This window comes from Primulina huaijiensis, chromosome 14, assembly GCF_012295235.1.
Source record: "Primulina huaijiensis isolate GDHJ02 chromosome 14, ASM1229523v2, whole genome shotgun sequence".
Taxonomy (NCBI): domain Eukaryota; kingdom Viridiplantae; phylum Streptophyta; class Magnoliopsida; order Lamiales; family Gesneriaceae; genus Primulina; species Primulina huaijiensis.
The window spans coordinates 17,157,875-17,291,846 of record NC_133319.1 but is presented as its reverse complement, the minus strand read 5'-3'; the positions used below and the strand labels follow the sequence as shown (position 1 = coordinate 17,291,846).

Here is a 133,972-nt window from a genome sequence, read left to right as displayed (position 1 = left end):
GAAAAATTTGTTGGAATGAGAAAACATTATCACATTATGATCCCCAAAACAATCAATGTGATCAAGAAGTTGGAAGGATCATTCACTTGCAAAGAATTGCTAATGAATTGCCCGATGCTTTTATCAATACAAAAAATGTAACAAAGTCATACATACAATTGGAGAATACTCCAGTGAAGATCGATGTCCTTACAGGACCATCTAATACTTCACCCGCAAACGAATCTAAAATACGCCAGAAACGTGGTCGACCGATTGGTTCGAAGGATACAGTACCTAGGAAAAGAAAGGTGCAAGAAAAGCAAGAATTGAAAGCTCTTAACCTTACATGATACAACAAGAAAAATAAATGAAACATATGTGGATAACGTGATTCAGGGAGAACCAGAATCACATGAAAATACCGAGACTTCAACGAATTATTTGATATCTCGTAAAATATGGGATCGGAGAAAGACAAACATTGACAATGTTTTCACTCTTAATGTGGCCCTTGATATCACGCAAGGTGTTAATGACCCCGAACCACAATCTGTTAAAGATTGTCAACAAAGAAATGACTGGTCGAAATGGAAGGAAGCTATACAAGCTGAATTAGATTCTCTAGAAAAACGTAAAGTGTTTGGACCCGTAGTTCAAACACCTAAAAATGTAGTCCCTGTAGGATACAAATGGGTGTTTGTACGAAAAAGGAATGAAAATGATGAAATTGTAAGATACAAAGCCAGACTTGTAGCTCAAGGTTTTTCTCAAAGACCTGGAATCGACTATGAGGAAACATACTCACCTGTGATGGATGCCACCACTTTTCGATTTTTGATTAGCTTGTGTAGAACCCGCAATTAGACTACGTATAAGCCATGCATAATTCTAGTATTTTAAAATGATTTTTATTGCATGAGTATTTAAATTTAATTATTTTACGTAGTAGTTTAAATTTTTATCCTTTCAGTTATTTCAGTAAGGCCGGACTGGAGTTGGAGTTTAGAGATAAAAATTTAAGATTTAGAAAATATTTTCGGAATTTATTTTAGCTAGCAAGTAAGTTAATTTAAGTTAAAAGGAGGTTTATGAAATTATTTAAGTTACTTGAGGTGAGTAGAAAATAAATTCATTTAAGTTCCTTAATTAAGGTGTTAGTTCACTAAATTAATTAAAGAATAGGTGAGGCTTTTAAGGGTTATAAATTTAGTTAATAATCAACATTTCCTTTCATTTTATTGTCTAAATTTCGGCCACCCTTAGTAGATTGAACAAGGACTTGCCAACTCACCACCTTTAAACCTTTCTTTGTATTTAATTAGTAGGATAATTCTTTGATTTTTGGGAGCACCATTTAATTAACTAATTAGCATTATCCTAACCTAGTCTAGCTTGAGAAAATCGGCCACCCCATCCACTCCCTCTCCAACAAATTATTTGATATCAAACAACATTTCAAAATTTAAATGAGAGGTAGACTTGGTCTTGCATTTGTATCCCTTTATTAGTGGATCTCCCCCTCACTCCCCTAACCACTTAATCCCCTCCTCCATCACCGAAAACAGCAGCCATTTCAGATTAAAAATCGTGACCCTCATAGCCTAGAACAAGAGAGAAAAATCGNTTAGACACATGCTAGAGTGTATCAAGACCATGATGGTCCATTCAAACAAGCCACATGCATGATAGATTTCGAATTTGACAGCAACTCTTCAATCTTGGCCCTTTTAGTTTTCGAAAAATCTGTTATGTGTTGTCAAGGTGATGGATCTGATCTGGGCTGCCACAAGGCATATAGCTATGGTTAGATCACTCCCCTAGCATGTCTAAGACGTGACTAAGTTGCCCTTTTGGTGGCTTGGTCCATGGTGCATCGGTTATTAAATAAAATGCAAGAACAGCCCCTCCCCTCTCGGCCCCTTCGTTTTTTTGACAGCATGTGTTGTTTCAATTTTGTGGAATGGTGTGGATCTTGGTTGGCCTATGGCCCTTAGCCACGGTTCATACCATGCCCCTAGATGTCTAGATCGTGCCATGGTCAATCAAATGGCCACTGGAACGACACGAGACAGCAATCAAAGCCAAAAACCTCACGCGCATGCAAAGGTGCTCTCGGGTGAACTTTTCTGATGTTGCTGGAATGTTGCGAATTGTAGCTGGCCTAGGACCCTTAGCCATGGTTCAAATCATTCCTTGGGATGTTGTTGAGAGGCTCTGGTCGGTGGTTCAAGCCCCAATGGCCAAAAGTCTCGCAAACGACGCGATGCAAGCGAAGTTGCTGCTGCTGGAATTTGACAGCAACTTGCTGTGACGGTTCAGTGGCTCGTTCGAGTTCTCGGTTGGCTTTTAGCCTATGGCCTTGGACTGGACAGTGCCTCATCCAGTTAGGAAGGTCATGTTTTTGGCCGTTTGTGATTCGGATCATTTTTGAGGTCGTACGAGAATTTACGGTGCAATGTGCCAAATTGACTCTCGAAAGAGCGTTTCGTGTTTTGGCCTCCATTTCACCTAGATTTCGACCCTCACCATTTTTGGAGCATTATTTCATCATTTTGGGCGTATTTTAATCATGACTACATGTTAGGTCAGTGTTGGTTCGGGTTGGTTCGGGGTCATGATTAAATACGGAGTCGTTGGACGTAATTGTCGCATTTTCGGATTTAATTGCATAGTTGGACATTATAAAGCTATTGCATATTTTCATGACACATTTAGATTGCAGCGAGCCTGGGAGCGATCCAATCCAATCAGCAAAATTATGACATGATATTTAATTATGTTAATTAATTATATTACGTGCAAAAATACAAATTTTGAGATTTATGCGATACTGCTTGTGGTCACTTTACTATCATGCTTAAGTCCGGTCGCCAGTTACCAGTCAGTTCAGTTGTTTCACCCAGTATACTGTGGCAGTAGTCTGATCAGACATACATTATTAAGTCCGGTCGCCAGTTACCGGCCCGGTCGTCAGTTACCGGTCAGTTCAGTTTCATTCCGGTCGCCAGTTACCGGTCAGCTCCGTTCAGTTCAGGGACTACTTGCATAGACCATAATCTCACCAGAAAATTATTACAGTTATTTCATGACAGGGCTCCAAGGAGCAAACATTTTCATTATGATTTTCAGTTCAGTTATGCACGTATTATAATTTCTCACGATCAGTTATTTTCACATTATGCCTCATGACATGATATTATTATCCCATGCAAAATTTTACTATTTATTTACTTGTTATTTACGATATATGCATGTTGAGTCTTTAGACTCACTAGACTTGATTGTTTTAGGTGCTGTTGATGATGTCGGGATCGAGGACGGGGACCAGTGAGTCAGCTCGAGTCGCCAGTAGTAGGACCCGAGGACCTCAGTTCAGCATTTATTATTATATGGTTGCTCAGACATTTTTATATATTGTTGGATAAATTTTTAACTGTTGTTTCGAAAAATGTTAATTTTTTCCGCTGCCACTTTGAACATCAAACTTTATTTATCAGTTCAATTATGAATGAGGCAATTTTATTTATTTAAAAAGAAAATTTTTAAATTTTCCGCAATTTTTCAAGCACGGATTTTTAGGCCTCTACAGCTGGTATCAGAGCAATGGTTCTGTTAAGGGTTGTACTACTACTGACCTCGAGAAGCTCACGAAGTCACGTCTTCGGTCTGTAAGTTTTTCATTTACGCATTTTATTTAAAGCATGAATTAATTTCAGCAGCATGATTTCATGAGATATTTGCGCTCAGATTTTTATTGTTCAGTATTTAAATTTAAATAAATTATGGAATTACGCATGTTAGTTACGTATGGGTTATGTATGGAACAGTATGGCCCCTAGACGCATCCCCGAGCGTACGAGAGTGGAGGAGCCTCTCCAGGAGGACCGAGATGAGCAGAGGCAGGAGAGGTACGGACCTCCACCCCCTCCTCCAGATATGAATGCCCAGATGCTTGCTGGGATGACGCAGTTCTTCGCACAGTTTGCGGGGAACAACGCCGTGGCGACCAGGCCGACAGGGCCCGAAGCTGTATACGAGAGATTCATGAAGATGCGTCCAAAAGAGTTTGTTGGGACGTCGGACCCCATGATTGCTGAGGGATGGATCAAGTCCCTTGAGGTTATCTTCGAGTTTATGGAGCTTGGAGATTCAGATCGAGTTCGTTGTGCTTCTTATCTGTTCGGAAGAGATGCCCGCCTATGGTGGGAGGGAGTTTCAGTAGCCCTGAACTTGGCTACACTGTCTTGGACGCGCTTCACAGAAGTGTTTTACTCCAAGTATTTTACGGATGAGGTGCGCACCCGATTGACCACGGAGTTTATGAGCCTTAGACAGGGGGATCTGATGGTTACGGAGTTCATCCGTAAGTTCGAGAGGGGTTGTCATTTTGTGCCCCTGATCGCGAACGATGCTAAAGCCAAGTTGATGCATTTCTTGGTGGGTTTACGGCCGATCTTGCGCCGTGATGTTAGGGTGTCTGACCCTACTACTTACGAGGTCGCCGTCTCCAGAGCTCTGGCCGCAGAGCAGGACCAGCGAGACATAGAGAGGGATCGCTTGGGAAAGCGACCAGTTCAGGTACCACACCGCCCTCCTCCTCCTCAGCAGCACCAACATCAGCATAAGAGGCCGTATCACGGCCCGCCCAGGAACAGAGGAGGACCTCAGCAGCAGCAGNCCTATGGTGGGAGGGAGTTTCAGTAGCCCTGAACTTGGCTACACTGTCTTGGACGCGCTTCACAGAAGTGTTTTACTCCAAGTATTTTACGGATGAGGTGCGCACCCGATTGACCACGGAGTTTATGAGCCTTAGACAGGGGGATCTGATGGTTACGGAGTTCATCCGTAAGTTCGAGAGGGGTTGTCATTTTGTGCCCCTGATCGCGAACGATGCTAAAGCCAAGTTGATGCATTTCTTGGTGGGTTTACGGCCGATCTTGCGCCGTGATGTTAGGGTGTCTGACCCTACTACTTACGAGGTCGCCGTCTCCAGAGCTCTGGCCGCAGAGCAGGACCAGCGAGACATAGAGAGGGATCGCTTGGGGAAGCGACCAGTTCAGGTACCGCACCGCCCTCCTCCTCCTCAGCAGCACCAACATCAGCATAAGAGGCCGTATCACGGCCCTCCCAGGAACAGAGGAGGACCTCAGCAGCAGCAGGGACGTGCCGTCCCGAGGACTTTTGAGCACCCAGTCTGTCCCAAGTGCTCACGTCGCCACCCTGGAGTATGCATGTTTGGTTCAGGGAAATGTTATAAGTGTGGCAGCACGGACCACATGATGCCACAGTGCCCCCGGAAGAATATGCCTACCCAAGGCAGGGTTTTTGCTCTCCATGCTGCGGAGACGAATCCCGATACCATGTTGATGACAGGTACCTTACAGCTTTAAGTTTATATTTGTGCATTCCAATGTTTTGGGAATCGGGATTAAGATTTTGAACTTAGAATTGCAATAGGATTGCATGCTCTACTCAGTATTATTTTCGGGATTTAGTTAGGAGAACTGTGACCTTTGCATGTCTATAAGCTTAGTCTTGTGATTATTTGGGTTCAGCTTAGTGTTCCGAACTTTCAGGGAAAATTTTCATAGCCGGCTCAGCCACCAAAGCCTTGATAGATTCAGGGGCTACCCACTCATTTATTTCAGAGGTCTTTGCAAACTTTCTCAAAGTTAAGACCATCGGGCTAGATGTAGCCTATTCAGTATCATTGCCTTCGGGAGAGGAGATAACAGCCACCAATGTGATCCGAGACATAGACCTTGAGCTGCATGGAAATCTTGTGTATGCGGATCTGATCTTATTGCCGATGCCAGAGTTTGACATCATATTGGGCATGGACTGGCTATTGCGGAACAGAGTTTTGATCGACTTTCAGCGGAGATCTATTTTAGTCCGACCGCCTGGGATGACTCAGTTCTTATTTGAGCCAGACAGGTACTTTCCTTTACCGCGCATTATTCCTTATGTCCAGGCTAGGAAGCTCATGCATAGAGGGTGTCGGGTGTTTCTAGCGACTTTTATATCATTCCCCGAGACACCCAGTCAGTCAGCCGCAGATGTTCCGATTTTTAGAGACTTCCTAGACGTTTTTCCTGAGGACGTCTCTGGTATGCCACCTGAGAGAGAGGTGGAGTTTTCTATCGAGCTTATGCCAGGTACGGTTCCAATCTCCAAAGCACCGTACCGACTTGCACCGACAGAGATGGCAGAGCTTAAGAAGCAGATTCAGGAACTTCTTGATAAGGAGTTCATCCGCCCGAGTTTCTCACCTTGGGGCGCGCCAGTCTTGTTTGTTAAGAAGAAGGATGGCTCGATGAGGCTTTGTATTGACTACCGGGAGTTGAACAGGGTTACAGTGAAGAATAAATACCCACTTCCGAGGATTGAGGATCTGTTTGACCAGTTGCAGGGAGCTTCGATTTTCTCCAAGATAGATCTGCGTTCAGGTTATCACCAGTTGAGGGTGAGAGACACCGATGTTTCGAAGACAGCTTTCAGGACTCGTTATGGCCACTATGAGTTCCTTGTGATGCCGTTCGGTTTGACGAATGCGCCAGCGATTTTCATGGATCTCATGAATCACGTATTTCAGCCGTACCTCGATCAGTTTGTGATAGTGTTCATAGACGACATCCTCGTCTACTCCAAAAATCAGGAGGATCACAGCAGGCATCTAACTATAGTATTGCAGACATTGCAGAAGCACAAATTATTCGCAAAGTTCAGTAAATGAGAATTCTGGTTGGAGAAAGTGGCGTTCTTAGGCCACATTGTTTCTAGCAGTGGCATCGAGGTAGACCCAGCGAAAGTTGCAGCAGTCACAGATTGGGTTGTGCCGCAGAATGCATCAGAGATCCGCAGTTTTCTTGGCTTAGCAGGATATTACCGGAAGTTCATCAAGGTATTCTCCTCGATTGCAGTTCCACTCACAGCACTGACAAAGAAGAATGTGAAATTTGTTTGGAGCGAGAAGTGTCAGAAGAGCTTCGATACGTTGAAGCAAACTCTTATCTCAGCACCAGTTTTGGCTATGCCATCAGGGCCCGGTGAGTTTGTGCTATATACCGATGCTTCGAAGCTCGGTTTGGGTGCAGTATTGATGCAGCATGGGAAGGTCATAGCGTATGCTTCTCGACAGTTGAAGACTCATGAGAAGAACTACCCTACCCATGATTTAGAGTTGGCCGCCGTAGTTTTTGCCTTGAAGATTTGGAGGCACTATCTGTATGGAGAGAAGTGCCAGATCTTTACCGACCACAAGAGCCTCAAGTATTTCTTTACGCAGAAGGAGCTGAACATGCGTCAGAGGCGTTGGTTGGAGCTTGTGAAAGACTACGATTGTGACATTAGCTACCACCCGGGTAAGGCTAATGTAGTTGCAGATGCATTGAGCAGAAAAGTTGCAGTGATGGCTCGTTTGGCAGTTTCGAGACCTCTTCAGTCTGAGATGCAGAAGTTTGATCTTGAGACTTACCCTCGAGGTAGAGTTCCCCGTCTATCTACCTTGACCATTCAGTCTTCCCTTCTTGACCGTATTCGTAGTGATCAGACAGCAGATGAGCAGTTGGCCAAGTGGAAGCAAAGAGATGAGGCCAAAGACAGTGTTTTGTATTCAGTCAGCGACGGCATAGTGAGATACCGAGACAGGATAAGGGTTCCTAGCAGTGATTCTATCCGAGCAGACATCTTATCAGAGGCCCATATGTCGCCGTACTCTATTCACCCAGGGAGTACGAAGATGTACAAAGATCTGCAGCTATTGTATTGGTGGCCTGGTATGAAGAAGGACATCAGACGGTTTGTATCCGAGTGTCTGACTTGTCAGTTAGTGAAGGCAGAGCACCAGAGACCAGCAGGTATGCTCAAGCCTCTTCCTATTCCCGAGTGAAAGTGGGAGAATGTTACCATGGACTTTGTGACCGGATTGCCGAAGTCAGCCAGGGGATCGAATGCTATATGGGTAATTGTAGATCGTCTTACCAAATCAGCGCACTTCTTGCCTATTAAGACGACATTCACCATGGTTCAGTATGCAGAGTTGTATATCCGAGAGATAGTCCGACTCCATGGCATTCCAGTTTCGATCGTATCTGACAGAGACCCCAGATTCACTTCCTCTTTTTGGAAGAGTTTGCATTTGACTATGGGGACGAAGTTGCTGTTTAGCACAGCTTTTCATCCGCAGACAGATGGGCAGTCAGAGCGAGTCATTCAGATTTTGGAGGATCTTCTCCGAGCTTGCGTCATTGATTTCTCAGGGAGTTGGGAGTCGAACTTGCCATTGGTAGAGTTCACCTATAACAACAGCTTCCAGTCGTCTATTGGTATGGCACCGTATGAAGCACTGTATGGCCGCAAGTGTAGATCTCCTGTTCATTGGGATGAAGTGGGAGAGAGAGCAGAGCTGGGTCCAGAGATTATTCAGCAGACTGTTGATGTAGTAGCCCGAATCCGTGATAGAATGAGGACTGCTCAGAGTCGACAGAAGAGCTATGCAGATCAGAGAAGGAGAGAGTTAGAGTTTGCTGTCGGCGACCATGTTTTCGTGAAGGTGGCACCTATGAAGGGTGTCATGAGATTCGGGAAGAAAGGGAAGCTCAGCCCGAGATTTATTGGACCATTTGAGATCCTTGACAGAGTTGGGACGCTAGCTTATCGTGTTGCTCTTCCGCCGAATCTGGCCGGAGTACACAACGTGTTCCACGTCTCCATGCCAAGGAAGTATATGGCGAATCCTTCGCATGTGCTGAATTTTGAGCCGTTTCATCTCACTCCGAACCTATCTTATGAGAAGAGACCGGTGCAGATCCTAGACAGGCAGGAAAAGAAGCTTCGGAACCAGCTGGTTAAGCGAGTGAAAGTCAAATGGCTCAACAATTCAGAGGAGGAAGCTACATGGGAGTCTGAGCCAGAGATGAGGAGTCGACCGAGTTATTCGGTGAGTCTTAATTTCGAGGACGAAATTTCTTTTAAGGGGGAAGGATTGTAGAACCCGCAATTAGACTACGTATAAGCCATGCATAATTCTAGTATTTTAAAATGATTTTTATTGCATGAGTATTTAAATTTAATTATTTTACGTAGTAGTTTAAATTTTTATCCTTTCAGTTATTTCAGTAAGGCCGGACTGGAGTTGGAGTTTAGAGATAAAAATTTAAGATTCAGAAAATATTTCAGAAATTTATTTTAGCTATCAAGAAAGTTAATTTAAGTTAAAAGGAGGTTTATGAAATTATTTAAGTTACTTGAGGTGAGTAGAAAATAAATTCATTTAAGTTCCTTAATTAAGGGGTTAGTTCACTAAATTAATTAAAGAATAGGTAAGGCTTTTAAGGGTTATAAATTTAGTTAATAATTAACATTTCCTTTCATTTTATTGTCTAAATTTCGGCCACCCTTAGTAGATTGAACAAGGACTTGCCAACTCACCACCTTTAAACCTTTCTTTGTATTTAATTAGTAGGATAATTCTTTGATTTTTGGGAGCACCATTTAATTAACTAATTAGCATTATCCTAACCTGGTCTAGCTTGAGAAAATCGGCCACCCCATCCACTCCCTCTCCAACAAATTATTTGATATCAAACAACATTTCAAAATTTAAATGAGAGGTAGACTTGGTCTTGCATTAGTATCCCTTTATTAGTGGATCTCCCCCTCACTCCCCTAACCACTTAATCCCCTCCTCCATCGCCGAAAACAGCAGCCATTTCAGATTAAAAATCGTGACCCTCATAGCCTAGAACAAGAGAGAAAAATCGAGTAGCAAGCAAGAAAAGAAAACGCTCCACCTCCTCCGCGCCGAATCGTTTCATTCTTTCGTTTTTCGTTCAAACGAAACCAGGCATGCATATATTCTTCCTTGACTCTTCAATCAAGTCATACTATCATTATTTTTATGATTTATGATCATCATTTCATGCATAAACCGAAATACACCAAGGATTTTCAGAAAATAAGAATGCAGAATTTTCGAGTTTCATGATGCTCTTCACGGGTTCTCTTGTTTTGATGTTTCAGGTGGATGGCTCGACTCCAGGCTCACTAGGCTACATCTAGACACATGCTAGAGTGTATCAAGACCATGATGGTCCATTCAAACAAGCCACATGCATGATAGATTTCGAATTTGACAGCAACTCTTCAATCTTGGCCCTTTTAGTTTTCGAAAAATCTGTTGTGTGCTGTCAAGGTGATGGATCTGATCTGGGCTGCCACAAGGCATATAGCCATGGTTAGATCACTCCCCTAGCATGTCTAAGACGTGACTAAGTTGCCCTTTTGGTGGCTTGGTCCATGGTGCATCGGTTTTTAAATAAAATGCAAGAACAACCCCTCCCCTCTCGGCCCCTTCGTTTTTTTGACAGCATGTGTTGTTTCAATTTTGTGGAATGGTGTGGATCTTGGTTGGCCTATGGCCCTTAGCCACGGTTCATACCATGCCCCTAGATGTCTAGATCGTGTCATGGTCAATCAAATGGCCACTGGAACGACACGAGACAGCAATCAAAGCCAAACACCTCACGCGCATGCAAAGGTGCTCTCGGGTGAACTTTTCTGATGTTGCTGGAATGTTGCGAATTGTGGCTGGCCTAGGACCCTTAGCCATGGTTCAAATCATTCCTTGGGATGTTGTTGAGAGGCTCTGGTCGGTGGTTCAAGCCCCAATGGCCAAAAGTCTCGCAAACGACGCGATGCAAGCGAAGTTGCTGCTGCTGGAATTTGACAGCAACTTGCTGTGACGGTTCAGTGGCTCGTTCGAGTTCTCGGTTGGCTTTTAGCCTATGGCCTTGGACTGGACAGTGCCTCATCGAGTTAGGAAGGTCATGTTTTTGGCCGTTCATGATTCGGATCATTTTTGAGGTCGTACGAGAATTTACGGTGCAATATGCCAAATTGACTCTCGAAAGAGCGTTTCGTGTTTTGGCCTCCATTTCACCTAGATTTCGACCCTCACCATTTTTGGAGCATTATTTCATCATTTTGGACGTATTTTAATCATGACTACATGTTAGGTCAGTGTTGGTTCGGGTTGGTTCGGGGTCATGATTAAATACGGAGTCGTTGGACGTAATTGTGCATTTTCGGATTTAATTGCATAGTTGGACATTATAAAGCTATTGCATATTTTCATGACACATTTAGATTGCAGCGAGCCTGGGAGCGATCCAATCCAATCAGCAAGATTATGACATGATATTTAATTATGTTAATTAATTATATTACGTGCAAAAATACAAATTTTGAGATTTATGCGATATTGCTTGTGGTCACTTTACTATCATGCTTAAGTCCAGTCGCCAGTTACCGGTCAGTTCAGTTGTTTCACCCAGTATACTGTGGCAGTAGTCTGATCAGACATACATTATTAAGTCCGGTCGCCAGTTACCGGCCCGTTCGTCAGTTATCGGTCAGTTCAGTTTCATTCCGGTCGCCAATTACCGGTCAGCTCAGTTCAGTTCAGGGACCACTTGCATAGACCATAATCTCACCAGAAAATTATTACAGTTATTTCATGACAGGGCTCCAAGGAGCAAACATTTTCATTATGATTTTCAGTTCAGTTATGCACGTATTATAATTTCTCACGACCAGTTATTTTCACATTATGCCTCATGACATGATATTATTATCACATGCAAAATTTTACTATTTATTTACTTATTATTTACGATATATGCATGTTGAGTCTTTAGACTCACTAGACTTGATTGTTTTAGGTGCTGTTGATGATGTCGGGATCGAGGACGGGGACCAGTGAGCCAGCTCGAGTCGGCAGTAGTAGGACCCGAGGACCTCAGTTCAGCATTTATTATTATATGGTTGCTCAGACATTTTTATATATTGTTGGATAAATTTTTAACTGTTGTTTCGAAAAATGTTAATTTCTTCCTCTGCCACTTTGAACATCAAACTTTATTTATCAGTTCAATTATGAATGAGGCAATTTTATTTATTTAAAAAGAAAATTTTTAAATTTTCCGCAATTTTTCAAGCACGGATTTTTAGGCCTCTACAGCTTGGCTGTATCAGAAAATTTGGACATGCGACTAATGGATGTGGTCACTGCATATTTATATGGTTCACTTGATAACGACATATACATGAAAATCCCTGAAGGAATTAAACGACCAGAAGCAAGTGATACAACCCCCAAGACCATGTTCTCAATAAAATTGCAAAAATCATTATATGGATTAAAACAATCCGGACGCATGTGGTACAATCGTCTTAGCAAGTTTCTACTACAAGAAGGCTATACAAATGATATTATTTGCCCATGTGTTTTTACAAAAAGAACGGATGAGGGTTTTGCAATCGTGGCAGTATATGTCGATGATTTAAATCTTATAGGAACTCCCGAAGAGCTCACCAAGACTGCCAATTATTTAAAAAGTGAATTTGAGATGAAAGACTTGGGAAAGACAAAGTTCTGTCTTGGATTGCAAATTGAACATTTATCCGAAAGAATGTTTGTTCATCAATCTTCATATACAGAAAAGATATTAAAACGCTTTTACATGGACAAAGCACACTCATTAACATCACCAATGGTCGTCCGATCACTCGACACTAATAAAGATCCTTTCTGTCCACTTGAACATGGAGAAAAAATCATTGGTCCTGAAGTACCATATCTTAGTGCAATTGGTGCATTGTCATATCTTGCAAATTGCACTCGACCAGATATAGCATTTTCTGTTAATCTCCTAGCAAGATATAGTTCTTCTCCTACCCGAAGACATTGGAATGGTGTGAAACACATATTTCGTTACCTTCGTGGTACAATTAACATGGGATTGTTTTATTCGAAAAAATCAAATTTATCTTTAATAGGATATGCAGATGCAGGCTATCTTTCAGATCCACATCAAGCCAAATCCCAAACAGGTTATGTGTTTACACGAGGGGGCACTGCTATTTCATGGAAGTCGACAAAGCAAACTTTAACAGCGACAACATCTAATCACTCGGAGATCATTGCAATGCATGAAGCAAGTCGAGAATGTATGTGGTTGAGGTCCGTAACCCAACATATTCAAGAATCATGCGGGTTACCAACAATGAAAGATAGCCCGACGACTATATTTGAAGATAATGCTGCTTGCATCGCACAACTAAAAGGAGGATATATCAAAGGTGATCGAACGAAACATATTTCGCCAAAGTTTTTCTACACACACGAACTTCAGAAGAAAGGTGATATTGATGTACAACAAATTCGTTCTAGTGACAATGTAGCTGATTTATTCACAAAAGCGTTACCAACATCAACATTCAAGAAATTGGTGTACAAGATAGGAATGCATCAATTAACAGATCTTCGGTGATTGAAATCAGGGGGAGTATTAGTTGTTGTATTCTTTTTCCTTCGTTCAGGTTTTTCCCACTGGGTTTTACTGACAAGGTTTTAACGAGGCAACATTGGATTCTCCATCAATCATCTAAGGGGGAGTGTTATATATATGTATGATATTTAGGTGATTGATTTGATTGTAATGTTCCTTTTATAGACTAACCTCTCTACATTATAAATAGTGGTGTTTAATTGTAATAAGAAAAACGAATTCTTTCTCATTCTCTCTACTAAATTTATTACATATTTAAATTTATCACCAAAAAATCTACCGACGGTCCTCTAAAATCTCGAAAAGAGCAGTAACGAAGCTCGAGCTCACCCGGTTCGCATCAAACAAGGGATCTGAAAATGGCGGGAAAAGCATAAAACCCTACATCCAGGCGACGTCGATGCAAACATAGACAGTTTTCTTACATTCTCAGCATCTCAAATGGGAATTAAGGTAACTATTTGGTCCTAGTTCTATTCCTACTGATTTTTGTGCTCCGGGTGTTAAAAAAGTGCTTTTTTCCTGTCAATATCTAGGGTTTAACGAAGCTGTTGGCGGACAATGCTCCCAAGGCATTGAAAGAGCAGAAATTCGAGAGCTATTTTGGCCGAAAAATCGCCATCGATGCCAGCATGAGCATTTACCAATTCCTTGTCAGTGAACTTTCCTTTTGTGTGAAATTGTGCCCGCGCATGCTTGTTGACACAATTAAAATTACTTTATGTTCCAAAATGTGTTTTTGCTTGACACGAGCCTAAAAAGTCGGTCTTTGTATTGGTTTGCACCTATAGTAAGCTTATGAGATGCATCGAGACATAGGTGTTTGTCTTCAGAAGAAGTGTAAGAACTTCGTGAATTTGAAACAATTTGGTTATTTCACTAATGATGAACTAAAGATTCGTAAATGCCTTTGAAAGGAGTTGATTTTACATCTATGAGTTCAATAGAACAGAGTGTTTGAATTCATTGTGTTACATTAAAGAAGAAAGTGAAAGTATGCACAGTACATCACTTTGTATTTGTATGTGTAATTACAGTTACGTGAGTATTACCTAATTAACTTGCTAACTATTCAACTAACTGATTGTGGATAATCATAAAATATAAAACTCCCCCTCAAGGTGGACGACAAAGATATTTGATGTTCATCTTGGATAATAAGGGAACTAATGCAGCAGACAGCCACGGTTTTGTGAACACATCAGTAAGTTGTAATTGAGAACGAATAGGCAAAAGCTTAACCATTGGTGGCTGTAGCTTTTAATAGTTCTCTGATACCATAAAAGCTAATAACCGTGAAAGAATTGATACGGAAGACATAACTATTTTATTGAATGCTTCAAAGTTAATAATATGAGTAATGTTTCAGAATATATAATAAACTCCTACAACTGAAAGATAAGATCAATATAATTTAAAAATAAAAAAAGAGATAAACCAAACCACTTATCCTGACAAAACTTATCAACAATGTGCAATAATGAATTAGATTTAAGAGCTCTAAAATTAGGTTGAGGCCATTAATCAAAGAAACAAAGAGTAAGACTTGTATTTACAAAGAGACCTTTTTTTACATCAACCAACATGTTTCTGAAGTCAAGCATCAACAAAATATTTCCCGGTCATAAAGTTGTCCATTGTGATCCGGAACTCATCGGTCATATCTAGTCTAATAATTACTTTGTTGAAATCTAAGACACAATGAACCAATGTTTCGAAGACAATTCCGAATGTCTTGAATTCTAGTCCTTTGTATTGCTAATGTAGTGAAGGTCTACAGAGAGACGATGATACTTCACAAAGGAGAAGATTATCTTAGTAGAGTTGGATTTTTTTTACTTGTAGAGAATTTTGGTATAAGAATCAAGAATGAACACAACTAGGGATGTAATCGAGCCTAGCCGAATTTTTGAGTGTTTGAGCTTGACTCGTTTATAATCTAGCTGAGCTCAAGTTTTATTTAATGTATATATTCATGGCTCACGAGCTTATTCAAGCTTTTATCGAGCCTAAAGAGTTTAATAAATATAAATATATATTAAATTTATTAAAAAGTAAATTATATATTTAGAGAAAAATATAACATTGTTATTAAAATTTGTAAATTCATTCTAATAAATAAATTTAATATATTTTGTAAGGAATGTGCAAAATCAATACATCAAATATCAAAATTATTATTTATTCATGTAAGAGATGACTCATGAACTTACCAACGAACATGTTCACGAGCTAACGAGCTGAATATTGTAAAACTTGAGCTTAGTTCGTTTATCTTAACGGGCCTCATTAAACGAGATTTTATTGAATCGAGCTTCGAATAGCTCACAAACGGTTTGGTTCATTTACATCCCTAAACACAACAAAGTTTTTAGGTGGTTCGGCTGAGGTAATGCCTACATCCACTAGAGTCATGGGTCACCACTATCGCCAATCGTTTACAAGTTACAATCTATCGAGAATTATATCTGAGCTCTAGAAAAATACATCACTCTTGTATTTTCTCAATCTAACAAGTGGAAACGCTAGATTATTTTTCTCTCTTCTTGATAACTAAGTTCTCGATTCTTTTGGAAAGTTTATCTCTTCTCAATATCAATCTTCCTTTTATACTTCCATCTATTTGAAGTAATCTAGAAGTGTTGATCTGCATCGTTCATTTATAAATTGCTTCCAAATCCAGGCCAAGAGAAGTTATCATTCGAGTTAGTTAGTTTCAGATACTAAATTGTCAATCGGCTTTGTCTGAATTGAAGGCACTTTCGTTCACAAATCTCCACGTTGTCTCCATTCAAATTTACATAGTGGTGCCTCCACTAACCTTCCTCCAGGCCCTACATCACTAGCCACATTTTTTAGGTCCAAACAATGATTGAACTTTGCACTTAGTAGTACTCTGGTACACATATCCGCAGGGTTTTATGATCTGTACTGATTTTGCTAACAAATACGGTTCCAGTTTCATCACTTCTCTCAGAAAATGTAGTTTGCATCAATGTGTTTGGATCTTTCTTGGAACAATTGATGCTTGACTAAGTGAATTGCACTTCGATTATCGCAGAACATTGTCACAACTTGCTGTCCGAATCCAAGTTCAACCATAAAGCCTCTCATCCACATAGCTTCTTTGATGGATTCTGTAGTTATTTGGGGCGCAAGGCGCACTAAAGCGCTAGGGTGCCTTGGGGCCTGAGGCGCGAGGCACGAGGCTCAAAGCTAAGCGAACACTTTATCGAAATAAAACGCATTTGACACAAATTTTAAAATTCAACATATATAAAGTATTTCATAATATTTAAATTAAATATTTTTCACAAAGATAACAAATAATATAAAAAAGTTCATTAATAGATCATGTAGCATAAATCTTAACAAAAAACAAACTTCAATCATTTAAAATTTCCTAAGTGTATCATAATATATTAAGGAAAAAACTTAAAAAATCTAAATCATCAAATTTATCTTCATCTTCCCCAACTTTATCATCATCTTTATCTCCAGAAGCTCAAGCTCCAGATTTGTATCCTTCTGATTCCTCATCATTTTCAACAAAATCAATTTCTTCTTCCTCTTTATTATTATAACGATGGATAGTGGATCTTCTTTTGTACGCATTTAACATACTCGTAAGTCGTACCAACCGCTGCTTCTTTTGTAGAGTATGGACATCGAGATCTAAAATTATAGACATCTTCATCAACCCCAGAAGCTCGTCCAATTCACCCCAAGTCAAACTATCATCATCAAACACGGGATCATTTTCGTCATTACTATTATTATTTAGTCCATCATCAACCATTCATTGCTATCATCTATATGAGCCAAAGAAATAGGATCAATCGTATCACTCATATCATATCGGCGCCTCAAAGCCCTATTATACTTGATATAAACCAAATCATTCATATTTTTTTTTGCTCCAATCTAGTTCTTCTCTTGGCATGAAGCTGCACATATTTGATACAAACTAATTTTAGCTTTAAAATAATAAATTTATATAATTTTTCATTAATTACTAATACTTAGTACTCACATGTTCAAACACACTCCAATTTCGTCACAAGCAGATGAACTAAAAGTAAGGCCGAGAACTTTCACGGCGAACACTTGCAATTCGGGTTTTGAACACCCATAAGCCAACCACAATTCCGCTGGTAATTTCGAAATAAAATAAAAAATTGAACATTAAAACTATTACATGTCAATTATTATATAATAATAAAAATAAAAATATTGATTACCAGGTGTTTTTTGTTTCTTTGTCTAACTGCTATGGGCATTCCAACAAGTCCTTCAGCCCATTGTTATGAAAGGCGAGCGCCTAGGCGCACCCAGGCGCGCGACATTAAACAAGCGCGCGCCTGAGGCGTGCCTCGGCCCAGGCACGCCTCTGCAGAAAGGCGCGCGCCTGTGCGCTTTTGTAATATACGATGCGATTCACTATATATAACTCAAGCCCAATAAAATTTAAAACCCAATAACAACAAAAGCTTTTTTTAATGTTTTAAAAAAGCCTTACAATCTGCATGTACGTTCTTTTCCTTACCGGTGTGTGAAATTCTTTCTGGAGTTGCGCAGCGGCCTTTCTCTAAGTCTACGTCTCAATTTCTCAAACTCTCTGGTTCTGTTCGTCTCTCTTTGTTCTAGTGTTTTTCATCATCTGTGCTAGTTTGCTTCTTCAAAAACTATGAGTATTTAAGAGTTGGTTTTGTGGATTACAATATAGGATTTATTGTATATGGATCAATGATCACCTGTCTTTGCTAGCCCGACAATCTGCATGGCTTTGCTTGATGTCTTGTTGCTGTGAATTGTTATTAGGAAAAGAATTCTTTTCTTACTGTTGTTGCAATTTACTTTTATAATTTTATTATTATTTATCAGGAATTAGGATCATTTACAAATTAAAGCCAAACACATTGTCTCAGACTCTCAAGTATGTTACTGTTGCTTGATTTCAATATTGGTTTATTACTTTCATTGCTTCTCGTGTGATTGGATTAATTAATATATTGTATTGCATCAATATATTTATATTTTATATTTTGTATTTGTATTTTTAATTTTGTATTTCCAGCTCAGTAACTTACTGCAGAAGTCTAGAATAAAACCCGTTTTTACAGATAAAAATGTCAAATTCTGAATCACAAGCCCTTCGAAAAGATCCAGCATGGAATTACGCAACACTAGAAGACCCAAAAATACCAATAAAGTGAAGTGCAATTTTTGTGGGACAACTAATGGTGGGATTTATCGACATAAACAACATCTTGTCGGAGGCAATAAGAATACGAAAATTTGCTCAAAATGTCCAGAGCACGTGAAAGAAGAAATTAGTTCTTATATGTCGAAAAAAAAGAACTGAAGAATCAAATGGATGCGATTCCTCACTTTGATGAAGTTGCAGAACAACAAGAATATTTGGATTTGGAAGTTGAAGAAGATATACTGGCTAAAGGGAAACGACCTAAATCAGTTTCATTTGGTCAGCATTCTAATCTTGCACCTGATTTTCCTGGGAAGAAACTAAAACAAACTGGTCCAATAGATTTATACTTCCGACAAGATGTTGATGAGACTGTACTGCAAGGAAAGAAAAAAGATGCAATGACAGCGAAGTTGTATGATGAAAATAAGAAGAAACTGAGAGAGAATGCTGTGCAAAAGTTCGCTAGATGGATGTATGATGCAGGTATTCCTTTTAACGCCGTGAATTATGATAGTTTTAAACCATTTATTGAAGCTGTTGGATAATTTGGTTGTGAAATGATGCCCTCTACTTATCATGAAGTAGAGTTACATGCTTAAAAGAGTTAGAACATACAAGATTGATATGGAAAGAATACACGGATGACCATGTTAAATATGGATGCACTTTGATGGCAGATGGGTAGACAAAAAAAAAAAATAGGACATTGATTAATTTTTTGGTAAATGGTTCCTAGAGGGACTGTGTTTATAGAATTAGTGGATGGGTCGAGCTATTCTCACACGGGTGCGAAATTGTTTGATTTGTTCAACAAATATGTGCAACAAATTGGGACAAAGAATGTGGTTCAAATTGTTACTGATAGTGCAAGCGCAAATGTTTTAGCTGGTATGGTTTAAAAGTCCTAGAGGGACTGTGTTTATAGAATCAGTGGATGGGTCGAGCTATTATCACACGGGTGCGAAATTGTTTGATTTGTTCAACAAATATGTGCAACAAATTGGGACAAAGAATGTGGTTCAAATTGTTACTGATAGTGCAAGCACAAATGTTTTACCTGGTATGGTTTAACTTTTAAACTTTTATATTAGTTATATCACTTTATTAAATTATTATATTATTTAAATTAAAGTTGTAACTTCTAATGTGTAATTTATATATTGCATTTAAATTTTAATGAATAGGATGTCATTCGGAAACACGATATCCTCACTTATATTTGTCTTCATGCGCTGCTCATTGTTTAGATTTGATGCTTGAAGATTTTTTTAAACTTCCTCACTTGAAGAAGGTATATGAAAGAGCAATGATGGCTAATGGATATATATATAACGGGCCCCAAGTTTTAACATGATGAGAATTCACGAGGCAGAAAGATATGGTCAGAGCTGGAAAAACTCGTTTTGCAACCGTTTTTTTGACTTTAAAATGGTTTAAAAATCACAAAGCGAGTTTGAGAAAAATGTTTACATCTGATAAATGGACCACTAGTAGATTCGCAAAGGAGGCACCAGGTAAGCGGGCAGCAGAGGTTATATTAATGCCTTCGTTTTGGAATATGATTGTTTATGCTATTAAAGTAGGAGGTCCCATGGTGAAAGTTTTTCGATTGGTTGATGGGGAAAAAAAAACTCCAATGAGCTATATTTATGAGGCAATGGATCGGGCTAAAGAAGCTATTGTTGCCTCATTTGATAACAAAAAGGATAGATATAAAGATACTTTTGCTATAATTGATCATAGGTGGACGATACAACTCCATCGACCTTTACATGCTGCTGGGCATTTCTTAAAGCTGGAGTTCTTCTACTCGAATTCTAATATAGAAAATGATAATGAAGTTGTGACGGGTTTATATAAATGTATCGCTAGGATGTGTGAAACCGAGGAGTTACAGGATAAGATCATCGATAAATTGCCAATGTACAAAAGGGCCGAATGAGTCAAGACAAAGAAACAAAAAATCACTAGGTAATCAATATTTTATTTTTATTGTATGATAATTGATATGTAATTGTTTTAATGCTCAATTTTTTATTTTGTTTCAAAATTACCGGCGGAATGGTGGTTGGCTTATGGGTGTTCAACACCCGAATTGCAAGTGTTCGCGGGGAAAGTTCTTAGCCTTACTTGTAGCTCATCTGCTTGTGAACGAAATTGGAGTGTGTTTGAACATGTGAGTAATAAGTATTAGTCTTTAATGAAATATTAAATAAATTTATTATTTTAAAGCTAAAATTAATTTGTATCAAATATGTGCAGCTTCATTCCAAAAGAAGAAATAAATTGGAGCAAAAAAAATTGAATGATTTGGTTGACATCAAGTATAACAGGGCTTTGAGGCGCCGATATGATATGCATGATATGATTTATCCTATTTCTTTGGCTGATATCGATGATAGTAATGAATGGTTGATGGGATAATTAAATAATAATAGTGGTGACGAAAATGATCTCGTATTTGATGATAATAGTTTGACTTGGGGTGAAGTTGGACGAGCTTCTGGGGTTGATGAAGATGCCTATAGTTTTAGATCTCGAGGCACATCCTCTACAAAAGAAGTAGCGGCTAGTACGAGTACATTAAATACGTATAAAAGAAGATCTACTATCTATCGTTATAGCAATGGAGAGGATGAAGAAATTGATTTCGTCGAAAACGATGAGGAATCAGAAGGATACAAATCTGGAGCTTCAGCTTCTGGTCATACAGTTGGGGATGATGAAAATGAATTTGATGATTTAGATTTTTGAAGTTTTTTGGTTAATATATTATGATGCGCTTACGACTTACTAATGAATTTTAGATGATTGGAGTTTTTTTTGGTTATGATTTATGCTACATTATCTGCTAATGAATTTTTATTTATATTATTTTTTTATCTTTGTCAAAGCATTTAATTTAAATCTTATAAAATATTTTATATATGTTGAATTTTAAAATATGTGTCAAATGCGCTTTACTTCGATAAAGCGTGCGCTTCGCCTCGCGCCTCAGGCCCCAAGACACCCTTGCGCTTTAGTGCGCCTTGCGCCCCAAATAACTATGCTTCAGCCTTTTTGTACATCGGCAACCGGTCCATGATCTTATCTTGTAGTTCCTCGGTTTCACACATCCTAGCGATACATTTATACAAATTCGTTACAACTTCACTGTCATTTTCTATATTAGAATCTGAATAGAACTCCGGGTTTAAGAAATGCCAAGTAGCATGTAAAGGTCGATGGAGTTGTATCGTCCACATATGATCAATTATATCAAAAATATTTTTATATTTATCCTCTTTTTGATCAAATGAGGCAGCAAAAACTTCTTTAGCCCGATCCATTGCCTCATAAATATAGCCGATTGGAGGTTTTTTTTCCCATCAACCAATCAAAGAATTTTCACCACTGGACCACCCATTTTAACGGCCTAAAAGTATAACCTTTGTTGTCCAAATTTACTAGTGGTCCATTTCTCAGATGTAAACATTTTTTTCAAACTCTCCTTGTGCTTATGAAACCGCCTCAAAGTCTACAAAACAGTTGCAAAACGAGTTTTCCCAGCGCTAACCATATCTTTCTGTCTCGTGAATCTGTCATGTTCTAAACAATGAGCAGCGCATGGAGACCAATATAAGTGAGGATAATGTGTTTCCAAATGACTCATGTTCATTAAAATTTAAATACAATATAAAAATTACACATCAGAAGTTAGAACTAATTTAAATAGTATGATAATTTTATATAAAGTGATATAACTAATATCAAAATTTAAAAGTTAAAACCATACCAGCTAAAACATTTGCCTTTGCACCATCAGTAACAATTTGAACCACATTCTTTGCCCCAATTTGTTGCACATGTTTGTCGAACAAATCAAACAATTTCGCACCCATGTGAGAATAGCTCGACCCATCCACTGATTCTATAATCACAGTCCCTCTAGGACCATTTACCAAAAAATTAATCAATGTCCTATTTTTTCTATCAGTCCACCCATCTTTCATCAAAGTGCATCCATATTTAAAATGGTCATCTATGTATTCTTTCAATATCAATTTTGTATATTCTAACTTCTTTTTTAAACATATTACTTTAACTTCATGATAAGTAGGGGGCCTCATTCTACAACCAAATTGTCCAACAACTTCAATAAATGGTTTAAAACTATCATAATTCATGGCATTAAATGGAATACCTGCATCGTACATCCATCTAGCCCCTAAGTTTTTTCTTATTTTCATCATACAACTTCGCTGTCTTTGCATTTTTTCCTTCCTTGCGGTACTATCTCGTCAGCATCTTGTCAGAAATATAAATCTATTGGACCAGCTTGTTTTGCAACTTCATCAAAGTGAGGGATCACATCCATTTGATTTTTCAGTTATTCTTTTTTGTTATATAAGAACTGATTTCTTCTTTAACATGCTCTGGACATTTTGAGCAAGTTTTCGTATTTCTATTGCCTCCAACAAGATGTTGCTTACGTCGATAAATCCCACCATTAGTTATTTTCCCACAAAAATTGCACTTCACTCTATTGGTATTTTTTGGATCTTTTAATGTTGCATAATTCCATATTGGATTTTTCCGAAGGGCTTGTGATTCAGAATTTGACATTTTTATTGGCAATAACAGGCTATATTCTGGAATTCTGCTATATATTACTGAAATACAAAATTAAAATTATAAATACAAAGTATAAAATATAAATATATTGTTGAAATACATTATATTAATGAATCCAATCATCCGGGAAGCAATGAAAGTTGATATTGGTGGCTGATGTTATGATTTTTGATGACGCACGCTAGCACAGTTTTTTAATCACTTCATGTGGCTAGAAATTTACCTTAATTGGAATTTGGAACGTTCGGAAGCAGCCAGCAAAGAGAGACAGAGAGGCGCGGACCAGAATTTGAGACAAGGGAGACGAGGAGAGCCGCTGCAGCCGCAAACGGAGAAAGAATTTGAGCAAGACTGTGCAGGCCAGAAAGAATTTGAATCAGAGAAAGACGCGCAGAGACAGAAAGAATTTGAGAGACAGAGATGCGCAGAAAAAATTTCAGACGCAAACAATTTGACGCAGAAAAAATTTCAGCCAGAAGGTAGATGAACGTATGCATGGAGATTGCATGGCTTTTTTAAACATTAAATATGGATTGGGTTTGTTATTGGGCTTTAAAACTTATTGGGCTTGATTTATTTATATGGTATACATATATTTGGGTCAAGCGCCCAAGGCGCGCTGTTTAAAGTGTTACACCTGGGTGCGCCTGTCGCCTAGGCGCAGCCAGACGCACGCCTTTTATAACTATGTTCTGTAGTTGCTGTGTATTCTGCTTGTGTAGTTGATAAGGCTACTACCGATTGGAACATAGCTTTCCAACTTACTACTGTTCCAAATGCACAGAAGATTTATCCTGTGATTTATTTCCTGGTGTCTAAACTTCCCACATGTTCCACATCTACATAGCCACTGATAGCATAAACTCCTTCGCATATAGCTTTGAATTTTAGCCCGACATTCAAGGTTCTTCTTATGTGACGGATTATCTATTTAATGGCTTCCCAGTAGCCTTGAACAAACCATTGCGTACATAATATTCCTTAAGGCACTAGCATATGGGATCTTATTCATATATTCCTGGTCTTGTTTTGTTTTAGGAGCTTGCAAAGCTGAGTGTGAAATGAGACGCAAGAGGTCCTAGCACAAGCTTGCAGTTTGTCATGCCAAAGTGTCGCTTCTACATAAGTACCGATTATTTAGACCTTCAATCTCTCTTAATTTCCATTCCCAGAACCTTTTAGCAGCTCCTAAATCTTTCATTTCAAAGTCTGCATTCAATTGAGCTTTGAGTTTTGTTATTTCCAAGATCTCACAGCATGTCATCTACATATAGCAATAACACTCTAGATTGTTTTTATCTATTCTTGTTAACTAAGCTCTCGATTCCTTTCGAAAGTCTATCTCTTCTCAATTATCAATCTTATTTTTACACCTGATCTGCTTGAGGTAATCTAGAAGCTTTGATCTGCACCGTTCATTTATCAACTGCTTCCAACTCGAGGCCAAGAGAAGTGATCATTCCAGTTAGTTTCCCACACCATATCTATCACTTGACTTTGTTTGAATTGAAGACGCTTGCTTTCACTTTACTAATAAAAAATAACAGTTGCATTGCGGATGCTAACATATGCTTTACCAATGGATGCTACCGATAAATATATTAAAGTTGGACGACAGTCTATTGTAGATTTGTAGTTCATTGTATACAACGTTTTTGTCGTGCTATAACTATTGTGGAGGTGTTTGTAAAGCTGTACCTTAGATCACCTACCACCAATGATGTTTGCATCACTATTGTATATTGGTAAAAAAATGTAGTTTCTGTGAAATGTTGGCAAGCCTCGATTGCATGCATTGGGCATGGAAGAATTGTTCCACAACTTTGGTGGGACAACATACAGATTGTAGTGGATCTCTAATATCTAATTATGATATATGGATATGACTTGCATATTCTAGTATTTCAGGGTAAGAAGCTTAATGTTTTGGAAGTATCCAATTTGTTTCTAATATCACACAAGGTTTTTCTCCTTATACACAATATTTTATTAAAGGAAAGAATATATGTGATATACTTAGTTATTTATTGTAAATATCCCAAATCTATCTCCAATAAATGTTTTAAAAACGATATCTGATTATAATATTTGGATATGATTTGCATATTCTAGTATTTCAGGGTAAGAAACTTAATGTTTTGGAGGCATCCCATCTGTTTCTAATATCACACAAGTTATTTATCCTCACCAGCATTATTTTTACTAGAGGAAAAAATATAATATATGTGATAACTTAGTGATTGTATATATCCCAATGGACAATTTATGATTCTCATGGTCTGGAAAAAATTATTTTGCAATGGAACAAGAATGTGTGGAAGAACATAGAACGCACATTTGAAATTCTGTCACAATTCGCAATTGTGGTATCTTGGATAGTACTTGGTAGAAAAATCATTTACATATAATGACTCCATACATTATAATGTACAATATGATTATCGAGAATGAACGTGACCTTTTTTTTATATGAAACTAGAATTTATTAATAGATAAAATTTTACAAAGTTAGCGGATTAGTAATCCGCCTAAGTAGATTGAGCGCAACTAAGAAAGTACTATCCTACTAACTTCATGCCCACACATATTTCCAATCCCTAATCAAATCAGAAATAGTCAAATGATTAAATTCTTTAATACTTATTAACCAACTCGCAACCTTGAACTTGATTTTCTCCCAGATATCTTCCGCTGTTTCCGAAACGTCTTGGAATATTCTTTTATTTCTCTCCAACCATATAGACCAAAGCGTACAATGTATCATAACGTGCCAGAACGTCTTAAATTTTCTGGTTGGAACTCCTCCCGGCTCCATGACAATCATATATGCAGCTGTCCTCGGAAACACCCACTGAAAACCCAATTCAAGCAACACTTTCTTCAAATCTCTTTTGATAAAGAGCAATGCACTAACAAGTGATGCGCCTATTGAAGATGTTATGGAAGATGGAAGCGCTAGCTGTGGGTGTGGAATTGTTTGAAGATGAAACTATGAAATTTAAAAAATTCTTCGTTCAGTATAGACAAATGAACGATAAAGTGGTGGACGTTGCTCTATGAAATACATTAATTTATGAGATGAATAAAGTAATTTAAATAAGTAAATTGAAATTATGTTCGTAAATTTGGCTTAAATTACTTTTTTTAGTTTTTTTATTGGTTCTGAAATATATTTGTGTGGCATGTAATTTACTATAATATTTAATTAATACGAAGTTAATCAATTATTTAAATAAATTAAGTTTCACTCTTGAGGAGCTTGGATTTGTTTAGTGTGGTTTAGATGGACTAGTATTTTTGATCGGTTGAAGAGCATCGTGTAGACCTTATGCTTGGGGAGGTGAGACAAATATTTCATTTCTCAATAAATTTAGTCTTGAAAATTACCTTTAATCTCTGGTGGGGGACTGCCATCTTCCCTGCCAGTTCTATCTTTTTAGATATCTGAGTTTGTAATCGTTAGATTATGATATTTGTGTAGATGAAATGCATTAATTGATCATTTATGAGATGAATGTAGTAATTTAAATAAGTAAATTGAAATTATGTTTGTAAATTTGGCTTAAATTACTTTTTTAAGTTTTGTTATTGATTCTGAAATATATTTGTGTGGCATGTAATTTACTATAATATTTAATTAATACGAAGTTCATCAATTATTTAAATAAATTAAGTTTCACTCTTGAGGAGCCTGGATTTGTTTAGTGTGGTTTTAGATGGACTAGTATTTTTAATCGGTTGAAGGGCATCGTGTAGACCTTATGCTTGGGGAGGTGAGACAAATATTACATTTCTCAATAAATTTAGTCTTGAAAATTACCTTTAATCTCTGGTGGGGGACTGCCATCTTCCCTGTCAGTTCTATCTTTTTAGATATCTAAGTTTGTAATCGTTAGATTCTGATATTTGTGTCTGAACGATGGCATCGAGGGAAGCAAATTCAGATTCTTAAAAAGATAAGGCGGAAAAAAGAGACTGAATTTCAGAAAGGGATGATTGAATCAGTGAACAATTTACCGACACCAAAGACGGGCCAACCAGATATAGAGGTGGAAAGTAGTCCCAAAGAAAGGAAGTTTGAGTATGTCTATCGTAGGAAACATGTGAAGTCACATGATGATTCAATTTATGTGCGTAAGGGAGAAGCTTCAAAGATCTCATTCATTGAGGATGGCATAGATACACTAGATTGTGATGATGGAAATTGGGAGGAACAATCAACACAAGGAGTAATGGATGATATCTCAGACGAAGGTTGTGAATCCAGTGAAGATCATATTTCAGTCAATTCGGACAAGTCGACAATGCAATCCCTGCAGCTCGAAGATTTGGGGGACTTTTTTGAAGCATCTCCGAGTAAGGTTTGCATTGTTGATTGTACCCAATCCTTCTTATCTTGATCAATATTCTTTCCATTCTCTTCCTTTGTCAGGTTCAACAGGGGGGTTGGTGGGAGGGGTAGAGAATAGGGGTGGGGTGGGAATTACACCATTGGTTAAAGAGTTGGGTATATCGGGAAACAACTCAGTAGGGCCGCAATATGGGTTGGTTGAAGGAACGAAAAGTGTGGGACTGGGGTTGCAGGAAAATAAATGGGTAGTCGATAATGAGTGTTTAACTAAGATGGGTGTAGAGAAGGTGGAATTCTGAATATCAAAGAAGACAGGAAGGTTGGTGGAGAGTCATGAATGTAGGAGCAGAGAGATTACAAGGGCTGTTGAAGTGAATCGATGAAAGTTGTTTCATGGAATATTAGGGGAGGTGGTTCAGCTACACGTAGGGGATTGATCCGTGCTGTCCTTGCCAAAGAAAGACCAGATTTAGTAGTGTTGCAGGAAATTAAAAGAGAGGTGGTGGATAGGTGCTTCATTGCAAGTATATGGAAGTCGAGGTTTGTGGAGTGGGTCATTTTACCTGCAGTTGGTCGGTTTGGGGAATATTGATTATGTGGGATCCAAGGGTCATCTCAGTTAAGGATAACTTGATTGGGGATTTTTCGGTTTCAATTCATATTCAAAAAGATGCTCACAATGATTGGTGGGTTACAGCGGTCTACGGTCCGTGTAAACCAAGATTAAGAAATAATTTCTGGGATGAATTGGCCGGGTTGAGGGTTTTATGTGGAGATAGATGGTGTTTGGGGGGAGATTTTAATGTGGTTAGATCATTACGAGAGAAACTTAATAGTCGATCACAGACTTCGAGCATGTTATGTTTTGATACATTGATACAAGAATTGGAGTTGTGCGATCCACACTTACTGAATGGAAAGTTCACGTGGTCAAATTTAAGGGCTTCACCCATATGTTGCAGATTAGACAGGTTCTTGTTCACGGTGGGATGGACTGAAATTTATCCATTTTATAGACAAACACTCTTGCCAAGAATCACTTCTGATCATTTCCCAGTGGTCTTTGATTTGGAAAAAAGTAAGTGGGGTCCGACGCCTTTTAGATTCGAGAATGTGTGGTTGAGGCATACAAGCTTTAAAAATTTGGCCCAATCATGGTGGAACAACGCGGAGTTTCAAGGTTGGGAGAGATATAGATTTATGAGAAAACTCAAGGCAATGAAGGGTGAAATTAGAAGATGGAATGAAGAGGTTTATGGGAGAGTGGAAATGAAATCAGCAGAGTTAACAAATAAAATCAGCAGACTGGACGAATTAGAGAGTAAGGGTCGGGGATCGGAAGATGTATCGAATGAAAGAAAACAAACGAAATTTTTGTTAGAAGAGATGATATGTCGAAAGAATCAAATCAACTATCAAAAAAGCAAGGCCAAATGGATTACAGAGGGGGATCAAAACACAAAATTTTTCCATTCACTTTTAAACCAACGGAAGAGTAATGCTACCATTGATAGGATGAAAATAAATGATGGTTCGATTACGACTGATGAGGATGAAATTTTTTCCATTATTCTTCAGTTCTTTAAGGAATTGTATAGCTTGACAGACACGAGGTGTTGGGGTATTGAAGGAGTGGAGTGGTGTCCCATTGAAGGAGATTTAAGTCGAGAGTTAGAAAAACAATTTTCCGAAGAGGAGGTCAAGCATGCAGTTTTTCAATGTGACGGTTGTAAGAGTCCGGAGGCTGACATATTTACTTTGGCTTTTTTTCAAGAGTGTTGGGATATAGTCAAACAAGATCTAATGAAGGTTTTTGATGAGTTCTTTCACAGCGGAATCATAAATGGAACAACTAATGAAACGTATATTTGTTTGATACGAAAGAAAATTGAATCGAACAAGGTTAAGGATTTCAGACCAATTAGCCACACAACAAGTTTGTATAAGATAATAGCAAAAGTCTTAACAGCAAGGATTAAGACTGTGATAGCAGATACAATATCAGAATATCAGAATGCTTTCGTTAAGGGAAGACAAATCCTAGACTGTGGTCTTATAGCGAACGAACTGCTCGAAGAGGGAAGGAGAAAGAAAAAGAGAGGATGGGTTTTGAAGGTGGATTTCGAAAAGGCTTACAACAATGTGAACATGGATTTTCTGGATTTTGTTTTGATGAAAAAGGGGTTTGGAAGAAGATGGAGAAATTGGATCAAAGGATGTGTGTCGAATGTCTCATTTTCTGTAATGATTAATGGGAGGCCGAGAGGAAAATTTAGGGCGTATAAAGGGCTTAGACAAGGAGACCCATTGTCTCATTTTTTGTTCAATTTGGTAGTGGATGTGCTGGGGATATTGATTGACAAAGCCAAGGAAAGGAATCTCATAAGGGGGATCGAGGTGGGTAGAGACAAGATAGAGATATCTCACATTCAATTTGCGGATGATACACTTTTCTTTGTGAGGAATGAGGATCATATTAGGTTCTTGGTGCAAGTGGTGAGATCGTTTTGTGAAATGTCTGGATTAAAAATCAATTGGGAAAAGAGTGCTTTGTTGGGTATACACCGTGAACAAGAAGTAGAAATATTAGCACAAAAATTGGGATGTGGTGAGGAGATATGGCCTATTAAATACTTGGGAGTGCCTTTGGGTGGAAATCTGTTACAAGCCTGGTTCTGGGATCCCGTTGTGGCTAAGATGTCGAAAAAATTGGCAAGTTCGAAGAAAGTTTTCTTGTCAAGAGGTGGAAGATTAACATTGATATCATCGGTTTTAAATTCGATTCCGATATATATTATATGTCTCTATTTAAGGTGCCTAAAGGTATAGCGGAAACGATGGAGAAGATTTCAAGAAACTTTTTATGGGACGGAGCGGATGAAGATGTGCATAGTCAATTGGTCGCGTGGGATCATGTGTGCAAACCGAAGGAGAAAGGGGGATTGGGTGTTGGGAATATTATATTGAGAAACAAGGCCATATCAGGACATTGGTAGTTTTTTTGTGGAAGATAGGACATTGTGGAAGAAAATCATTGTAAGCAAATATGGGTTACAAGAAAATGGGTGGGATGCAGGGTTGGCAAGAAACATCACGTTCAGGTGCCCATGGAAGTTTATTTCTCGATTATACCCGACTTTTAAGTAGAGAGTTTCGATTAAGGTGAGAGGAGGAAACAAGGCTAGATTTTGGGAGGATAGATGGTAGGGGAAATTTCCTTTTAAAGATCTTTTTCCCGCATTATTTCAGTTATCTACAATTCATAATCTGCCTATATTACATTTTGTTCGTTTTGATTATGTCACGTCTACCCAATCCTGGGATTTTCATTTTAGAACGGATGTGAGAGATGAGGAGATTGCTCAATTGTCCGAGTTATTAGGTGTGTTAGACTCGATTAGGTTAGTTGAAGGGGTAGATGATTTTTTTGAGTGGAGGGGGGATTTTTCGGGTATTTTCTCAGTCAGATCTTTCTTCGAGTCGTGTTTCCCACATACTCGTTTTCCAGTTTTTCTTCTTTTCCATGTTATTTGGAAAGTTCCCATTCCAAAAAAGATTTAGCTATTTTCTTGGATAGCAACTCAGGGTAAGCTACCGACCTCGGAGATGATTCAAAAAAGATGGCCCGCAATTGCTTTGTGTCCAAACTGGTGTGTGCTGTGTAGAATGAAACAGAGACTCAGGATCATATGCTCATCCATTGTCCATTCACGATCTCATTATGAGCTAGAGCTTTGCAAGAGCTTCGATTGGTTTGGGTTACACTTAAGTCAACAAAGGAACTATTCTATATAGATTTAGGACAGCTAACTGGTACCAGGGGAAGAATTTTTTGGCAAGTTGTGGTTCATTGTATATGCTGGATGGTATGGTTGGAAAGAAATTGAAAATTTTTTTATGACAATGAAAAACTACAGAAATATGCTGGGAAAAAATTAAGATCAAAATTGCAATGTGGATCGGCACTCATGAAGACTTCAAGAATGCCTCGATATTAATTTATTGAGAGATTGAGATTATGTGTATCATTAAGATAGCATTGATATTGTGTGCTTCATGATGAGAGTGGACCACTAGTCCACTGATGTACTCTTTCTTATATTATTATTAATAAAATATTGTTTCTTATAAAAAAAAAAAAAGATATTTGTGTCTATGAAATACTTAATTGATCATTTATGAGATGAATGTAATAATTTAATTTAAATAAATAAATCAATATTTTATTTGTAAATTTGACTTAAATTACTTTTTCAAGTTTTGTTATCAATTCTGAAATAAATTTGTATGGCATTTAATTTATTATAATATTTAATTAATACGAAGTTAATCAATTATTTAAATAAATCAAGTTTCACTCTTGAAGAGCCTGGATTTGTTTATTGTGGTTTTAGATGGACTAGTATTTTTAATTGGTTGGAGGGCATTGTGTTGACCTTTTGCTTGGGGAGGTGAGACAAATATTACATGTCTCAATAAATTTAGTCTTGTAAATTACCTTTAATCTCTGGTGGGGGACTGCCATCTTCCGTGGCACTTCTATTTATGTAGATATGTGAGTTTGTAATAGTTAGATTCTGATATTTGTGTCCTGAATATTGTTGTTCTGATATTTGTGTCTTAAATACTGTTGTGATGAATGGAATTTCTGTGAGTTGGATATTTATGGCCCCTTTTAATTGCAGATTGTTGTCGGCAGAACCGGTACTGAAATGCTTACTAACGAAGCTGGTGAAGTTACAAGGTATACAATTTCCATCACAAGTTGATTTTTGTAACGAGAATCAGCCAATTATCATATGTCCCTAGTTCATGAATAATGCCTTGATCGATTGAGGTCAATGATTATGACTTATAAATAGGGCCATTATGGGAAAATGGTGGTGGAGGTGTTCTGTTGAGGAAGAACCATTATAGAAGAAGGTTACCGTGAACAAATACGGGTTACATGATATTGGTTGGGACACAAGTTTAGCAAGATATGGTACATTTATAAGTCCTTGGAAGTTTGTTTTGAGAATTTATCCGGTTTTTCACCAGTTTGTGAGGGCGGTGGCTAGAAGGGGTAATAAGGTCAGGTTGTGGGAGGAAAGGCGGTGGGGGGATTTTTCTTTTAAGAATCTTCATCCCATTTTGTTTCAGCTATTGTCGGTTCATAATAAACCCATTTCTCATTTTACCCAGATGGAGGATTTTTCCTCTTCTTCTGTATCTTGGGAGTTGGGACTTGCATTTGCGAAGAGATTTGAGGGATGCGGAAGTGGATGAGTTGAGCTCTTTGTTAGGATATTTAGAGAGGGTCAAATTGGTTGAGGGGTTGATGATATCAGGGTTTGGGACGAGGATCCTTCTATGAGTCTTTCTTTCCGATCAATGGTTTTCATATATTTCCTTTCTTTCATATCATTTTGGAAAGTTCCGACCCCAACAAAGGTTCAAGTCTTCTTGTGGATTGCGGTGCTAGGTAAGCTGTTTACTTGTGAGATGATGAAAAAGAAGTGGCCTTCGTGTGCTCTGTGTTTGGATTGGTGTGTGCCATGCCAGAATGAGGTGGAGTCTCAGGATCATCTACTTATTCATTGTTCTTTCACGAATAGTCTTTGGCTCAGAGCTTTGGAGGAGATGAGTTTGGTTTGGGTAGCTCCAAGATCTTTGCACGAGCTATTTGTGACAGATATTGAACGTGATCTTGATAGAAGGGGTATAATTTTTTGGGCAGTAATAGTTCATTGTATTTGTTGGTCAGTATGAGTAGAGCGAAATAGTCGGATTTTTGACATTTTAGAAGAGTCAATTGAAGATTGTTGAGACAAGATTAAGATTCGGGCATCTTGCTAGATTGAGAAGCATGTAGAGTTTAAGAACTTTTAGGTTTCAGACTTAATGAGAAATTGGAGTTATATATGTTGTTGATTTGAGCGGGGCTTGTCTTTTTTATTTCTTTCTATGCGGTTCACTTATTTGTTATCTGTAATTATTGTTTCCAGTTAATTAATATGATATAGTTTCCTATAAAAAAAATGATTTAAGATTTGACTTTTACCATCATGTTATTTTTGTTTTATGATTGATTGGTGCTATTTTAGTCATTTGCAAGGGATGTTTTCGAGGACTATCCGACTTTTGGAAGCTGGAATAAAGCCAGTGTAATTATTATTTATTCAGTTCTCCATGCTTCTGATTTCTTTGTGCTTATTTCACTTACTCATCTAACTATGTCTTTCCCTACTATCTTAGCTATGTATTTGATGGAATGCCCCCTGATTTGAAGAAAAAGGAGCTTGCAAAACGGTATTTTTTGTTGTCATCTCTGTTCATTATTTTCCGACTTTCCGACTTTCGGTTACTAAATTCAGTTTAACAACTTATCGATGTTTTGAATTGTGAACGCAGTTATTCGAAGAGAGAGGACGCGACTGAAGGCTTAAATGTTGCTCTAGAGGTTGAATTATAGTGGTTTTACAAGCTCAATTCTTCCTTCAAATATTATATCTGCTTTGTCTGTCCAGTCCATATGAAATGTTGTCTTCCTTACATACAACCGCTGTTACCGTCATTGCAGACTGGAAATATGGAGGAAATAGAAAAATTCAGTAAAAGAACAGTTAAGGTGAGCTTGTACAATGTTTCTGATTCTGTTTAAGTTGTTCCTTTAACTTGCCAATCTTCTCTAAAGTGGTTTTGACTTCTTGACATTATGTCATTGTTAAATAAATGTTATGGTCAATATTTTCTAGGGAAAATTTCAAATAAACAGCTTGTTGCAAAATAGAAAAAATGGATGGGTAAAAGAAAAAGCGGAAATGAAAATGTTTGTTGAGATTCTCTTGATAAAAGTGCTCTCTAAATACTAGCTAACTCAGGAACTCAGCTGTAGAGTGTCATCTTGACGTGAAATTAAAAGTTGGTCAATTAAAACCTTTTTTCATAAACTGAGATTTTGCTCCACTCAGGGAGATATCATTTTTTCCGTTCAAACTAAATAGAAAAACCTTCGTGAACAAAATTTCTGAAAAACTAAGTTTTTTAGAACTGACTCAGTATAAAAACTTGTCAGTTCATTGCAAAGCAAGGGGTTCGAGTACTTATGTGGATGGTGACAATCATGGCCATTTTTAGTTGGTTTAAGAATTATTCTAGACACAAACACTGAAATTCAACTCCTCCAGCATGTATTGCGAGTCTTTAAAATTGTATTAGTCAAAAGCTTGTCATTGCATATGTTGCATTTTGTTTTTTTCCTTTTGGTCGCAACAATAATTTAAAATTTTTAAGCTCCATATTGGAAGCAACGTGGGACATTGAATTTCTAGTTACGCAGGTAACAAAGCAACACAATGAAGACTGCAAAAAGCTTCTTAGACTTATGGGAGTGCCTGTCATTGAGGTGATGCCCTATGAATTTGAATTTTTTTTGATTTCACGCTTCCAATTACTTTATATCTATGTTGTGTATTTTGTCTTGGTATATCTTCATGACCTTCCTCTTTTGGAGACAAGAGTAATATTCTTCATTGAGATAACAATTTCTTGGTAATTTGATTAGGCTCCTTGTGAAGCAGAAGCACAGTGTGCCGCACTTTGCAAAGCAGGCAAGGTATTTGTAGCTGTTAATCATATTTTTTAATTGACATAATACCCTGAAAAATACTTACAATGTCATATCAACCATTGCCATATATTTATCAAAGAAAAATGTTGAAATTTCATCTCCGTTTGCCAAAAAGCTGTTTCCTTTCTTTGTAAAAAACAATTATAATAGGGGAACCTATCGTTCAAGACTGTGGACTCTAATGTAAAGAATTAATTGCTTATATACAATTAGTAATTGTCATGCCATCTATCTTCTGGACTCCTGCATAATTAATATGGTCTAAAATAGTTCTGAAGTTCATTTGTGCATTAGGTATATGCTGTTGCATCTGAGGACATGGATTCTCTAACTTTTGGAGCTCCAAGGTTCCTTCGTCATTTAATGGATCCTAGCTCCAAGAAAATCCCAGTAATGGAATTTGAAGTCTCAAAGGTAGTAAGAAGTTAATAAATTCTTACTGAACTTTTAGGAAATTTGGGTTTTTAAACACGTACATCTGATGTGATTTGAGTATTGATCTAAACCTTGATGAACCAGCTGCTCTACCATTTGAAAATTTGGTTGACCATATTTAGATTTGGGGTTATGTTACAGGTTTTGGAGGAATTGAATCTGACAATGGATCAATTTATAGACCTTTGCATTCTTTGTGGCTGTGATTATTGTGATAGCATAAAAGGTAAAGTGATTTTTGACTTTTCTTGTATTGTGTGATAGGAATTTGGGAAACAAACCAACTTCTTCATCTCTACAGTAAGAAAATGAAAAAAAATGAAGCCTGTTTCTTTATGTTGTTGAAATAGACTATCTCTGAAGATAAGAGGTTTATATTCTTTCTAAGTATGTTGCAGATATTTCGTTGATATCTGTATATTTTCATTTGTATCTGAATTCCGCAAGTACTTTCTTTGATTTAATGGGGACTGCTTGTGGCAGCTATATCCTAAGTGTGTACTTCCTTTTCCTTAAAAAGAAAGGAAATAGAGTTTGTGTTAAATTTCGAAACATAAGATTCGATAATGATGTTTTAACATATCTTACTGTTATATATAAACTGCTTTTTTATTATACTTGCCTCTTTTAGCTCGGCTGGAAATTTTAATCACCTTGTAGTTTTGAATTAGTTTATCAGTATGAAGAATTTATTGGTATAAGTTTCGATTTACAGTTCATAAGATTGCCATGGACGTGCTAAACCTTTTTTCACGCTTTCAATCTTTTTAGAAAAAAAATTACACTTTTCAAGATCTTCTTTACTAGAAGCAATTTGCTTGATGTGCTTGCCAAGCTTTATTTTGTCTGATGATACAAGTTTTGAGTTTATTTATGATGGGTGTGGTCAAGGTTCTAAAAAGCGCGAAGCCTGAGGAAGCGTCAAGGTCAAGCCTCAAACTTTACAAGCTTAAGAGAGTTTAATTGAAGATTAACCATATAAAACGTTTTTAGTTTTCAGTATAATTTTAATTACATCAAGTCAATTAATAGATTAAATAACACATAAACATACCAAATTTATGAACAAACATATGGATCATAGAATTTTTTTACTATCAAGATTAACCATTAAAGAATAGTTCGGGGCCTTTAGCATTTTTTTTGTTTGAAAGTTTATATTGTCAAATATTTAATATTTCAAATTTAAAGTTAACGTTTATAAAAAATAATAAGTTTAACTTAAAAATTTTATCAGAAAAGCTCACACTTAATCACACTTTTTCACGCTTAATGTGGTCAATCTTAGGTTGACCACTTCTTTCACGGTTTCTTCACGCTTAATGCACACGTTTTCGAACATTCGGTGTAGTACATAATCCCAATCAAATTGATATTTGATTCCTTATGCAAATATGGTAAGATTTTATTTTATTTTTTGTGTTTTGAACCTTACAACAATGTTTAGGGGCCTTTTGATGATGATGCATGTTTATATATGTAGTCTGGCCTTTTCCTGACTTTAATTGATGGAAGCTTTCTATTGTCATGCTAATTAGGCCACTATCTCACAACTTCTGTTTTTCTCCATATTGGGCAGTAAAATTGGAGTTTATTCTAGATAACAGTATCCCTAGTATTTACATGTATGCTTCCTCATGGTAAAAAATTTCGATTCATTTTCCTTGTCTGCATCAAGTATTGAAGTTTCCTGTTGCACAGGTAATAGAATTTGAGCTCTGCTGTTTCACAGGTATTGGTGGAATGACAGCAATAAAATTGATTCGCCAGCATGGTTCAATTGAGACTATTCTGGAGAATATCAACACAGAAAGGTGCCTTCAGCTTTTATTGTTTCTCTATGCAATTAATTCATTTTGTGGTGTAGTTCTTTTCTAAAGACTCAACCTTTGGTTTGTTTTGTTTTTGTTTTATGCTTTCCATTCCTGAGAACAAAAGCTAACACTAGCATGTCATTTTGATTATCATTCCCTTGATTTTTTTTTTTTTGGATCTCCCACTATAGTCATTATTTTTACCTTAATTTTTCAGCACTTTCAATAAGGATTCCATTAATTAACTATATATAAACTAAAGCACCAATTCTAAATTTTGAATTAATTTTATATTCTGATTTGGTACCACTAATTGACACAATCTGATGTATTAATGAATATAACACTTATTTTTCAAAATATTTTTCCAAAATTCTCTCCCCGAAACTCCCCAGACAACGGCGAACTAGGTCAAATTTTTTCATATGTGGTGGTTGTTATTTCTCATTGTACTTCACAAAATATGTTCTCAGCTCGCAAATTTGTTCTGAAAGAAGTTAGCTACTGATTACAGTTGATCTCACACACATAGTAAATCGATCAAATGAAGTAACAAACCATATATCATAGTTCATTGTTTGTTTCCTTTTTGTTTTTTGCTTATTAATTATAAATAAGTTGGACTGAGTGTTGAGTCTGTCTTTGACTATGTAGCCCATGGGCAGTATTAGTTGATCATTAAACTTGATGATGTTGACCACCTTTTATTAGGCATTGAGGTCAAGAGAATTTTATAGTTTCCTATAGAAAAAATGGTCAAGAGAATTTTATATTATTGTGAAATGTCACTTGCCAAATGATCTCTTTAAATGCCATAGACCGTCTCTGGAACTACAATGTAATAATGTTGATACAAAAATATCTATCATGTCAGTATAACATGTATTAGATGTTTGTCCCTCAGCTAACCTGAGAAAAATTGGAGGGAAGCACATGCAATATAATACACTTTTGTGTATGTCTTTTTGTAGGATTGAGCCCATACCGTTTTATCAAATTCTTTGTTGGTTGCAATAATGCGCCTCAAAATTTTCAAATCATAAAACTGCTACATTTCCATATTGAAAACCAAAGTATCGGGGATAAAAAATTATGTTCTACTCTGTTTTGTTACAAGCTATACACGTATATATGCAATTTTCATGATCTAATTGGGTTATTCAAGGTAACTACCCACTAATCTAACCACTAAATCTGATACTATTTTTTAACTCGAATAGACAACTATATATGTGAAAAAGATCTTGATTTTTCTTTCCTTTCTAACACTCCCCCCAAGGTGGTAAATGTAAATCAATCATTCCCAACTTGGATACATTCGTCTCAAAATCCCTTGTGCATTTGCATTGTATTTTGCCTCAACACTACTTCTGGATACTACGGTTTGCTTCTTACGTCTCCTTTTAACGACATTCCCCCAGAGTTATAGTACTATATCCTGTGTAGACTTACTGTTAGTAGAACCAGCCCGGATCCTTCAACTGTTCTAAGGTCATTCTTTTTTAACACCACCTTGATGTCTCTCAATGGGTGCATACATGAACTAACTGATTGCTGATGTTGTAGTCAATGTCAGGCCTAGTGAGTGAAAGATAGGATATAGGATTGTTATTTTAAATTTTAAGTTTATCTTTATCATTAATTCTATAGGACTAGGAGATATCGTATCTAGTATAAATAATGTGAGGGATCCCCAATGATTAAATGTAGGGATCTCAAATTTATGTTCTCTTCTATTTATATTTTTCCAATCAGAATTGTAAATAACAATCAACCTGTAGTTAGGAAAATAACCTAGCTAGTGAATAGATATTTATTATTCCTAGCTTGCATGTTAATTGCTCGAAGGCTGCCTTTGACAAACTTTTTGTCAAAATGTATGCAACTTTCTGCCCTGAAGGAATATAAGTCATGCATACACTTTTATCTTCAACTTTGACAAACTTTTAATCAAAATGTCTGCAACTTTCTGCCCTGAAGGCATATAAGTCATGCACTCACTTTTATCTTCGACTTTTTCCTTGATGAAGTGTCTATCAACCTCAACGTGCTTTGTTCTATCGTGATAAACAGGATTGTGGGCAATGTTTACAGCAGTTTTGTTGTCACAGTAGAGCCTCATAGGTTCCTTGTTGGGCCTTTTTAGTTCTTCCAGTACTCTCTTTAGCCAGACAAACTCAGCTCCTGCACTACTTCGAGCTACTACTGATTGTTTCTTGTTTCTCCATGTTACAAGGTTGCCCCATACACAAGTGCAATAGTCTGTGGTAGATCTTCTATCCATTATCGATCCAGCTCAATAAGCATCCTTGTAAACTTCTATCATTTTTGGTTCATTTTTCCTAAAGAAAATATCTTTCCAAGGATTTCCTTTGAGATACCTTAGGATCCTACGTACAACTTCCAAGTGTTGGTTACGTGGAGAATGCATGAATTGGCTAACCACGCTAATGCAATATCAGGCCTAATGTGAAATACATAAATCAGCTTCCCTATTAACCGTTGATAGCTTTCTCGATCAACCTTAGTCTCATCATCTCCTGGTCCAAGTTTTGAATTCTGCTCCATAGGTGTCTCGGCAGGCTTGCAACCTAACATGCCCGTCTTTTTTAGCAATTCCAAGGTGTGTTTCTTCTGAGATATGGTGATTCCCGGTTTGCTTCATGCCACTTCCATCCCCAAAAAATATCTAAGACTTCCAAGATCTTTGATTTCAAATTCAGTGGCCAAAAACGTTTTCAACTCTTCCGCCTCTTCAAGATCGTCTCCTGTAATTATAATATCATCCACAAACTATTAAAATAATAATCGTTCCATCCGTGGTATGTCTAAAAAATAAAGTATGATCAGATTGTGCTATGGTGTATCCTCGGCCTTTGACACATTTAGAGATCCTATCGAACCATGCCCTAGGACGTTGTTTGAGGTCATATAGAGCTTTCTTCAGTTTGCATACTTGATCAACCATTTTTTCGTCAAAACCAGGAGGAAAATCCATGTGCACTACTTCATTTAGATCCCCATTTAAGAAGGCATTCTTCACATATAACTGATGCAATGGCCAATTCAGATTAGCAGCCTACGATAACAAAACTCTTACCATTTTAACTTGGCCAAAAGGGCAAAGATCTATTGATAGTCTATGCCAAAGGTTTGAGTAAATTTTTAGCCACCAACCTCGCTTTGTACCTTTCTGTTCTACTTTGTACTTGATGGTGAACACCCATTTGCATCCCACAGTTCTTTTATCCTTGGGCAGAGTTGTAACCTCCCAAGTGCGTTCTTTTTTCCAAAGCATTTATTTCTTCAAACACGACCTTTCTCCATTCTGAACTTGCAAGAGCATCATGCACATCCTTAGGAATCTGATTACTTGAAAGATTACAAGTGAAAGCTCAGAAATTGGGAGAAAGTTTTTTTTAAGAAATAAATTGTGAAATAGGATGTGCAGTACATTTTCTTATTCCTTTTCAAAGTGCAATAGGAATATCAGGAGAGGTTACTTGTGGTTCAAGAACTTTTGGAGCTGAATCCGGCTCGGCCTCTTGGTTTTGCTGAGTTTCAGTTGGTTCTATTCTTTGAGCTTGCTTCCTCCTAGAATAAACAATAAATCCTGGTTCTGTTTCATCTACCCCTGTTTCCAAATTTTCAAATTTTGTTGTTGCCAAGGGTCAAGGTGGATTCAGAACCTCTAGATATGATATCATTTGGGTAGTTAGACACAAGGATAATTTTGTTGAGGTGATGTAGGCTTCCCGTGACTGATCTTCACCTATACTCTCCCCCTAAAGAGAAGCTATGGGAAAGAAATGTTGAAACTCAAAATATGTGACAGTATATTTTAGTTCAGGATAATAGCATTTATAGCCTCTTTGAGATGGAGTGTAACACCCCAGATTTGACTATTGTCCTCGCTGTACGGACACTTGTTTTTTCTAGCGTTCTTATGTGCTTACTCACACGCACCTGACAAACTACCCAGAAGGTTACCCATCCTAGAATTGACCCAAGTCAAGCACACTTAACTTTGGAGTTGTAAGCGATAAGTTCCCGAAAAGAAGAAGCATCTTGATGATATGAGTACTACCTATCAAATCTTTAAAGCCCTCTCCAACTGCACAGTCTTATACAGTTTTGCAATCTTTCTCATTCCAGTGTGAGATAGTTTATTCATGTTACCTTCACTTAGAAGCTTGTCAGGAGCTGCTCATTGTCTGTGCAACCTCATGGAACCGGCGATCACCCCGCCCCTCTTCGGCCCTGGGTGTCACATGTCCACCAGCTTCCGCTTGGTTCATCCTCGAACCACATCGCAGTAGGAGAGGTCGGGTCTGATACCATTCTGTAACACTCTAGATTCGATGACTCTCCTCATTGTACCAACACGTGTCTTTATAGCGTGCTTATGTTCTTACTCACAAGCACCTTCAGAATTGCCTCAAGTCAAGTACGCTTAACTTTGAAGTTCATATGTGATGAGCTCCCGAAAAGAAGATGCATCTTGATGATACGAGCAATACCTATCAAATCTTTAAAGCCTTCCTCGAGTGCATAATCACATACCTGAACAGTTTTGGAATCCTCTTCATTCCTGTGTGAGATCTAGAACTGTTTATTATTGTTCCCTTCTCCTAGAAGTCTGCCAGAAGTCGCTCTTTGTCCATGCATCCTCATGGCACCGACGATTACCCCCGCCCTCTTCGGCCCGGACATCACATGGAGAATAACCGATGAGTACACATGTTATGGCACGAGGATCAAGTTTGGATCTGGTCGAATTATGATTGTGGACAAAAACAGTGCACCCAAATGTTAGAGGTAAAGAAGATATGGCACGAGAATGATGATATTTTTGCAAAAAGGTTGATAATGGTGTGTGAAAATTGAGAACTCGTGTAGGCATTCTATTTATCAGACAAGCTTGTTTAAGAACCGTTTCTCCCCAAAGGTAGTTTGGAGTTTGCATCGTAAACAACGAAGCCCTGGCCACCTCCAAGAGGTGATGTTTATTTCTCTCAGCAAAACCATTTTATTGAGGGGTATTTGGGCAAGAGCTATGGTGGATAATACCCTGACTTGTAAGATAATTCCCAATAATAGATTGAAAGTACCACGGCCATTATCAGTGCAGAAGGTTTGAATAGTGGTTTGGAATTGTGTCTTGATCATAGCTTTGAATGTTTGAAAAATCTGGCCAGCTTTTGATTTTTCTTTTAACAAATAAATTCAACACTCTGTTATGATCATCAATGAACGTAAGAAACCATCGACCCCTAGAATAATTATTCACACGTGATGGCCCCCAAATGTTACTACGAACTAATGCAAATGGTCGACTTGGTCGATAAGGTTTAGCAGGAAAAAAACAGCATGTGTGCTTGGCTAGTGGTCAAAATTCACAAGAAAACCAGCTGGGACTGTTATTATTAAACAAAGATGGAAATAAATGTCTCAAATATTGGAAATTTAGATGTCCTAATCTACTGTGGCACAAAATAATTGCATCTTTATTAGAAACAGAGAAGGAACTAACTTGAGCTTGGAAAACTTAATTTAATTCAAAATTTATATCAATGTTTTTTTAAAAAAACTTGAGTTTGAAAAACTTGTTTATTCATAGGGGTAGCAACATCAAGATAATAGAGACCTTCTACTCTAGCATTGCCAGTCGTCTTCCCCGAATCTTGCTCCTGAAATACACAACAAAACTCAAGATAATTTAGCAATGCAATTTTGATCCTCGGTTAATTTACTAATGGAAAGCAGATTGCAGTAAGGTTTGGGACATGCAACACAGAGTGAATGGTCAACGAGTCTCAAATTTGAATTGAACCCTTTCCTGCTACACTGGAGTGTTCCATCCGTGATTTTAACTGTAAAATTACGAGGACAAAGAGTATATGATGAGAACAAGAGGGAACTACCTGTCATATGATCAGAAGCACCCCAAATCGATGATCCTAGGACCTTTTGCTTCTGTTACAGCACTATATGCAGTGGAGAAAGTAGCTGTTTGTGCTAAGGTACATGAGGCTGATGGGGTTTTTGTCAGAGACTGATTTATCAACTTCTGGAGTTGCTTCAACTGATCTTTGTGATTAGATTTTGGCTTGCCCTTAAATGCCCAGTCACTTGTTCCTTTTTGGAAACCTAGGCTGATGATTATGTGGGTGTTAGATTCTCCCAACATTATTCGACGTCTGTTTTCCTCGTGACGAACTTCTGAAAAAACTTTTCGGATGGTTGAAAGAGTAACTCATCCAAGAATTCGTCCCCGAACTTCATCCAACTCCTTGTGTAGCCCAGTCAAGAAATCATAAATTCTCCTTTTCAACAAATTTCCAGAATTTCACATTTGTTTCTGGATCTCCCCAATCAGCCTCATAAATCAGGTCCAATTCTTGCCATAAATTGTTGACAATAGTAAAATATTCAGTTACATCAAGGTTTTCTTGTCTTGTTTCTCGCAGCTTCGTCTTCAACTCGAAAACTGGGGAACAATTCCCAAGATCTGATTATGTTTCTGCTACAACATCCAGATCTCCTTTGCTGTTTTTAAGAATAAATAATTTAGGCTGATTGAAGGCTCCATAGAATTTATCAACCATGCCATCACGATTGAGTTTTTGAGTTCCCATGTTGCCCTACCAGTTTCACCATCCTTCGGCCTTTTTGTTTCTCCAGTCAGATATCCCATCTTACACGGATTATGACCATTGTGGGAAATTTCTGGAGTTCAATTTATGATTAGTGATCTGAAGTGAAACATTATCAGAGGGAGGATTTGGTTGCGATGGGACTTCAGAACTGGAATCCTTGGAGTCTCTCGAAGCCCAGTCATGGCTGTTTATACCATAATTACTGCAGAACAAAGCCTGTCTCCGATGCCATGTTAAAAGAAGTAAACGGCACAAGAGTGGGAAAAAAATATAATCGTATATGTTATTTACAAGTCTATAAGTAAAGAGAACCTAAATCTGAGATCCTACCTTTAAGCATTGGGGATCCCTCACATTATTTAAATTAGATAAAATATCTCTTAATCATATAGAATCAATGATAATGATTAAAAATTTAAAATAACGATCCTAATATTTTCCTTGCGAGTGTTAGATAGACGACCATATGACAAATGGTTTGAGATTGGATGTTGAGTACAAGATCTTACATTCTTACCCCCTTTTCTGATAGCGATAGGAACATCCAGATCATCCATTGAAGTAATATTTATCATTTCTCTATGGATTGTTTGGGGAATCCACCATAGGCTCAGGTTATTGGATTTGCTGAGTAACACGTGGACTCCATGAGTAAACAAGTAAGTCATTTTGTTGGTTCTCCATTGTACTATCTCCTGGAATGAACATGGGAGACTCGAGGGAGGAGTGGAGAGGCAAAAAAATTGGAGGTTCCGAATGATTATCTTCACCTAAGTTCTCCCCCTGAAGAGAATCATGGAATACAATGGTTGACCTTCGAGGAATGTAACATCATAGGATACGTAGAATTTTTTTGTAACAGGATTTTAACATCGTACCCTTTTTGAGTGGGATAATATCTTAGAATACAAATTTCATGGCCTTAGAGTTAGGATCAAGTTTTCTCCTAGTAGTACTGATGTTATGAACACACACAGAACACCCGAATACTTTTGGTGGGAGTGAGTTAAGTAAGCGGATGTAGGAAAATTCCTGTCGGAGACAAGCAACTGGTATGCGGAACTTCAAGTTTTTTGATTGGAGTCTATTAACTAAATAGGTAACGGTTAAAACAGAATCACCCCAGAAACGACGTGGAACATTGCTGGTTAAAACAGAATCACCCAAAAAACTGAGTACATCTCTTGAACCGTCTTCCATCTCTGCAGCAGTTTTGTACAGGAAGTACGTTCTTCCAATATGAGGCTCCATAGAATTAATTAACCATGCCATGATGATTGAATTTCTTCCTCCCATGTTGCGTAACCTTTATCAGTGCTGTCTGGGGGCAGTGATACCACCAGTTAGGTATCCTGCTTTCCCTTTCCCTCTAATTACGAACAGTACGGATTGAAACTGTTCCCAAAAATTTGACCCATTTATTTTGTGTCTGCTAATCTGCAGGGAGTGATTTGCTTCCGAGGTTGAGAGGGAGGTTGTAAGGGATTTTGATTCCATGGATAACAAAACAAAATTACTAGGGATATAAAATTATGTTCTCTTTTTTGTTACAAGCTATACACGTATACATAAAATTTTCACTGCAATTATTGCTGCCAAGAGTCCATGCTCTGTTTAATATAATCACATCCACTTGCAAATTATGAATGAGAATAAAAAATGTGATTTTAACTTTAGTAATAATTATAAGACCGTTGTATGTTCTTTTATCTGAAGGTATAGCTGATACGAATGATATAACCCAAACCCAAAATTCTTTCAATTATATTGTGGTTTAAGCATCACATTTTGATCGTTGTTCTGTCAGGTCAATGCTAAGTAGCACTCTTTTTTTTACTTCTTTTTCCCTTTCGAACAAGCAGATATTTCATTTCAAATTAGAGGAAATGATTTGCAGTGATGTTGCAGGTATCAAATACCAGATGATTGGCCATATCCAGAGGCTCGGACGCTCTTTAAAGAACCATTGGTTTTTACTGATGATCAACTTGAGCTTAAGTGGGCTGCTCCAGATGAAGAAGTGATGGGCTTTTCCAAATTTTTTTCTCTTTTCTGTTGAGGCAGTTTTTTGTTCATTGCATTATTTTTTCTGCTTCAGGGGTTGATAAGCTTTTTGGTTAGTGAAAACGGGTTTAACAGCGACAGAGTGACTAAGGCATGTTTCCCTAGTTCTGCAGAAGTCTTTCCTTCCACACCTCACTCTCTCAACTCGCACACTCAAAATCAAATAAAATAATTGTAAAGATCAAACTGTAAAATTTATTGACTTCATATTTGATGAATTTAGGCAATAGAAAAGATCAAGGTTGCCAAAAACAAGTCTGCTCAGGGCAGGTATGAATCGCGTGACCTGGTAGAATTAAGTTGGAACGTAATCATTCGGTCAAGCATCACATCACATTATTTTTGCCTCTGAACAGGTTAGAGTCATTCTTCAAACCAGTTGTTAGCACATCAGCACCCGTTAAACGAAAGGTATGCCCTTTACTTGGACTGAGAGTCTTTTATGCTTGAATGAGGGATTGAACATTTGAATTATATTAGTAAGACTTAGATAACTAACATCATAAATAGGTGTTTCATGCCAGTTTCTCCTTATCTCTTGGGCGTTTATATAAATTTTGCAATTGTTTGGTAGATTTGTTGGCTACATTCTAGTGGTAAAATGTCTTTGCCTTCTACTCCAAATCTTTTGAAGGTCTCTGAAGATATAGTTGCTTGGTATTATTTAATTTAGTTTTTTTTGCATATTTTGTTTCTTCAATAGTGCTTAATCTACTTGCTTTATCGAAAATTACAAGCTTACGTACTTTCATGCTCTAGGCTACATTCATTAGAAGCTTTTTTCCCCTTCAGTTTTATTGCCGTTGAGGGCATTAATTTTATTTCAGGTGTCGTCTATATACTAATATTTTGTGTTTCTTTGATCACATATGCCTAGTTGAATTACTAACCATTTAAAGACAAGAATATAATGAATAACTTGGAATACTTCAGAACCAGAAGGTTACTCTGCTCTGATTAGTTGCCACAATTTTTATACTGACCAACAGGAAACCAAATGTGTTATTGGGTTCCCAAAAAGAATTGTGAAGCTTAGGATGTACTCTATGGAAGCATCCTTATCTTTCATGCCTAAGGCCATTGACAGCATAAACCTGCCATCTGCTGATCTAGGCCCGAGGAAGTCCATGCTACCTTGTAGAAGCTTATGCTTTGGCCGTTGAAGCTGAAGTCACAGTAAATCTAAGTCTCTAGCTATTTTATTCTCGAGTCAATTTAGAAAACTATGTCAGGTGGCAGTGTCCCGTGAAACAATCACTTATGTTTCCATTAATGATTTACTTAAGCCCATGTCTTGCTGGTGAAAGGATGGAGAATAGCTCCAAAATTTAACTGTATACAAAGTGGTTGACCAATGAGCTTCCATGTGATACTAGAATTTGTCTATGCTGGAGCATCCATACCATTTGCTTGGAGTTTATCTGCTTTTACGCCTAAAATTATTTCCGACCCATTGTAATTCGACAGGTTATTTCAATTTGTGTAAATTAACTACAGGATACAGGTGGAAAGGCTGAAAAGGAATCTGCTAACAAGAAGGGAAAGACTGTCGGGGGTAAGAAGAAGAAATAGTTGAGATACACGTCCCAAGTTTGGCAATTGGATTTCTTGGACTAGATTTTTAGTGCTCAACCGAAATTTGTTAATCTAGCAGTCTTATTCTGTAATATTCTCTGCGACTTTTGATGGTATAATGGCTCGTATAAGTTGTGAACCGATTCTGGCAATTAATTGAATTGGTATGTTTGTGTTATTTAATCTATTAATAATTGATTTGATATAGTTCTAATTATAATAAAAACTAAAAAACCATTTTTCACTCTTATTACGTAGTAATCTCGCTCAAACTTATAAAGTTTGAAATTTGAGCATTTTACCTAGTTTTTTTTGTATTTTCAAGGGTTATGGGCTTTCGTGGTTTGGAGAAAATAATTTTATAAAAAATAATGTTGAAGCCAACAATTTAAGGACGTTCACGCTACAGTTTCGACGGTTTTTTTTACTCAAGTCAAACCGAATTGTCATGCAGAAGGTTTTTGAATGAAAGTTAGTATTGTTTTTTTAACAGTTTTAGATTTTTTTTAAAAAAAAAGTTTTTAAGAAAAAACGTGAATGGTTGAGTAGAAAATAATAAAAATTCCTAATATAAAGGTTTCGGATTGTTACCACCAGTTTCAACAAATCAACTTGTGGCTTGGGTTTTAATTGATACTAATGTAAAACGATATTTATTTTAATAATATTTTATGATTTTATTCAATTATGTCATTATACTTTATCTGTATATCTATGTAAACTGCATAGATAAAGTCTTTGAATATACAATAGGTACCATGAAATCTATCTCTCAACGTAAGATCATGAAATTCATTAGAAAGTGTGCCGTATATTCTAAACAGGTTCCTAGTCGAATCAGTTGCCTAAAACAAGGATAAAAATCGCTCGAGCTTGAGACTAGCATATGTGATGTAAACGACATCTTTTATTGGCAAAGGCATGAAGATATCCATTCTGGTGATTATGTGATGATGTACTGAACAATCATCTATAGGACTGTCCAAGTGGTTCTCACTTATCGAGTGGAATAGTCCGCATTAATGGTTGTACATCATTAGTCCATTGACCCGGGACAATGTAGAGACTATACGTACTAGCATGCATTTTGATCCGTTTACCGACTCCATTGAGTGTCATCAGGTGGCGATGTTAGGTGTAGTTTCGAAAATACATAAGAGCAAATACATTGTAATATGGGATTCGCCGTTTGCCTACGGGTGAGGATGAGTTAATAGTACAAGAAGTCTCTGGCTAAAACAAGAAATGTACTTTAGGGTAATGTGTTTTCCTAGTTGCACAGACCATGACAATATTAGTACTCAAAGATAAATTACGTAGTTATCGAATTCATATGCAACTCTCGATATATCAATGGTTGCAGATTCGATCGTGATATATGTGTTGAAATGACCGTAATGTACGCTAAACATGACTTAAGGTTTTTGTAGGCACTATCAGTAATACCTAGAGGATCATGAGACGATGCTACTAAACGCTCTTACCATGATCTGATGGGTGCAATCAGGAATGAATTATAACATTCTTAATCAAGGAGTTGATGAAAAGAATGAGGCTAAGTAGGGTAAGCCCGAATAAGAATAAATGTTATTTTGAATCACATGGAGATGTGAACACACGACTAGCTGTATCCCTGAACCATTGAGAGTCACACAAGTATCAGATTATGTGTTCCCGTTGAGAAAGTCAAAATTCACGGAGTTAAATTTGGCGACTTATAGTTTGATGAAGATCAAACAAGAAGCTTATAAAGGAGTTTATGAATGATCGGTTGGAGCACCTGCGAAGGTGCTTCAAACACAATATTCTCCATGAGCTTCAATAGCTCGTGTTCTAAGAATGTAATCACCGATGAATTAAATCGAGTTTAGTGTTAAACCAAGCGGAAAATACTCGAAGTAATCCTTCGTTAAGAAAGCTGACAAATTTGAAAGCAATTTAACTTGTGTAAACTGATTAACTGAAATAAGAGAAATCAGTTCTCGCATATATCAGTTCAGTTATGGTGAGAACTGGACTGATAACTGCTCAAACTGATCAAATCAGTTTGAAAACAAATGTTAAACAGTTAAGTACACAAGATATGTTTATGGATGTTCGGAGACTTCAACTTCTCCTACGTCATCCCTTCTACCACCTCAGGTAGGATTCACTAAAAGGATTTGATTATACAATACATTGTACAAACCCACTCAGCATAGGACTTACCCGACTGCCTAACTGAACTCCTAGCCTAGACTGAAGGCAACACCTTTCAGCCAACACCTGTTTAACTTCTATGTGTTAAATACTACATAAAAAAGTTTAATGCCTTTGTGCAAGAGTCACTCAACTATTCAATAAGCTTAATTCTCTGTATATATGAGTGATTGTGTGTGCCTGTGTGTGAGAATTGATATGATTATAACATGAAAGAGTTCTCACACACTGAGAGAAAAATGCTCCTAAACTGAGGTGATAACACTTTGAAGTATTCTCTCAAATCTGGGCGGATTGCTTTTGTAAGTTGATGTGCATTATGCGTGCCCTTCTTCTTTTACACACTCATATTTTTGTTGATGGTCTTGATCTTATTTATTGAGGCAATGTACGACCGTACACCAAGACTCATCAAATATGTTCGTTGCAATTTGAATCCGTGATTGTACTTTCCGACAGCCATTCTGAAATATTTTGGCTTTAAGCTCTGATGCAACGTCTATTATTGTCCTTTGACTGGACAAAAACTTTTCTTTAATGTTCACAGTTGGATTCCATTGAATAAGCTTGTCTTGTTCTGCAAACTGATTGATTCTTTACTGATGTTTTGAACTGGTCAGTTGAACTGATCTAGAGCTGGTTTGATGAAATCATTTGGCTCATCAGCTGAACTGATTTTACTGCTTCAGTTGAACTGGTCAGCTGTGCTTTTCATCAATTGAGCTCTTCATTAGCTGGACGGGCTTCTGAAGATCTTCTACTGAACAACCTATCAGTTGGACAGTCAGTTGAACTGTTCTTTGATGTTTCAGTTGGACTGGTTCAGTTTGAACAGTCATTTGGCGTTTTCAGTTTGCGTCTCGATAGCTTCAGTTTCGGCTTGATAGCTGATCAGTTCAAATCCCGATCAGTTTCAGTTTCTGCGTACTTAGGTAAAATTATTAGAAACAAAATAACAAGTTTTGTTAACATCAAAATCAAGATGGCGAACATGAAATGTTCCAACAGTTTATAAGTTGACTCCATAGGATGGAAGAAATAAAAGTTAGTTTAATTGTTAATTAAGGAAGAAGAGTGGAACTGCCTTGTGAAGGAGTTCACTAAACTGGCAGTCGCCCAATATGGTAATTGGAAATTTTGATCTTCGAAATATTTATTTTCATTATATGAACAAGACTTGTATCTTTGATACAATGGTGCTCCTGGATCGTCGATTGAGGTTATAATGAGTATGAAATCATTTATTTAATGAATTTGGAATTTACTAATTAAATGTTAGTGTTAGTAGTAGTGACTACTAACAAATACAAATTATCCCTGGCATAAGATCAAAAAACTCCACCTCACCCTCGGGTGGACTACCCGCAACGTCGTCTGGAAAGTCTCTGACAACTGGACGTCTGTTATGGATTGACTGGTTATATTCGGGGGCTAGAATAATGCTCACTAAAAATGTCTGGCATCCCTTATGCATAAGCTTCCTTGCCCAGACACATGACATCATTCGAGACAGATTTCTACATCCATCTGGCTCGAATACAAATTTCTCCAAACCCAGCGTTCTAACCAACACTGACCTTCACTGAAAATCGATAACACTCCATTCTTCGACAACCAATCCATTCCCAGAATAATGTCAAATTCTGGCATCGGCAGTACAATAAGATTGGCGTAGACTATGTGGCCCTGTCGCTCAAGATCCATGTACCTGACCACAATAGAAGCTTACAATTCTTCCCTAGATGATACTGTCACAGAATAATTTACGTCATGCCTGGTGGGATTGACACCCAAATAACTCACGAAACTGTTTGATATAAATGAATAAGTGACCCTAGAATCTAACAGAGCATTCGTGCTACTCCCATTATAAAGATCAATCCTGAGATAATATTAACATAACACTAAACTTCACAATTCTCAAAGGACTAGATTTACTCACATGCACAGACTGAAACCATAATCCAAAAATCTCTTTTTCCAAAAATTTTCGATAATCAGCATGCTATTATCCAAAAATTTCAAACCATGCATCCCAAATTCAAATAAACTATAATGAGTTGAATTAATTATAATACATGTAAAGAGAGTAGTGTCTGGGTTTGCCTCCTCGGCATGCATAGCAAAGACTCACCCTTGAGTTGGCTGCTTCCACTGTGGAAAACCTTTAAGCATATGACCCGGAGCTCCACACTTAAAGCATTTGCCTGTCCCCATAAGCAAGCTCCCTCATGCTGGCGATTGCACTTCGGGCACAAAGGATAAGCATTAGGCTTCTGAGTAGCCTTCTTCTGGGGTTGTTGTCCTTTGCCTTTGAATTTCCCCTGAAATGACTTCTTACACGGCTGTTGAGGCTGATGAGTAGGTGTAACGCTCCAGATTCGACGACTTTCCTCACTAAACAAGACGAGTCTTTCCAACGTACTTATGTCCTCACTCACACGCACCCTAGGAAACTTTCCAGAGGGTCACTCATCACAAAATTACCCCAAGTTAAGCACGCTTAACTTTGGAGTTCTTATGTGATGAGCTACCGAAAATAAGATGCACCTTCTTGATATGAGTAGTACATATCAAATCTTTTAAGCCCTCCTCAACTGCATAGTCTCATACCTGAACAGTTTCGAAATCCCTCTCCTTCTGGTGTAAGATCGGTTCATTCATGTTCCCTCCGCCTAGAAGCCTGTCAGGAGCCGCTCATTGTCCGTGCAACCTCATGGCGCATACAATCACCTCCCGCCCTCTTCGGCCCCGGGCCTCACATGCCCACCAGCTTCTGCTTGGTTCGTCCCCGAACCACACTGTATTAGGAGAGGTCGGCTCTGATACCAACTGTAACGCCCTAGATTCCACGACTATCCTCATTGTACCAAGACGAGTCTTTCCAACGTGCTTATGTCCTCACACACACACACCCTAGGAAACTTCTAAGGGGGTCATCCATCCCAGAATTACCCCAAGTCAAGCACGCTTAATTTTGAAGTTCTTATATGATGAGCTACTGAAAAGAAGATGCAACTTCTTGATATGAGTAGTATATATCAAATCTTTTAAGCCCTCTTCAACTGTACTGTCTCATACCTGAACAGTTTCGAAATCTCTCTCCTTCTGGTGTAAGATCGGTTCATTCATGTTCCCTCCGCCTAGCAGCTTGCCAGAAGCCGCTCATTGTCCGTACAACCGCATAGAACAGGCAATCGAACCCCCCCCCCCTGGCCTCTTCGGCCCCAGGCTTCACATGCCCACCAGTTTCCGCTTGGTTCGTCCCCGAACCACACCATACTAGGAGATGTCGGCTCTAATACCAACTGTAACACCCTAGATTCTACGACTATCTTCACTGTATCAAGACGAGTCTTTTTAGCGTGCTTATTTCCTCACTCACACGCACCCTAAGAAACTTCCCAGGGGGTCACACATCCCAGAATTACCCCAAGTCAAGAACGCTTAACTTTAAAGTTCTAATGTGATGAGCTATCGAAAAGAAGATGCACATTCTTGATATGAGTAGTACATATCAAATGTTTTTAGCCCTCTTCAACTGCAGAGTCTCATACCTGAACAGTTTCGAAATCTCTCTCCTTCTGGTGTAAGATCGATTCATTTATGTTCCTTCCGCCTAGAACCCTGCAAGTAGGGGTGTCAATCGGTTCGGGTGGGTCGGGTTTTGGGTCAACCCGCGAATATATTTTTTTTTCAACCCGAACCCGAAGCAACCCAAAAACCCCCAACCCGAACACGAACCCGTCTAACCCGACTCAACCCGTCTAACTCGCCTAACCCGAATTTTTTTTATTTTTTTTAAACAAATAATGAAAAATATTCGAAAAAATAAAAAATAATAATAATATTTTAATTTAAACACATAATAACAAAATTTTCGATTTAAATTTGAAAGTTCAATTGTAAAAAATTAAAAGTATATTTACTAAATCAAATAAACAATTGTTAAAAAAATAAACAATTTAAAAAATAAATATTAAATTATGAAAATTTATCATATAATTATACAATAAATTTTGTTCAAACATACAATATATAAAAATATAGGTAATATTTTCAAAAAAAAAGTTTTCGGGTCAACCCGCGACCCAACCCGAAACCCATCTAACCTGGCACTAACCCAAACTCACCCAACTCGAACCCGACCCGAACCCGAAAAACCCCAACCCGAACCTGATTTTTTTCGTGTTGGGTTGACGGGTCGTGTTGCATTTTGCCACCCCTACCTGCCAGGAGCCACTCATTGTTCGTGCAACCTCATGGCACCGACGATCACCCCCTGCCTCTTCGGCCCCGGGCCTCACATGAGGTGCCTAATAAGGCCTCTTTCCCTGCTTGTCGTTTTCAATGTCCCTCTGATCCTGTTCAGCTGTTAAGGCTCTAGTCACAGCAACAAAGAAAGTCGTAGGACCAGTCACACGAACATCATGGCGCAAGATCGGCCGCAAACCATCTAGAAAATGCCTCAACTTCTCCCTTTGATTGTTTGCAATCATGGGCACAAAGTGAGACCCTTGCTCGAACTTCCTCACAAACTCCGCCACAGTGTTGTCTCCCTACCTCAGCGTCATAAACTCCCTAGTCGGACGGGAGCATACATCATCAGTGAAGTACTTGGAATAAACTCTTCCTTGAAACTGTCCCAAGTAAGGGTCTCAAAGTTCACAGTCACTGATACTCCATCACACCACAGTCTATAATATCCTTCATCAGGTAGGTGGTGCGTCTAACTCTATTGGCATCCTGCAATTCCATGAAGGTAAAGATCACATATTTGGACTTAATCCAACCCTCTTCCACCATAGGATCCGTCGTCCCCACAAAGTCCTTGGAATCCATCTTGCAAAAGCGCTCATAAACTGCTTTTGGCCTCGTCCTCCTCCCCACCTCGGCATTGGTCCCAGCGAACTGCACAAAGAACTGGGTCATGCCAGAAAGCATATGTGCCTGAAGATCTGGTGGTGGACGTGGAGGGGAAACTCTCTCTTCCTCATGATTCGCACAATCAACCATAAGTCTTGGAGGCATACTGTTCCACAATCCAACCTAACATGTAACCAACATGCATGACAATAATATCCATATATCATACTAAATGCGATTCAAAACTTAAACATTCAATCAAAGAAACTCACATTCAATACTTATTACATGTAAAATCATAAAAACTTACAGACATGAGGCATGACTTCCTGAGCTTCTCGCAACTGGTAGTATGCACAACCCTTTATAAGAACGTTGCTCTGATATCAACCGTAACAACCCTCACTTACTACTTAAAATGTGCGAAAAATAACTTTTTTTATCTAATTAAATCCATATTTCTTAACTTTTAAACTCAATAAATACCTATACTTAATCCTTAAAAATTCGAAATAAAAAAACAATTCAAATACTGATTATTTTTAGGTGTAAAAATGATTACATCGACATCCGTAAAATATTTTAAAACACGCAAAGAAATAATTTTGTTTCCCAAAAAAATGCAATAAAATAAATCAGAGTACTGAATCAGTTTTAAAATGCATAAAACTCATAAAATGCAAGGCCATCGAGCGTGCACTGCCTACGGTCCGAGCTTGCTCACTGGTCAACACCTCTAGCCTCCTCAATAACGTCATCTGCATCAATCAAGTCTAATGAGTTTAAAGACTTGGTATTCATAAACCATGAATAATGAATACTATATAATAAAATTCATTCAATTTAAACACATTTGATACGTAAATTACATAGGCTTAAATAAATATGACTTGACTTTCCTCCATAAATATTTTCAGAAAACATGATTCGCTTAACATAACATAAACATAAACCTTTTGCGTTGAGTTTTTTTCATTGAAATGTGGCACCATAACATAATTCGTTTGATCAAACTAACACCATAGCGCTTGGCCGGTAAGGATCACCACAACCCTTGGACTGGATATCCGCTACCAATCATAAGATAATCATAAGATAAGTTGAAAAGGTCCCCAGATACGTTCTCCGGCTTCTAGACCGGTGCATTCATAATTTGGCTACAAGACCACTTGCATACCACAAAAATAATATTTTTGCACTTTATATTTATTTACTAACGTCATGGACCTCATTGCTAACCCAACTTAAAACTAACAACTCAAAACGGCTCATAAACTTGCATCTTACTTATGACTTACCAAATGACTCGGGACTCGACTCACCCTTAAGCAACATCTTAACCTACTGTCCAGACCCTTAGGACCACCTCTAGAATAGCCCAAACGATCCCATACAATCCATGCAACTCAAGATTCATTATATGATCTATTCGGCCCAATTTTGACACGTTTGGGTGCCTTATGGCTCCAAACAAACCACAGCTCGAACCAGCCCTTAACCAAGACCTAGACCATCACCTTAGACTTAACCAAGCCATTTATACAACCCTTACCAGCTCAAGTATTCCGCAAAGCCGTAGATCATGCAAACCGTGACAACACCTATCGCGGGTTCCATGCGCGCCAGCTGCCACTCCGCACTCCCAGCGACTTTCCTACCCAACCAGACCATAACCGACCAAGACCAGGCTTTACTTAACACCCTAAGACATGGTCCATACCTAACCAAGAGCCCTACACCCATCCCTACTCCAGAACCACTCAGCTGAACCCAAAACAACTGCACTCGCGCCACTGCAGCAGCAGCTGCGCTCCTTGCTTCCTATGCGCGACCAGCCCACTTCCGACATAACAAGGACTGATAAACAACATCTAAACACATCATAATTCATGCCCACACCCAGCGGCAACAACCTGTACGATCCACACGAAGCTTACACATCAAAAACTCATGGAAACTTGAAGAAACTTGTGCAGAAAATTTCAGCATGTGTATAAACAATTTTGATTCAAATCTTTCATGTAGGGAAACGTTTTTCATGCATATTTATCATCAAATAACAATATATAACAAGATTGATGCATAAAATAAAGGTTTAGAACATGCCTCTGTGTTTAAACGCTCGAATAAACGAATACCGACGTGAGGGAACGTAGAAGACGAACGGAGTACGATTGCTAGACGTTTTGTAACATCCCAAAAATTTGAAGGTCCACGTGAACAACATGCATGCAAGTTATCAAAATTTTAGGTATTTTATTTAATTATTTTTAATGCATTTAATGCATGTTTGTGACATGAATATGTGTTTTATTGCATATTTTATTAAAGTTTCATGCGTAAGGGCTTTTAGTAGTTTTCGCGCTCGAACGAATAACGGAGACCGGGGATAATTTAGGAAAAATATTTTTATTAAATAATTATTTTTAATTATTTAATATATGATGTTAATAAGGGTGATTTTAGAAAATGGGCCTTGTTAAGATATTTTTACTCGACGAGTCGTATTTTAAACCTGTATGCAAAATTTAGCGAGTCGGGGGACTTTTTGAGAACTCGGACAATATTTTCAAAAACGTACCTAAACGAAATATTTTTTTCGGGAGTGTTTTTGGGTTTGATGGGATTATTTTATTTCTTAATGGGCCTAAAATTCTTTTAATCCTTTTATTTTAAATTAAAGGCCCATTAGCACCTTATATTATTACTTAAACACCTCATTAGTAAACCCTAAACCTACCTCCACTCATGTGGCCATCCCCTCCATTTTCCAGCAGCCTTCTTCAAAATTTCATCAGCTATTTTCCTTAGGTTTTCTGAAAGTTCTTCAAAGTGTTTCTTCCCCGTCTCTCCGATGCATGTTCTACGCGATTATTTCAAAGGTTTCGAGCGTAAATACGCAAAGGCACACCCTATACCTCTTTTTTCTCATCAATCACATCATGATATGTATTTTGAATGGTTTTTTGCATTATAGTACATAGTTATATTGTTTTGCATTGAATTACATGATTATTACACGAAAATATGCACATTACATGCCATGTTGCTCACGTTCTTGATATGGTTGAAGGGCTGCCGAATCCTTTAGGTCTAGGGAGAATTTTATAGCAGTTTTCAAAGGTGTTTAAGGGTGATACCAAGTCTGGATCGAAAGGAGTAAGGGCCGATGGTGATCTCTTAGTTCTAGGGTTCGAATGCTTGGACCGGGTGAGAGGGAGAGGGCAGCCGGGCATGGCCCGTTCCAGGCACTTTTTCAGGCCGTGTGGGGTCTGTGTCAAGGTTGGGAATGGTCCATGGTCAGCTGGTAGGAGGTCTAGGCTAGGATCGAAGCTTGGTGACAAGTTAGGTCGAATTTTGGGCGAGTTCGAGTAATCCCGATCGCAAAGGCTGTAGACGTGTGTTAGGTTGGTTCAGTCAGGTGAATGTGGGTCTGGTCATGGTCCTAGAGGGGTTCGCCAAGTTGTGGAAGCGTCAGTTTCTTGTCTAGGGTCGAAGGTCAAAGGTTAGGTGCACTAGGGTTTGAATCTCGATACGTGCAGAAAATTCCAGCAGCTGGTCGATGACTTCCGAGGGTCTTAGGTGGTCTGAAATAAGTGTTTTAAGGCCTTGTCATGTAGGTTCAATTCATGGTTTAAGTTGGGAAAGATTTGGTTGAGTTTCGGGTTAATTCGGATTAAACCGAGACCCCAGTTCAAGTTTTAAACTGAATTATAGAAGTTCATGCATGGGCTCTAGTTTACGTCTAGTAAAGGGTTATAAAGATTCTTTGAGGTGATTTAATAAGTTTGGTTGGCTTCGGGTCGAAATTTTGAGGTCCAGGAGTAAAATGATCAATTAGGGTCTCCAGGGGCAAAATGGTCATTTTGTCCCTGGGTAGAGTTAGCAGTACTGGCAGTGTCCTGATCACTAAATTGCATGTTTTAAATGTATACGTTATCACGAACATGAATTTTTTATGGAAATATAAAAAATACATTGCATGCTTGATTTTAAGGAAATTTACGTATATGCATGATTTTTATAATTGATGTATATGATTATATGTTTTGAAGGATGAGAGTTGGTTGTGACTAATATGAACACGAAAACAAACACGAACATGTAAGGCCAAGGCTCAGTGGTTGGATAAAACCGTCGTTGATGTCCGTCGCTGAGTACTACGGTTATACGTAGATAGATCCATCGACTAAAGCTGATATTAAATTCACAACTAATGATCTGAATTCAAATAAAATGAACACATATGTGGACCTGATGAGATATGTTATGGACACATTTATGCTTTGACACAATATGTTTAAGTTCATGCTTTTAAGATCATGAAAGGTATTTTAATTACAGTACTTTTCACCGTTGCATGTTATGTATATGTACTTGCTATCAAGGTTCAGGTGTGTTGAGTCTTTAGACTCATTAGGTGTGATTGATGCAGGTGAGCATGATAATGTGAAGATTGGAGGCGTTGAAGACTGAGTAGGTGGAGCTGGGTGTGGGCACGTTAACCCAAGGACCTTGCATTTTTCCGCATATTATGATCACGAGTCATGTGTGTAAACAATATTTTAAATGTTTTTGCATCTCCTTATACGTTGATGAATTTGATAGATGTTGAGTCCTTTTAAAATAGTAGACTAGGAGTTTGATTTGATTTTAAAATTTAATTAACTGTTGTTATTTTGATTCAGTGGTTGGACGACTTTTAAAAGGCATGATGGACTGCTTTTATTTCATGCACGTGTTTGAGGATTTCCGGAAAGAGCTTTTTTTTAAAAAAAATATTTAAACACTTATTTTAAGTAGTAGACGTTTCAGTTGATATCAGAGCAAGGGTCCTGTGTAAGGTTGTGTCACCGCCAGCTTCAGCAGCTTAGTCTTCAAGCCTCAAGTCTGTAAGTTTAAATATTTTAAATGTTTTTAATGCTATCACATGCATATTTACATGATATATGTTTTACAATACATGTTTATCTGTCTATATGCATTTTACGACATGGAATAAGAAATTATATGATTTTCATGCATGTTGGCTTTGTGGTGGAATTGGACATGATTAAGAATTTGGCTAATGGGCATTTGGAAAGGATTGAAAATGATTTGACTATATTGATTTTTGGGTTTTAGTACTAATGTTCTATTTTTTAGTTCATAAGTTCATCATGAAGATTATGAATGTTTTTGGCAAATGTATATTTTCTAATAAAATATTGATGATACGTGATTACTAGTTTAATTAATTTTTGAGAATTTCATCTAAAGAATAATGATTTGAAAACTACGACGATATTTAGAAGTATAAAAATGTATAATTTGTGATTTTAGGTATTGATGGAAATGTAAGATTGGTTATGAGAATTGATTTTGGGTTTAATAAACTTAAGATTATTGAACTTTATGTTACGGGAAACCTATAAAATGGAATTAGGAACGCCAAGAACTTATAGGTAATTGTATAATTTTCGAAATTAAAGACCAATTGGATAATTTTCGAGAAAATTAGGAATTAATCTTGCAATGGTTAAGAAATATGAGAACTAGTTTAGCAATAAGTAAGAATTGAATGGTTTTAATGATAAGAATTTTTGATGAGTTAGGTTTGAAGGGATATTTAGAACCTTGAAATATCTTAGTTATAATGTTATAAGGAATGGTAATCAAAAAAATTGTAGGATGAATCAATATTGGGCTTGAAAATCTAAGCGTGGGTGGAATAATGTTATAGCAAAATAAAAAACTTGTGAAAATTCACCAAAATATTGTAGGTAGATGTGGAAAAGTGAAGGAGACTACTTGGAGGCCAAACCCTAGCTTTTCCATGTTTTTTGTGTGTGTAGTTTTATTTTTATTTTTATTTACAATTTTTTTGAAGGAGACTAATTGGAGGCCAAACCCTAGCTTTTCCATGTTTTGTGTGTGTGTGTTTTTAGTATGTGTTTGTGTGTGTGGGGTTTTATTTTTATTTTTATTTTTATTTTTAATTTTTTTAAAAAAAATTGTAAAAAAATTTGCAAATCAATTAAAGACTAACTAAACAAATTTATTAAGTCTTAAAATAATTTAATAAAATATTAAACATCATGCTCAAGAATAAAATCTCCTATTTATGGAAATTTGCGAATATCATGCTTAAAAATATTTTAATTCATCTAATAATTTAAATTTGACTTTAAAATGCTAAAATTCATAAATCATTTAAAATAAATAATTCATGGCTAAAAATAAAAATATAACATTTAATTTTTGCACCATAATCGTCTCTTGTGGGCCTTTTATTAGTATTCGGAGCACGCTTCTTGTTGGGATTGTTCTTATTTGAAGGGACGGAACATTTTTTTCCTTATTTTTTGGTGTCTTTTCCTTGCTAGACGATAAGCCTACTAGAAAAACATATGCTTTTCTTTCTTTATGGTGGTCTCATAAGTCGTGAGAATGTTGACTAGCTCTTCAAAACTAGACTCTTGCCTATTCATATTGAAGTTCACCACAAAACCATCAAATGAGAATGGGAGTGACAAAAACACGATGTCATTATGAAATTCCTTAGGAATCACCAATTCCAGGCCCACCACATTCTCAACAAGTCCAATCATATGTACACCGTGATCATGGACCGAGGCCTCATCTCGCATAAGTATAGTCTTGAGCTCCTTGATAGTAATGTGCCTCACTGTACGAGTTTGAGCACCATACAACTCTTTTATGTGCATGTAAATGTCAGCAGCATTTACAGATTCTTCAAACCGCCTCGATAGTTCATTTGACATAGTGCCTTGCAGATCATAGTCCCACCATCTCTCAAGCGTCATCAGTTCAGTAGAACTGACATTTCAAGCGCATATTTTGTAGAAGACTTCATTAATGTGTATCTCCAATTTTAGGACAATTTTTAATTTTCTTAGCCAGTCTAGAAAGTTAACTCCAGTTAACTTTGTTTTGATCGAGTGTTGTGGATGACAGATTACATGACGAAATCGTGAATATATTGATATTGTAACAGATTAAACATTACTGACTATTTTAAAAATAATTATAAGACATTAAATATGGTCTTTAATTTATGAATTTATCTTCCACTATTTTGACATTTTCACAACCTTTCTGATAAATATGTAAATCATATTTCTTTAGTAAGTACATGAAGCCCATTCAGCAAAATATGATCTCGACTAATATAAGTCAATCATAATTCTCAAAAGTAGATCCAATTGCAAATCATGCAACCCCAACGTAATTTGTCTCACGTTTGATAAGAGCCCCATAATATTACTCTGTTTATCTTCATGTGTCGAGATCGACCCATCAATTTTGAATTGTAGTAGATAGTCACAGTGAAATCCCGCAATAATATGAGATGAAGTCATGTGAGTTTCATCAAGTATATCAGTAGAAGTCACAACTTTCTGACATCCAAGCCTCCGCAATAACATGAGCTAGACATTGACGAAGGATAGCAACGTTTATCATTCAATCATCGCTGATGAAAGGCAATAAAAATTTAAACTCGTTATGATTTTCCTTTTAAGGATTTGATATAAATTTGGAATCATAATCAAAATGAGAATTTTTATTTTAAAAAATTTCTCTTCAATTTTTAAATTTAAAATTGTGTCATATTTGTTTGTATAAGTTTATTAGATTCATGCAGTTCTTGTTATTATTATAATAATAATAATGTATATACTTATTATTTATAACATATCACATACATCATAATTAATAAATATTTTTTGATAATCAAGAGCTTTTTGATCCATAAGAGCCATAGAAGTTTCCAAGTCCAAAAATCTAGGTAAATACAAGGATGTAAATGCAACAATACAAAAGCTTATATTATTTTACATGTCTTCGATTTTCAAAACTATTGATAATATAATCCCACCATCAGTCAATCTTTATCTTTCATTAAATATAATATTGACATTAAATTTTCATGGCACATTAACAAAAAAAATTTAAGGTGTGGGAACGGACCACAAACAGACTCATTTGATAATTATTAAAAAATAACATGATGGTAAAATATCTCAACATACACCTAACACATTTACCACGACTCTCGATCATCCTTATATCATAAGCAATCTTATAAAAAATCATGATATCATACATTATCATCAAATCATATATCTTTCAAATTTGTATGGGGATTGTCGGCTGCTGCCTTAAAACCGCAAGTTGCCCTGCCTGCACCCAATTTTTTTTTATTTGAAATGGGCAGCGCTTTATTGCCTGTCTTTCAGTTGCTGCCCACGTGTGTTATCCGAAATTGTTTCAAGCAACGCGTGTAAAAATTTAAAAAAAAAATTTTTTTTTAAAACTTTTTTATCATATTTCGGGAAAATTTTCTTATGTTGTTAAAAATAATTTATTCAATATGATTTAAACAATAAACACAATGAATCATACAAAATGCAGTAAAATTTTAAAAATTTTAATTTCCGACATTTAAAAATTACTTGGCCGTCGTATGGTTCAAAATCCGACAATATGGTGTTTATCGATTGATTACCTTTAGCGTTTGAACGCCTATGCTCCAAACATTCTAAATTTTAAGCAAATAAGTCTTGTTGTATTCTCAACGAACAATCAACTAAATTCTATTTTGATCGGATCGAATTAGAGTAGATGAGATAAATAGACTCTTTTTAAAAGATTCTTCAAATTTAAGCTACAGTTGCTCCTTCTTGAAATGTTAAATGAACTGAGCATTAAGAAATTAAATAAATTTTTGTTTTATAACCAAATGAAAAAAAAATCAAAATAATCTCTCTATAACCGATAAAACATTTTGAAAAATATTCAAGAGATGTGCAAGGTAAATAATAAAAACGGTTTGGTTCAAGTATTTAATTAAACACTTTGTATGCACATAAAATGCTTCAACGATGCATCTAAAAACAATAACAATAATAAGTAAATGCGATAGATAAATATGCACGAATTTGTTATGGATTTTTGAAGATTAACAACTCATACATCATCTTTTCCTCCCCTTGGAAGGTATCATCAGAAAATTTTGGTTTATACAACTCTTGTATATATCTATTTCGACTTAGAACTTATGTATTGCTTAATCGAAACTCCTAACACACTTCTGATTATAAGTCGCAACCTCACATGTCAATACTACAAACACAATATTTTATATTTTTGTGTAAAGACTTTCACTCAGCTATTCTTTAAAAGTCAACTCTCATATATAAATATGTGAATAATTGTGTATATAGAAATCTACTCTATTACAATATATGCTTCTCAAACGTATCATTATACGCAAGGGAAAATATCTAACTAAGCAAATATATATTTAGACTCTCCTTGGATTAATCTCATTCTGACTAATTTTTCTTGTATAATCTGCACATACTTTTAATCAACATTAAAATGTTGTTTGATATTCAAAGTGTTATATTTATGATCTCCAACAATGATATAGACGTCATATACAAAAATATCACTATTTGGAAAAGTCATGTATTGTTTCATTGAAACAACCATATTTGACTTGGTGACAACTTTTTAATATCGGGCGGGAGGAAACAGTCTTCTAGTGGAATTCATCAATAGGTTTAAACAAAAAACAAGTGTCTAAAAAAGTAATAGCACATTATAGAATTTGAATCCAACATAAAAGATAAAAAAAAAAAAAACGCCTTAATTAAGTTGGTCAAAACAAGACACCTTCTAATAGTAGTAAAATTAATTAAAGCGCTTGACACCACCCAAACTAGAATGGATCACTGTTGCCGGACTTCAGCTTTCTTTTTCTGCCAGAGCCTATCAAGAGCACTGTCAGCATCACCCTACAACAGAATTTCCAACTCCAGTTCACACTAGAATAGAATGAAACAGAATTTCCAAAATCTTGCAGCATGAACACTTAAATCTAGTCATTTGTTGGACATGTATAATATAACTGATGTATCGAGTGTCGACACATCCTCCGAATGCTCCAATTCTCTAGTGTAAAAAAATTAGTGCATACTTGAGTATCCTAGCATGTGAAAGCCAAAAAATTAGTGCCATACTTGAGTATTCCTAGAATGTGAAAGCCATATGCAACACCAACGGAAGGAAACAAAAAAATCTAGTTAAAAAAGGTATAATGTCCTCATTTATCGCGAGCGAGTGCAAGACAGTATTTTCAAATTAAAACAATGGTAAGAGAACCTCACAAAGCCTTACCTGAGCCCGGACAAATCCACACAGTGCAAAGGTGGAAAATTGGCCAGTGTATCGACCATTCTCATCCAAATGCCCCAGATTGATCTGGACCGATGCATGATCCTTAGAGGTGATGAGCCTATTCGTAGCAGAGCTGAATCAACCAAAGAACAATTATATCAAAACAACTGCAACATGTGACCAAACTTTGAAACCAATTCACAGTTCATTGTGTGAATATAAATATAAGTAAACATCAGAAAACACATACCACTTTCTGGGAATGTACAGATCCATGTTTTGTCCCTCTTCGTTCTGCATCTTGGCTGGACTTTCTAATGCACAAATAACTCACACAGCTCAAAGCACCTGCATTTGTACAACACAATAAGAACTCTCAATTAATGCTATAACATATAGTTTCCAATAACGTTATATATTTCAGCAAAACAGACTAATTATCATTTCGCAAAACATTACTAAGAACAAGAAAAATCCAATTTCGAGCGAAGAACGTCATTCAAAGAAAAAAATGTGAAGTTGGGTTTTGATCACAAATAATCCTGCCAGTTCCTAGAAACATCATTCCCTATCTCACGCACCCAAAAACGAAGATAAACATCACCGATAGTTACATCTACGGGGGGAAAAATCAAAAGGCAACATAACAACGTCAATCGAATACGATGCAAAGCTACAGTACACGAATCTAAAATCCACCTTCCATAAAAATACATATCCACAACATATAATGAATCTGAATCGGAATCGAAATAGATAGAAAAGCAAGTAAACCAGAACGATACCGCAAAAGACAGCAGAGGATATGGGAAGAAAGCCGCAGCCCGCAGCAGCGGCCCTTAAAACCCTAGATTATGAGTTTCACGTATCCGATGGGCTTGTGATACAAAACTTTAATGGGCCTTCTATAATTGTTAATTGGGCTTTACGATACAAAACTTTAATGGGCTTTGCGATACAAAACTTTAATGGCCCTTAAAACCCTAGATTATGAGTTTCACGTATCCGATGGGCTTGCTATACAAAACTTTAATATTATATGAAAATATTGTTTAAGTTTATTTGTGAAATTTTTTTAAAAAAATTGGATGAGAAAATTATTACAAGAAAATGTAATTCGAAGAAAATATTTAAATGCATGGCTGCACGTACAATTGTATGTTTGTAAATTAATTTAATAATTTTAACATTCTGTAAAGCCTTTTTAACATTTTGGAATGCCCTGTGAGTAAATAAAGGTGCATATTATATGTTTTAATATTATTTATATGAGTAAGTCTCTTGTGAAATGGTCTCACGAATCTTTATCTGTGAGACGGGTCAATCCAACCGATATTCACAATAAAAAGTATTACTCTTAGCATAAAATGTAATATTTTTTCATGGATGACCCAAATAAAAGATCTGTCTCATAAAATACGACCCATGAGATCGTTATTAGTTTTCTTAGCGATAACCGATCGGAAGGTGTCATTCATAGTTGGGAGGAAAATGCATCATTATCCTTACCATCATCATCATGAGTTTTCTTAGCGATAACCGATCGGAAGGTGTCATTCATAGTTGGGAGGAAAAGCTTGATTTTTGCCTACTGGAGAAACTTTTCACTAGATGATTTTCATAAGTTATTATTTCAAAATTTCGTAGTAGAGAGGTTGAGCTAGAACAGGGAAGAAAAATTTTGAGGTAATGGTGTTTAAGTGTGTTAAATGAGGGTAAATTCTTGCTTATATCCTGAAAACATGAAAAAAAAATCCCAAAAAATCTTAAATATCCTATAATCGTCTAGAAATGAGGCCATGCAGGTGGTCAGGGGCGGAGCTACAGAGGTGTCCGGGTGACCCAATTTTTTTTAAAAAAATTATATGTAAATTTTGTATAATTTTGAAATAATATGATATTAGTCCGGATAGATCAATTTAAAATATTAAAAGATTTTATAGTTTAAAATTCTAACCCGGACAGAGCCATATTTTTGGCTCCGTGTCGAAAAAGGATCGGCAATTTTTCCACTAAAATTCAAACAATGTTGCTACTTGGGATGGAAATAGTACCAAAAAACATAAGGTACTACACATTTTTTATATGTATCCTAATAGTATATAACCCTATTATAAACATAAATCTTGCTCAAAATGTGTCAAACTTCTCATGACTTCGATAACGATGTGATTTATCATTAAGTAATAGTGTCATGATATGCGCAACTGAGTAAACAATTTTTTAAACTTCACATGTCTTATTTCAGCCAAAGATTCATTGCACTATTAACTCATTAGACCACATATGATATCTTTATCCCGTATGGAAATATTGAATCCCTGACTACAATGCATTTGCTCCTACGTATTTTGAAACTACACCCAACCTCGCCACCTGATGACCCTCAATGGAGTCAGTAAACGGATCAAAGTGCATGCTAGTACGTATAGCTCCTACATTGTCCCGGGTCAAAGGACTAATGGTGTCCACAATAGCTCGGTTCTTGAAATATTAAACACCGATGAATTAAATCGAGTTTGGTTTTCAAACCAAGCAGAAGACACTCGAAATAATCATTCGTAGAAACCGATTAAACTTTTTGTAAAGCATTTAAAATAAATGCAAATTGAATGAGTAAAAATATTTTGGTTGAAATATTTTATCAAACACTTGGTATGCAATATTTTGATATTTGAATAACATAACAAATAAACACGAATTTTTTTATGGATGTAAGGAGACTTCAAATGCTCCTACGTCACTCCTTCTGCCCTTTGAGAAGGATTCACTAGAAGACTTTGATTTATACAATATTTTGTAAAAACTCACTCAGTTTAGGACTTACACTACTGTTTAACTGAACTCCTAACACTCAACTAGACTGAAGGCAGCACCTCTCATCCAGCACTTGTATAACGTCTTTGTGCAAAGACTACAAACACAAGTTTAATGTCTTTGTGTAAAAGTCTCACTCAACTAATCTTTGAAATTCGACTCTCATGTATATGTGTGAGTGGTTGTATGTGAGGAATTTATCCTTTACAGTGTACATCTCAAATGTATCATCACACAAAGGTTTGTGCTATCAACTAGCTAATTTCTTCATGTTAACTGTCCATGCTTTGAATTCCCTTCAAAAGCTCTTGTTTGATCTTCAAGATGTTGTATTTATATGTCCCAATAATGATATATACATTAGATACAAGAATATGAGCGTTTGGAAAGTTTCTGTACTATTTCGGAAATTGCAACGGTCAAATTCTCATTGCTGGACATTTTCCCGAGCCTAAACTGGTCAGCTAGTCAGCTGGTTCAGTTCAACTAATCAACTGCTCAGCTGGTCAGCTGCTTCAACAGTTCAGTTTCACCTGGTGTGCTACTCAACTTGTTCAGTTTCAGATGTTGTGCTGTTCAATGGTTCAGTTTCAGCTGGTGTGTTAAAATCAGTGTTGCTTATTTCAGTTTTTGCAAAACCATTAACTTTATCGTCATTTATCAGAAGTTTAAGCTTCGATTCAGACTTTAACTTCTGAAGATAATTTGTAAATCATCGTATTATCTTTCCAACGTATACTGAATCTATTCATTCAAATAAACGCGCTGAGAGCTATGGCTAAAATACCGCAACTGCTCATACCCAACTGATTGCTGTTTTCGTGCAATTAGTTTGGTAATTCAGCGATCAGTTAGACCTAGATAACATCCGATATTGCCCAACTAACGTGAAATACGACTTGTTTCAAATTGAGTTTCTGATATGTAAAGTTAGCGGATTGTCATTTGAATCATCCAGCTAAGAGATATAATCAAAACACTGAAGCTCGTCAGAAATTCAGTTTGACTAAATTTAGTTTCAGTTTTTTTCTCGTGTTTGCAACTTCACACGTGAGTAAATATGTTAGAAATATAATAACAAGTTTTGTTAACATTAAAATCAAGATTGCGAACATGAAATGCTCTAACATATACATATATATATATATACATATATATATATACATATATATATATATATCATGTGTTATNTATATACATATATATATATACATATATATATATATATATCATGTGTTATCAAAAATTGACTCTACATGATACATACAACATGAGAATTTTAATTAATTAATGAAAACATGAATCCTAATAGAGTTAGGATTATTAATCATAATAAGAAAATGACTCTTGATTAGGAATCAAAGTCTATAAATATTTTATTAAGGGTTATATGAAAAGATACATTTTTTGCACACAAACTTTTGTCCAAAAATATTTTTCTTCCCTCTCCTCCACTCAAAATTTCGGTCATCTTGAATTTTCACTAGAAGAATTTAACGACCACATAGCCACGGGATATCTTAAATTCCAGCTATCTTGTCTCGACGTAAGATTGTTTAATATCTCTAGTGCGATTTAAAGAAGAAATCCAGTCTCCGATCGTGGTCTTGATTACGCGATCAAAAGTAGGAATATTCGTTCGTATGGATTTACAAGAAAGACCAACTCCACTAATCTCGAACTGATTTTGGTGTCCAACATTAAATACGAAAAAATAAACAATTCTAAACACCCTATGAATGTTTTAGTCATACGATGCTCAATAAACATTTTGAATGTCAAAACTAAAATTTACGCCTTGAATGCGAGCAACGATACTTCAACAATTTGAGGCATTCCGAGAATCGAGCTCGCCAACCGACCAAGTGCTCAGGTTATTTAAAGCCTTTTTTTCAAAAAAAATATATATAAAAATAAAATAAAAACGTGTTTAAACTTTTATTTTCCCGTTGGTTGGCTGTATATGAAGATTACAATATCGGGTTAATCACTAATCATATCCAGAAATGTTTGTGATTGAGATGAATGTCGTATCACTTTTCGAAAGACAATTGAAAATCCTATTTTCTGTCCCATTTTTACTGTGAAAATTGTGAAGTCTCGTTTATGCAAAAGACAATCGTTAGCATGTAGTGGAGAATCACTTCTTAACTTGGATCCTGAAATCTTTTTAATTATATAACTTTCGTAAAACCTAAATATTCAATTTATAATTTTATTCTAGATATACAATTTATAATTTTATACTAAATTATAAGGGTGTTCAAACTTCGGATATAACCGAAAAAATCGAAAATCCAAACCGAAAAAACTGAACACTGAATCGAACCGAAAATCGAATTTTATAATTTAGATATAAATATTAAAATCGAAATTTATTTGATTCGGTTTCGGATTATATATGTCAAAACAATACCGACCGAAAAAATCGAAATTTCATTAAATTAATAATTTTATTTTTATTATAAATTTTTTGAGATGATTTTAGTGAACGATGAATTATTTTGAATAATATTTAGTTGATTGTTGTTTATGTAATTCATTTAGATTTTATATTTAAATGTTTTACTAAGAAATCATGTAAAAAGTTAACTATTCTATTTTACAATATATTTATCTTATTAATTTAAATAATCGTATCAAAATCGAAATAACCGACCGAAATAACCGAACCATTTCGGTAGAACCGAAGAAAAATGATTCGGATATCGGATTATATATTTGTAAAACCGAAAATCGAACGGAACCGACCGATGAAAACCCTATTAAATTCCAAAAGCTATCTATTAATATATAGAACTCTATTTCCTTTTGTTGTTTTCATACCATTTACTAATTTATTTCAGACATATTTTGTATAATATAAAATATAATAGTGCAGAGGATAAGATAATATACGATAAACTCTCCTCTCCACCTTTTTTTTATTTTATTTTGAACTTCCATTACACAGAACTCAGCTGCATTGCTGTTTTTTTTTTACATGGGAATCGCAGCCGGAACCTGGTGGTTCTCCGCTTCCATTGCTTGCGCCGACTCCCGTCTCTCTTTATCCTCCAGTCAACTCTTGTGCACTTCTCGCAGACCTTATCTTTATTGCGTTTCCGAGTCTTCTGAAGCTCCGGTCGAAGGAGCATCGAAGAAATACAAGAGGAGATTCGTCAATGAGGTACTATAATTATTTCTATGTAGTTTGGTTTATTGTTTCTTTTGTTTTAGCAATCCTCGTTAATTGAATGAAAGGTGTTGATTTCTTAAATTTATTTAATAAAGAGAGAGTAGCACTGTAGCAGGGAGTAGTTGATACATATTTACGTTCTTTGAAAAATATGGCTTCTTGCGCTAGATTTTCGAAATAATGCTTCATAGAGAAAACAAACAGCACTAGCCTGTTAAGAATTTTTTGGTATCCTGTTCTTAAAATTTAAAAAGGCTTCAATGCAAGAAATACACAAACGTTAATATATTAATTGTATAGTTTGTTTCCACCCTTCATTTCCTTGTGATTGAGTGGCTGACATACCCTTTAATTATGTCATAATGTTATTGATTTATGTTCATCTTCTTTCAACGGATTAGACGAATGAAACTAAATGCCGACCCTTTTCTCTACCTCAACTTATAAGCCAAAAAATTAAGAATACACTAGTAATATTGGAATATTTGTCTCGTGGAATTTAAAAAATTATAAATAAAGTTCATAAAATTGGAACTTTCTGGCTAGAGAGTACTTATTGAATTCAGTGTAGGCACCTAAAGCGAAATGACCACCAAGCTTATGAAGCACTATAATTACTAGTTCATGATTTTAAGTTATGATATTACGCAAAAGTTTTAACAGAGATCAACTGAAGAAAATACATTTTGGAAGTCAGACGGTAGAGGTAGTCGGAATAAAACTGGACTGTCAGCATTTAAATCAATTGGTGTACAGAAGAAAGGGAACAAGGGAATTCTGGTTGACTCGAAGGAACAGCAGGTACGTATACCCGATACCCAATTCCTCATTCCTTTTCAAATCTCAATTATGGTACAACTCACTTATATGGCATTTAATTCCTGTATTGTCTTAACTAATTCATTGTTTTTTCATTGAGAGAAATATGAGGCAATGCATGGAACCTGAAAATCACAAGTTCGTTGTCAAAAGGAATAGCGAAATGTAGGATTTGTCAAAGCTGTTCAGTAATTTGCATGCAAATGTAACATAGTGACAGTATTTGAAACCTGGTGGAAGTGATTATTTGCATTTTGGGGTCTGCCAAAATCTATGTTATCATTATTTGAAGCATTATTGGCTAAGATGATAGTTAAGTTCCTTCAAATTGATCGGTTATAATTTTTAGGTAGAGGCCGACAATCTTCAAGACGCTGCTTTCCTTAATGCTGTTGTGAAGGTAAGTACATCATCTATTTAAACATTTTGAATACAACTTTTGACTCCGGTTCGCTATTCGTTTTTCACGGAGTTGCTGTTTGGTTTTTGTCTTATTGTTTTTCGTAAGAGGGACAAACTTTTTCTTAATTCATTCCACTTTGTTCTTGCAGGTTTAATCTTTATAGATAAGCCATATAGAGCCTATGATCTAATCCTTGATCGAAACATTCTTACAATTTACTTGTCACAACTAACAATCTACCTTTCTAGCGTTACTCTGCATTGTGATTAGTTTAACTGATTTCTCTGTGATGCTTTAGATAAAAGACTAAATTTGTTTAACTTTTCTGCCTGAAATATTTTATCATTTATCTCTAATTTTAGCAGCTTGTTAGGACCTGACCTATGTTTGTGATATACTGCAGCATCTATCTTCCCTACAAGATGCTCTTCTCAACGATCTCATTTCACCTTGTTGATAGCTGAATCATTCAAATAAATGCTCTATCCCAAGTACTTTATATATGTTCCTTGATAACATGATTAAGTGATGTCTCTTACCAACAATTGATTTCAGGATGAATTGTAGTGACATGCATAATACTTTTTCTTTCTTTTGTGCTAAAAAGATGTTCTTTGTTTCAAGAAGCTTGATTTATGTTATTAATTTTTTTTACCATTGCTTAATAGGGTTAATAACTTGTCAATGTTGTCAGAAAATATACAGTTGTACAACTCAATATCTATTCTAATGACCATACTCAAAAATTAATTTCCTTTTTCAGTATTTAATTGTTAGTGTCCCTGCAAATAATAAATTTATCAATATTCTAAATTGTGTCGTGATTTGGAAGATCATTCCTTTGACATGTATTTTTTATTCTTCTTTCCCTCTGTGTAGGTATATTGTACTCACACTGCACCAGACTATTCCCTTCCATGGCAGAAACAAAGACAGTATACAAGTACCGGAAGGCATGTCTGAGTAACATTTTCTCATGTTTCTTTTTCTCCAGAAAATGCGACTTTTGCATCTCCTTCATTCCCACTAGCACCTTTTTGTGTCTAACTGGTTTGGTGCTCGCTTTTCTTGGAACTAATTAAAAATCATTCTGAAGAGTATAATTATTATTTTATTTTATTTTTAAATTCAAAATGATAATTTTTTTATTCTATTACGCAGTGCCTTCATGATTGGGCATGGAATGCTTTTGACAAATGCACACTGTGTTGAACATGATACACAGGTAATATTTGAAGCTTCTCCGCCCTAACGCTTCTTTCGTTAAGCGAAATTTCACAATACGTATTGGTTTGATGCAATAAGTGAAGTGAAATGATCAGCACATGCACAAGATACCTAACAATAAATTCGACGTTCAAACATCCCAAATCCGTCAAATTTAAAGCAAATTTTGTTTCAAAACAATTTATGTTATTTGATGGTTTGCTCGTTCCCTCTAGCATTCGTTATATACTTGACCTTCTAAACTTGGTCTTGAAGGTCTTTTGCTGTGATTGTATTTCAAGAACTTGGTCTTGAAGGTCTTTTGCTGTGATTGTATTTCAAGTATGTGAGTCATCTTGTGTTGATACTTTCTGGCAGACATTTGGATGCTGGGGATTTTATTCTGTACATCATTTGTTTCATGTCCTCAGCTGCACCAAAGGTGTGTTATAGTTATTTGATTGGTACTTTTGATATGATTGCAGGTCAAAGTAAAGAGAAGGGGGGATGATACGAAATATGCTGCCAAGGTAGCTTCTTTAGAATTCAGTTATTCACAGCTGTTATGAACCTTATTTTAATGCTTCAACTGATAAAGTAATTAAAAAGTATGATCCCTAATACAAACTATATGTATACTAGCCTATAATTCGATCTGATTATGCCACTCGCTCTCTGCTCAAATGGTATTATTGTAGATTCTGGCAAGGGGTTTAGAATGTGACATTGCTCTGCTTTCAGTTGAGAGTGAGGAATTTTGGGAAGGATCTGAGCCCCTTCGCTTTGGGCGCTTGCCTAATTTGCAGGTCCACTTGATCATATTTCTCTATCCAGGACTATTATTCCTTGTTTTTCCGCCTTCTTTTTGACATAGAAACAAGGATTTCAAGTTTTCGTCAACTTCAACTCTAGGATTTGAAGATTTTTCATTTTTGACGCTGTCTGCATCAAGCTCAGCAGGGTTACTTCTATAAAGTGTGATTTTGAAGTAATTTCATTTCATGTTACCTGTATTGAATATTCTGTTGATCATATTTTTGTGAATGAACTTCATATATACATGAACAAGAACTTCAAAGTTGGCATTTGAATGATAATATATTCCTTGGGTTGGATGTATGCCATCCCTTCATAACCAATGCATTTGTCTTTTCTGTGAAGTGTTGAATTGAGAATCAATGTTTGTTCCTAACCTTTGTGGGACTCGTTAAGTTGAGAAACCAAAAGGAATGAAATTGATATGTCATATGTTACACTTTGCAGTATATTGCATGTTGATGAACTTCCAAGTACATATGGAATTACATCCGTCTGTTTTGACGTGACCATAAAAGATAACTTCAGTACCTGTCCTTTCACAGCTTCGTTACTTTCCCTTTCAAATTTGCAGGATTCAGTGACTGTTGTAGGATATCCACTTGGAGGAGAAACTATATCAGTGTCTAAGGGTGTAGTATCAAGAATTGAGGTCTGTTCACTCTATTAACATCTCAGACTTCTACCAGAAATTTGCATTTCATTATTTCAGGATTTTATTCCTTGGCCTAATTCAAAATGTAACTTTAGTTTATTTAGAAAGTGCAATTGCTTGACCTTTTTCTTTTCACAATGATGAAATATTATTATGAAGTTGATACAAAAATTTCATTTCGCTTATTTGATAGACAAAAAAATTAAATGTCAAGAGTCTTTTTTACCGGCAATATGATGCAAAAAGCAAAAGTGTCTCTTGATGTTGGAAACTTGGTGGAAAGTGTCTCTCTCTCTTGCAGGACCAATGACAAAATAATTCTTGCACCGTTCCATAACTTGTGAGATTCCACCAGAGGATTTTGTAATAAATTTTGACTGGGACATAATTGTTCGTTATTCAAGCTTCAATCTTTGGCAAACATGTACCTCGGTTTTAACTGTAACAACTTTCTCCACTATTGACCAAATCACTGGCTTATTTACTATTTATATTCTATCAGTTTACATATTTGCATGTCATATTTTCTGTTTCGATAAGAAAAATGGAACAATAGTAATAATGTTAACTGTCTTGGGTCTTGTACTTATATTTAGGGCTTGCTATTTTTGTTTATACTTATCACACGTCTTCAGGTTACATCGTATGCTCATGGATCTTCTGAGCTACTTGGCATTCAAATTGATGCTGCCATAAATCCTGGTAAGTGTATATTTTTAAAACTATAAAATTTTCTTTTCCAAGGGGGACAAATTTGTTGTTGGTCAGATGTGCCATATTTTCCAGTTCCCTTTTATAAACACAACTCTAGTTTTGAGTTCTTATTTCTTTGATTATGGCTTTATATTTCTTTGGTTTATTATAGCTAATAATATGAATATATTTTCTCTTATTTTTATCTTACCCCAGCGCTGTGCTCTGTCATTGCTTTTACTAATCATTAATTCCTTATTTAGGTAATAGCGGCGGCCCCGCATTCAATGACCAAGGGGAGTGCATTGGAGTGGCATTTCAGGTTTAATTAGATTTGACTGTGAAAATCTATGGACTTTAGAGTTGGATGTTAGCTCTCTTTATTATCAGCTTTGCCGTGGGAATTATTCTTTTCATGCGATACTTTTTCTAAGTTATGATGTTTAGACTTATGCCATGACTTTAAAGTGCCCCATGGTCATAGTTTTGTATCAGTTGTTTGCTTATAACATCATATCCTCAGAGGACCTTACCTTTAGGTATACAGATCCGACGAGGCTGAGAATATTGGCTACGTTATTCCTAGTACTGTTGTATCTCATTTTCTTGAAGACTATGAAAGGAATGGGAAATACACTGGTGAGCCTTCATCGTGGTGAAATAACCTTTTCATGTTAATGAATCATCTTTGGTGTTATTTGATGTGTCTAGGCTTTTATAACAAGTTTAAATGTCTCAAACTATGATGCTCGTGAGAAAGAGTTATTCAAGCCATCGAGCTACCTGCTACGACATTTCAGTTTTGATTGGGTTTTATTAACATAAAAGCTTAAACTAAAAAGCAGATAAGAAAAACTGAGAATATCATTGTGGAACTCTATTAAATGTCTGAGGTACATTCCAGGATATTTTTACAAATGAACAATTTTGCTAGACATCTCTATGAGAGGAAACCATCATTATTCATCCCCAAAACAGCTTATTTTGTACATATTTCTGCTAGATATATGTGCTTTTAATCATTAAGGTGAGCCTGTTACCTCCTATTTGCAAAAACACAATTGTCAAGATCTCAATCCTGATTGATGGACATCACGACTTCCCAGAAAACATTTTGAATTTTTTTATGAAAGAAATTAATAACAATAAGATAAAGGCATGAAACAAAAATTTATCTCCTTTCTCCATGTAGTTTAAGTAGAGGAGAAATTCACAACCATTTGAGTTATGTACATGCACATTGGTTAGGGGTGAACCCAGCCTTGTTTCATACTTCATCACATGGGGCCATTCTTTAGAAATTTGAGTTGTTGGATGGGTATTAGGCTTGCGGAGTTGATTGAGTTAATTTTCTCTCCACAAAGTTATGTCCTTCTAGAGTTATGCCTAAAAAATATGGCACTGAGAAAACATCAAGGCAATTTATCTCATTTTACATATATTTATTTTACAAATATACATATATTCAGTTTCGTCATTTGTTGGATACTCTCTCTTTTGTAAGCATGTGGCAAAACAAAGTATGTTAGTTTCTGTTACTTGTGGATAGATTGTTACCAAATAGCTTTGCATAAATGTCAGGTTTCCCTTCTCTTGGAGTGCTGTTGCAGAAATTGGAGAACCCAGCTTTGAGGGCATGCTTGAATGTGCCCTCCAATGAGGTCTACCATTTTCTTATGAACTAGAAGGAAACATAGATTTGTGTGTCCAACCATTTAAGATTATATTATTTGTGTGTCCAGCCACGCAAAATTATACTGATAGCATTTGATGGGTAGCTCACCTTTATGTTGTCAGATGAGCAGCAAGTAGTGTTATTTGAGTGATCATCCTTGACTGTCCATTCAAGAAATTTGTTTTCAAGATTTACATTGATACAGAAAAGCTGGTTTCTCTTATTACCGGCAAACCGTTCGTCTTTCAGGGTGTACTTGTGCGGAAAGTTGAGCCAACCTCCAATGCTAGTAATGTGTTGAAGGAGGTATATCTACCTTCGTAAGTCTTATTGGGCTTTCTGTTTGTCTTTCTCTGTTGTTGAGTTTACGTCAAGTTATTATTTACCTTGGTACTTTGATCTTTTTGTCCACGCTTTGCGTGTTTACTCCACTTTTATTCAACATCCGATATACAAAATTTTTTGTGTCACTGATGAACTTTTCCATCTTTCATGTTGACGCCTTTCTTGTCTTCCTACGTGCTTCAAATCAATTATTGATGTTCTCAATTAGATTCTGAAGCACACAGTTTAAGTTTTGGTCTTTCAATTCCCCAACTGCATTTGCTGCTTTCCTGGAAATAAAATCTTGAGAAGATACTGACAAAAGGAGCTCCTGCAGTCTTCAAGACAAAGTTGATTGTTTAATTGCCACAAAATTGACTAAATTTGTATCCTAGTTCAAGTTAGCGTTCTTGATTTGTGGGAAGTTTCCTAAATAAGTACTGACAGATTTCTGGAAAATTCAAGTTTTACATTAAAAAATGAAAATAAATTAAAATTTTCTGTGTTTAGTGGAAAATGTTTGTAGGATTGTATTGTTTTTAATGGATTTAAAATTCATTAACATAAACAAATCCATGGAAAAATTAGATAAATGAGGTGAAAGAGATAGTCGTGTTATCATGTTATATACCTTGTTTGTTGTCTACTATCGGTATTGTTTTTCTTCCAGGGGGATGTCATTGTAAGCTTCGATGATGTTTCTGTTGGATGCGAAGGGACAGTACCGTTTCGGTCAACAGGGCGTATTGCATTTCGTTATCTTATTAGTCAAAAGTAAGGTTACCTCTCTGTAATTTTATTACGAACATTCTCCCTTTAAACTTAGACCTTTCTGTAAATACGCCTGACTGAAACTCAAGTCTAAATTGATTCTGTGCAAATACATTTTAGTTTCATTAACATGAATCTAGTTTAATATCATACTCTGTTAGGTTTATGGGTGATGTTGCAGAGCTTGGCATTATTAGGGGAGGAAAATCAATGAAAGTTCAAGTAGTTTTAAATCCACGAGTTCATTTGGTAATTGTTTTTTTTTTGTTTTGTGGTGGCTGGGTTGACTGTTTACCTTTCATATTAATTAAATCTCTGATACTAATTTATTCTTTTCAATTATTTTTACCTGAAGGTTCCTTACCACATTGATGGAGGCCAGCCTTCATATTTGATTGTTGCTGGCTTGGTGTTTACTCCTCTTTCAGAGCCTCTGATCGGGTACATTTCTGAGATTCGTTCATTTAAGCATAGGAAAAACTTATATTGTTGATTTGTTTGTATTTTACAGAGAAGAATGCGAAGATAGCATTGGGGTATTTTATCTTCTTCTTTCCTTTTGTTATTCTTCCGTCAACACAGACATCATTATCATGTATTCTTGAGTTTTACTGTTGATTAGCTTCTTCTTATGTTCAGTTAAAATTGTTAACAAAAGCTCGATACTCTATGGCAAGATTTGAAGGAGAACAGATAGTAATCTTATCACAGGTATGTACATAGCTATGAGCCTTCCCTCATTGAAGAATTTTGTTCTTGTATTTTCAAACCCTTTGACATCACTTCTGGACATGTGCGGACGGCCGTTTGATTGGTTTACACAAACTTAGAACCCTCCATCACTTGTCTTCTTTGAACCCCGTCGAGGATCAAAATGAAAGTTTTTCAAGAAAATCAAGGATTATCATCAACTTTTACCAACAAAGAAAAAATATTTATTACGGTTCTAATTCTTGTGTGCAGCATTTTGTGGCTCACGGTTCGTTTTGTTGTATTTTGTACAGGTATTGGCAAATGAAGTAAACATAGGATATGAAGATATGTGCAACGAGCAGGCGAGTCAAAAAATACCCATACGTTAAATTCATATGAGTGCATCTATAGGCAAGAATAGAATCGAGAATTTTGATTATGGATGACGAAAAGTTTAGCTAAAAATTCCATATGGGGGTCTACCCTTGTGTGCTTGTGCTACCATGATTTCTTGATTTCAACTAAAAGTAAGTAGAATCAATGCCAGGTTTTGAAGTTAAATGGCACTCGGATCAGAAACATTCGCCACTTGGCTCATCTAATTGATTGTAAGTGCTACTGGCCACTTCAATACTTCATCGACTATATATTAATTTTCTCATAGCAGCTCGGACCGGAGCTGCTATTAGACTGATAGCCACCACTGTCTACTAAATTTTCGAGTATGTGTTCGTTGATCAGCATGCAAGGACAAATATTTAATCTTTGAATTTGAAGACAACTTTTTGGTTGTTTTGGAGAGGGAGCAAGCTTTAGGTTCATCAGCCAGCATTCTCAAAGGGTATGGAATTCCATCCGAAAGATCGGAAGATCTGTCAGAACCATATTTGGACTCCATTGAACAAAAAATCGATGCTATAATCGATCATAATGAGTATGGTGACATTCCCGTCTCAAATTCGGATTTTGGTTTTGATGGTCTTCTTTGGGCTTAAAATTTAGAGTTTTTTCTCTTACATTTTGTTCATAATCATTTAAATCACTTTCATAGTGTTCTTTTTTCTTTTTAAAAGAAAATTTTGCCAGAAATTAGTCTTCTTGTACCAGTGATTAGTAGAGAGTAAAGTCTGCAACTGTAATTCTTTGTGATTTATGTAACGGAAATCTTGTCGCTTTTGCATGTCATATGTGGCTGTAGAGAGGTATTTTCGTTATTGCAAGTGTAGATTCTTGAAATTTTCAGACAAGAAGATCATGAACATTATTTAGACATTACCAATCGCATCAAATATTTATTTTTATTTTATTTTTCTGAAAGACCAATCGCATCAATTTGGACAAACTAATTAACCAAACACCATTTAAACTTAGAATCTAAAATTTAAAAAATAAAAATAAAATTGAGAGACTAAAAGAGAAATTAAAACTATGCATAGAATATCCTATTTGATATTATTTTTCAACATATTTGCTATTTGTTAATATTTACTATACATTCACAAAATTTAATTTCAATGACGTCGTTTTCAAATCGTAATGCTAGTGGTGATGATGGAAGTGCACGGCAAGTTGTGCCTCCATTGGAATTTGATGAAGATTTTGGCTACATTCCCGACTTTGACGACGTCGAACCCAGCCCGACCATGAGGAAAAGGCTATGGAACTCCCCAATGAAGGTGGTGGGAATTTTTTGACATCGTCATCCGTCAGAGCAAGCAACACGCCGACAAGCACGATGAAGGGCAGCGCAAAGCGAAGCAAAGTTTGAGATCGCTTTGAAATTGAAAAAAATCAAGTATGAATGACTCTTTTGTCGTGTGTAGAATTTACAAAAATTGATATTTGATACCCCGTAAGAGCCCGGGTCACGAATACCCGGGATATCAGATGGATTCCCAAATCATGGTCAATCTGTAGGATGGATTCTTCTGAAGTCGGGCAGGTGCAAGCCCGAGCTCTACTCCTCGGGCAACCAGACGCCCGGGCTCTTATATAAGCCCCCTGTAGGCATTCTAACCGGGTCACCTCGATATGAGCACCGCACTCGAGTACACTAGCAGAAGTGGATGTGGGCGACCGTCCCATCTCTGACACCGATCCAAGTGGTTGACAAAGTCAGACAGACAGGATGTGACTAGTGTATGATTTGACATGTCAGAATGTAGCCGCCCTACTATAATTAGTAGGTAGCACGCAGACCGAGGTCATCAATGCATCCCCTACTATAAATACCATGTTATATCTTTGCATTGGAAATTAATTCATTTTTATTGCCTACACTCTTACACCAATATCACAACCATCACTTGGTTACATTGGTCTTTTGTTGATTCATTCACTGACTTAAGCATCGGAGTGGCCACGCCGGACACCCCTCCGGCGCCCATTCACGAGTTTCTTACCTTGTGTGCAGGTTACAGTTGGAGCCATATTACAGATATATATCTTCATCACAGATACACTCTCTCTTGCTCTTATTTCCTTCATTATCTTGATAGCAGATCCGGCGGAGCACCAGACCCGGCTCGTCCATTTCACCCGGATCGCATCAATATTCTTACAAAACGTATGGTGGTGCTGGTGGTGCCAGAACTTTGAAAAATCATTTGGCCATGGTACACAAACTTGACGTGATATCTTACAGTCACTCGAAAGATAACCATCCAACAACAAATTAATTCTTTAACTATTAAAAGTTTTACAATCACTAAAGAAATTTCTTGAAAAGTCTTTGTTAAATTTGTTACGTAAATGTTTCAAACCCTTTTTAATAGCTGAACAAGATGATTTTTTTTTAAAAAAATTTACTAGTATTATTCAACCTGATTTTCACAATATTTCTAAGTACACACTTAAGAAATGATACAAAGAGTCATTAATTTCACATCTTTTGACTATTACTTGTGGAGTTAGTTTGATAATTGATCTTTGGACTAATATAAATTTGGAATCTTATTTGTTTGTTACATGTCATTGTATTGATAAACCTGAACTATACAAAAAATACTTTATCTTTAGATAAACTATAATCGTCACACACCAGAAATATTATAGCTAGATATATTTTAAATGCTGTTAAAATTTATGACATACAAAGAAAAATAATGTTAATTACATTAGATAATACGAGTGTCAATAATGTTGTGATAAATACATTAAATATTTATTAAGATAAATTTTAGAAGGTAATATTCTTCATGTTAGATATACATGTCATATTATCAACTTATGTGTTAAATATTTTTTTGATGAACACATTAATATTATGATAGAAAAAAGCATGCGAGAAATTATTACGTGAAAGAAGATATGATTGTGATTGAAAAAAACTAGTCATTGCTAACAAAGTTAGATATAATAAATTTTCTCTTCTTGTTGAAACTTGATGAAATTATTTGTATCACTTGCTTAGTATTTTGTTATGTTTTAAAGATTTACTTACACCATATTACAACAACTATCCTACTGCAAACATGTGTCTATATCTACTTTTTAATATGTTTTTTAAATTTATTGGATATCGTACCTGTTGGGATCGGGTTAGATTTGAAAGGGGTGAATAAAATCTTTTAAAATTTTCTTGATTTCAAATCGTTCTTAACAATTTTCAGACTGTCAAGAAGTATTTTTAAACGGCTAGACTTGTTGGACCAATAAAAAATGTGAGTGCGAAAACGGTATAACTTGACTAGTGAAAAATTATACTTGACAGTTTAACGATAAATGGTTTGAAATGGACTTTGCAAGAATGTAAATATAAAATGTAATGACACAAATATTTTTATGGATGGTCGGAGATAAAACTCCTACGTCACCCCTTATTTCATTTAGGAAAGTTTTCACTAAAATACTTTAGTTTTACGTTTTCTTACAACTCACTTCAGTTAAGACTTAACATTGCCTAACTGTAACTTTTATTGTTTACTTTACAATTTTGGATATTTAAGAACCCTTGGTTCACTAAACATCAAACACAAAACCCAGTGGTCAGACTTGCCGTCTTGAGTTGTTGGTGTAACACATATTGATACTTGATGATCTGATATGATTCTGATAAGCATGAGCTGGAATGAACAGCTAGAAATCAAAAGATTAAGTGTACTTGAGATCTTTGAAATTGCAGGCTTAAGAATAGTTGTGGTTGGTCTAGGGAGTTCTTCATGTTTGAAATCTATATATTTATAATTGAAAAACTCCAACGTTCGGATTTTCTTTTCAACGATCATCTGTAAAGTTCCCTAATAGAATGGACGTGTCACTTTCATATCATTAAATGCTCATTAATGCTCCTTGTGCTTTTGTTACTTCAAGTTCTTTGATTTTCATGAAGATGACACATCATGCCGTGTATTCTTTCCAAATGAGACAACTTATTGAACAACTTGACTTTAGTATCCTTTTAGATTTAACTCTTTTTTTACTTGTAGCAGCGCGACTTTATTTTCATAGGTTTGAACATTATGTAATGTCGGTCAGTTTTGACAGATGATAATTTTGCAGTTTAAGTTCAGATACTTCTGTTTCATGACATCTTAGCCAGAATGACTTGATCTTCTTAAGTACTGCCTGAACGGCTTGATATGGTTCAACTGTCCGAAATCCGAAATACATTTAAAAGCAGCTGGCCTCGAAATGCTGATATTGTTATCTGTCAATCACCAAAACTTAAAGGTACTTGAATATTCTAAAAATCTCTTCCTTTTTGGTGATACAAAACCTAGCTGCAAGTCTATATAAGAAGTTACATAGAGCAAAATTTACGAGGATTTGAGCAAGAAGAATTTCATTAAAGAAATGAAATATCATTTTATAGGTGCATAAAATCAAAAACATTTCCTATTACACCTACACAATTTTTTTTTAATCTTCTATGACTTGAACCACTGCTTCCACCAGCTCTTCTTCCCTTTTCTTGTTCCAGTTTTCTTCTTTCATAATTACGCTTAAATTATTCAAATTTAGCTCTTTCGGCTCACCGTTTTTGCTCTTCAAGCTTCTTGAAATCCACTACTTACCCCTTTTTGGCATCATCAAGTTGCATAAGATCAAGAATTTCTTGCAATTGACTGTCAATGGTGGTTTGGATATGATCAAATCGGGCATCCATGTGATGTATTTGACTTGATAGAGTTATACCCAAATTTTCAATATGACGCTTGGTTGCGACTTGATCAACGGTGAGTAGCATGAAGTTCTTTTCTTGAGAACCAAGTTCACATAGAACGTCTCTCCGAAAGTTGTAAAAAGCAACAATATGAGCAAACTGCTTTATCACGACATTGTTGGCTATTTTGGAGAGATTTTTGATTTGCATGTATATATTTTTGCTATCAAAATAAACCAATCAACCTATTATTTTAAAATCCCCAAAAGAACACAGTGCAAAACATGCAATCGTCAAACCAAAAACCTAAAGCTAGCATTTTCAAAAGAGCATAAACTCTTAAATCCTCTCAAAACCACTTATAAGCATAAAAGTCATAAAAATAATTAAAGTACTCTTAAATCATAATAGTGCGGAAAACTAGTGACGATCTTCGGGTAAGCTTTTAAATATTATAAATTGTTTTAGTAGGTTATAAGTTGAGATCTGTCTTAAAAATAAATTTTTAAAGTGTTTGGATCTATTTATTTTTTTAAATTTTTTTTAAAATGTCACTCTGTTTGGTACAATAAGATATTTTTATTGTCAAAATTACCATGAGTTAATGTAAGTAATTATATATANGAAAAATATTTAATATTAATTTTAATGTGTGCAAGTAAAATATTGATTAAAAAATTTGTAGTTACTAATTTACTTAATAAGACTTTTTAACAATTTTGTGTTTTATATCGTAATAAAAAGATAGAACAAAACTTTATTTTAAATTCGATAAAAAGCAAAGTGATAAAGTGGAGATATAATAAATGGGGATTTGAAAATATATAAAAGGATGTTTTGGAGAAGTGAAATATTGAAAGATCTTTTGAGAAAAATGTGTTGTATCTTATTTTTTTTAAAAATAGCTTTTAGACTGTCAAAAATCTTATTTTGACAAATTATAAGTTGCTTGTAATTTTTTTACTAAACAAATTATGAGAACTTATAAATCGTTTTTCTTAAAAAATATAAGTTTTACCAATCATCTTATGATCATTAGTACAAGGAGCACATATGTTACATGCGTATAAAATATAAATATAATTTATAATTAAAAGTTATTCTTGTAAATTTGAAGTTAATTCTAAATTTTGCTTTTTAAGATAATGAGAGTAAAAATAATAATAATGAGAGAGTTGCTAGGATAATGGAAAGGAGAACGTTGGAAATTTCTAGTGAACAATTTACTTTTTCATCTTACTTATTAAATATCTTAGAAAAATGATAAAACTAAATTTAGTCATCCATTACAAGTACCAAATATAGTTTATATACGGGCTTAATATATTTAAATATTAATATTTATGATGCAGCGTATTACAAGTGTGACAAGGTTCAAAGAAGACCTGAAGAAGAAACCCATACAGCATCGATCAACCAAAATCATTAAAAGTAAGAAGACAACTGTACATGATCTAGAGACTAATTCACTCATATAATACAGTGGACGAGATCAGTATCAATGAAGTAAAAAGTGTGAGAGCATAAGAAGTATCAACCCTCATAGGCTCAGAGAATCGTGCAAGAACACGAGCCTTGTTTCTGTTTCTTCGCCTGCTTTTTATCTGCATCACACCCGTAACAAGGAAATTTAGAAGAGGGCGGCTCGAACACGACCCATGTCAGAACATTTCTTTGTCATCCAAAGAACAAAAAACCTCACACAAAACGATGTTATAACTAAATGTTTAGACTTTTATCTATAGTAATGGCATAAGATTTAAAGACATGAGCCAGGCCAAAGCATCTTATATAAAACAAATGGAAGTAGACAGCGAAGTTCACAGTGCTGAAATAAAGATTGCAACTGAATATTTAATTATCACGTTGTTATACATAATGCCTCTCATTAGTGACTGGATAGATGAGTTTTGGAGGTTGAATAGGACTTGGAGATGCCTTTTATGGCTGAAAAAATATGACATGATTTGTCACTTCAAGTTTTAAGTGAGATTAAAGATAGATTGAAGAGCAAACTATCATGAATCATACCAAAAGGTAGACTTGTTTCTTTGTCTTTGATAAGTACATGGGTAACTTAACAGGCAGTAACTTTAATATACTACCTATGGTTGTAATCATATAATCTAAACACAAATCTAGCCTTCACATGATCAGCATCCTGCAACATTGGATATCAGATAATTAAGTAAAAGGAGCAGAATCAACAATCTGAAAGGAAATTCGTACTGCATGACAAATCATTAAAATGTGTTTAGTGTTGCAAGAATGGCTTGACATACCAATTTTTCGCTTAGCAACGGGAAGCTGTACAACCACATGCATAGTAATAACTCCTCCAGAAAGCTCACCAACCTGTGTTACTCTAGACTCAGCCAGTGTCTTTCCATTCTCCAAAAATTTTCCAGCATGTATTAATTTCATGTCATTCACTGACTTTGGTACGATAGATTTATCTATAAATGCGGACGGTTGGAAATTGATAAAAAAATCATGAAAGTTATAAAATATTCAACGAATAATATATATTAACTTCAACAGTGCAGTCAGCAGGAAAACCAGAATACGCCAGCTAGAAATTCGATCGATAAACAAATGGAGATATTGACACTGTTTTACTTTTAACCATTCACTATCCATCTATTTCCAAAGGAATTTAATCTCTAGCAAATAAAACATTTTGTCCAACACTCAACTCAGGCACAATCTTAATGCATACCAAAACGAAGAATTAAATCATGATCATTCAACATAATTAATTCTGCAAAACCATAACAATTAAACATTTAGCTTTATAAGAATAAATAAAAACAAATAATGCCCTTGAAGGAAACAGCAATCAACAACTCACATCAATTGTTGGAATTGAGAAATAGTAACACAATTATGATTGTAAGCAATGATTAGTCACTATGTAAGCAATGATTAGTCACTACCACATTCTAATAATGATCATGTTTATAAAGTTAAAAAGCATATGTGTGCGTGTGTATGGAGGCTGAAGGACAACCTCGAGGCCACTGAGACAGAAGTCTCTGTTTAAGAGTAGCAGCAGTAATGGAATGTGAGTAGGTTCCATGACCAATATCCGTCCCGTCAAAAATTCTGAACTTAAGTTCAAGCCGCTTATCTGCTTCAGCCATGGTATCCCTCTAGTATATTTGATTGGTAAGTCCAAGAGAGAGAGAATTAGATGCACCGCAATTCACCTGCCCAATAATAATTTCAGACTCATTGAGTAACCATCAACATCTCTCAAATAAAATGATGATAAATAAGTGGCAGAGATTTTGGACATGTAATGATAACAAGTGATTACACATGCAAAATATGTAAATTAAATTTTCATGCCTTTACCAATACACAAAGAACTTCAAGTGAATGCGACGAAACAGTACATTTAAATCACTGACAAGCAAACCGAGTAACTATTTTATGCTATCCAACAGACTCTCCTATCACATAAAACCTTGAAGAAGCTTCTGTATCACACATTATTTATTTCTGCACAGAAAATCTCCATAGTAAACTTCGATCGTATTCAAAATTAATTAGAGTACATGGATTGAGGGAAAAAAAACATGCACAAACAAATTTCATGGCATTAGATCTTTGGAGAATACATAATTCCGAGCTTTTTTAACACAATTTGGTACTAGTACACCCTTTTTTTGAATGACAATGTTTCTGAAGTCATTTTACTAAGGCCGAGACAAGTGTTTGGGTAAAGAATCACTGAATCAGCTCCACTATAACATATGACATCGAATTATTTTTTCCCATAACAGTAGAAAGATCAAAACGCTTATCCTTATTATGTAGAACCGCTACTTGTAACCCTTGAACCTAAGCACGAAAAATCCACTTTTGTTCCCCACAAAAAAAAAAAAAGACAGTCTGATTGCTACAGTCAAGACTGGACAGGGAACTTATACTCACTTAGACTTCAAGCTTGATATTGTACAGGCTATAGACTTGGCAAACTATTTCGCAATACCTAAAAGGCATTCACACGACTCTGCGGAGGCCACTCTTACCCCACTACCACAAGTTATAAATAACAGGAATATTCGGAAACAAAAATTCATTTAGTCAGTAAATGAGTAAAAAGAGAATAGAAGAAATTATAAACCTTTTTCACTCAAATGATATCTATATAGACTTCATAGAACCTCCCAACCACCCAAAATTTTGCCAGCGACTGTAATTAATTAACCAAAATTCAGCTAAAATCCATGTATTCCAATATCTACTACAGCTTCAAATCTATATTCCTTGGACCGACAAATTAAAAGGCAGCACTTCAAAAAGCATAGAAAAAGGAATAGCGAAAACACACGTGATCAAGACGCCATTTTATGAGAGATCAGCGAGGTTATACCAGATTATTCTCTGTTTTCCACTGCCGGAGATCGGGTGACGGTGCTTCGAACGGTCGCCGGATATTAAGGAATCCAGAGTAGAGAGAGACGGGATTCGGCGGTGCTCGACGCCGCTTGTCCGTTAGCTCAATAGTCTTTTTCACACATCTATTTTTGTTCCATACTTATTTATATAAGTGATTCATTCTCATATATATATATGGCAAAAATTTGTGTGAGACGGTCTCACGGGTCGTATTTTGTGAGACAGATTTCTTATTTGGGTCATCCATGAAAAATTATTATTTTTTATGCTAAGAGTATTACTTTTTATTGTGAATATCGGTAGGTTGACCTCTCTCACAGATAAAGATTCGTTAGACCGTCTTAAGACCTACTCAAACTATATTATTAAGTATGAGATCATTAGATTAACAATTTTAGAAGACACCAAAATATTTAATTTCATAATTATCTTTCTTACTCTACTAAAACCTTCTCAAGTCACTCCATATTTTACATAGCAAAAAATCTAAACAAAACTTCCTTTCTAAATCGAACAAATGTTCTAAATTGAAGATAATTTCATGTTAATTGTTTAGTATTATTTAATCAAATTAAAAATAATAATAACGCATGCAATACATGTGTATCTTTTATTATTATATATGATAAATAATGAATTGCAAATGAAAAAATGTACAAAATAATAAAATTTGAATATATAATATTTGTTATTAAATACTCATTAATTAACAAAAAAGATTACACACGCTTTTAATTAAACTTTATTTCTACGTGTCACCAATAATAAAATTTCATTTATTGCAAATTAATTAATGTTAACTATTCGATAACTCTTCCTTATTGTAAGTTTTTGAAAAAGAAATACTTAATAATAATAATAATAATAATAATAATAATAATAATAATAATAATAATAATAATAATAATAATAATAATAATAATAATAATAATAATAATAATAATAATAATAATAATAATAATAATAATAATAATAATAATAATAATAATAATAATAATAATAATAATAATAATAATAATAATAATAATAATAATAATAATAATAATAATAATAATAATAATAATAATAATAATAATAATAATAATAATAATAATAATAATAATAATAATAATAATAATAATAATAATAATAATAATAATAATAATAATAATAATAATAATAATAATAATAATAATAATAATAATAATAATAATAATAATATTAATAATAATAATAATAATAAAATAGAATTTTTATGTCAAATATCTTACAGATAATATTTCCTTTTTAAAGACATATTTTTCATAATGAAAACCCAACTCCACAAACTTTGTCTATTTTTTTTTAATAATGTTAAAGATACATCTAATATTTCATAAATTGATATTTACATAAATTATATCGTGAGATTTTATTATTATATCCTTAGATTTTTTATTCAATATATCATTAGATTTTAACAAATTGAATTTTTATATTAATTTTTTATATTGTAGGATCACTCATCATATAAAAATTAATCCAACATTTATTTCTATCATTTATTCCAACATCGAATAGTTATACGATGCCTTTTATGAATTTGATGTATAATCCAACGTTTATTTCTATAATTTATTCCAACATCGAATAGTTATACTTTAAAGGTAAAAATATTTCTCTTCTGATAAAATGTGAGGCTTAGTTATTATAATTAATTAAATAATATTGATTTAATTTAAATTTGCAGTGTAAAATATTTAAAATACTTAAAAATAGACTTCAGGCCTAAAAAATTTCGGAATTACCTCTCCATAATAGGACATACCAAAAATGTTAAAATACATGCAAAAGAAAAATAACTTAAGGACGGCGCTGTGATATTCATAAACAATCACACACACGGGTCGACTAGGCACAATTTAACAATTCAGGACAATTTAACAATTCACAAGCAATAGTTCGAATATACCCGACAAGGCTCACAACAACATAAAATAAATCCAAATGCATCATAACAACTACAAATTACCATACAAATACATGGGATATCTCCCCGACCAATAGACTCTAATATAAAATTGATCAGACTCCAAAATAATAAAAGTAGACTAACTGGAAGACTTCAACTCTGATAACCAAGAAATCCTATCTCATTCACGATCTCCAAGGGTAGAATTTCCGCCTTGTGCTACAAAACTACTAAGGTGACCAATTATGGAGTCCAACAACAACCACAATAGCCTCCCTAGTCTAAATATTGTGGTTAGGATTCTGGTATGAAACAGTTAAACAACAATAAATACAATCATAAATCATGCATAAACATATATAAAATGAAATATGCAATGCATGACTCAATAACAAGGAACAAGGGTATTAAGGTGTTAAAGATTTAAAAGCTAAATTTTTATTTTTAATTAAGAAAATATTTATTTTAAATAATTTAATAATTTCAGCATTTTTAAGTTCAAATTTAAATTAATTAGTGGGAGCAAGGGTATTATATATTTTACAAGGGATTTTTTTGGAATTAGATATTTTTAAATCTTTTAATTTGAGGCCTAATGATTTTATAAATCTTAATGGGCCTAAATTATTAATTAAAAACTTGGGTTATTAAGTCCGTTAATTAAATATTTAAAAGCCTTTTTGTTTGTTTAATTAAACCTAAACCTAAACACACACACCTCTACACACATTGAAACACACACACAATTCACGTAACTTGAAGGAGGAAAACGGCCGAAACATAGGACTCTTCGCAAGGAAGTTTTGAATTTTTTCCTTCTTCGTTCTTCAAATTTCTTCATCGTTCTTTCTTCCAACAATGATTATCTGACTCCCTTGCATCCCAAGGTGAGTTTTCATTGGGGTTTTGACGAGAAAAAAAGATAGAAAAAGGGTGGAAATCGTCATCTGTTCGTCAACGACATTCCACCGCTTTGGTATTCGTATTTCGAGCGTTTTAAACATAAAGGCACGCTTCTAAACTTTGTTTTGCGCCATTCGAATAATAATATGTGTGTTCTATGTTTTGAAGCATGACAATTATATTGATCAAATTATTTGACGGTTGGATGAATATTTTTCAAAGTTTTGAAGTTTTCACGCCAGTTTGAGATGCTTTATGATTCCAAAGGGCACATGGCCAATGTGAGACGTTTATGGTTCATAAAAAGAGTTTTTTAACGGCGGAACGTAGGCTAGAAACATGCATAGCTAAGGAAATAGGAACCTAGGGTTTTCGCGAATCTTCCATGGAGTTTTTGGGCACATGACGTTCTCGGCTAAGGGGAGGCAGCACCAGGGCTTGGACCAGGCCCTGTGTGGCTGCGGTTGGAGGGTTAGGAAAGGTTCAAGGCTAGCTGGATAGTGGCTAGATGAAGGCGAACAACAACCGCGAGTCCTAGGAACCATGATGGTGCGTGTGGTTGGATGAGGGATCAAGGGCGGTCATGGGCGGCTTGGGACGAGTCCAGGGGAGTCGAGAAGGGCTCCAGGTGGTTCCTCGGACGGATGGTCACTGTAGGTTGCACAAGGAAAGGAGCCGTGAGTGATGGGAAAGGGATAGGCGCACGACTTGTGCAAAGCGATTGAAGGATCACGCGCACATTTGGGGCTGGCTACGGTTAGGCTAGGCGGGTCGGTGAGGGTCCAGGGCAGTAGGCTAGGGTCTAGTTCAGTAGGGGTCCGGGTTGGCTCGAGGGTTGTTCGAGAGTTTTGGGAGTGCGGCTTGGTCTGGTAGAAATAGGTTCAAAAATGGCTAAGGAAAGAAAAGAGACTCGAACCGTGGGCTCATGAGGGTTGGTTCATGGTTCACGGGGGTAGACTAGAGACCCTAGGTACTTGGTGTATATAGACTGATCAGTCGACCAGATGATAAATGATAAAGATAGTCACTTTCAAGTATCAAACTTCACCCAAAATGATATACGAAGATGAAAGGCTTTATGATTTATTACGGTTACAATTTTTATGCTAGCTTATTTTAAATTAAAGTATGATTTTTTACATACATGTGCTTATATNGGTTTGAATGGTGGCAAGTGAGGATAATTTTGAGGGAGGCGTTGACGCTTGAGTGGATCGGGCCTGATAGTACACTCCCGAAGGACTTTTATTTTCCGAAATACTAGACTTAAGCTTAAAGTTTTTAATTAAAGTTGAGGATTTATTTTATAAAGATTTCATGCTTTGGTTCGAAGATTGGAGGTTGAGTTTTCTTTTAAAATTGACGTACGATTGTGTGGTTGACGATTTAAAATTTTTTATGCATTAAGATTTTTAAATATTAGTTATTGGATGATTTTGAAGTTTATAAGAAAATGTTTATAAAACAAAATTTGTAGTATTTTAAAGTTAAAAAGTAAGGGACATTTAAAAAACACAAGGCACTAGAATATCTATTTGACAAAATTACATATTCCTAATGCATAAATCATTGCAACTCGACTCATTATACAACAATTCCAACCTTGAACCAAAATGAAACGAAGCTACAGAGCAGTTATAGACTCCTCGCAGTGGTGCAACAGTTGGAACATTGTCGGAAAATGTCACCGGAGTTACTATTCATGAAAGGTCTACTACTAAAATACTGTTAAATTTTTTTAATGCTATTTTCGAAAATTACTCAAACACATGCATTTAAAAAGAATCATTTAACTACTGAATAAAAATACTGCAGTTAAATAAAAATCTAAATATCAAAAAATCCCTATATTACTATTTTAAAATAACTTCAATGCAATATTCGAAATCCAGTCAAATCCTCAACATGAAAAACAATGCGAAACGTAAAGCATAATGTATCGACCCTGACACATAAACATAAAGTGCGGAAAAATGCAAGGTCTTCGGGTCAACGTGGACATACCGAGCTCCGCGTACTCAGTCTTCAGCGCTTCCAGTCTCCATAACATCACGCTCACCTGCATCATTACACCTAGTGAGTCTAAAGACTCAACACACCTGAATCGTTATAACAAGTATATATACATAACACGCAACAGTAAAAAGTACTGTAATTAACATACATTTCATGATCTTAAAAACATGAACTTAAACATAACATATCAAAGGATAACGTGTCCATCACATATCTCATCATATCAACGGATACATGTTCATTTTCTTTATTTAAATTTAGATCATTAGTTGTAAATTTCGTATCAGCTCTAGTCGATGGATCCATATATGTATAACCGCGATACCAGACGACGGAGAAATCAGCGACAATATTACCCATCCACTGAGCCTTGGCTTTACATCTTCGTGTTTGTTTTCGTGTTCGTTTAAGTCACAACCAACTCTCATCCTTCAAAACATATCATCTTATTAATCATTTAAAAAATCATGCATATACGTAAATTTTCTTTAAAATCAAGCATGCAACTTATTTTTCATAATTCCATAAAATTCATGTTCATGATAACATATATATTTAAAAGATGTAATTTTTTGATCAGGACGCTGCTAGGACCGCTAACTCGCAAATTGACCATTTTGTCCCTAGAAGCCCTAATTGACCATTTTATCCCTGAACCTCAAAATTTCGACTCGAAGCCAACAAAACTCCTTAAAACACCTCAAAACATAATTATAATCGTTTCTTAGACATATCCTCGAGCACGTTCCGTAAATGTTATGATTCGTTTTAAAAATTGGACTGGGGTCCAGGTTTTAACCCGAATCAACCCGAAACTTAACCAAACTTTCTCAAATTTTAACCACAACTTAATCACACCCTACCAGTCCCTAAACAACACAATACCAGCCGTTTTGAACCCCCTAAAATCAGCTCCCACTTGCTGGAAAATTTCTGCACTTGCATCTAACAAACCCTAATGCACCTAGCCCTCAAGAACTCGATCCTAGCCCAAACTAGACCGGACCAGCCTCGAACCAACCACTACTAGCATGCCTCTGGACCCTCCTGGATCGACCAAACCACTGCCCTCAGCCCCAAGCACGCGCATCCCTCGGTTCACCATGAAACACCCGAAATCACCCAAAGCCAAGCACCCTTCCATTTAGCTCCCTCGATCGGGCCTCTACCATGACACATTCCAAACCCAAATCCCGCACCTAGATGCCTTCGATCTCAACATGTACAACCCTTAAAAAATGTAGATCAGCAGCCCCTTACACAAGCACAACAAGGACGTGAGTTTTATGCAAAGAAAATGCATATTTCATGTCAAAAATCGTATAAAACTCACACAACATGATTCATCTAAGATTTCTCATTACAATGATTATCTGAAAAACTCTTAATTGGTAGCCTCAATGCTATGAATAAATACATGGATGTAGAGCTTGAGTGTGCGATCTGTAAATTGAGGAAATACTCGAAAGTTGTATCGCAACTGATTGAAGATTGTGATTTGATTGTTTCGTGTGTGTTCACTTGTTACCAGTAATCTTCTTCAACTGATTCAATAATCTATATATAGACTTCGATCTCAAAGGTCGTATTGAATGCATTAAATGAAAAATACCCATTTTATCATCGTCTAGTTACTTTTATCTTACAATAATACGAGGTATTCAAACTGTTTTGTTTTGATTCATCTGTTTTGCTTCGATACGACCTGTCTGTCAGTCTGCTGATACTTCAACTGATGACATGGTCAACTTATTAGAAGTCAGCTGATCAGCCGATCAATTCAGCTGGACATTATCAGTTCTAACTGATGTCCTATCAGTTACGAATTCTTCAGTTGATAAGGTTTTTGCAGTTCAGCTCAAACGAAGTCTTCAGTTACGATAACTTGATTGTTCGATCAGTTAGAATATTCAGTTCTTTTGTGGATTATTTTATCAAACTCTGAAACTTATAATATTCCAACAATTAATAAAAGTTTGAAAGTTTTTTTTCCCAATTCTATTCACCACTCAAAAAATATATGTGAATTTAAAACTTAAAACACTCTTATAAGGTATTTTTTGGCCATATAATTTAATAATTGATCTTATCACAATGTTAATCACCCGAAAAAATTTCATAAATTATATTTTTATCATGATTAAGATATTGAAATTGAATTTAATCAAATAAAAATTTAAATATACCAGATAAGTTAATATATTTTCTAATTTAAACATTTCAAACATGTAATGTATGAAATTTTGCAAAAAAATTATCAATATAAAAACAATAGGCATGATTTTTTTTTTAAAAAAAACTTAATATTCTCCACCCAACTTAAATATGGCATTATCCTTAATGTCAAAACAAATATAAATAGAGACTTCATGATGAAAGTGATATCACATAAAATTTTATTGAAGATAAGGAACATAAACACAAGCTAATTCACGACTTCATCAATGATCCATCTTTATTTTCTCACTAATAGATTGCGTCCAATTGATTTTTTTTATCATCGGATCAGGCATATGAACAAAAGTTTGCAAAATATCGATTAACTGGTCAGCAGTCGAAGAAGATATAAAAATCAGTCATGGATTTTCCGAAATGAAATTATGCTCCACAGCTTTATCAAGAAATATCAACAAACTATTATAATAATTATTGATATTAAACAAGCCCACAAGTTTATTCTGGATATTAATTTGTGCTCAAGAAACAGTGTGAAAAGATTCTTCTAAAGTACTGAAACCACCTGGTAATGCAATAAAAGCATCAAAATTCTCAATAATTTTGATGATTATGTCATGCATAGATGAAACTCTCAATTTTTCCTCAATCGTGTCACATGTGATATTACTTCTCCCATATATTAAGTGGATTTTTCTCTCAACTAATACTTTACCAAGATTATTTGCTTATTCTAGAACACTTCATTTTTCCCAAGCTAGACACACAAAATACACAAATATTTTTCAATGTTTTTGCAGAGGATATAGCCATGTTTTTACTTTCTTTTCTGCCAGCAAAAAATGGAGAGAAAGATAAGATATTTTATAGGAGTAATAAGATGTGATCATAACAAAATTATGGGTCTCAGCTGATAGTAGAATAAATAGAAAAAAAATAATAGAATAAATAGTAAAAAAAATAATGACACACACATGAATCTATACATACAGTGATGTGATTGTGGCTCACAATTTTTCTCTGATTTTACGTCCGAAACCCTTTGTTTTTTAGCATGTGTTTTTTCTTAATCAAGACATATATCGAATGAATAATAATTGTTGAACTTCTCATCTTGATCGGACATTGACTTCAATTACAAGTCGTGACCTTGACTTCAATTACAAGATGAATATCTTCTGGAATTCTTTTTTGCATAAGCCTTCTCAATCTTTCACAATTACCTTCATAAATTTTTTTCAGAACATGTATAGAAACATAGGGAAAATATTTACAATTTTTGAGAGACTTTCATCTATTTTGAAAAAACAATAAGTGTTTTTTATTTTTTATTTTTGTATCAGCTATTATGGTTAACTGATTACCGTTATCAAACACATAACTGAGAAAAAAATAAGTAAAAACACAAAATAAAAATAAAAACAAAATTAAAATTAAAATCAATGATAAAAAAAATAAATTTTTCTGGAAATATCCCATTTTCTAGAAAAAATTTATGTCTTTGTTCATTTACTTTAAATACATCACAATTTTTTGGATTTTCAATGTCCAAAGATCCACAGGGATACACATGTTTTACAACATATGGTCATGCCCACTTCGATTGTAATTTTCCGTGAAAAATGTGAAGTCGAGAATTATAAAGAAAATTTTTTGACTAATCTCAAATGATTTTATAATGATTGTTCTATCACGAAATGATTTTATTTTTGCTTTATAAATCTTTGAATTCTCAGACGCGTAATTTCTTAGTTCATCATGTTCACTAAGTTGCAATTTTCAAAATTTGTTGGCATCATCCATACTTGAATTCAAAGTTTTGATTGCCCAATAAGCTTTATATTCCAATTTCACGGACAGATGAAAATGTTTTCCATAAATCAACATATAGAGAGACATATTCAATGATGTTTTAAAAGTTATTCGATATGCCCAAAGTGCATCATTAAGTCGTATATACTAATCTTTTTTATTTGAGTTAACAATTTTTTTCAAAATTTTTTTTAATCTCTCAGTTGGCTAGTTCAACCTGGAGGTCCTGGGTTCAAATGTTAGGGAAGACGAAAGAAATCACTTTCCAGGGGTGAGATATTCTATGAGTGACGGTGCATGGACATGAGTTATGGCTTATGCTGGCCATCCTAACGACCCATGACTAGTAGTGGTGCATGGGTATGGGCTAAGGCTCATGTTGGCTCAGCCTCATGATCGTTACACATTGAATGCATTTAATGACTAATATTCGTTGAATCGTCGTTTAGTACAAGTAGATGACTTTATCTGACAGTAGTACAAAGTATCAGACTGTTCTGCTCTGTCTCATCTGTTCTGCTTTGGTACGAATTGTCGGTCTGTCGGCTGATACTACAACTGATGACATGACTAACTGATCAGGAGTCAACTGGTCGACAGATCAGTTCTGCTGGTCAACATTAATTCTAACTGATGTCATTTCACTTTTGGATATTTCAGTTGATAAAAGGTTTTTTCAGTTCAGTTATGTGAAGTCTTCAGTTCTAATTACCAACTCGTTTACTGAACTTTATATCATCAGTTTTAAATCTTCTTTCAGTTACGATATCTTGATTGCGTCCGATCAGTTTGGTTCTTCAGTTCTCTTGCAGATTTAATTGTCAAACTCTGAAACTTATAATATTCCAACAATTTCCCCCTTTTAAGTATTTGACAAAACATAAATATCTTGGACTGATGAACTGATTATTATGATAAACCGAAATGACGAAATTAATTGTAGATAAAATAATGTACATATTCATACATAATCAGGAATAGTTTTTCATTGAATTTAAAAGAGGTATTCGTACATACATTTCAAACTGAAAAAAAAAATGTCCAGATGTCCAACATACTAACAACTTACTTAGACTTAGATCATTTCTTTGACTTCTCAACTGGTCCTTTATCATTTGGTTTGTCTGGTTTACTTCTCTTCTTGCCACTTGTGCCTGATGCTACAGTCTGTTGTTCTTATTCCCTTTTTTGTCAACACCCACTCCTCTGGAGAAAAGAAGGAGTGATAAACTGACCTGGGCAGATACCTCAACCAGTTGATCTTGTACGATGTCAATCTTCTTAGATAGGCTTGTATGGACAAAATAAATCCGGTTGCTGAGTAGTTCCTGGGAGGAAAGTAGTGTAGAAATTGTAACTGATTCTCTTTTCATCTTTTGTACTGTATCAAAAAGATCAGATACATACTTTGTCAGCTGCTTCAGTTCTTTCATGGTATGATCTTTTAAAGTGTCCAGACTCAAAGAATGCAACAACTGAGTAGATTTGAATTGAGAGATATTTGACCCAAGATCTGTGAGAGGTGATAAAATACTATTCAACATCACATCAGCTGCAAGTGGAAGTTTTGGGGAGAATTCTTCAGCGGGAGCTTTTTCTTTCCCTTTTCCCTTTTGAGTATATTCCACTACCACAAGCTATTATGGGGCAGCATCTTGGTCTATATCTTCTGCCAGTTCTACCACTGTTTCTTCTTGAACTAATTGGTTGGGAGGCTGATCCTAATGATCAGCTGCAGAGTTAAATGCCTCTGCAGTCTTCTTGGAGGTCAATTTTTGAGCAGATTCAGACATGAAGAAAGTCTCAGGAAGCATTAGATGAGATGATGGCAGTTCTGGTGCAGTTGATGTTCCTGGACTGTTGGAGTGACATTTCAGTTGGTAACTGAACTATTTCAGCTTGGAATTCTGCTTCTGTTGTTGAGACCATTTCTACGTCTTCAAGCGATGCAACAACGTCGTCAGCAGCTGTATCATCTTTGTATTCCATTTGAATATCCTCAGCAACTGATTGCAACAGTTCGTTTTCATTTTCTAGGGTCAGTTTTTCTTCAGTGTAGGTAGACGGTTGTGCCGCTGGTTCAGAGATAGGTTGGATAATTATTGTTGTGGATTAGGATAGTTGATCTACGGAGGATAGTGGAGGAGGGACCATTGGAACCAGTTTGGCAGGTTGTACCATAGCTGACTCCGTTTCAGCTGGAGCTGTGAACTGCTCCTCTGCCACTTCAGTTGGAGGGAACTCCTTAGCTTTTGTCGGACTACTGGTGTCCACTAGAACATGTAACTGCTATCCCATCCCCCAATTTTTAACCTTCATTTGGAGAGAGATGATATTAGAGTCCAGTTGTTGAAAGACTACTCGATCAGCGTATACAGTCAGACCAGCTGGATCATAGTTCATCTTCAATTCAGTTGTCACCTCAGTCAGCCTCTTGATTCTCATTAGGTCAAAGAAGTATGTCCTTTCCATTGCTTGGGCGACTGAGGTTGCTTTCATCAATCTGACTCCAGTGATATGAACTTCTTCAGAACTACCTTCTTCTTCAGTTTCTTTGCAAGTGTGACAGTACTAAATTGCACCCATTCGTCATAATGCTCTATTTTCAGCTCTGCGTGCTCATTGATTGCGTCCATAATGAGATCAATTTGGGTCTGAATAGCATTGTTGGGTCACGGTTATTCAGTCAGCTTTGCCTTTTCCTTTGGATCGGTTAAAGCATGAGGCAGATCTAATCCTGACCCAGTTGTGTCCACCACCTCTCTGATGAGCACTCCTTTTGGGCGTGCCTACAGTAGGATTGTGGGGTGGACAATTGTGGTGAAAGGAGCTAGAATTCCAGTCAGCTTCAGTTTCTCACCGAATTCAGTTATGATTGTGGAGGGGTAGTCAGCTGTAGTTTTTGTCTTCAGTTTGGCTGCGGATAGAACTGACTGAATCGGAACAGCATGAAGAGGTTCCTCAGCTCCATAGGGCAGTAGTCTGAGCTCAGGAAGAGAACCTGGAGTAGCAGCCGGCTTAGTCTTCTGAGACCTCGGCTTCTTCAACAGTTGAGGAGAGGGAGTCTTCTCCGAATCACTGGTGAAGAAGACCAGTTTCCTCTTGGACTTTGGGGCAGCAACTATTTTTTCCTTGAAAGCTTTATTCGATTTAACAGCCCCTTCTTCAACTCCATTCTTTTTGATTGAGTGTTTTGAACAGTGTATACTTTGAACTTGGTGGTTGAAGAAGATGAATCCAGAGGAACCCCTGTATCCTCAATCAGTTTTCTCAGTTGAGGAGCAAACCCCATTGATTGCTTGGTAGTCTGAAACATGCTCTTCAAAATGGTGAACATGATCGATGACCAGTTGACTTTGATTCCTTTCATAATGTCGGCCAGCAGCTGAAACTTTTCCAGTCTTAAGGCGGCGAAGGAACCGGACTTGGCTAAGATGCCCTTAGCAGCAATATCTTCTAGCAGCTAATATTCTGGCTTCAATTCTTGCTTGGCATCAGACACTTTGATTGGCTGCCCACTGACAGAATGAAGTAGTTGCATCTCTTCAATATCAGCAATAGCTACTTCAGATAAGCTTGAAATTCCGTCATCTGGTAGTTGAAAGAGGTTGCTGAAATAATCTTCGTCAATAATCATCAAGTGATTATTGAGTGTGCTTCAATCTTCTCAAAAACGTTCCGAACTGATTCTTTAGAGCCTGAGAGAATCGATTCAAAATCGATTGCCACAGTGTTCAACAAGAAAGCTGGGGTTTGTGATGCCATTTGGATCTTGAATTTGCTCTTTAAAGAGATAAAAGAGAGAACATGTGATTTTCTCTGAAGAATTTGAGACTTAAAGAATTTGGAGAGTGTGAGAACAAATCTGAGAAAAGGCGGTTACTAAATATGTCTCGTGACTTTTCAAATTTCGGACACATGGCAGTCCGTTATAAGTTTGACCATAATAATAGGTCATTCAACAGTTGCCATTTATTTTTAGAAACTGAATTTGAGCAGTTACACAAAAACGGAATTTAAATGTTTGAAATTCAAAAGTTTGAATTAATTTAAATTAACAGCCACAATTAGTCATGTTTTTTTTATTATGGAACTTAACTAAATTAAAATTAATGAACTTATATGATAAGATTAGTTGATTGAATTGCTGACTGATCAGTTTGTAACTGATTCAGTTCAGTTCATAAATAACTGACATTTGTCTTATCAGTAGACTTATTGAAATTTTACATTCCCCCTAAATTAATCAACAAGATAAATCAATAAGCCCTAAAATATTTCTTAACTAAGAAAATGTAGTCTCGGGTAGTAGTTTAGTGAAGATATCTTCTGCTTATTGTTCAGTTGAGATATATTCCAGCTTGATGTCTTTCTTGAGAGTATATCTCTGATGAAGTGATGTTTGACATCAATGTGCTTGATTCTGAAATGAAGAACTGGATTATATGTAATCACAATGTAGCTGGGTATTGTCAAAGAAGATTGATGGCTTTTCAGCTATCACTCCATAATATTTCAGTTGTTGCTGAATCCAAAGACACTTGAGCACATCAACTTCCAGCAGCTAAATATTCATCTTCAGTTGTGAAAGTAGCAATGTATGTTTGCTTCTTGCTAAACCATGAGATCAATCTGTCTCCTAGAAACTGACATGATCAACTTGTACTTTTGCGATCAAGCTTACATTCCACGTAATCTGCATCTGAATATCCTACTAAATTGAAGGATGAATCCTTAGCATACCATAAGCTCATATTTTGTGTGCCTTTTAGATATTTCAATATGTGTTTAGCAGCTAAGAAATGCGATTGTTTAAGATTAACTTGAAATCTAGCACATAAACAGACAACAAACATAATATCAGGACGGCTAGTAGTTAGGTATAATAAATAACCTATTAGAGTTTTTTAGAGTGCCATCTCAATTGATATTCTCCTTCATCTTTATCTAATTTTATTGATAAACTCATGGGAGTGGATGCAGTTGAACATGTTCTCATGCCAAATTTCTTTAGCAGTTCCTTTGTATATTTGGTCTGACTGATATAAATAACAGCTTAACTTCTCTGATAACACTTGATAGGATCGGTTAATGCAGTTAGAGTGTTAAGAAGGGGGGTTGAATAAACACTCTGGTTTTTCGCAATTTTTTGAGTGTGAATCAATCTTTTAATTGGACTGATCATGAAATCTTGTTTGTCAATATAAATCAGTCAACTAATGATATTGTGAAATTAGAGTGAAATATCGATTGAATATTGAGGGCGAGGTACTGTAAAAACTAAATAGATAACAAAATAGAACACACGATATTTATGGATGTTCGGAATCTTCAAATGCTCCCACGTCACCCTTTCTATCTCAATGATAAGTTTTTTACTAAAAGACTTTAATATATTACAACAGATTGTAATAATCCACTCCAGTTGGACTTATACACTTCCAAACTGAAACTCTCAGTTTTTCAATATCTTATAGAAAATAACTGAATCGCTCTTAAGGAGTAGTCTGAATGCTACAAATAACAATGAAATAATAGCTTAAGTCTATTTGTAAACTGAGAAATTCTCGAAGAATGTATCACAACTGATTAATGATTGTAAATAGTTTGTCCAGTATATTTCACCAACCTTCTTCAACTGAATCGATCAACTATATATAGGCTTTGATCCAAACGGTCACATTGAATGCATTTAATGACTAATATCCGTTGAATCGTCGTTTAGTCCAAGTAGATGACTTTATCTAGTAGTACGAATTATCAGACTGTTCTGCTCTGTTTCATCTGTTCTACTTTGGTACAAACTGTCAGTCTGTCGGCTGAAAATACAACTGATGACGTGGCTAACTGATCAGGAGTCAACTGGTCGACAATAGTTCTAACTGATGTCATTTCAGTTTTGGATACTTCAGTTGATAAATGGTTTTTTCAGTGCAGTTACACGAAGTCTTCAGTTTTAATTACCAATTCGTTTACCGAATTTTATGTCATCGGTTTTAAATATTCTTTCAGTTACGATCTCTTGATTACGTTCGATCAGTTTGGTTTTTCAGTTTTCTGACGGATTTAATTGTCAAACTCTGAAACTTATAATATTTCAAAATGTACCATATATTCTAAACAGGTTCTTAGTCGAATCAACCGCCTAAAATAAGGATAAAGGTCGTTTGAGCTTGAGACTAGAATCTGTGATGTAAACATCATGTTTCATTGCTAAGGGCATGGAGATGTTCATTAATACATATGAGTGATCATTTAATGATTCACTGAACAATTCACCTCATACTGTCCAAGTGGTTCTCACTTATCGAGTGAAATAGTCTGCGGTTATGGTTGTATACCATTAGTCCTTTGACCCGAGACAATGCAGAGGCTCTACGTACTAGAATGTATTTTGATCTGTTTTCCAACTCCATTGAGAGTTATGATGTGGCGAGGTTGGGTGCAATTTTCGAAATATATAGGAGCAAATGTATTGTTGTCTGGGATTCACCGTTTGTCTACGGGTAAAGATATCCTGTGTGATCTAATAAGTTAATAGTACAATGGGTCTCTGGACATAGTAAGAAATGAGGTCCAGGGAAAGGTGTTTTCCTAGTTACACATACTATGTCGTTATTATTACTCAAAGATACATTATCTCGTTATCGAATTCATATGCAATTCTCGATATACCAATGGTTGAAGAATCGATCAGGATATATGAGTTGAAAGAACCATACAGTATGCTAAATATAACTTAAGGTTCTTGCAGACACTATCAGGAATACCTAGGTTATCATGGGACGATGCTAGTAGACGCTCTTACCATAATCCAATGGATGCAATCAGAAATAAGTTATGACAATTTTTATCAAGGTATTGCTGAAAAGAATATGGCTAATTAGGATAAATCCGAATAATAATAAATGTTATTCTGAATCATATAGAGATGTAAACCCATAGCTAGCTGTATACCTAAACCACACACAAATATTGGATTATGTGTTCCCGTTGAGAAGGTCAAAGTTCAAGGAGTTGAATTTGACGATTGTAGTTTGATGGAGATCAAACAGAAAGCTTATGCGGGAGTTTATAAGTTGGTTCCATAAGATGGAAGAAATGGAAGTTAGCTTAACTGCTAAATGAGGAAGGAGAGAGAAACGGTCTGTTTTAGTGAAGTAGTTCACAAAACTGGTAATTGTCAAATATGGACAGTGAAAATTTTGATATTCGAAATTTTCAATTTTCATTATATGAATAAGATTTGTATCCTTGGTACATCGACGATGTCGGGTCGTCGATCGGGGTTATAATGACTTCACAATTATTTATTTAGTAATTTAGAATTTACTAATTAAATAATAGTACTAGTAGTGACTACTAATATGTACAAAATTCTCATAAAATATTTTAAAAAGATTTAGAATTAATTAATTAATAAGTTAATTTATAAAATTAAATAATAGTTATTTAATTTTAATTAATGTGTCTTTGCATATATTATTTGTACATGTGTAGATGTTCTAATATATGTACGCATATATTTTATATGAAGATATAAAGATGTGTATGTAAAATAAATATATCATACATCATCAAAATTTGATTAAAACATGATAGAATAATAATGAGTTGAGAATTTTATTTAATGAAAATAAGAAATCCTGGTGGGGGTATGATTAAAAATTCTGATGGGAGATAAACTCCTGATGTGATTAGTAATCAACCACTATAAATATTTCATTGAGAGTCATATGAAATAAGATTGATTTCGCACACAAAATTTTGATCCCTTACTTTCCACATACAATTTTCGATCATCACTAAGTTTCGGAAGAAAAATTTCACGGCCACTTCCACGGTAATTTGCGGCGATGATCTCTCAACGTAAACATTGTTTAGGATCTCTAATGTGATCTAAACAAGGAATTTAGTCTCCGACCATGAACTTGATTAGGCGATCAAAAGAAGGGAGCTCCGTTCGAAGTGATATAAACACACATGTATATAATCTAAACACCTTATGAATGTTTAATTCATACGACACTCAAGGTGCACTTTGAACGTCGAAACAAAATTTTTAAAATTTCTGTTGCGCTTTAGGTGCAAGAAATTGTGTCTCAACATCGCCTCCCTCTGGCAATTGAATCTCAATGTCTAATTTATTTTTTTTAATGAAAATTAGAAAAACAACGTTGCCTTCAATCGTGCACCTAAGTCGGAGATTGAAGAACGGAGGACGATCTAGTTGATTATTCACAGGGACTTATAAGAAGAATATTTCAACTTAAACATCGGAATAGTTGGAGCCAAGTGTTTGACACTAAAAGTAGAATAATTCTAGTGTTGCCGAAAAAATTTTGATTGTCAAAGTAAATTTTATTTGAAATTTTTTTAGAAGTTATGCGACGTCCTGGTGTGAAAAAGCGGTACATTATAGATGAAATGATGCAAGAATAATTTCACGAAAATTAGTGAGCAGTTGGTTTCGTTGTTCTTTGTAGCATGAATCCTGAGCCACACATAAAGATGAGGCGGTGAAACCTCGGCCAACTGTCTTTTTCTGAACACCCAAATTCACAACTTCGGACATAATTTCCGTTCCAGTCATGGCTGCTCCAACTGCAACTCCACCAGCTTCCTATTCTCTTTTACTAAGGACCCAAAGCAGCACTGCACGATCACTCGGGCCCAGGCCAAGAAAAACCAGCCCCTGTAGCCGAAGCCTGGTCCGGGCCGTGCAAGATTCGGGTGAAAGAAAGAGGGCGCCTCCTGGTGTCGACACTAGGATTCATTGGGACAATGAGGAGGAAGGATGGATTGGTGAAAGCACGTCGGGATCCACCAAGGAGCAGAAGAAAGAGGAAGATGATCCTCTGGGCAAAAAGTTCTCTGATTTGCTAAACAGTTCATCTGATTCTTATTACCAGTATGCAGTCTATTCTTAATCTTCATCATTTAAGTTTAATGGCTAACAGTTGTTTTGTTTTCTTGGATTTGAAGTTGCTATAGAACTTCCAATCAGAAAGAATATTACCTCATTGAATTTTCAGATTCCTCCTTGAACCCGCCAAAAGAATTGATAATATCTTTGAATGGTACCAATCAGGTTCTTGGGAGTTCCTGCAAATGCTGATTTGGAAGAAATTAAAGCAGCCTACCGGAGACTATCGAAGGAATACCATCCGGACACGACTATACTGCCTCTAAGAGCAGCATCGGAGAAATTCATGAAATTGAGAGAAGTTTATAATGTCTTGAGTGATGGCGAGAAGCGCAAGTTTTACGACTGGACTCTGGCTCAGGAGGCAGCTAGCAGGGAAGCTGAGAAAATGAGGATGAAGTTCAAAGATCCATATATTCAAGATTTGGAAAATTGGGAATCAATTCCAGATATGGTTGATCGACTCGGAGGGAGGAACATGGAGCTCAATGATCAGGCGAAGCAAGCTCTTACTTTCGATATTTTGGTCATTATATTTGCCATATGTTGTATAATATATGTTGCATTCTTCAAAGAACCTTACTAGTGATAAACAAAGTGGTAGACATGGAGAAGCATGTAAATAAGATCAGCCAAAGAAAAAACATAATGCTGTTTGTTGTACATTTGAATAGAACACAAAAATTCTCAACAAGATATCATCAATCTGAAAATCACACAAAAACACATCAGCAATCCTTTACACTCTTTTATTTACATGTAAAGAACATGTTCAAGACATGGAATGACGTCTTTTCTTCTGAAAAAGAAAACGACTTTCAGAACTAGGCTTGCCCCCTCCTATATAGGCTTATCTTTAATCCAGAAAAACGAATGGAGCTTGCTTAGCTTCTTAGTAAATGACTTGCGTAACTTGTTGACGGGGTGTGCTTTCACGAGCTCTTTTTCCATTGTGACGTGATCCTTTTCAAGATCGGTTAGCCTCATTCTCATGCTTGCAACTTCAAGCTTAAGTTCATGGTTTTCCCTCCTGACTGAAGCATAGTTATCTTTAGGTGAGATGCATCCGCTTCCTGCGCCACTACCAGAACGCTGGGTAAATTGTTGTCCGTCATTGATCAAAAGAAAAATTGGTTGTGCCCCGCAACTCCATTCATGGCGTTCCTTAATCTGATTTGTTCAAAATGTAGCACTTGAATTGCCATCTGCACTGGTAACCGTTCATTTTGAGCTGCATGGCTGCAGGCTTCCTGAGAGAGTTTTTGGCAGTCTATTGTTTTGCAAAGCCTATATCTTTCCGAGTCCTTTATATTTGAATGAACCTGTTAATTCATCAAGAAAATGAGGAACATTAAAAACTTGATGTTTACACAGAATATAGTTAAGTTTTTTGAAGGTTGTAACTGGTTTACCTTATGAAAGATGTCCACAGCTCGGTATAATCCGTCTAATACCATGCGAGCAAGGTCTGGAAGTAATTCTGCAAGTGCTATGAATTTTGATGGAGTTAAATTTGAATATAGTGCAACTTCTGCAAGAATTATCCAGCAGTTTTGACACTTTAATGATAGAGCTTTGTTTTGGAGATCCCGTGCTGTCAAATCCATAGACCATCTCACTTTCATCCCGTAATTGGTTATGATCATCATCATCATCAAGATTCAAGAAAATTGAGAAAATCCTCAGGACTGAATCAACATCGTACAAGGGGCCATGGTTGATTCCATGCGAACTAGCAGGAATCAGAATGTCTTCAAGAATTGCTTGGTCCAATTGCAGACCAATCCGCCGCTCAAGATCAGTTCTGCATGATGTGGAAGCTGATGATGCTATTGCGGATTTCAACAAAATTGAAAGAAACATAAATGGAACTGTGCTCTTTCTTGATTGGGATGGTAGTAAACCGGCAGCCATTTCAATGGTGACTCGTTGCTTCTTCTGTAAATCAAGATCTGAGATACTCCCTTTAACTAACTGAGTATCTCTCGCCACAAGGCCATGAAGAGAGTTCTGGGCATAATTTATCAAAATTCGGCACACGAAATCTTGTTTCAAGCCCTTAGTTTTGACAGCTGACAGAACCCTTTTGAAAAAATCGAGGCTCAACATTAAGAGTGACTTTCCCCACCAATCTGCAGGATTTTCTGCACTGGGTTTTGATGGTATGCTATGATCCAGCTTAGACAAGCCTGAAGTTAGCTGCTCCTTGCATGCATTATTCCCAATCAAATTTATCAATCTACTGACAAGATTAATCTCCTTAGACGTCGGTAACAGGTTTTCGCAATTACGAAGCACGGATATTGAGTTTAGTATACCTGGGAGGACAGTATCCTTAAGATATACTTCAGTCTTGGATTCAAGATTCTTCTCAGAAAATTCTTCTACCGTTCCAAACTTAGAGCCCCTTCAGTGGCTAAGAGATAGACATATAATTGCTTTTTATACCGTTTTTGCCAATACTGGAAGATCTGTCAAATACTTCTCCAACTCCTCAAGGGCTTTTTTGCATTCCTCATCCCATTCAAATTTCTTAGCTCTTCGGAGAACCTCGAAGAAGGGCATACTGCAACGTGCTGCTCTTGATATAAATCGTGATAAAGCGGAAATCCTTTCGGTGAGCTTTTTGGATTTTATGGAGATTCCCATGAGGTGACATAGACTGAATGGCTTTGAATTTCTTATATTTGTCCTCAATTCCTCTTTATGTTACCATGTAGCCTAGAAAATTTCCGCTCTTGGGCCCAAAAACGCATTTATGAGGATTCAGCTTCGAAACATAGGAACTTAGTGTGGCGAAGGTTTCTAGGAGTTTGGCAATAAGGTGAGCTGGGTCTTGGATTTCACCAAAATATCATCCACGTAGACCTCTACATTTCGACGAACTTGAGCTGAGAAAACCTTGTCTATTTGATACGCAGCTCTTGTGTTTTTCAGTCTAAACGACATTATTACATAATATAACATCCCTTCAAAGGTGACAAAGTTTACTTTATTTTGTTCTCCTTCAACTAGTAGGATCTGATGATATCTCCAATAGACGTCCATCAAACATAGATATTGATGATCTGTAGTTGAGTCAACCAGTTGACCAATCTGTGGAAAAAGATAACAATATTTTGGGCATGTCTTTGAGGCCTTGAAAAGCACGAAATGTGACGATCTTTGAGGTCATGTTTTAAGCTTATAAGGTTTGATACGAGCTTAAAATCATAATTTTATTGATTAAATTATCTATAAAGATAATAAATTCAAGACTAAACAATTGCAGGCAATAATAGTGAGAAATTAGTTTTTCTTTCCCCTTTTGAATCGAAGGAATTTTTCGGTAAAAGCAAGTAAAGAAAAAGAATTTTTAATTGAGTTTTATTTGGAGTTTCTATTTGAGATTTTTTTTTAAAATAATATATTTTTAAAACTTATGATTAAACTATTGCAGAATTGGGAGATTTGTAAAATATTACAACCCAGAATTTGAACCCCCGGATTCAGAGTTTTTATATATATAAAAAAAATTTGTGTGTCACGGATTCATTTGTCCCGGATTCAGAATCTGGGACAGTCTGTCACGGATTCATTGAATCCGGGACCTCCCAAGCCTCTTTTCCTCCCTATAAATTGCACCGAGTATTTGATATTGTTTCATCGATCTTCGGCGCAAATATTATTTCATAAAAATTCTTCGGCGCAAATATTTTTTCATCAAAATCCTTCGGCGCAAATGTTCGACATTCTCCTACGCAAATTTTTGTTTTTTTCGCTCCGTAGTTTTTTTGGTAGTTATATCTTTTAGAATCCGTTACTCTCTTCCTTTTATAAATTGCGTCGATCGTATGATTATTAGAATTTCTAATTTGATTTAAGGAAATTCTGTCGAATATCAGAATTTTAAAGATTTGCGTCGAGTCTCAGTAACGAACAATAATAAATATAATAAACAAAAATAATATCGTTATCTCTTAATATTTTGAAAAAATGTCGAAAACTTACGTTAATGAATAAATGGAAAATTCTGAAGATCGGTGCCGGAAAGAAACGTGCTCGGAGATCGAAAGAAAGACGCTCCTAAGGAAAAAGGAAGAAATGCTCGATCGGTGATTGAAAATGAGGAAGTGCGCACCTCATTTAAAGAAGGGGAATTCTGAATCCGTGGCAGGAGGTCACGGATTCAATGAATCCGTAGCATCCTATTTTACTTTTTTCTTATTTTTTATTTTAAAAATTTATGAATCCGTTGCAGTGTTACACGGATTATACTATTTTTATAAAAGTTTCTTATTTGCAATATTTTTATAATGATTCTATTAATTTATAATATTTTTTAAAAAAAAAACACAACAAAACATAAAAAATGACTAAACAAAAGCTCACTTTCGTATTGCCAGATGAAAGTACAACCTCTAAAGCTTCTTGTACAGGAACGTGTCACAATCTTTCCCGCCGCCGGATCGCGGCGTTAGCTTCAGACACCTAGGCAAACCATATCCATTTGACCATTACTAGTAGCAGCTGCAGTATTTTCGTTCTCGTGAAGCGATGTCGGATCATAAAGCAACCATAATTGATGGCAAAGCGATAGCCCAGACAATCCGATCTGAAATCGCCGCCGAAGTCCGCCGTCTCTACCAAACCTATGGCAAGGTAGTGTTGAATCTAGTCGTAAATCATTTTCCATTCTGTGCTAATGTATCGCAGTTGCAGGAACGGGGAATTTGTAAATCTATTTAGTAATTAATCATTGCTGGGCTTTTAACTGCTCGTCTATGTTCTTGCAACAATGGTGTGGAAAATTAAATTGACAAGAATTGGATAGTTTCTTTTTGTAGTTTGTGATCTTTGATGGTTTCAGGTGCCCGGATTAGCGGTTGTTATTGTTGGGCAGAGGAAAGATTCACAGAGCTATGTGAATATGAAAAGGAAGACATGTGCTGAAATTGGAATCCGGTCCATCGATCTGGATCTGCCGGAGGACGTACCTGAGTCCGAATTAATCAGCAAAGTCCATGAATTGAATGCGAATCCTGATGTTCATGGTTGGTTAGTTCTCTGAGCTAGTGTAGGCGCAGGCATACATATTTTTGTTCTCTAATTTTTTTCGTCACATAATTGTTTGTTTGGACTTTGAATCACTCTTTATCTGCTTTGGTTGGTTGATCTAGTTTTTTGTGAACTTCGAAGTATTAAAATGGAAATTCAACTTTTAGATTTTCAACCGTTTTTGTGTGATTCTGAAATCTGCGGGGCCAATTTTTTAAATTACAATAGCATATGAATTAATGATATATATAAGACATAAATGCTCCCTTAATTTAGTTTTTTTTTAAGAATCTCTTACTTTAGTACTGATTTGGTGACCTTTTGTGCATCTTATTGTCACTTAATGGTTGTGATGTAATTTTCATGGGATCTTATTGTGACATGTCTGTGAATTATTATTTCTAAAGCTATGAAATTTCTTGATGTACTCTCGAAACAAGAGCAAAATTATTTAAGGATGGCTTTTGTTGTTGATTGTTGCAGGCATATTGGTACAGCTTCCTTTACCCAAACATATTAATGAAGAAAAAATTTTGATCGAAATATCCCTTGAGAAGGACGTTGATGGATTTCATCCTTTGAATATTGGCAAGTTAGCTATGAAAGGCAGAGATCCGTTGTTTGTTCCTTGCACTCCAAAGGTAGTATAATCGATGCATTCATATGGCATCACACGGACACCCACATTCGGAGTAATTCTGCATGATGCATGATGCATGATGCTATTACAAGATAACTCTTGACGTTTTACCAGAGTTTTGTTCCTGAGTGAACAGGGTTGCTTGGAGCTCCTAGCACGGAGTGGCGTTTCCGTCAAAGGAAAAAAGGCTGTAGTCGTGGGTCGAAGTAACATAGTTGGCTTACCAGTTTCTATGCTTCTCCTAAAGGAAGATGCCACTGTTACCATAGTTCACTCCCGTACCAAGGAACCAGAAAGTATAATTCGTGAAGCTGACATAATCATTGCTGCAGCAGGACAAGCTGAAATGGTAACAAAGCGCATCATGATTGCCTTTTCACTGTTGCTCCCATTTATGTGCTTGCAACTGATCTTTCAATGTTACTAGCTTTTGCAATTCTCTCTTACACATCAAAGTATGCAATTTTCAGATCAAGGGCAGCTGGATCAAACCTGGTGCTGCAGTTATTGATGTTGGAACGAATGCTGTAGATGACCTAAGTAAAAAGTCTGGTTATAGGCTCGTGGGAGATGTGGACTTTCACGAAGCATGTAAAGTAGCTGGATGCATTACGCCAGTTCCGGGCGGCGTTGGACCCATGACTGTTGCAATGTTACTGAAGAATACCTTGGACGGAGCCAAGCGAGTGATCGAGCGTTGATTTTTCTCAGCATTATTCATCCAAACCTTTCGCACTGCTTCACACCTTTTAGCAGAAAGTTGTTTCCAGTTTAAGTCATCTTTCTCGTTCAGGAGCAATAATATATTCGTTGTAACATTTGAAAAATCTTGTCATGTAACTTACCAATAAATGCATTATTTGAGTATTGTTTGCACAATATTTCAGTGATGCAAGCATTTCAGGTTGCTTCAAACACCAATTTTTAACGAAAATAATGAAATATCTAACTTCTAAAATTCAAACGAGAATTGATTCTTAACTTAAATAATTCGTTCTAATCTTGTAAGCAAATATAACGTCATAAACGAAGAAAACCAAAGAAAACTACTAGAAATTGAGAGATAACTCCTCACATGATTTATATTTTCAATAAAAGTTGGAATCTATAAAATATTAACATATAACAAAAGAATGTTACTGAAATCTGAAAGAAAATGACTTGAATCATTGAAATCTAGAATGAAAACACTTTATTAAGGATATGAAAATTGTGCAGAGGGTTTGCTAGAATTTGTGTCATTCTTTTTTCTCTGACCTATGCCCTTTTTTTCTTCGAAACACTGGGCGGTTTTCCCACTCTCTTCATGACTCACAATCTTTTCCTTTCCTCTATTCTCCACGATCTCCTCCTACTTGTACACTTCTTGTACAAATTGAAAGTAATTTTGAATTAATGAGCTTTTTTTTTTTTTTTTTTTAATCTGATTTGCTTCTTTTATTCATCTTCGTGGGTTTGATTAAGTTTGGGCTTATCCAACTTTGGACTTAATTAAAATATAGCCACAACGCCAATGTGATATGCACACACCAGACTATTATGGACCTTATCGATCATTCCTCTACACCATCAATCAGCTACAGCCTGGTAAATCAATCCACATCAATACTTCTTCATGCTAGTCAATACTTTCCTTTGACATCAATGGCTACCTTATTCACCACCTTTTCCAATACCGGCTACTGTTGAAGCCAATTGTGCGACTGTTTCCACTTATGTCTGTGAGTAATCTTGCGACCTTTTTACTCAACCTTGCGTTTTAACGGTGTTTGTCAATTTTACCAACTGAAATCCACAAACATTTTCTAGCTCCAACCCCAAATAGTTTCGATCATGAAGCTTCCTCACGCTACCATAGCGCATCTGTTGAAAAATTTCCGAGTGACAACAACTTCACCAAGGGCTTGTTGGTATTTTTTTTTGAGCGATTTCAAACAAGTTCGAAACCTAGGTGTGAAACAAGATTTTGGAAGAGAAAGCTTGTTGGCTTCTTTTTTCGGATACATTTCCAAGCGTGAGATACCTTTTTGATATTTTAAAAGGATGGTGTAGACCATGCTTGGGGCACTGGGACAAGATCTCCCAAAAAGAAGTGTACCATTTCAGTCTATTTTGGCAACTTTAATAAAATATTCGCCCTCCAGCGGATCCCCAACTTTTGGGAATTCTTATATGTTATGCTATTATTTTCTTTTGCTTGTATTATTTTCTGTTGATGCCCCATCCATTTCTATCATCGTTCGTACCGGTGCTCCTAATGTTACAACATCCATTCTTGTCTTTGTCTTGACTACTCTCTTGGATAAGTCCCCTGCAATAACTATATCAAGTATATCCTTGGCACATTTGGCTTTGCTTACTGTGTGTAAGTCCATGTATGTGGATGTTGTCAGCCATGGTTAGCCTTTTAGAATTTGTTCTTAACATTTGTTTGACGGGGGAGTTTTATGTACTATTGTATTTGTTGCAGTATACCCAATCCTGACAACCCACTAACTGGGCCAAAATCATCAAAGAAATCTTCCACTACCAAAGACAAGCATAAGCTTCCTTCAAATTTTTTCTTACTTAATGCTCCTGTTTATTGGCATTTTTAATCATGCATGTTTCTTGTAAGTTTTGCTGACGACAGGTGACACTGGACTGAGAGGTCGCCATTGGTTGGCCTCAACTTCTTGGCATCTTGTAACATGGGTAAATCTAAACTCATACGTGACCTTACGTGTTGCATTCACTCAAAACAACTTTCTCATCCATAGCACTTATGCATTGCAGTTGGACCCCTTCTTTGCATACATGTTTATGCATTATACTTCAGTCGGACCCCTTCCCCGCATACACATCTATGCATTTTACTTTAGTCAGACCTCTTTCCTGCATACACGTTTACTTACTGTTCTTGCATGAGGTGGCTCCTCTTCACATTTGGTGACTGTTGGTTTGACATTGTGGTTGTTAGATGTTGGATGGGGGAAAGATGGGTTTGTATGTGATGTTGGGTATTGGTTGCCAGAAAGGAGTTTATTATTGGTTCTTATACCATGATCTAATTAAGTCCACTCATTTCACTCATTTCCAATAAAACCATAGGTTGGCTTAAAAATTCCCTACTCGTGAGTATTTCCTCAATCTATCCCTTCATGAAAGCAAAACACAACCAATCTGATAAAAGTAGTCTACTGACCAACTTCATTTAATCCTTTCCATCCTCGAATAACAAAAACAAATATGTACAAAAGTGGCCTTAAGGCCGTCCCAACTTCAAGTAAAGTCTTCAAACTGAACATGAAATATATACAAAAGTGGCTAGAAAGTTTACTTTTATAGCAAAAAAAAACTTTCATATTCTTTTATGGTTCGCCTAGTGCACTCATTTTTCTCTGGTTTCTTCTTCTTTGTTATGTAGCTCGACAAGCCTGACTCCGCTCGTTGTCTTTATCTGTCACATTTTTTAGGTAGCCTGGAGGGTCGCCTCAGGGATTATCAATGCACAAACAAGCAAACAATTTACACAAGTAGCTATGTAGCCTACTTTATCAATAATTTTTACCAACTCAAAAAGCATGTTCCACATCTCGATGGTGCGGAAGTACATATCGAATCTTTCGCAGGTGCTGAACTATGAACCTTTGCAGCTGACGTCGAACCTATCTTTTGAGGAAAGACCTACTTAGATATTGGATAGGCAGGAGACGAGGCTCCGGAACAAGGTGATCCAGATGGTTAAGGTCAAGTGGCTGAACCATTCTGAGGAGGATGCTACTTGGGAAATCGAGACCGAGACCGAGACCGAGATGAGGAGTCGCTACCCGGAGTTATTCGGTACGTTTTAAATTTCGAGGACAAAATTCTTTATAAGGAGGGAGGAATTGTAAGGTATAGGAAATTCGAACTATGTGACCTGACTGCGTGCAATCTAGGGTTTTGCTAAAATATGTGTTTAATTATTTTATTGGATGATTATTGCATGGACATGTGTTTCATTTCATGGTTCATTAGTAGAGACCGGTGATAATTAAGGAAAAAATGTTGTTAAATAATTATTTTTAATTATTTAATATAAGGTGTAATTAAGTGAAATTTTCAAAATTGGGCCTTGGAGGAGTATTTTTACTCGCCGAGTCATATTTTAAACCGATACGCAAATTTTGGCAAGTCAGAGGACTTTTTGAGGGTTCGGGCAATATTTTCAAAACGTATCTAAACAAAATATTTTGCGAGGGCGTTTTGGGCTTAATGTTGAGCCTACTTTAAGTGGTTTTGGGCCTAAACTCCTACACTTCCTAATTATTATTTTTTTATTAATGGCCAATATACTCTAATTACCCTATTTAATCAACCATCCAAAAACCCTAAACCTAACCTAGCACACTCGACCTCCCCCTCCCCTTTCAGCAGCAGCCTCCCTTGATTTTTCCAGCAAATATTTTCCTTAGTTTCTCAAGCTTCTTTCAAAGGACTCCTTCTTCGTTTCTCCGCTTGACGTTCTACGAGATTGTGTCGAGGTTTTCGAGCGTAATTACGCAAAGGCACACCTATATCTCGTTTGTTAACGTCATTCACATCAATATAAGTTGTTTGTATGTTTTTGCATGTGAAGCATTCAATCTATCATGTGGCGTAAGTTTTACGCGAATTTTTTCATGAAATATGCAATGTTCTTTGCATGTAACTCACGTTTTGTTATTCTTGTGTAAGGGGCTGCCGATTTGAGATACTAGGGGGCTGAACATGTTGAGAGATAAGGTGTCAAGGTGTTGGAGTCTCGGGTTGGCCACGTTTTGGTGAGGGCCGATTGCTTTCTTGGTTGAGTGTCTCGGTTGGGACTAGATCGAGAGTTAGGTGTGAGCCACGGTGCAAGGGCTGTTCCAATCCTTGGACCAAACCCTGGTGGGTCTTATTCGTGGCTTAAGTTAGCTTGAACGCTGCTGGTCGTGGTCGAAGGGCCGATCGAGAGTGTTAATTGGAAGGGTGCATGACTATGGGTGTTTTCGGGTGATTCGTGCATGGTGAATCGAGGGGTGAGTGTGCATGGGGCTGAGGGCAGTGGCTAGGTCGGTCCAAGAGGGTCCAGAGGTGGGCTAAGAAGGTTGGTTCGAGCCTGGTCTGGGCTAGTTGAACATGGGGTAGAGGTTGGCTTCGAAGTGTTTCGGATATGTTTCTTCGCAGGCTTAGCGCCGCGGCGCTGCCCTTTAGGTGTCGCAGCACCTGATCTTCGAGGCTGGTAGCGCTGCAGCGACTGTGTCGGGCGCCTAGGCGCTAACCAAGCGCCGCAGCGCTACAGTGTCAGCGCCTAGGTGCTAACCCAGTGTGGATGGGGTAGTGGTTTTAGCGCTTATGACTCGTTTGGACTCGATTTTATGTCTGGGAAATAGTTGTAATTATGTTTCGAGGTGTTCTAATAACTTGGTTGGCTTCGGGTCGAAATTTTGAGGTCCAGGGGTAAAATGGTCAATTAGGGTTTCCAATGGCAAAATGGCCATTTTGCACCCGAGTCGAATTAGCATTTCTGGCAGCGCCCTGGTCACAAATTGACATGTTTTAAATCCATACGTTATCACGAACATGATTTTTTATGAAAATATGAAAAAATATGTTGCATGCTTGATTTTAAGGAAATTTACGTATATGCATGATTTTATAAGTGATGAATACGATGATATGTTTTGAAGGATGAGAGTTGGTTGTGACTAATACGAACATGAACACGAACATGTGAGGCCAAGGCTTAGTGGATGGGTAAAATTGTCGCTGATATCCCCGTCGTCGGGTACCACGGTTATACGTAGATGGATCCATCAACTAGAGCTGATACAAAAATCACAACTAATTATCTGAATTCAAATAAAGAAAATGAACACGTATATGTTGATATGATGAGACATGTTTTGGACACGTTATGCTTTGACACGATATGTTTAAGTTAATGCTTTTAAGATTATGAAGTTTATTTTAAGTACAATACTTTTCACTGTTGCATGTTATGTATATGTACTTGTTATAACGATTCAGGTGTGTTGAGTTTTTAGACTCACTAGATGTGAATGATGCAGGTGAGCATATTGACGAGAAGACTGGAGGTGCTGAAGACTGAATAGGCAGAGTTGGATGTGCGCACGCTAACCCAAGGATCATATTTTCCGCACATTATGTTTTTGAGTTAGGATTGAACATGGATATTTTCATACACTTTCGTTCTTACATGTCGATGATTTGTCAGGATTTTTGCATGCTTCACATTTGACTTAATTTATACAACAGTATAGGTTTGACGATTTCTCTCATTTTAGCTGCAGTATTTTTACAGTAATTGATTACTTTTATTTTAAAATGTAGGATTGATAGCTGTTATTGCATGCATGCATTTAAATGCATTTTTCGAGATTTAGTTTTTTTAAAAAAAATTCTAGTAGTATTTTAAGTTGTAGACGTTTCATCTCGAATCCAGCAATGCGTAAGTAGCTACATCTAAAATGAATATCTTTTATGCGACAAACACACCAACAAATCCAGTCGTGTCGAACTTAGAGAATTTCTATCATTAAATACCCAAAATTTCTATAAAGTTAACACCTTGACCCTAATATTTCTCGAAAAATGCACATTTTGCCCAAATAATTTTTTGAAAATTGCATTTTCAACCCCTTAAAGTTTCGAAATTCCTCAATTTGGTCCTAAATTTTTCGAAAATTTGCATTCTTGCCCCATAAAATTTCGAATCCATTCAAATTAGGCCCTGAACTTTTAGTTTTCACAATTTCAGTCCGTAGACTGCTCAAAAATTTTGGTGAAGCCCTTGAGTTCTCGGCTTAGTGCAATTTAGCCCTTAAATTCTCGATTTTTGCACTTTGGTCCCTAAGTTTTCGATGTTTGCCATAACTATCCCAAAATTCTCAATTTTTCCATTTCCAAGCCTTAAAATTCTTATTTTGGTTCCATTCATTCCTTTGCATGATTAAGGCTTATATTTTATGCTAAATTTCTATAATTCTCAATGTTGACCTTTAAATCCAACTATAGTAGAGCATACAGCCTATTTTCCTCTAAGTTCTCCATTATCCCAATCAATTTACATAACAAATTTAACATTTCATGCAATAAAAGCAATATAAAAATGCTAAACAACTAGGTTACCAGTGATTAATGTCGTGCCTGGATCTTTCTCGGCTTCTTCAACATGCATCACATAAGCTCTGCCAACGGTTGGTCCCATATTTTTTGGGCAATCAGCTGATTTTTTTCCTTCTTCATTGCATATGAAGCACTTGTATGTTCTCCACATGCACTTGCCAAAGTGTAAGCGATTGCATTCCTTGCACAATGGTCAATCTTCAGATTTTGGTGCTCTAGGCTGTGGTGGCTTTGGTTGCCCTGGTTTCTTCCATTGTCCTTGGGGCTTTTGCTGTCCTTGAGCTTTAGGAGGTCCCCTAATTGTCTCTTGACTTGCTGAGAGTTCTGCTAGTGCTGCTGCCTATTGCGTTGCATCTCAAAATCAATATCTTTCAGGGGTTGCTCAGCTTGGAATGCACAAGCAGTGGCAGCTACATAATCCGTCGGTCGCATCAACATCACATCACGACGTATAGTAGGTCGAAGACCATCCATGAAGTGCCTCAGTTCACAGCATCGTCCCTAGCAATAAGGGGCACAAAGTGACAATCCCTATCAAATTTCCTAACGAACTCAGCCACAGTCCTATCTCCCAGACGGAGAGTCATAAACTCCTTCTTCAAGCACCCTCGAACGTCAATAGTAAAATACTTCTCGTAGAAGATGTTCTGGAATTGCACCCAAGTGAGGGTGGCAAGATTAATTCCATCACTACAAGAAAAATGATTTTCCGCAGTACGTCATCAACAGCGTGCATTAAAAGCACGCTGCGAATATTACTTTTAACGGCGTGCATCCATATGTTCGCTGTTAATATTATTGCACTTGACAGTATTAACAGCGTGCATTAAAAGCACGCTGCGGATAGTAATATCCGCAGCGTGCAGTTATATGCGAGCTGTTAATAACTTATGCAATTTTCGCAGCGCACAATAAAGGCACGCTGTTAATAATATTATTAACGGCGTGCATGTTTATGTGCGCTGTTAATAGTAAATCATTTTTTTTAAAAAAAATAAATTTTTTTTAACGGCGTGCATATATAAGCACGCCGTGGAAAATGGGTGCGCCATCATTTAGCGACGGTTTATTTAACCGTCGCCGATTTAAATTTAGCGACGGTTGTTCTTAACCCGTCGCTATTGGCGACGGTTTTAAATAAACCGTCGCAAATTTAAAACTAGCAACGGTTTAAAATAACCGTCGCGAAATTTAGCGACAATTAAGCATTAATCGTCGCTATATTTAGCGACGGTTTTCTTATACCCGTCGCAAGGTTTTACATCGGCGACGGTTTAATATAAACCGTCGCTAGTAGCGACGGTTTAAATACAAACGTCGCTAATAGTCTATAAATATCCGCATTTCCTTCCCATTTCTTCACAACACTCAGAATTTTTCTCACGATTTTAAGATTTTAGTTTCGATTTATTGTACTTTTTTGTTTCGATTTTTACTTACTTTGTAAATATTATTAAAAATCACGAGTATTGTTATTAGATTGTAAGTTTTTTTAAAAATTTTATTAAATTATAAAAGTAAATTTTTTTTTTTTTTAACGAAAAGATTAGCGACGGATTATGAAATTCCGTCGCTAAATGTATCGACAGTTTTAAAACCGTCGCTAAACTTAGCGACCGTTTAAAAACTGTCGCCTATAAATTTAGCGACGGTTATAAACTGTCGCTAGTAGCGACGGAAATTTTAAAACCGTCGCTAAAATTAGATTTTGCAATAATTATTAACGGCGTACATTGCACGCTGCGGATAATAGTATTAACGGCGTGCATGTGCACGCCGCGGATAATAAGATTAACAGCGCGCACATGTACGCCGCGGATAATCTTAAACTTTCAACAGCTTTGAACTTTGCAGCGTGCAATGTGCGCTGCGGAAAACGAATTTGCGCGCTGCGAAAAGCCATTTTTGTTGTAGTGCATGTTCAGCTCTTTCCTACCAAAGAGAAGCGTCATCTCGTAGCATATATGTAGCACACCTAACTCGTTTAGCATCTCCCATATTCAGACAACGAAAATGCACCTCAAGAGATCAAATCCAACCCTTAGCAGCAAATGGGTCGATGGTGCAAGAAAACTCCTTTGAACCTAGCCTCCGGAACTGATCTACATGTCGAGCTGTGGTCTTGGAGCCTGCTGCTCAAAGAAACGTGACATGCCCTCTAGAACACGAGTAGCAGCATCCCCATTAAGAGATGGGGTGCATTCTCTTGACGATCCTCATTAGTCTCAGCTTGCCTATCGGTACTTCTAGTGCAAATCATAAAAATCCTATTGTGTCATATATGGTTTTTTTACGGATTTATAAAAGAAATATGGGTAGTTGATTGCCAAAAATTTCAAATTCCAATGTTTAAATGCAATTGAGAATAATAATGGTATTAAAGTAGATGATCTTGGTTTCTTGGTAAACCTCAATAGAATTGTATACAAATATGACTCTTTTATCTTGGCCAATAAGACAAAGCAAATATTTTACATTGAAGGTTCCGAAGATCCTTTATGGAGTGTTGTACTGCAACTCCAAGCAAGGAGTACTTTGAATACATAAATGGTGACGAGCTGTAAGACACTATAATCCACTATCAATGTTTTAGCAGAGGGTTCCATCAATGTATGTTGACGGAGTATATGATAATGACCATGAAGCATTCATGAAGATTGTGATGGGACTTGAGTTGACAATATTTAAATGATTAATATTCTCTTGTGAAGGCAAGTTTGTTCTCTTTTGAATACATGTTTGTAGACAACATATATTGATATGTTATTTACCTTTCGAAGATGATTTTGTGGTCAATATTGATATGTTCTCTTGCTTTTTATCATGTTGCTGTGAGTTTATGCATTTTTTTAAATTTTTCTTTGTATTTGTTGTATATATCAGCTATTAACTATAACTTCTGTCAGAGGGTCCACAACTTCTATTGCTCAACAAAGAGTAAGAAACTAATACGGCTTGAAAAATTGGGAAGGGTAAATAAAAAATTCTATGTGCTGCCACTGGAGAGAGTTCGGGGGGGAAGAAAAGTGTTGGAATTTACAGTATAGAAACCACAAGAACGTCTAGAAGTCATACACAAGTAGATAAGCTTGCTAGACAAAGGTTTAAGAAATTAGAAAGCATGTTACATTCAATAAACTTGGACAACCAATAGGAGAAACTGTTGTTGAAATGCAAAGTTATATTGGTGTTCTGTCTCGAGAAATGATTAAGATTATTTATAAGAATTGGAAGCAGGTTCCAAGTGACGTTAAAGAATTGATACGAGAATTGTTTAATGAAATAAAGTTATCATGTTTTGATTATTATAATATTCCTATTGTTATGATATATTTAATTTTTAATGTATTTATAGTTGACGCACAATGTTGACACAAGGTAGAAGAAGGGCTGTTTGAAATCAACAAATAGTAAGTGGCGTCAAGACAAAATCCATCTCAATCAGACGTTCATTTTTCGTAAGCTTGATAAACCCGATGAGTTGAATGAGCCACCTATTGGCTATGATATTCCAAGATATGATTGGAGTTTTTTTTGTCATTAGTAACATGTCAGAATGATTTTATTGTAAGATTCTCAATTTATTATTTTAAAATTAGTTGACCACAAGTCCTTATTTATATTGAAATTTGATATTTGGAATATTTGAACTAACTAGAAACTAAGTGATCAACAAAGAGAGAAGAAAACAGAACAAGAAGGAAAGTTTTTTACAAAAACATTACAAAAGATTGTAAGCAAATTAACAGTACCTAAAAAACCAGCAATTTTATGGCAATGAAGCCTTTTTCACTAATAATTACTTTTAATGTGTATGACAGAATGATTATATACAACAAAAGCAAGAGGGTAAGTTGAAAATTGAAAGGACAAAAGAGGATATACTTACAGAAGCACCTGAGAGTGAAAAAATGGTGGACGAGTGAGAGGTGTTGTAGATCACATCACTCCAACAATCTATTTCAATGTTGGTAGAACATGGAAGAGTGTTGATGTTGCGAAAGATGTAATCAATGAGAATAAAAAGGAGCCGATGGAGGCAAATAAGCAAATTTCAGAACATGATGCACGTATACCAAAACTTGAAGCAATGGTGTATAGAAAGGCTTCATGCGACATTTTGATTGATGAAAAAGCCAGTTGCTGAGTGAAGTTACATCACATGAATGAAGAAGACATGAAAACCGACGATGACGACATGTAGATTTTGAGCAAAGCTGATTCTTTACATGTATAATTGTACTTGTAGTTATATTACTTAATATTAGTGAAACATAGAGTTAGTAAAATTTATTGACATGCCTATTTGTATTTTAAGGTAAACTAGTTTCATTGACATTGGAATGTTTCACAAATATTGCTACATATGGTACAATTGTTTGTGTCAATGGACCTGATAAATTGCTTCACGATTTTTCCATTTACCAAGAATTTCCTATGTTTCTCTGTTGATGAAGCAGTGGACAAATCAGCACCATTTCCATATCCAATTCCAAGTGAATGTTAAATAACTGGTGATGTTGTAGGAACCCATGTGGCTTAGCAACAACACTTGATAGTGAAGCAAGATGAGGTACATGTGGTATTATATTTCAAATTAAATTGTCAATTTTTTTATTATTTGGATTCCATATTTGGAAATTGTGAGAGTTAGCATGATTGCTAAATATTGAGGAGAGTGCAACTGTCTAAATTTTTTGAACGAGTTCTAAAATAAGCGGCTGCCAAAATTCATTCAGTGGAAATGTTGATTTTTGGAAAAATTGACTTTGCATCAATGGATACAATTATTGAACCTCACTGTACAATCAGTTTCCTGCCTATAAATAGAAGATCAGTGAAGACCAATAAACAAGTGTGTGGAGATACAGAGTAAAAAGGCATGCATATTGCATATCAGCTTACTAGAAGCAATCAGCCCAGAGGGAACATTTCATCGTGTTATCAGCTTATATTAAAAACGTAATTCCCTCAGTGTGTGAGAACACTTTCGTGTTGTACTCAGAGATGAGTTCTCACACACACACACCACCACTCAAATATAGTCTTGCACAAAGATAATAAGCTTGTGTATATAGTCTTTGACACACAGACGTTAAACAAGTGTTGACTGGAAGGTTCTACCTTCAGTCTAGACTAGGAGTTCAGTTAGGCAGTAGGGTAAGTCTAAGCTGAGTGGGTTTGTACAAGGTGTTATATAGATCAAATTCTTCTAGTGAATCCTACCCTAGGTGATAGAAGGGGTGACGTGGAAGCAGTTGAAGTCTCCGAACATCTATAAACATATCCTGATTATTTAGCTGTTTAACTATTGTTTTCAAATTGATTTGATCAGTTAGAGCATCTGTGTGACCCAATGATTTGATTAACGTTAATTACGTAGATTATGAGTAGTAAATCAACTCATATTATAATTGTAATTGGAAATTGATTTGAAATAGTCTATGCAAATGGAAATAAACTATACAAGTTGAAAATACTCCATAATCCTTTGAAAAATAATACATTTTAATTTTGATGGCAAACTTGTAAATATTTTGACAAATAGTCCATTAAATTTAAAGACAATTTTGTAATTATTCAATGAAAGGAATGCAATTTGATAAGAATCGGTTCCTGATAACATTCTTTCAAATCCCTGAAGCTTAGAGAGAGAGAGGAAAAAGAGAAACCGAGTTCTATCGTCCGAATTCACCTCGAAACGTTGTCCAAACTTGGAAAAAATTATATATTCGAAATCCTCGTGTTGAGAACGTCCCTTTGAGGTAATTTTCTCTTAGATTCGGCACCTTTATTTATTGAATTGATAGAATAGCATGTATTTGAATTTGATTTCAATATATCCGATAGAATAGTTGACGAAAAATCAAGTTGAAATTAAATTATATCAAGATTTCAATTTTATATGAATTTTTTAAGTTTAAAAAATGATTTTGAAACTTTAAATCTTGATTGGAAATATGTAGATAAATATTATTGATGGTATACTGAGTAAATATTAGGATTTATTATATGATATAATTCTCTTGATAATTGAAATGTTAAATTGAATAGTGTAGAATGAATTAATACATTCGAATACGCCAATAGAGTTGCAAATTGAATGAATTCATTTAGTGAAAGGAATATTTTGACTATCTAGATTGAGTGTTGATATTAAAATCCTAATTGTGGATCACGCTACATTGACTGAAGACGAAGAATTGAGGTATGTTGCGACCGAGTAACTTACGACAGGTATCTGTATCATATGTAATATTTTTGATTGGTTTGATTGGGAATACATGTCTATATGCCTTATTCGTTTAGTTGATATAGCATACATGACATACACGTTGAGCTATGATCCTTGGATACCTTGATATGAATGAATTCGATTATGAGGTTTGTGAACACGATGCTATGTTTGACATTATGTGGCCCTTAGAGCATAGTCATTAGTGGTCCCGATGATTTATTGAGGTTTGGGATTTGATAGAGCTTTGTCGACGCTATCATACGATCATCCCTTACGGTCGGTGTGCCAGCTCGAGCATTGATTTGATAGCGATTCGATTGATTCTGATATATGCTCAGTGGATGGGCATTTGACCTGATACCTCCACGACATACATGCATTTCATACCATATATCATTGTTTAGATACATGTGGTATATATTATGGTTATTTCAGACTGAGCCTTGCTCATCCCAGAGGGGACTGTTGTTGTCTTTGTATGTGGAAAATAGCAGATACTCCAGGTTATCAGGAGACCGGAGACGGTACTTCTGGATGGAGTCACAGTTTATTTGAGGTTTAGTGGTCTATCCCAGTATATATGTATATGCATCTATTATACCAGGACATGTCCCGATGATATGAGTTGTTTGTATGTAGTTGGTTTTGATTATGCGTGGGCATATTTTATGATGTGAGATGAAATACTATTTTTAGTATTCAAATAATATATTTTGGGCTCATTGTAAAGAAAATTTGAACTCGTTTTTCGCTATAATTAATTAACCATAATCAAATTGCTTTATAATAACGATTAGGAGTTAAGGACCCCACAGTATCCGTCAGTTCAGTTTCCACTATAACTGAACTGATATATGCCAACAACCGATTCTCTTAATCTTTCAGTTATTCAGTTGCACATAATGCAAAATATATCAGTTTTTCTTAACGAGGGATTACTTCGAGTGTTTTTCGCTTGATTTATGATCAAAATCGATTTAATTCATCGGTGTAAACATTCTTAGACTCCTTTATTTTAATGATCTTGGAGCCTGCAGGGCGTTGAGTCAAATGTGACAGCGGATTAGCTAAATTGATTCAGTGGACAAGATTTCAGCTGTCAGCCTACTAGTTTAGCTGATCAATAAACGAAGCCCAGCTATGTTGAGATGATGGATGATTAAAGTAGAGCTTAATCACCAGCAGTATACTGCCGCTTCATTGCCATATCAGATCAGAGCAAATGATCAACGCGGTTCAGCATCAGTTGAGTCCAGTTTTGAGTCAGTTCGACCAGTTAGTCAGCAAAGAGATCAAGTTCAAGTCAAATTAGCTGCTCTTCTGGAAAAAAAGAGACTCAAGATCGATGCAGCATTCAAAGCATTCAAGGCGACCAGCTGTTAGTATATCTAGTTCTTTTATGAAGAAACTAACTGATATTTTATGTTATTTAAAATTTGCTATTGTAGTAGCAATTTCCCTTACACTTCCTGGTGTACGTAAATGTATAATACAAGGGACGCGTATTTGATTAAATAAACATCATGTTTATCCAGTTAGCTTTCATGTAACTGAACTGCTATCTCACGATTTGTTGCCTAAACTGCTTGAATAATACTAAAACTTCATTAAACGCGTAAACGTTTATATTTTTGAGGGGGAGTTTTTAATTCAGTTTCTGAGAGAGAGTTTTCTACGTTTATATTTTTGAGGGGGAGTTTTTAATTCAGTTTCTGAAAGGGAGTTTTCTTTAAAATTATCCCTCGAACTGAAAAATGTTTTTCTAAACTCGTTTTTAAATTCAGTTCTTGAGGGAGAGTTTTATTATCCCTCAAACTGAAAAATTTCTTTTAATTGTTTTTTAAATGTTTTTGATTCTCAAAAAGGGGGAGAATCAGTCAAAATTTTAAAATTTAAGTTTTAATAGCTCAAGTTTTGAGATCATCAAAAAGAGGGATATTGTCGGAACATTTCATGTTCGCAATATTTATTTTGATGTTAACAAAACTTGTTATTTTGTTTCTAATGATTTATCGAAGTGCACAGGAAGATGAAACTGATTACCGAGCCAAAACTGAAGCTATCGAGAAGCAAACTGATAATGCCAACTGATTGCTCAAACTAAATCAGACCAACTGAAGTATCAATGACCAGTTCAACTAATTGTCCAGCTGACAGGTAGTTCACCAGAAGACCTTCAAAAGCCCGGCCAGCTGATGAAGTGCTCAACTGATGGATAGCCCAGCTGACCAGTTCAACTGAAAGAGTGAAATCAGTTCAACTGACGAGTCAACTGATTTCACCAGCCCAGCTCAATCCCCAGCTATAATGCATTTGCTCCTACGTAGGCGAACGGTGAATCCCCAGCTATAATGCATTTTCTCCTGTGTATTTCGAAACTACACCCAACCTTGTCACCTGATGACCCTCAATGGAGTCGATAAACGGATCAAAGTGTATACTAGTACGTATAGCCCCAACATTGTCCCGGGTCAAAGGACTAATGGTGTACAACCATAACTGCGGACTATTCCACCCGATAAGTGAGAACCAATTGGAAAGTCCGAGGGAGGGTTGTTCAGTCCATCATCATATGATCACCCATCTGTGTGAATAGACATCTCCATGTCCTTGTCAATTAAACATGGCATTTACATCACAGATGCTAGTCTCGAGCTCTAGCGACCTTTATCTTTGTTTTAGGTGGCTGATTCGACTAAGAACCTATTTAAAATATACGGTACACTTCCTAATGAGTTTCATGATCTTACGTTGTGACGCAGACATCATGGTACCTATTGTATATTCAAGGACTTTATCTATGTAGCTTGCATGGGCATACAGATAAAGTATAATGCCATAATCGAATAAAATCATAAAATATTATTAAAATAATGATTTTTTTACGTTAGAGTCAATAAAAGCCCACAAGTTGGCTTGCTGGACACCTACTCTAACAACTATCTCAACATGAACGCAAAATCCGATACTTGTGTGACCCTCAATGGTTCAAGTAAACATCTAGACATGGGTTCACAACTTCTTGTGATTCAGAAAAACATTTATTCTTGTTTGGGCTTACCCTAATTAGCCTCATTTTTTCCCATTGATCAAGAATATCATATCTCAAGTCTGATTGCACCAATCAAATTATGGTAAAAGCATCTAGTAGTATCACCTCATGATCTCCTAGGTACCACTGATAGCGCATGCAAGAACCTTAATTATGGTACAGTACGATCCATTCAACTCATATATATCCCGATCGAATATGCAAATATTAGTATATCGAAAGTTACGTTTGAATTTGATAATGATGTGATGTATCTTTGAGTAATAACCGTGATATGATGTGTGAAACTAGGAAAATATATTTTCTTAAAACACATGTCTTGCTCTGACTAGAGACTCCTTGCACCATTAACTTATCAGATCGCATTAGATATCTTCACTCGTAGACAAACTGTGAATCCCCGAATACAATGCATTTGCTCCTACGTATTTCGAAACTACTCTCAACCTCGCCACATGATGTCTCTCAATTCGGTAAGCGGATCAAAGTTCATGCTAGTACATATAGCCCTTACATTGTCCCGAGTAAAAAAACTAATGATGTACAACCATAACCACATACTATTCCACTCAATAGATGAGAACCAATTGGACAGTTCGAGGGAGGGTTGTTCAATGCATCATCAAATGATCATCTATCTGTATGAATGGACATCACCATGCCCTTGCCAGTTGAACATGACGTTTACGTCACATATGCCAGCCTCAAGCTCAAACGACATATATCTTTATTTTAGGTGGCTGATTCGATTAATAACTTGTTTAGATTATATATTACAATTCTTAAAGAGTTTCATTATCTTACGTTGCGAGACAGACCTCATGACACCTCTAGTATATTCAATGAATTTGTCTATGCAATTTGCATGAGTATACAGATAAAGTAAATATCATAATTGGATACAATTGTAAAATATTATTAAAATAAAGATATTTTTTTACATTAGAGTCAATAAAATCCAAGACACAAATTGTCTCGCTGTATACTTACTCAGTCAACCAAGACCCTTCGATTATATATACTAGTACACTGACGCATGCATTGCGTGCTTGTATAATATTTTTTGTGATTAATTTGATTTATATTTAAATGAAGATCAAAATATAATATTATAATTATAAGAAATAGTGAAGGACTACACTGTAATTTTGATATATAAAATAAAAAATAAATTGAAAAATAAAAGATTAAAAAAATGACTTCAGTAAGAATTGAATATATAACCTAAACCTAAAAAAAATGACTCTATCCGCTGAACTACATATAACTTACAATAAAATTTTAATATTTTATTAATATATATAATTATTAAAACAGATCATGACACTAAAACTAGTTATTCTAAGTGTCTCAAACTTAATAAAATAATATAGAAGTATAGATATTATAGATATTATAGTGGCCTCGTGTGCTCATGTTGCGTTCATATATTTAAAAACCGACTCTCCACCATGTTCGAAAATATACTTGTATCAGTAACTGACTTGTTATTTCACAAGTGCCCTTCACAAATAAACCAAGTAATATTAACTCAAAAAATTGGAAACATATTGACAAATCAAGTTAACGAGCACAAGTGAAAATATGCAAGAAAATATATGGCAAAAAATAAAAAGTTTGATACAAAATTAAGAATAAAAGACTAATATAATATACGATACAAATTAAGTGAGCTCATGCAACCACTTCAACTTCGTCCAATGCATAGTTGTTTGTCGATACATTCGCATAATTCACTTTGTTAAACCTCACCACCACTGGGTAACGAGTCTTTGGATCCTGCACATTTGTATTACATAAACTTTTTATTAGTTCCATTAACATAAAAGAGTGTGTGTGTGTTTGTGTAAAATCTCACCTGGTCAACAGCAACAACTGAGCCAGTACCCTTGAACCAGTATGATTCCTTCCTCAGAATTTTAACCTGCCAGCCCAATCATGAACCTAAATTCATATGATTTTCATCTAAGATTACTGTTAATAAAAAAAATTCAATTATTCGAAATCGGACTTTTTCCCAAATGTATGAATCATAACTTAGATTCTATTTCAAATGATTAAATCAAATTGAAAAAACACTAGTTTTAGTAGGTGTATTAATCGTTACTCACCTTGGCACCTCTAAGAGGGCCAACGGGTGCTGGCTTGGCTTCTGCTTTAGCCTCTTCTGCTGGCGGTGCCGGTTCAGGATCAGGTTGTGCATCCGCCGGTTCCAACCCGGCGCGGGCCACTAACCTCGACTGGTTGAAGTTTCTCTTTGTGGAGAAGGAAACCATGCCGGGTCTATGGGCTGTTGTGTTGGTGGTGATATTCAGTGCCAACACAAATCCACAAGCTGCCGCCATGCTACAGGTCGCCATTGCTTCTTTTCTGAAAGTTTCCTTGATATATGGATTCTGAAGTTTTGTACAATATTATTATTTATTTGTTGTACAAATACAGAAATAAAATAAAGTTTTAAGTGAGGGAAGGGGTTTGAGTTACTGAGATATCTTTGTTCCAGGGCTGTGATTAATTCTTGGAAAGCATTGGCGTTGAGTTGGCCAATGAGATAATGGAACGTGGTCACCATATCCCGTTCTTATTATCCGATATCCCCACTTCCCTTTTTTTATTTTCTCTTATTCATTTCAATATTTCTTGAAAATGTATTTTTGAATCATAAAGTTTATGTTGGAGTTTGTGTTATAACAATAAACTTCGTATTCAAAGCTTCTCCAATCGAGCTCTAAATTAGCGTAAAAAGCAAGATGGTGTACGATACTCATGGAAAATTTTAGGGTCCGCTTCGAGCAAGTGTCACTAGTCCAGACGCAGGTTCGAAATTACCCTGAGCCTGAAATCACGAATAAGATCGTTACAAGGGGCCGGGAGGGTGTCCCGGCGTAGCCCCTCCGACGCTCAAATCAGAGACTGAGGATATATGGGAGGAGCAGCTAAGGGTGTTGCTGAAAACAATATAGTGAATGAATGAACTGAACACTCAAACCTGATATTTATAAGAGAATACCTGGGCCCGTGATGGGCCTTCCACCTTAGCTAGGGATGGGTCGGAGCCCATGATCCGGTGTGGGCTCAATTTGGATGGGCTCATCCTTGGGGTATCAGTGTAGTTTGTTCCTTCTCCAACCCAGCGCTATGTTTGACGCCAAGATAAAGATTTGCTACAGCATTGCACCAAATTTGGTGCAACACTGTAGCAATAGCGTTGCTTTTTTTTTTTTCTTTTTTTTGTTTTATTTTTGTTAAGTTTTTTTTTAATGTTATTTTACTTAAACTCTAAATATTATATAATTAGTTTTATAATCTAATTTAATCATAAAAAAGTATTATTTCAAACAATAAATTTTAACAAAGTGATTTTAAAAATTTTGGATATTTTAATTTAATTTAAAAAAACTTGGATATTTTAATTTAATTTTAAAAACTTTATATGTGTGATTGTAATTTTTTTGAATGATTAGTTAATTACATTTAATTAAGTAATAAGTTTAAGTATTTAAAATAATAATATTAAATATTAAAATTTTTTAAAGTATTTATAAATATATATTTAATTCATTAATATATATAATGAATTTTAATATAGAAATGATTTTAGATATTAGTGATATTTTAATTATTGTGTTTATAAATAATTTGTGAAATAAATTATTTGTTGCTAATAAAATAATAAGGAATATTCCGAGAATATTTTTTTTAGTGTAGAGTTTAGAGTTGATGAGTTGGAGATAAATTTTGTATTTGGTGTAGGAATTACACTATTTTAAAGTTAGTGCGACACTAAAATAACGTAATGGGTTGGAGATGGCCTCAGACGCAATTGCATGAAAATTGAATTTACAAATTTCTTGTATATTAAAATTGCATTGTGTTCAAGATGATCATAATAATAAGACAAAAAATTTAGCAATATAGTTATATGATATGTTTAGCATGTTTGAGTATTTTGGCCATATTTTTCAAAATACATAGTAAAGGGATATGAAATTTTATGCAATTCAGAAAACGCAATTATGAACAATGTTTATTTCATGTGGAACAATAAAAAAAGTTTGACGTAATATTGTCAAAAGTTGAATGCAAGAATTCGATAATGCTTGAGCCATTTATAAAGACTAATGGCACAAATTATATGTACAAGATAATATGTTCTTTCTTTTTGTTTCCCACGTTGACTTATAAATAGGAGTGTATTATGATGAATTAAATCATTCTTCATTTTATGAATTAGACTTTGAGTTCATAATTTTTCTCTTTATTTATCTTAATTTCTTCACTTGAATAAAATTATCATGTTAATTTCTTCCATCGTGAATAACTAATTTCTCAATGTTGAAATTAAAAGGTGAAGTTCTTAATATGATAATAAAGTTAATAATATTTGCTTATTATTATTTAATATTTATTTGTTTATGTTATATTTAATTTTTTTATTTAAATATTATAATATCCAACTTAAAAGTGACTGTTTTTTATATATAGGATTTTATATGCTACTTCAAATTCTTGGTATCATTTAGATGTTAATTTGGTATTATCAACCATTTAAAATGGTTACCTTGATTTGATGCTTACAAATATATAGCTCAATAAATGATTGATCACATTTATAAGTTTTTGTGTATATAATATTCTAAATAGAGAATAATATATATCAATAATCTAAATAATGATTATTTAATATATTGGAATCATTTTAACAAATGGATTCCATTTATGTATTTAATTCTAATCTTTATTGAAATACCATGAGTGAATTCTCCAATCTTGACTATTTAATTTAAATTGTGAGAAATTCCTTGTCATCGCAACCATCGACTTCACAATCAATGTCAACTGGTTCAAAATTTTGTTTAAGACTTTCAACTGCATGGTGAAGAAAGAAGCTCAATCTTCTGGGATTGCAGTTCCTCTCTGCTATCTGTTGGAGCAGATGCAAATCAAGTTGCTAAATGTGGTCCAAATTCACAAATCCAAGTTGTTGAACTTGGCTAATGTTGAAAGCTATAGCAAGAAGCATATGCCAACCAGATTTGAGTTGTTGGATGTAAAACTTGAGAGAGAATAAGAATAGGTTGAGAAGAAAAAGGAAAAGCAACATATCGGTAAGGCCAAGACATCGGCCAAAGAGACTAAGTGGAAACCATTTCTCTTTTGATTCTGAAGATTCTAGAGAGGAGGTTCCTCTCGGTCAAATCTTCTTTGAGAAGAAGCGGAATGAGAATCCCAGAATAAAGAAGAGCAAGTTGATGAAGCACGTTTATGAGACTCTTCGCCCTGCTCCAATTCCGGCCATTCCCATCTCTAGCCTAAAGGGCGTCAAACTTTTGGAACGAAAAGAGACTTCTCACCAGTATGGTCTGCAAATCATAGATCCAAAATCCAAAATAAAGGAAATCTTTGTGGTCGAGCCCAGACTCTCCAACATTCAAGCCTCCATCAAACTCGCAATGGTGCAAATGAACCAGAGTGCAAAACAAAAAATAGTTGAGTTTGAGTTCAGTTGAGCAACTGTAACGACCTCAAATTTCTTTTTTTTTTTTTAATATCTAAACCATAACTTCTAAATTTCTAAATAAAATAATTTAACATAATCATGAATCCTAATAAATTAACAATTTAAAACTCAAG

At 35.8% G+C, this 133,972-nt stretch overlaps 8 protein-coding genes, 1 long non-coding RNA gene and 1 pseudogene across 11 annotated transcripts; 5 read left to right on the top strand and 5 right to left on the bottom strand.

The window, feature by feature from the left end:
• The first annotated feature begins 13,603 nt into the window (after window positions 1-13,603).
• On the top strand, window positions 13,604-47,845 carry LOC140957668 (flap endonuclease 1). Of its 3 annotated transcripts, XM_073415003.1 has the most exons (18): window positions 13,604-13,787; window positions 13,871-13,987; window positions 32,194-32,252; window positions 33,595-33,654; window positions 33,746-33,799; window positions 33,902-33,950; window positions 34,071-34,118; window positions 34,830-34,895; window positions 35,055-35,105; window positions 35,415-35,534; window positions 35,697-35,781; window positions 37,288-37,369; window positions 45,937-46,048; window positions 46,127-46,183; window positions 46,316-46,362; window positions 46,449-46,503; window positions 47,082-47,268; window positions 47,590-47,845. In XM_073415003.1, the coding sequence occupies exons 1-17, from the start codon at window positions 13,776-13,778 to the stop codon at window positions 47,253-47,255; spliced, it is 1,248 nt and encodes a 415-aa protein (XP_073271104.1). In that variant the 5' UTR covers window positions 13,604-13,775; the 3' UTR covers window positions 47,256-47,268; window positions 47,590-47,845. The 3 variants fall into 3 exon arrangements, with proteins under 3 accessions (XP_073271104.1, XP_073271106.1, XP_073271105.1); XM_073415005.1 differs by lacking the exon at window positions 47,082-47,268; XM_073415004.1 differs by lacking the exons at window positions 47,082-47,268; window positions 47,590-47,845 and adding an exon at window positions 46,603-47,050.
• A 13,264-nt stretch (window positions 47,846-61,109) lies between these two features.
• On the bottom strand, window positions 61,110-61,538 carry LOC140958042 (uncharacterized). The gene has a single exon (XM_073415442.1). It carries the CDS (start codon window positions 61,536-61,538, stop codon window positions 61,110-61,112), a length of 429 nt encoding a protein of 142 aa, XP_073271543.1.
• Window positions 61,539-64,317: 2,779 nt separating this feature from the next.
• LOC140957452 (small ribosomal subunit protein eS21) lies at window positions 64,318-65,831 on the bottom strand. Its single transcript, XM_073414724.1, has 4 exons — window positions 65,703-65,831; window positions 65,168-65,265; window positions 64,918-65,050; window positions 64,318-64,535 (listed from the first exon to the last, which is right to left on the bottom strand). The coding sequence occupies exons 2-4, from the start codon at window positions 65,215-65,217 to the stop codon at window positions 64,470-64,472; spliced, it is 249 nt and encodes an 82-aa protein (XP_073270825.1). The 5' UTR covers window positions 65,218-65,265; window positions 65,703-65,831; the 3' UTR covers window positions 64,318-64,469.
• Window positions 65,832-70,626: 4,795 nt separating this feature from the next.
• Window positions 70,627-80,152, top strand: LOC140957009 (protease Do-like 2, chloroplastic). The gene is made up of 21 exons (XM_073414043.1): window positions 70,627-70,903; window positions 71,576-71,713; window positions 72,081-72,131; window positions 73,014-73,087; window positions 73,296-73,359; window positions 73,826-73,870; window positions 74,039-74,146; window positions 74,731-74,808; window positions 75,447-75,513; window positions 75,768-75,826; window positions 76,044-76,143; window positions 77,086-77,165; window positions 77,429-77,485; window positions 78,174-78,277; window positions 78,436-78,523; window positions 78,630-78,715; window positions 78,786-78,810; window positions 78,914-78,985; window positions 79,279-79,329; window positions 79,515-79,575; window positions 79,709-80,152. The coding sequence occupies exons 1-21, from the start codon at window positions 70,718-70,720 to the stop codon at window positions 79,960-79,962; spliced, it is 1,848 nt and encodes a 615-aa protein (XP_073270144.1). The 5' UTR covers window positions 70,627-70,717; the 3' UTR covers window positions 79,963-80,152.
• A 5,221-nt stretch (window positions 80,153-85,373) lies between these two features.
• Window positions 85,374-88,605, bottom strand: LOC140956790 (membrane-anchored ubiquitin-fold protein 3-like). Its single transcript, XM_073413657.1, has 4 exons — window positions 88,453-88,605; window positions 87,082-87,280; window positions 86,354-86,527; window positions 85,374-85,675 (listed from the first exon to the last, which is right to left on the bottom strand). Exons 2-4 carry the CDS (start codon window positions 87,212-87,214, stop codon window positions 85,620-85,622), a joined length of 363 nt encoding a protein of 120 aa, XP_073269758.1. The 5' UTR covers window positions 87,215-87,280; window positions 88,453-88,605; the 3' UTR covers window positions 85,374-85,619.
• A 17,165-nt stretch (window positions 88,606-105,770) lies between these two features.
• LOC140956577 (NAD(P)H-quinone oxidoreductase subunit T, chloroplastic) lies at window positions 105,771-106,936 on the top strand. Its single transcript, XM_073413375.1, has 2 exons — window positions 105,771-106,225; window positions 106,406-106,936. The coding sequence occupies exons 1-2, from the start codon at window positions 105,906-105,908 to the stop codon at window positions 106,824-106,826; spliced, it is 741 nt and encodes a 246-aa protein (XP_073269476.1). The 5' UTR covers window positions 105,771-105,905; the 3' UTR covers window positions 106,827-106,936.
• On the bottom strand, window positions 106,914-108,889 carry LOC140958041 (BTB/POZ domain-containing protein At1g03010-like; annotated as a pseudogene).
• A 1,710-nt stretch (window positions 108,890-110,599) lies between these two features.
• LOC140956458 (bifunctional protein FolD 2) lies at window positions 110,600-112,794 on the top strand. The gene is made up of 5 exons (XM_073413186.1): window positions 110,600-110,881; window positions 111,090-111,273; window positions 111,761-111,918; window positions 112,054-112,266; window positions 112,388-112,794. Exons 1-5 carry the CDS (start codon window positions 110,777-110,779, stop codon window positions 112,616-112,618), a joined length of 891 nt encoding a protein of 296 aa, XP_073269287.1. The 5' UTR covers window positions 110,600-110,776; the 3' UTR covers window positions 112,619-112,794.
• Window positions 112,795-113,465: 671 nt separating this feature from the next.
• LOC140957927 (uncharacterized) lies at window positions 113,466-118,152 on the top strand. The gene is made up of 5 exons (XR_012171718.1): window positions 113,466-113,638; window positions 114,388-114,611; window positions 115,373-115,432; window positions 115,553-115,739; window positions 117,971-118,152. It is a non-coding gene; the product is annotated as an uncharacterized lncRNA (long non-coding RNA).
• An 11,690-nt stretch (window positions 118,153-129,842) lies between these two features.
• On the bottom strand, window positions 129,843-130,782 carry LOC140957318 (photosystem I reaction center subunit IV, chloroplastic-like). Its single transcript, XM_073414519.1, has 3 exons — window positions 130,450-130,782; window positions 130,197-130,262; window positions 129,843-130,117 (listed from the first exon to the last, which is right to left on the bottom strand). The coding sequence occupies exons 1-3, from the start codon at window positions 130,696-130,698 to the stop codon at window positions 130,013-130,015; spliced, it is 420 nt and encodes a 139-aa protein (XP_073270620.1). The 5' UTR covers window positions 130,699-130,782; the 3' UTR covers window positions 129,843-130,012.
• Between the last annotated feature and the right edge of the window lie 3,190 nt (window positions 130,783-133,972).

Coding starts and splice junctions, on each gene's coding strand:
- LOC140957668 (XM_073415003.1), top strand. Junction 35,535..35,696: donor TGGAATTTGAAGTCTCAAAG/GTAGTAAGAAGT, acceptor GTTATGTTACAG/GTTTTGGAGGAATTGAATCT. Junction 46,049..46,126: donor GGGCTGCTCCAGATGAAGAA/GTGATGGGCTTT, acceptor TTTCTGCTTCAG/GGGTTGATAAGCTTTTTGGT.
- LOC140958042 (XM_073415442.1), bottom strand. CDS start 61,538: ATGACGCTTGAGAGATGGTGGGACTATGATCTGCAAGGCACTATGTCA.
- LOC140957452 (XM_073414724.1), bottom strand. CDS start 65,217: ATGCAGAACGAAGAGGGACAAAACATGGATCTGTACATTCCCAGAAAG. Junction 65,051..65,167: donor CTGTACATTCCCAGAAAGTG/GTATGTGTTTTC, acceptor TGGTTGATTCAG/CTCTGCTACGAATAGGCTCA. Junction 64,536..64,917: donor GTGGATTTGTCCGGGCTCAG/GTAAGGCTTTGT, acceptor ATTCTGTTGTAG/GGTGATGCTGACAGTGCTCT.
- LOC140957009 (XM_073414043.1), top strand. CDS start 70,718: ATGGGAATCGCAGCCGGAACCTGGTGGTTCTCCGCTTCCATTGCTTGC. Junction 72,132..73,013: donor TCCTTAATGCTGTTGTGAAG/GTAAGTACATCA, acceptor CCCTCTGTGTAG/GTATATTGTACTCACACTGC. Junction 76,144..77,085: donor AAGGAATGGGAAATACACTG/GTGAGCCTTCAT, acceptor CATAAATGTCAG/GTTTCCCTTCTCTTGGAGTG.
- LOC140956790 (XM_073413657.1), bottom strand. CDS start 87,214: ATGGCTGAAGCAGATAAGCGGCTTGAACTTAAGTTCAGAATTTTTGAC. Junction 86,528..87,081: donor TCTGTCTCAGTGGCCTCGAG/GTTGTCCTTCAG, acceptor CCGCATTTATAG/ATAAATCTATCGTACCAAAG. Junction 85,676..86,353: donor CGTTGCTAAGCGAAAAATTG/GTATGTCAAGCC, acceptor GGTGTGATGCAG/ATAAAAAGCAGGCGAAGAAA.
- LOC140956577 (XM_073413375.1), top strand. CDS start 105,906: ATGGCTGCTCCAACTGCAACTCCACCAGCTTCCTATTCTCTTTTACTA. Junction 106,226..106,405: donor TCATCTGATTCTTATTACCA/GTATGCAGTCTA, acceptor GGTACCAATCAG/GTTCTTGGGAGTTCCTGCAA.
- LOC140956458 (XM_073413186.1), top strand. CDS start 110,777: ATGTCGGATCATAAAGCAACCATAATTGATGGCAAAGCGATAGCCCAG. Junction 111,274..111,760: donor TGCGAATCCTGATGTTCATG/GTTGGTTAGTTC, acceptor TGATTGTTGCAG/GCATATTGGTACAGCTTCCT. Junction 111,919..112,053: donor TTGTTCCTTGCACTCCAAAG/GTAGTATAATCG, acceptor CTGAGTGAACAG/GGTTGCTTGGAGCTCCTAGC.
- LOC140957318 (XM_073414519.1), bottom strand. CDS start 130,698: ATGGCGACCTGTAGCATGGCGGCAGCTTGTGGATTTGTGTTGGCACTG. Junction 130,263..130,449: donor GCCCTCTTAGAGGTGCCAAG/GTGAGTAACGAT, acceptor TTGGGCTGGCAG/GTTAAAATTCTGAGGAAGGA. Junction 130,118..130,196: donor CAGTTGTTGCTGTTGACCAG/GTGAGATTTTAC, acceptor ACAAATGTGCAG/GATCCAAAGACTCGTTACCC.